The sequence below is a fragment of the Synchiropus splendidus genome, chromosome 12, assembly GCF_027744825.2.
Source record: "Synchiropus splendidus isolate RoL2022-P1 chromosome 12, RoL_Sspl_1.0, whole genome shotgun sequence".
In the NCBI taxonomy this organism is placed as follows: Eukaryota; Metazoa; Chordata; class Actinopteri; order Syngnathiformes; family Callionymidae; genus Synchiropus; species Synchiropus splendidus.
The window spans coordinates 17,509,607-17,652,380 of record NC_071345.1 but is presented as its reverse complement, the minus strand read 5'-3'; the positions used below and the strand labels follow the sequence as shown (position 1 = coordinate 17,652,380).

The window sequence follows — 142,774 nt, the reverse complement described above, 5'->3', positions numbered from 1 at the left end:
CTCGCTGCGTGTGTGTTTGTTTGGTAGCAGTGCAGCAACTGCAGGAAAATTGCAGTGATTATGTGGCAGTAATTGAACGGGGATGGTGTGTTTAATTGAGTTGTTGTTTCCTGATGTTTCACCGCAGTAGCAGGAGCCGGCACGCTGACAGGTGTTGCTTTGCGCTCGCAGAGGTGTCTTCATCTTTTCAAACGCTGCCATGCTGTGCTGCCTTTTTTTATTTCATTATTTTATACATATATATATATATATATATATATAGGCTGCATCTGAGCATCATGCAAGGTCAGTGCAGGATGATATCATTTTCGGAACTTTGACATCAGTAATTTAGATAATACATTTAGCACAAACTGGGTCAAAGCGTATTTCATTTAACCTCAAGAAACAAGCTTTTGTCCGGGGTGTCTTTATTCATTGATTTCTCTGTGACGTTGGGCGACCTGAGACATCAACGTAAAGGGTCTGCGACAAATTCAGCAAAGATAAAATGAGGACAATTTCGGTCAAATAACATAACAGAGAAGAATTGAGCGATCTGTGGATGGAGGAAGTCAAGCAGGTTCCTGCTCAGAAAAAGACTGCAGTGCTACGGTATTGTTTTTACAGTAGAGGAGCAGTGGTTCTGCTATGACCCTCTCCCAGATGTCCTCGCTCCAGACCCTATCTCCATGGAGCCTGAGGAGAATGCAGATTTTGCTAGTATCCATTTTGCTAGGTAGCAATGTAGATCGACTGCCTTCTGGTGACGCTCTCTCTTTACTACAATATTCTGGTACAGCGTCTGCATCACTGCTCTCGACCATTTGTCAATCTCTTGTTCTCATTTCTCCTCACGCATAATTATGATCCCGAGATACATAAATTCCACCTCTTGGGCCACAGACTTTTTTCCAACTTGGAGTAGGCAATATATCCTTCTCAGAACCATGGCCTCAGATGTGGAGGTGCAGATCTGCATATCAGCTTGGGTTCTCTCCTTATTATTCTAGTTCATGTGATGCGTTTATGTAAAACATTTTGAAAAAAAACTGTCAAAAAAAAATGCAAAAAAATGTAATTCATAATTATCTACTTGCTTTCCAAGAGAACAGGCAGATGGATACCTCACGTCTGTCACTAAACTGTTTATGTTTAACACATGTTCCTGTTAGATTGTTAGATGTCTTAGTACTCGGGTGCTGGCTCCGTGCGTGTGTGTGTGTTGTTATGAGTGCTGGTGTGTGCCTCTCTGATCTGCCTCCTGGGGTCTATGGCCCAAATCGAATGGCAGGAAACATCAATTTCTCTGTGCTGTATCCTCCTTCTTCATCTCTTGTCAAATTTTTCCCGCTCTCTTCCTTAACCGTTCCTCTCCTCCCTCGCTCCCTCCCTCCTCCACGTCCTGCTCTCAGTGGAGGAGTCATTATGTTCCTCTGAGCACCGGTGATCTCTGTGTGTGTGCGTGCATGTGTGTGTATGTGTCGGTATTCTTGGTGATCTGCTGCCGACTATTGTGCAGGACGACTCCAGCCCAATGCTTCCATTCATAATTCCAGACTCTCCATTAGCTGCTGCCTGGACCACCTCTCTGTAGTCTTGTCTTTCTTCTCTGCGAGAGGAGAATAAAAAGAATAAAAAAATTCAATTAAAGCGGGACAAAAACAAAGTAGAACACAAGCATGTAGCTGGAAATAAGAAGGACAACAACAATGGGGAATTCACTCTGTTTTACAAAAGCAACTAAAATACAATTGAGTTTAGACAGTTTTGGGGTGACAATACGGGAGTCGTGTGCTCATTTCACCCTTTTTGGTGTCTCAACTAAACAGTCCATAAAGCACCTTCATCCTGAGCTCACAAATCAAGCTATTCCGTGTTACATTTTGATGCGACTTGACAAGTGCAGTCTTGTTTTCCTGCCTCATTTCTGAGCTGCTGACAAACTCAGCGCGTAAACTACGACAAACACAAACTCGGCATGAACTTTTCTGATCAAATCACTCTCACGCTTACATTTGAGCTCAACATTTCATGTAGTATTAATACCAGGTCACATGTTTGATCAGTGATTTTAATGTTGTGATAACAAAAAAAGTGTAATTGTTGATTGTTTCTGCTGGATCAATGGTGCATTAAGGCCAACTCACACTTTGGTCGACCAGTGTTTGGTGTAGCAAATAAACACAAACAATCCACCAAACCATCAAGATTTAATTCAGCTGGTCATGAAAGAAAGGTGTGTTCAAAATGGAATCTCTTCTTCTGTTTCTTTTGGATCACAGCGGATCACCTTCCTCCATCTCACCCTGTCCTCTGCTTCCTCTTCTCTCAAACCTACAAACCTCATGTCCTCCTTCACCACCTCCATAAATCTCCTCTTTGGCCTTCCTCTCCACCTCAACATCTTCCTACCAATGTACTGGCTCTCTCTCCTCTGTACATGTCCAAACCATCTCAATCTTGCCTCTCTGACTTTGTCTCCTAAACACCTGACTGTGCTGTCCCTCTGATCTACTGCTTCCTGTTCCTATCCATCCTGCTCACTTGCAGAGAGAACCTCAGCATCTTCATCTCTGCTACCTCCAGCTCTGCCTCCTGTCTTTTCCTCACTGCCGCTGTTTCCAAACCATACAACATTGCTGGCCTCACCACTGTTTTGTAGACCTTCCCTTTCGTCCTTGCCGGCACCTTTTGGTCACACATCACACCTGGCACTTTTCTCCAATGATTCAATCCTGCCTGCTTCTTCACCTCTTTCTCACACTCTCCATTGCTCGGTACTTAAAATCCACCACCTTCTTTACCTCTGCATTCTGTAACTTTACCTGTCCGCTTGGGTCCCTCTCATTCACACACATGTATTCCGACTTACTGCGGAAACTCATTTGCGCATAACGCTGTAGTGTCCAAACTGTTCCAGCAAGTACGTGCAGGTTTTTGTTCCAACCGATCGAGCAACACCTGAGTAACTGACAATGAAATGTTTACAGTATTCAGGATTGGTTAGAACAACACCCTTGAGGACCACTTTGAACACCCATTGTGTAACTCCATCATTAGCAACCAGACAAGCTGTGTAGCATCTTCGCATTGTGCAGTTAAGTCTCTGAATAATGTCTTGTCTTGTTCTGCAGTCCACTATTGCTGCAAAACAGTGTGCAGTTCCCCAAGGCTGCGGGCAGTCTGAAAGTGTTGGTGAGGTATTCCCAGAAATAAGAAAAAAGGAATCTGGTGATAATGTATGTGAGAATGTGATTCGTCTGAGCACAAAACATGATACGCAACAATCACTGTTCTGTTCAGCCCAACAGTTTTAGGCAATGTCTGTTAGGCAGGATGGGCCCAGTGTGAGAGTGTCAAAAACATAATTGACCAACGCGGAGATGCCGTTGGACATCACCTCCGAATGCATCAAATATCAACTATTATCAATTGGACTTTTGCGGAATGACATAGAAGTTGTTTGTTGGTGTCCATACATACATTCATATCCAATCCAATTGAACAGCTAAAGTATATTCCGTCCTGAAAAAGCTCCAGTTTCCATATTTCTAATTTATAGGGGATGTATAGTTCTGTACACATAATGGAGAGGAGAGGTCTCAACTCATATGGCAGTGAGACCATTAGATCTGTACTCCAAACTAAATTTATCTCATTCAAATATGACAAATGCTTAGAGCGATTTCTCATGAGATAAATGTGTTTAAACATGTAAAATAAAAGCATCCCGCCTCAGGGTCAAACCTTACACTGAACCAGTAAAAACTGGAAGCAGTGGTTGCATCGCAAGGATTTTATAGGTTATCAGGTGTGCACATGTACTAGTATCTAGACGGCATCCAAAAATCCATGCTACTTTATCTTGTTTTTTGCAACCCAGTCTTGTTGGGTTGGAACTCGAACCTCCACCACAACGGCCCTCAACGGTGTAAGACCACCATGAGTTTTTTTTTAACTGTACGTCAGGGCTGTGTTAAGAGTGATAATCACCAACAAAACCGATGATCTGAAATGTTAAAAGTCTTCAGTATACACAACTATCAGTCTTCTTGTGTGTGGTGAGAGCCATTTGCTCCCGATGAATGAAATGCTGCAGATCAAGAGGCGATCTGACAGAGTGAAAAGGAAGCCAAGAGGAGAGTTTTGGCTTTCACTGAGTAAATGACAATAAAAACCCTAGATTTTAATCAGCAGATTCGATCAGCAGATGTTCACAGGTTTTGTATCTTGTGCAGCAGAGGTGTTCCTGTTAATCTGATTTTTATTTTATGATTCCGCCTTGAAAAAAACACCTAAAACTGCTTGTGAGTTGTGTGTTCTGACCTTTTGATGTTTCCACTTTGTCTTTTTACGTGAGATTTCTGGTTTGTAGGACACACTTCTCTCTGGGACGAGAGATGTGTGTTGAGATTATAGGGATGCACCACATACTTACAAACCATAGCTAATTCTGACCAGACTTTTTGTTTTAAGGGATGGAAAAAGTTAGTTACCATAACTGTGGTACTTTCCAATGCCATACTCCACTTTTCAACTTTGTAAATGTCAATATATTTAGGGAATTGCAGTCTTACAGTAGACAAAACTCAGCATATTAGCTCTACAGCTAATACATCAAGAGACTTGAACCAGTTATAAAATCAATAACACAATAATGTAAAGTAATCCAAGTATCAAGCATCTGTCCTGTAATTTGTAGTCACCCAACGCTGCTCATGGAAGGTGTTCCATCCACGTTCAACGGCACAACAACCAGACAACCTACCAGCTGAAAGACCAACTGAAGCAATAAAAGTGACTGATTCTGAACCAGACAATGACCCGGAGCAGGCACTTTAATCTGTGTAATATGTGGCAGTGTCATGGTGTCAAAGCACAAGACAGACATGGAAGCGCTCGCGGTCTGTGGCCGGGCTACAGTCACAGTTCCACACTCCGGCTGAAATGCACTCATTGTTTCTGTCACATGCACCATTGATTATTATTGGCTTCCTGGTTAACCACTGTTAACTCACACAGACCCCACAAGAGCTGCAGGCTTGGTGACAAAAGTGTTCCACAATATACTGTGGGACGGAGTGGAGAATCTGCTTCCCATTGACGTAGAGTTTGCAAGTAGATAGAAAGTGTGTTTTCTGGGTGTGGAAAAAGTTGAGGCCATTTCTTATTTTACTTTTTTTCAATTTGGTTTTAGTTTGTTTTTTCTGTATTTATTTTTGCTAAGATGTTGTTGTTATTATTATTATTAATAAGATCCTAGATTTTTTTCTCAGAATTATTTAAAAAAAATAAAATAGTGTCCACAAGTAGTTGAAATTAAAGGTATGATAAGCGGTCAGAAAACCTTCCATCCAACAGATGGCGGACATGTCGCTTCTGCAAACCTAACTATCTTGACACAAAATCAAATCAGCATATACGGAATATTATCATTCAGTGTTCCAAAATGAATTCTCAGCGTTGTAGTATTTAAAATCCTTGGCACATTCTCCCTCTTTGTGGAGTCAAACACAGAAGTAAGAATTTCTGCCTCCTTTATCCACATATTGCTTCAGCGACGTCCTTTGAGAGCGTTTCAATTCAAACGTTTTGGAAACAAATATTTTACCAAATTGTCTTGACATTTCACGGAAACATAACAAGAGAGGCAGGCTATGGCACACAAAGCTTCACCAGAAGATCAATGGTTCTCTTTCTCTTTTCACTTCACAGCTCCCCTGCAGAGCATTGTGTCCGCGAGGCTGTGTCACCCGGGCCCTCCGGAGGGGGGCTGATCCAGAGGTACCGTTACCCCCCCGTGGACCTGATTGAATGGGGGTGCCAAAAAAAAGAGAGGCAAAAAAAAGGTCCGGGGCATCACCACCACCACAGACAGACAGAAGGTCTGTATACAGCTGGCTGGAACGCACACTTATCCAACATCACACACACTTTGATTTACTATTCCAATAAATCACTGGTGCTGCCTAATTTCCTATGGATTTCAATTTCCCCTTAGACACATCTGCATTGATCAAGCTCACATACAGGGATGTGCCAGCCGTCGCTCACAGTGACACTGAGAAATGACTTGTGTGTGTGTGTGTGTAAGGGCACTACAGTAGGATTTGTGCGGATGCAGCATTTCTGTTCAGCGCCGTAATCGCTGCCGAGGCTTTCGGATACAAATCCTTGAGTCTGAGTAATAAGATCTGGAAATGTCAGAATCATACGGACGCAGATAGGGATCAGCCGGTTGAATCGGAACTTGAGATATTGTGATTCCGATCATATCTGCTGGCTACACTGAGCCAGCACCTCATCGTGAGCAACAATTAAATATCGGGAGCTTTGCAACACTTCTTATTGCAGCCGGATATATTGCGCTCTGCGTCATCATCTCTCAGCTCAGCGTTTGAAGTGTTTCACCTGGAATTCTTCATTATCTCCACACAATCCACCTGCGTGTCTGCTTCTACACCTCTTTCATATTTTGATGCAGTTAACTTTGACACATTTCTCAGTTTTTTTTCCTCATTTTATTGCTTTCAGTCATCTCAAACAAGTATACATTCATGTTGTTTTCATACCTCAAGATTAAGCCATTTAAAATATTTCCTCCAGTGTTATCCACATTTTTAACAACTCAATTTGAAACACATAGTCCGAGGTTTCCACTACATGTAAAGATCAACTCTCACGTGACATGGTGGTTTTAGATGTACTTCATAATGACTGGAGTACGTTTCTCGCGCATGTCGACCGGACAGTATAAGAGACGGGACTGCAGACTAGACAGAGATTTACTTCTTATGATTGAAAACTAGACTATTTATCGTGCACCAAATCTCCGAAGTTGTGACGGTGTGCTGAGCAGGGTGAGACCCAAAAGCAAAATGTCGAGAGAACAACAACAAGGCAGGAACAGTTCAGTAATTTAACACAATAATTCACAATGGTCCACAAAGACGATCAAAAAATATCCAAATGTCTCCTGAAGTCCAAAATTTAAAAGTCCACCAAACTGGGGACAAAACAAATGGTCTTCTATGGCATGAATCTGGAACTCCAAACCACACATGGACACTACATGGTCAGAATAAAAAACACAACTAAAGAGCTCACGCACCAAGGCAAAAATATAAAATGAGAGTGCAAGTTACAAAATAATTTATCAGTCTGGAAACTTGACGGTCCAGCGTACAATACTGTAACCAGGTGGAATTGAAAGGCTGCCGACTCCAGCAGGTGATTGGGGATGAGTTCCAGCTGTGTGCCTAAGGTGAAGCTCGAAAAAAGGAGAGTGGAAGTGCAAAATAAAAGCAGATCACCACACACGTGATGATACAAAATGGGGTTGTAAGGTTAGGCTTAACAAAAACAGCAAAATAAATAAATAAATACATTGAAATTATTATTTTTTTTAAGTAAATAGATTACAGGACTGAACAGGTTGGACCTTGGGTTTGAGTGCTGTCATCTGCTGTCTGTGAAGCAATGCTCACAAAACATAAGCATTATGGGCTGGTATCTAAAACTGTAGGATGACAAAAGCATGGATTTGTTTTTATTTAAAATAATTATAATCATACTTAAATCATGTCAGAGTTTTTGACTGAATAGATTTCAACACGTTTAGAAGAAAAGAGAATGAATTGATCATCCACGATATTTTGGTTTCCGAGGCTTATCTAGCATACTGACATGAACATGTGGCGTCAAAATCCATGCCCAGTGTGTTCCATGCAACACAAACATTGACTTTACCATCATTCAGGAAACTGATTTCCTTCTTCGTAAAGATTTTTGGGTATGTTTTTTTTAATTTTCCACTTGTTGGACTGCAGAAAGATAGCAATCCTGTGGCTGGAGACTGGAACTTGTGAGCCACAAAAAGATGTAGCAATTGAACATGAAAAACAGTTAGGTTTTTTGTTGTTGTTGTTGATCTGATAAGCAGTGTTGGCCAATTTCATGTCATATGGACCCAGAAGACAGACATAAATATGAAGCAGCATTAATATGAAGAAGAAAAAAAATGAGTTGAGGTGTCAAGGAGGAAAGACAGGACAAAATATTTGTCACTGAAAACAAAAAAAGCATTTAGTGCAATAAGTTGTATTAAAATACAACAAAGAAGTCTGATTGAATATTTTAATATTCCTTTATTTTTATACATATATAAATAAAAACAGAAATCATTGTTTTGACGGACAATAAATACTTCAAATATGTCAGTTGTGGAAGACAAGTAAGAAGAAAAGAGTTTTTGAGCCGCATGGGGCGCCCAGGATTCACTTTGCACTGGTCTGATGTGGACATAAAAATGCTCTGCATGCCAGTGATACTGTGGGTTTTGCTTTTTGCTTTTGGGCCAGCTGACACCTAACAAGATGAAACATAGATTGCCTCTGATTCTCTACATTACAAGGTCAATTAGAGGTCTGAGTGAATTGCACTGCTGGAAGACAGACAGCTGAATTGGTGGCTGCACATGTCCTTGCAGGGAAACACAGTCCTGGATGACGTCCTCAGCAAAGTTCCTCCTCCCACAGAGACCCATCTGAATGGATCTTTGAAGGCAAAGAGAAGAAATTAATTGGACAAAAAGGATAAATCGATCCCCGGCCGAGTGGCAAACAAACCTTCCAACCTCTGGTCACATGCACAAACACACTTAAAGTGTGTGTGCGTCTTTTTTTTTTTCTGTTGAATTAGTACATGGATGAGGAGACAAACAGAAAAAGCCGTGGCCTGCAATGATGCCCTTTGTTTGATCTATTATGTGGGCGAGGGCACTGGTGGGAGGCTGAGCAAAGACCTTCCTTCTGTGGAAGGCTTGAGAGACAAACATCTGCGTCGGCCCATCACTTCATCACCCTCACTTCTCTGGTGCTGCAGCTTCTCATCTCAGGCAGAAGAGCAGCAGAGAGAGTTGACTGTCATCCGCTTGTGCTGATGAGCTTCAGGGTAGCTTCCCCGCTTCAGCATCTGTCAATCCCAAGACTGTGACGGAGCCTTAAAGCAGTGTCACTCTCATTCCTGCAGCGGTGGTCCTCGTCTGCGGAGGCACGGTGCCTCATCTGGTTGGCTCTCTGATCGTCTCTGGTCCCACCTTGGATTAATGGCTGGGTGTAAATGAACCAGGGCGGCCGTGGATTCATTCACACTTCTGGAGTTTAATATTCATCACGGGCTCATTTCACACACGGTAACCCCACACCTAAAATAAAGAGCTTCACACTGGGAATAACATCGAGGGGGATGTTTAATGAACGCCGCTCAGTTTGTTTTTCATTGATACGCTTGCAGTTATTTGAATGACAAACCTCATACTGAGGTCCACAACATGGTTTAAGGAGACACTTTAAGGTTAAGACAACCCACCTGGGACAGCTGTGTTTAGCAACGGGCTCCTCCCTTTTGAACGAAGACAGCTTTCCCAAAATATCATCCCTTTACCTCCGCATTAATGTCAACTTAAACTTGATGCTATAACAAAAGTCACACTGGAACTTTATCACCTGCAATCTGGCACGCATGACTGTTGGTCGCTCAGGCAGCAGGAGCACGTGGCAGGTAGCCTTGCTCACGTTCCACTCCCGATGAGACGGGAGGCCATGAATTCCACAAGGGCTCTGCACTGCCTCACAGGTTCAACACTGTTGCTGCAGTTCAGTTTTCTCTATCTATCTATCTATCTATCTATCTATCTATCTGTCTGTCTATCTATCTATCTATCTATCTGTCTGTCTATCTATCTATCTATCTATTTATCTCAATAGATAGATAAATAGATAATGGATATAATGGACACAATTAACATTTTGTCAAATAATTGTTCTTTCTTTAAGTCCATTTTTACATGCAGTTATAAGATATAAATCAGTAAACATTTGTGGAAAGCCAATGTGAATGCAACAAAGAAACACTTTTAAGGAGTTAAAAATAAATCATGTACTTATCTATGAACAACTAAGACGATATCTGGGCATTTTTTCTTTCCTTTTGTTTCTTTCTTTTTTTCTTTCTTTTTGATTCACACAGCATTAACTCTTAAACTGTTGACTGTAGCTAGCAGAACCTATCGACAAAAACCTTGAGGGAACTGGACCAAAGTGGAGAGTTGCAGCATTAGGTTCAGGTTCGGGTTCAGTCCTGTGTCTCCCTGTTACAAGACTGAATCTGTTCATTTGCTTGTTCATTCCATCTTAATAAACAAACACATTATTTATACTGTTCAGGAGGTTCAGGAGTGCAATCTTTTTGGGAAATAATTTATTTCTTCATTGGTCTTTCACTCCATTCAAGCGTAACTCTGGTGCGGTTCATTGTACCAGCTGTAGGAGAAGCACCTCAGACGTATATAGCTATATGACTGGGAGTGAAATGAGTATTGATTCAATCATTCAGAAGTCGTATGAACTATTCTGACCCAAGTCAATGAAGTCTCTCTAGAAAGAAGACATGGGAAAGGACAGCAGGACAGTGGCACACAGCTTGAATGCTGTTCCCTGGCTGAAGGTCACCCCTCCCACCTTGTTAGCGACCCGCAGAATATTAGCAAAATTTCACCCTGAAAGGCGACAAGGAAACACTATTCTCTGGTTCGATTTTGCTGTTTTGATTTTTAATTATATTTTGATTTGAACTTCAATTCACATTTGTTCGCTCTACTAGCTGACTCTGTACACTATCAGCTGTTTCTCTCATTTTTTCAGATCTCTATCACAGATGTGACGGCATTTATTTCAGCTGGGGAGATCTCTCTCCGCTTGGTGTCTTTTCATGGCTTGTCGTTCGTGGCGCGCTCCCTGCTGTGCCTCCATTTCCATGAATGCTGTGAGAAATAATTGAAAGCGTTACGTACGGTCTCATCTGTTGCGGCGCTTCTTCTTCCCTGGTAAAATACTGGATCACTGAAGGACCCCCGCTGCACAGCTGCTGCCTCGGGAGTCCTCTCAGCTCCCAGACATCCACTCCCTGCGAAGGCTTGAGCAAAGATCAAATCTTCTCTACGGCCCGAATCAGACTATCATCGACTGAGTCGGTGATGATTGGTTTGAAAATCAACTGTTTATTTTTCCTCCTTGAGAAAATCAGAGTTTGGAGTGTTTTTCTGAATATGAATGAAGCAATGTAAACAAACCATCAGAGAAGTTATGGAATGGACATCTTTTCTTATTCTCGACCTCTGAAAAAGAAGTTGAAAATCAATCATGTGTGTTTTTACCGGAACAAGAGGCAACATCACAACTCTGGCAGAGAAACGTCCAACAGTGCAAACCATGTGAGAATAATAATGGATTTATTAAAAGGAAATTAAGACCAACTGCTTGCATTACAAGTTTCTTTGTCAAATGCAGAACATGTTTTGGATTCCATCTTTCTATATGTAACACGAGTATTTCAGCAACTATACTTAAACGTGGTACCAGGCATGTGTACAGGCATTTTGGCAAAAAGGACACTGTCCGCAATATTTTTCTTATTCATTTAAGAAAAATATTTTTCATTTTTCTTATTTTTGTTTCTATAACTAGCAGTCACATGACCGACTGCGTCTAAAGTCGAGTACCAGCTGAAAATTTTCAAGTTATAATAGACAACACACAATGCAAACACTGAAATAAATCAATTTTCATGTTGCTGGTGGCAAAATGTGTGGTCCACATCCTGGTGAAAAGGTGAAATTCAGACCCGTCGCAATGTTGATGTCAGCCAAATTCTGAGAATACTTCACTGTGAGACGCCAGGGGCAGACAGAGAGAGGGAGAGGGGTCATATGGGGTTGTTTGTCAAATGGGCCTGACATCATTGGACCGGCCACTGTCACATGATAAAGTGAACTCAGCTAAAATGTGTGAGAAATGGGAAGTGTTCCGCGAGGGAGTCAATTGTGTTGGCAACCCTGATAATAGCTAAAAATGTACCTCCAAACAATGTCGGGGAGCACACAGATAACCTTTACCTGTCAGTCAGCAGGTCAGAGGAGTCGTTTTTGGCCCCTAGAGTTGGGGCTTGTAAGTGCCCTGCTGCAGATTGGAGAAGAACTGAACTCAAATAAAGGCCCAGTCAGATACCAAAATATATTTGTTCGGAATTGATAAGAGGTTATCTTTTCATTTTGAGAATTTCAGAAGGAAAAGAAGAATATGGGCTCCACTAAAATGGGCACTTTTCTCGTGCAATGGAAAAGAGCTTCAAGGGTACTATATGCGGCCTGCACAAGGCACAAACTCAGTCCTATGTTGAACTCTTGCAGAGAGCATGTTGCGCAGACACAACATGGATATGAGCTGCTGCTGGTTGAAACGCAGCAGGAGACTCACTAATATTGGCTGGGCGTTTTCTAGTTAAATAATCAATAGACTTTGTGATCGGAAAACAACGTTTCCTCAGCTTGTAAGGCAGAGTCTCTTCTGTTGTCCAGGAACCGTTGCCCGAGTCCAACCTCAAAGGTTTCAGCTGCCAACAGGAAAGGACTGTGAACAAAGCAGAGCAGCAGAGAAAAATCTATGAGTGCAAGTTTCTATCCAAACAGCGACGCGAGAGATTATTTATGGTGGAATTTTAACTTTGTCTAAAACCCAATCAGTCTTCCAGTGACAAAAATCATTCTGCCAAAACAAACAATCTGAGGTCTCAGCACATTCCCTCTGTTTACCCCGGCAAGTTCCCGAGGTTAGTGAGAGAAATGTTTGTCTCTTTCCTCTTCATTGAAGGGTGAACTCAGCTCGGCGCAGTAAGAAATGGATTACCCATTCATTAACGCCGCCTGTGTCACTCCTCATTGAGTCGGACAAATAACAAATTAATTCCCGGCTCCCTAATTTCTCGCCGTTCTCCGGTGAATTTTGCGATCAAATCAGCCAGCACATTGAACTCCCTGAAGTTTTTATCTGGGCGTTAAGAATACGTGACAGAGCAGCGGCGCTGCTGTGGGAGTTGAGCGAAAATTCCTCCACCCATCCCGACGTGAACCTCACCTTGGCGAAGTTTCTCGTGAAATGAAAGCAGCCGTCCAAGGTAGGCGCCGGGCATTGACATTTGGTATTGATGTTTCAATTAGGGCAGCAATACATAGCTGCGCAGCATGCTAACACTGTACGTCTCCTGCCATCTGCTCTGCCTCACCGTCTGACGAACGAGGCACGTGGGGCTAATCGAGCCGCACATGAGCGATGGGACCACGAGATTTAACGCTCACAGGCTACACGCACGTCCTTATGCAGAGGGACGGAGGGGGAGCTTGCTGTTTACTCTCCTTTCACGTAATGAGTCTTCAAATGCTCAAGTGAAGGCTATAAAAACAAAAAAAAAACAGGAAGTGCCTCTGCCAGGTTTTCCCATGCTGGGACGTTCCTGTGCATTATAGTTGGCATCATTGTCTGCCAAAGCAAGACGAATCAAAGACCTCATTGTGTGGATTATCTCCTTAATCTGCTGATGCCATTGAGTAAAATCGCAGGTGTAAATGTGCCAGCTTTTTTTCTTTCTCCCTTCTTTTCTTTTTTGGAAGGAGGTGTAGCGTTAGCTTGGTAATCTGCTTTAAATGCTTTCCGGGGAATGAGAAGAGCTGACATGCAGCCAAGAGAAGTCTGTCATGGTGAAGAGATCGTTCACGGAGACTGAGGCGGCGCTGCCAACAGGGATGAGCGGGAGAGCTGCACGCCACTTGTTGAAATGTATGAATAATAAAGGAGAAGGCAGGAATGATGCTGACGGAACATCTATCACAGAAATACCCCACGAACCGTCTGCTTTTTTTAGGCTGGAAAACTCCATGTTTTTGTCTGAAACATTCCTCTCCACACGTGTGGTACTGCATATTCACATCGACTGCTTCCTATTCTGGAACCTGGTATGCAGGGAAATCGTTCAGATGACCAGCTGGCATCCAAACCTAATAGATTCATCTTCCCTGGGTTTTGTTTCAAGTGAGGGGAAGTTCAACTCCAAGGCTCTGGTTTCCAGCATCGTCCAACTGCGGCCACAAATGGGTGTTCCTGTGATGGTTGGGGTTCCCATATTTGCAAACGGGGACGCCCCCCATCTAGGCTAAGGGGTTGTAGTCGAGACCATGTCGAGACCAGGACATACAGAGAACAAGAGCAAGAACAAACTGTATAAAGAATACAGAAGAGGTTCAGTAGTCACATAGACGCATACATTTCTTTCTTTCTGCAAAAGAAATTGTGGTTTTTTTCTTTAATAAATCAACAATAGAAAGGTCCTTATTGGAACAAACTTTGTTCTGCATTTAGTTGGTTTCTGGTTTCACCAACACATCCTCACTCCCAAGGCGTCAAACAGCAGCAGCACTCTCTTCATGTGACATTAGCGTCGCATGTCAACGCAGAAGTCAGTTGTCAGCGTTACATGCTGACACCCCAAGGCCCATTTATGCTCAACATTACATACTGATCCAGACGGAGCCTTCTGTCCGTGCTCTGCGTTCATTTCAACTGTATTTCCTCCTGTGTCCCCGGATTATGGAAAGGACCAAACGGAGCAGTAACACTGGAAACCATGGGGGCAGTGTTGCTTTTACTACCCGATACGTAGCTCTACTAAGTCTATTATTATCTATTAAGTCACCATGTTTGTTTTGGAGTACTTTTGATTCTGGTCTACTCCCCTGGTGAATTTATTGGCGAACAGCAATATCATGGAATTATGTGATCAGTGACGGTAACATTGTTTGAAACGGACAGGTACAGTTCTATATGTATAGGGAGCATAAATGGGCCTTTAGGCTTTCAAGTGAAGCAAATGTGCCACCGCATCCTGGGACGGAGGCTGGGTTAGGTTTAGCAATGGGATGGTGCACCTTACACACTACAATATGTCATATGTGGGTATATAATGCGCATCAAACACTAGTGAAATTTGTACTTCCCCTGTTTTTACCTTTGTTTTTATCTTTTTTTGAGCATTTTTTCAGGAATGTTGTGTTGGGTTTTACATTTCTCATGGTCTTTTTTCAATTTTATTTTGTTGAAATGCATTACTGCTGCGTCTTTGAGTCACTCTGACAAATGTTCTGAGAATGATGGATGACATCTATCTGATGATGTCATGCTTTTACAGTGACATAGTAAATTTGGGTGTCATGCTGCAAACCATCATACAGCCAGGTCACATAGCCAGGTCCAGCATCCATCCCCTTTTGACAAAATGTCTTTCAAGCTGGGTCTTTCAAAGTTGTTTAAAATAATCATTCAAGAGTTCTTCTATGAGTTTATCTGCCTTTTTTTTTATTGAAAATGCATGGCTGATGTCTAAAGTGCAGGCCTGATTCCTTTCTCTCCTGTTTCACATTTAATCCAGTTACACCTTGATGAAGCCAAGAGCACATCATCTAAATAAAACCAAATGAATCTCCATCACACCATTCTGTCTCACAGCCAGGAACATAATCCTTGGATTCAGGCTTAGCTAGCATTGATTATTTTAAAAAGGAAATCCCCACAACATATACACTTTATAATGCTCCTCGTTCATTCCTCATTTCTGGGGACTCATGTTTCCTGTTGAACTAAATGAGCTTGTTCTGCCATGTTTGAAAAGGACAGTATTTATTTATGTATTGGAACGTATTAGCAATTACTTTGGAATTAAATGTGAGAGGTAAATTCAACTGACCTTGCTACAATCTACAATTCATTTAAAGCATTTGAAACTGATTATTTTGTTCCAGGGATGATATAAAATGTAATCTCTCAGTTCTCCTTATACAGAAGAAGTGTCTGTTAATCTGGAAATTTTCTGAAACCACTGAGACAATGGGGCATCAAACGCAAGAAGGGATTATTATTATAGCATTTTTTAAACTTTGCTTTTCCATCATTTCAAGTAAGTTTTTTTGCACATTTTTTTTAGTATTTTATATGTTCTTGTCTGCATGTCTCCTGCATGAGTGAGAGTCTAGAAAGCCTAACAACTCTTCCTGACTGGTGGGAAGGCTGCGTCTGATTCTGCTGAGGTGAACTGCAGAGCGGAGGAGAGTGAGATGAGAGTTGGAGAGAGACAGGGAGAGGTAATCCGTCTCTTTTTCCTCCTCCCTGGGGTGGTCTCTTCATGCAGGGCCTCAAAGAGGGACAGAATACACCTCCTCCTGTAATGGAGGGGACCCACAGGGGTTGTTGCTATCTGAGTGTGCGTCTGTGTGCGAGAGTGTGTGTTGGAGGAGCCAGCTTTAAGCAGGCCTTTGAGTGGCCTAATTGCGTTGGAATACAGCAGCCTGAGAGCCGGCTCAGATCACGGCGGGCTGCTGGAGGGGTTAGCGCCCGCTCCTCCGCGCCGACACTCAGCAAAAGAGCCCGGCACAATGCGCACAATTAACGCTCTCCCTCTTGTTAACTGGCTCCCCACTTTTTGTCCCCTTCTGCTTTTCTCTCACACACTCAGCCCGCCACCTCTGTCTCTCCCTTGGCTCTCACAGCGCGGGGATGTCGTCATCAGACGGCGTGAGGGTCCGCCCACGCCTCCCCGCCATCACTCCCCCAGTGATGCACACGGTGAGGATGAAGGCCGGGCGCCGCGTTCATTATGTAAGAGACGTCTTATTGCTACATAAGTTTACGCAACTCAAACATATTTCCCATGTTAACTTTGTTTTTGACTGTTGAATAGTTTTATTGCTCCACCTTCACTTCACCTCAGTGCTTCAATGCTAAGTAGCACTGGATTTGAAGCGATCTAGAACTAAGTCTTTTGTCCATGACTGTAACCTCTGACTGACTGTAGCACCGTGTCAGACAGCCTGGCACTGGTCAGACCTCCCCTCGCCCTGAGAACTAAACAATGGTAAGGTTTGGAAGAACAAGGTTGATCCTGCTGTAACCACTCTGACGCTGCCTTTCAGATCAACGTGATTGGTGGAACATTAGTCACATGATGAGCCAGATTGTGATTGGTCGGTTGTATAAAAAAAGGAGTGAGTTTGGTTCATCTCAAAGTTTTTTGTCCATGTTCATGCATGTTGTTACATTCATTTGAAACGGAAAGTTGTTTTTGCTAAATGAATACAATGAATACCTGAAGCCCATCAATCTGAGAGGAAGTTTTTTGATTAATTTAGTCATTTATTTATTTAGAGAAATGTTGTGAACTGTCGTCATTGACATGAATTAAAATGCACATACCTATATATCACCACATTAAGTCATCAATAGTCGCAGCAAAACTAAAGATTCCAGGTCGATCTGACAGGCTCATTCACTGAGATGGCATCTCTGTTTCACTCTTCTTCAGGTGCTAAAGTCACAACAGCTTTCTCTCCCTTTCTGACTTCCACTATTTACTGTTTTAGGCCACAAAATGTACATTTTAAGGCCAAATAATCATCTTAAAAGGGGAGCAATTTGGTACTGTATGCGGGCAAAATCTCCACAAATCAAACCACATCCCAAAAATGTAACGCATTTCATGCACTTCTATTTACTTTATTTTAGTTAACAGTGCAGCATGATGCAGAAAATATTCTGTAAAATATGATTCCACAACAACACTTTTCTAATCATTTAGTAATATGGAATTTGTCATTACAATTTATTACACTTGTGTTAAAAAGTATTTTGTACATCAACATAATTTCCATTTTTTAAATTAATGTTTACAGAGAAGGAGAATTTTCAGTGGCGCTTTCTCCTGGTGAAATGTATCTTAAATTATTCAATTGAGTTACTTAAATTACTATCTCCACATAGATGTTATTTTTATTATTTTGAAACTGTTGTTTTTTTATTGTCTAAAGTACTTGATATTTATTTTTAAAATGTATCTTTAAAGTTGAGAAAAGAGCGTTTTGTCAGGGCAAGTATTAAAACCTAGCCACTGTCAGTGAGCATCTTTTGTCTTTCATTCAACAACTTTTCCATCAGCCTCTGAAGTGCGAGCCAAAGGAGCACTGGGCGCACTGAATTTCATTGTTTATTTATTGATTATCATATATGTTTTATAAATTACAATAGATGAATATGACCAATAAACAGGAAACACAATTGGAACTGATGAATTACATTTCATTTTACCAGCAAAACAAGTGGTTTGACCATATGTGGCAGTGCATGACTGAGATGTTCTGAGCATCAATGTGCCAGTTTATTGTCACCTCACTGACCCAAACACTGAAAGATTCCAGTGATGAAAGACAGAGTCGCAGCTCCACATCGCACAGATGACTTCGATTCTCCAAAAAGCCTGAGTTATGTCAGATGGCCTCCTGCCAAAGTAGAGTTGAAGCTATAAATGTGAGTTAATACCATCAGATGTGTGAACGTGAGCCCCTCGTCTCCAGTCCCCAATGAGTCTCGGTGGACTGTGTGGGTGACGCTGGGTGATTTTAAAATCATATTTAACCAGGCCCCTCCTTTGATTTTCTTTATTACGCCAGCCGTGTCTTAATAAAACCTAATTATTTCCGCTGACAGGACGCTTTCTAGTGAGAAATTGGCAGCGGGATGTGAGCTGATGTATGGGGAGACAGTCGCCTAATTACACCGGGAGAAATTGAATCTTTACAGCACATGGGTCATATCATTATCCTACTGTTAATTTAACGCTTACGTTCTCTGCTCTTCCCCCCCCCTTAAATCCGGCTGGGCCTGGACTTTTTTTGTTTTGTTTCTGGCTGTCTGAGGTTCCAGCTTGGCCCCTGACACTGGCCCTTCTCTGACCGGGGACCCTGTCGTCCACACAGCCAGGCTCACACTGTTTATGCACTGTTAAACCGGGTAATTGAAACCAGCCATAGTTTGCATATTACGCCATTAAAATAATGTGCTTTGCGTTCCTCCCAACACGACTATTTAAGCCGGTGTGGCCATGTGGTAATTTCTTGAATTACAGCCTAATTACCACAATGTTCTTTTGATTTGGCCCATTTGAATGTTGCGCCACAATCATGTTCAGCACCACCAGAATCAATTAGGAAACTTTTCCACGACTGGATGGTTGAGACGTCGTGTGCTCTCACTGTCACGTCCACGCCAGGTTATTAGTGGTGAACAGAGATTTACTACAGGTCCAGTCAGCGGTAGTTACTAATCCAAGTGGATGTTTCACTCACTCACTCACCCTTCCAACGCATGACAAGAATCAGCATGCAGTAAAACATGGAAGTCTCCTGGAGTTTTTCAGTTTGATAACAATGTGTCCGGTTCCACTGCAAGTGCATAGTTTTAAGCACAATAAATCACATTTTCAAATGTAGATAAACTCAAGCTAGAATTTCACAGAACTGCCTGACTTTGTTTTTTAGGGCTGTGAGTGCCAGTCTGTTTGCAGGTAAGAATGAACATTGTAAGTAGAGTGAATGGAAAAGAAAGACATGTGTTCCTCCATGAATAGTCCAAAAACAAGTAAAAAAGTAACGTCAACATGAATCTGTATCTATGCAATTATTTAGGGCACTTTTCATGTTTCATTCAGATACATGAATGGATGAATGTTTAATTTACAATTGCCTCTATTACATAATAATTACATTTGACATTAGAATGACTTGCATTTCCCCTCTTTATATGTCTTTATATGTTAGATAGATAGATAGATAGATAGATAGATAGATAGATAGATAGATAGATAGATAGATAGATAGATAGATAGATAGATAGATAGATAGATAGATAGATAGATAGATAGATAGATAGATAGATAGATAGATACAATTCTAAAGAAAAATATATTTAATGTTTTGGCATATTTAATTTACAGATCCTCATGCAAACATCTCCATGTGGAATGAAACTTGTCTCAGCCTTCACTCTGTTGCTGCCTGTGCATGTCTGCCTTGTGTCCCTGTGTGAACCGTTTGTATACATTGTGTATACAGTCTCTGTACTGTGAACGGCTCCTCCTTTGATCCACGCCAAACAAAGTTTAATTATCAAACGAAATGTTTAATCACACTTCAGCTTTTAAATTGATTGATTGTTAAAAACTCCAGACAAGTGTGAGACCAGATTAAAATGCTTCTGAAGCAGATCTGTGTCTGCAGAAGTGTAAAATTAGACGTTGAAGGACGACTCATTACGCTGAATAAAATCTTTATTTGTCATTTTCTGCTTCTTCTCAGTGGACTAGGAGAAGGCCAGACACAATCTCTCTCATCTTTTTCATTCTTTTTCTCTGTTTCCCTCTCTCTCTCAGGGCCCGATGCTCTTTACTCCTCCCTCCTTTATCCCTGTGAAGGCTTTGTCCCCCTGAGCAGAGCGACTCTCTAAATAGAGGCCTTTAGATAGTCCAGAATTGAGGAGGGGGAGGGGGCAGCAGTGATGCCGCCACCGCTGCTGTTGTTTCATTTACATCTCGCTATGGCAACCAGCAGAGCCGCAGCAGGAATGTCCCCCTCTCTGGACACACTCCTGGCCCCTGAAACTGGCCGGAGGACGGCTGGGGCCCGGAGAAAAAGTGTCCCAACTTTGTTCTTCTCTACGCAGGTTATTCACCTTTAAGAGGCCTTCAGTATTGTTTTCATCAGGAATTTTTAATGTCAACATTGAAGACAAAAACTTAAACTTAACTTCTGTCATTTGTTGTCAATATTTTTTTTTATTATTATAATTAATATTATGGTGTGAAATTTTCCCATAATAGAACATTATTTAATGATCTGTGAAAGCTGTGTTGACTCTCTTCATTGTATATATTTTTAAGTTCACCAACGGAATACACCTTATGAGCTTTGGACTTTTTTTTTTTTTTTTTTTTTTTAGAAATGTATTGTTTAATAAACTTAATAAATAAATAAATAAATAAATTCGTTCCTTAAGATGTATTATTTATTGACGGATTCCATCAGTAATGTAGCTCATAACAAGTTTTGCATAATAAAAATATATACATATTGTTTAATACACGTAGTGTATAAATATCGACATTCTGAGGCAGATAACCTATTAAATCGTTTAGATCAGACATAATCACACAAACAGTGGATCAATATTTTCCTCCATAATCACTCCAATATGAGTTTAATAGTATGATGACTTCTGCTGTCTAGTAAGGAACACAAAAACAGCACACCCACGGACGATAGTAAGTAGATAAAACACCAGAGAGTTGGTGGGTCTAGTCTACGGTCTGACTCGGTATCAAAGTAAATCAACTGTTTCTTACAGTTGCTCCGGTGCTCCGTCCCTCCACGCGGTTCTCCGGCTCTCCAGGTCCAGAAGATGCTCGGCTCCCACTCCAACCAGCAGAGAGCGAGCGTCAGTGGAGACTCTGCCGCAGCCAATCGGCGCGCGGTTGCCCGGGGAGACCGTGTCCATCATCCCTGCACAGCCAATGGGAGGAGGAGGCGGGGCCGCGCGCAGGTGCACCTCGGCGTCCTCTTGGCAGAGCGCCTGGGAGCCGCCTGTAGGCAGCAGAGGCTCTGTCAAATGCGAGCTGCTTTGAATCCGAGAGACCAGTCCGGCTCCGAGCGTCATGGCGACCGCAGCGTCTAACCACTACAACATCCTCACCTCCAGCGCCTCCATCGTGCACTCGGAGCCCGGCAGCATGCAGCAAGCCTCGGCGTACCGGGACGCGCAGAGCCTGTTGCAGGGCGACTACACGCTGCAGAGCAACAGCCACACGCTCAGCCACGCGCACCAGTGGATCACGGCGCTGTCCCACGGAGAGGCGCCCCCGTGGTCCTCCAGCCCGCTGGGCGCCGAGCAGGACATCAAACCCGCGGTGCAGAGCGCGCGGGACGACATGCACAACTCCAGCAGCAACCTGCAGCACCAGGCGAGACCCGCGCACCTGGTGCACCAGAACCACCACGACGCGCGGGCGTGGAGAACCACCACGGCGGCGCACATACCGAGCATGGCGACCACCAACGGCCAGGGGCTGATCTACTCGCAGCCGGGCTTCAGCGTCAACGGGCTGCTCCCTGGAGGCGGGGGGCAGGGGCTGCACCACCACAGCCTGAGAGACCCCCACGAGGAGCACCACAGCCCGCACCTCAGCGAGCACAGCCACCCCGCCGCCCAGCATCAGCACCAGCACCGGCCGCAGAGCCACCACGACCACTCGGACGAGGACACGCCGACCTCGGACGACTTGGAGCAGTTCGCCAAACAGTTCAAGCAGCGGAGGATCAAGCTGGGCTTCACCCAGGCGGACGTGGGACTCGCTCTGGGGACCTTGTACGGCAACGTCTTTTCCCAGACCACCATCTGCAGGTTCGAGGCCCTGCAGCTGAGCTTCAAGAACATGTGCAAGCTGAAGCCTCTGTTGAACAAGTGGCTGGAGGAGGCGGACTCCACCTCGGGGAGTCCCACAAGTCTGGACAAAATCGCCGCGCAGGGCCGGAAACGGAAAAAACGGACTTCCATCGAGGTGAGCGTGAAGGGGGCTCTGGAGAGCCATTTTTTGAAGTGCCCTAAACCTGCTGCGTCGGAAATAATCTCCCTGGCGGACAGTCTGCACCTGGAGAAGGAGGTGGTGCGGGTTTGGTTTTGTAACCGGAGACAGAAGGAGAAGCGCATGACCCCTCCAGGAGGAGCCCTGCCGGGGAGCGAGGACGTGTACGGGGATACGCCGCCGCACCACGGGGTCCAGACCCCGGTTCAGTGACACCCCCCTCCGCTGGGACCCAGAGGTCATATATATATATAAATCACTGGACTATGGAACGAATAGTAAGTGTTTTATGTATCGAGGGGATCACACCGGCGGGAGAAGGTGGCTGGACCAGGACGTCCACCCTCTCAGGATCAGATCCGTGGATACAAGCCCAGCACTGTGACTCCATTCGGTGCAGACCCTCCCGTGAACGGACAGAGGGGGGATTTTTTTTTTTAACGCTCCACACTACCCGTCAAATGCTCCTCCTGAGCTGTGCGTAAAATGGCCCGTTTTAGTTGTGTTGTTCCCTGAATTGCGCATCAGCGGTTGCGAGGAGGTGCAGAGGGAGAGTCAGGATCACAATAACGGAGTACACTGGAATCCAGCGAGGCTGCTGCCGACCCGTACCATCGTTAAACAGCGATACTTACCGATATTTTAGCGCTTTTCTGAAAAAAAAAAATAAAGTGGGCTCAACTCTTGAATTGATCGCTCAGACGTGAACCATGTGGGTGACCTCCGTCATAAATCACTTTTCCACGCTGCAATGGGATTTATAGAACACTCAGAACATTTGAAGCTACTTTTGTAAATATTGTATAACTTTTAAAGTCTTTTTTTAATTTTCACTTGGGCACTTTTCGTTTTTTCCTCTATTTTTTACACAGATTTCATTCAAATCCATGTGTTTCTATTCGGCCTCTATTTTCATGATCAATCATTCTTATCCGCTATTAAGATGAACATTAAAACGTGACTACCGTCCAGATTGAATTAAAATGTTATGGATAATTTAAGAGATATTATTTACCAAAGTATTCGATTAGAAGAAGAAGACAAAGCGGGGAAAAAAACGTTTCTTTTGGGTACATATTGCGTATTTGGCGTCCAAATATGACAGCATTTAATCAAAAATGATTCTTTTTGTTCTGATTGTTCACACGCTTTTTTTTCCTTTTTTTTGCGAGGTCGGCGTCGTTCACTTCATTTCAGCCATTTTGTTCATCTTCGTCTGTGTTGTCGGCTGCTCATAGACTTTTAATTTAATTCCTTAGATTTGTAATTGAGATTGTAATTTATCTGCAACGGCTTTTATAGAAAACAGAGAGCGGGAAATATATGAGATGAACTGCACCGAAAATGCTTTTTGTTTTGTAGGACAGAGACAGAGAGATATTTTTATTTTGGACGCCACAGTTCATGTATATACATCGTTTCTCCTCCGTGGCGCCGAAATAACGTCCTGGGATTTCATTGAATTATTATTATTATTGTCATGTTTAAGTTATTTTTTTTTCTGCTCCTCCTCCTAGATTTATTTTGCCTTCAAAAACGAAATCGTTCCTGAGTAGCTTTAAAGAATCCACTCATCGTTCTCAGCAAATTCAAGTTGTTGGATGTAAAATTGTAGCAACAGGACTCCTTTTGTTTCTGTAAAAGCAGTCGTTTTTTCAACATTATTTCTGGGGGGAATGAACTTGGTGGGTAGTTTAAAAACACTGATGTGGTAAATATCGCTCATGAACAGACTTGCACATTTTTAAAAACAATGGGATTGATATTAAACTGCTTTTTTCTAACGTGGAGGCTACATGGATCTTTTTATTTGTTGAAGACGATGAAGAAAGCAGTTAGTGTCCACCACTGGATGGATGTCTTAAATGGAGCAATGTCTTGTAAAAGGTCCAACAAAAACAAACCAACCATTTAATATTAACACTCAAACTGGGCATGCATACTCAAAAGAATACTCTAAAGGGGCGGGTGTTTTATGAATCTATGACTATAACGAATATTTGAATTAATACTAGGAATACGTGTGTTATTAAATCCCTTATATTACAGACAATAATACGCGTAATTATAATTTTATTTCCCAACAATCTCGTAGTTTACTGACAGTGAATTGTTTACAATATTTGACAACTTTGGTATATATTTTTCAGCTATGTCTAGAAAGGCAATTATAAAATGTGAAGAATAATGTTAAGAATAATAACTAAATGCTGGCAAAACACATTTTTAATATTTACGTTTCTGATAAAAACAAAAACGCAAAATGTCAGTTTTAAATAAACCTCATGTGCTCAGTGAGGTTTCAAAAGTCTGGACTGATTTGTGCCCCAATCCATCTTTTGTTTAGTATAGACTGTAATGGATTGTCTTCCATTTTGTTTTCTAAATAACTAGATGAAGTCTTAGACGCGGTTCAAAATTGGACGTAAATGTTATTGTCATCGTTTCTTCTTAACACACTCGCTTGTTTTGGGAGAATATTTCACGAGCCAAGCAGTGTTGACGGTGCTGAACGTGACATATACGGATGGTTGGTGCTCTAGCGCCATCTATTGACGCCTGGACCAGGACACTTTGATGTGTCGATGGTTGCGTCCCCTGCGTGTATCCAGAAACGGCATCAGTTCAGTTTTGTCGGTAAATGCCATGAAATGATCCGGAAGAAAACTATATATATATATATATATATATATATATATATATATATATATATATATATATATATATATATATATATATATATATATATATATATATATATATATATATATATATATATATATATATATATATATACATTGTCTGGAAGATACAGTTATTATACAGTTATTATCTTCCAGACAATGTAGATAAATAAAAAGTGTGATCATTCAATACTGTAGATTGAATCCCTAATCCTAGGTATTTACTTTTTTTGACAAAGAATCTCACCTTAAAAGTCAAGCTGAGATATTGTGGAGAAAATATTAAATGTTGTACTACATGTTCTGCAAAGCCTGCAAAATGTGTCTGATCTGAAGTAATGTAAACAGAACTAGATTGACATCGACTTGTAGCAACCGGCAAAATAGAAATTCCAGCTCCACTGCCTGCTTTTTGGTATCATTCTTCATGAGTTCCTGCCAAAGGTAATACGTTATTATATAGTTATTATTATAATTATTGTTTAAATTAATACATAAACGTAATCACATTTTCTCAGTAAACATGCAATGTGTATCCTCGATTCCTGGCGGAGCTGTTGGTGCTGCAGTCCAAAAGCCATGTTGAAGCTAAGTGGACTCTGGTTCATTTATGGGCACAGTTTTTAAGTTCTTCCAATCCATCCGAGATCTTTTTTAAAGACACATTTCCTTCTTCTTCTTCTTTTCCTATCATCTTCTCCCTTCAGAGGTGGCCACAGCGGATCATCTTCCTCCATCTCACCCTGTCCTCTGCTTCCTCTTCTCTCAAACCTACAAACCTCATGTCCTCCTTCACCACCTCCATAAATCTCCTCTTTGGCCTTCCTCTCCACCTCAACATCTTCCTACCAATGTACTGGCTCTCTCTCCTCTATACATGTCCAAACCATCTCAATCTAGCCTCTCTGACTTTGTCTCCTAAACACCTGACGTGTGCTGTCCCTCTGATCTACTGCTTCCTGATCCTATCCATCCTGCTCACTCCCAGAGAGAACCTCAGCATCTTCATCTCTGCTACCTCCAGCTCTGCCTCCTGTCTTTTCCTCACTGCCACTGTTTCCAAACCATACAAAAGACACATTTCGTCTTCCTGGTAAATGGAAGTAGCAGGCTGTGGGAGACTGGGGACACCGCTGGACACGCTGTAGACACTGCACTGATGAAATAGCAAACATTTTGAACGATAAAAAATAGTATAGTATTTACATGGAGAAACTGCATGCGTGCCCATCTTATCAGGCCAACACAAGGTTGATACAGACTTCAGGCAAAGCTGACTCAGCGCTATTTAACCAGGTCTGAAATCCTAGCGCTGCTGCCTCCATATATCAACTACATATTATATTGTTAATGATATTAGTAAAGTCTATTTTCAGATCTTTGGGAATTGCATTTTTCCTTTGCACAGCCCCACACACACACACAGATCAGTGAACATCATTCCGCCATTTGACACTGTTGCTCTTCAATCTCACTCAGTTGCATCGCAGCTAATTACACTTTGCACACCAAAGTACACAAACGCGCGTGTGCGTTCATTTGTAAACAAGTTATTGTTTAATTATAACTTCAGATGAACTTTGCTGATCGCTGGGCCGAGACGTGTCTCCTCTTCGCTGCATAATGATTCCGGCTGTAATTGCTGGGCCTGTTTGTGACACGAGTTCAGCCGCCTGTGAGGACCAAGGGTTTTTTTTTTTTCATTTTGTTTGTTTGTTTTCTGACGTCATCTTTAGATGCTGAGGGCTGCTCAGGTGACATTGAACAAACTGAGTGACCAGTCGAGTCGGACTGGGAAAAACTTACGAGGTGGGTGTGCATGCATCACATACACTGTTCATTCTTCTATGAATGCAGCTACCAAAAATAAAACTAAAAAATCAAATGGGTTTCCATCGGATTCCGTCACCTATGGTACCAGCTTCACTTCCTCCACATTGATCCACAGCGGATTAGTTTGTCTGTTAAAAGGATATGACCATTAAGAATGAACACACGACAACAAACACTCAGCACCAGGTTCAGTGAGGAAGGAATTCTTGAGCTGACACACACCTGAGCCGGATCAATGCACTTGGCCACTAGCATGAATAGAAAACAGCAGCACAGCGAAACTTTAACCGACCATCTTACGTGAGTCTATTTGAGATTGTTTCTCCACGTCTGGTGATTAAACTGGACGACCTTTGAGAGGACCGATCTACCAGTGGGCCCTCTGGACATCAGCATGAGCAAGAGAAGGGAGGAAAACGGGTGGCAGCTTCAAAAGTCACTGAAGAGTCCGCAGAGGTTCATGAATGTGTCATGCTTTCGTCCGAGTTATCAACTCACTCCTCACCAGAGGACACAAGAAATGAAAGTTACAGTTGCACATCACCATGGTCGGATTGGTGATGCACTGAAATGGGCTCATGGCCATGGACACCATGTTGAACAACTCATTTCATGCAACTCACTCCCAAGAAGTCAAATATTGACTACTTATTTATGCTGACTTTTTTAGATTATTTTTTAAATCGAATCCCACCCCTAAGAGCTCCTTAATGCTAGTGCCACCCGCTGTTCGAATGGACAAATTGCAGTGGAGATATATCTAACATGGATTATATAGATAATATAAGTGTAGCACAATAACATCAGAATCACAGTTTGGGTGACGGTGAGCAGCTTAGTGGAGGTATGCGCTGCCCCAGTGCCTTTCCAGTTGTCTACATACATGAATAAATGCATCAGGACCACCTGGTTTGATGCCCCAAAAGTTGAATTTTTTTAAAACGTCAGTCTGAGAAGACCTTGTCTGCCACACTGTTCTAATGTGGAGCCTAAGTCCTGCCCATCTGTTTCCGCCTCATGGGACCTAAGTAAACAAAAGATATGAAGATATGTCAACGGAGAGATAAAAGTTGTCCTTTGATCTGTCCTGATGCCAGAGATCTCACATATGATCAGTGAATTTGAAACATACAGTGATGATGCCATTAGAGCACTGCTTTTACTTTTTACTTCAGGAATAGTGAGATACGTATTAGCAAACTATCGTGCTGGTCGCAGGCTCTCGATCGATGGTTGGTTGAGTGAGAGCCTGCAGGCGGGACAAGCTCTCCAGGCTCACGGTAAGTGTTTAACATTGTCAGCTAATGTTTGCTGTCTTCTACCTTTGATAGTTCAGTTCCCTCAGCATCTGCCGTAGCACCCGGCTCTGGTGTCAAACATGCGACTTTTGATTTGTAGCTGGAATAATCACGTATTTTCACAAGCAAATAAAGCTTTAATTACAACAAACATAGTCTAAAAAGGCAAAGTGGACCAGAAAATATCACCCCATAGACTTCCATTCATTTTTTTCCCTATCTCAGGTCCCATGGACCAACTGGATGGGGCAGACTTGCTCACAAACATCCCACAAAACTGAACACAGTGATGGAAAAACACAGAAAAGATTCACAATCCCTTCGATCTGAAGAAAAAAAAACGCTGATTCAAACACACACACGTTTGTATCACTACCTTTTTAGGACACTCACTGCCATAATGCTTTCTCGAGCCTCTCGGCATAAACCTAACCTCCTGAAACAAGTGGCTAACCGTAACAAGGACCAAACTTGGAGTGAATTATAATGATCCTGTTAGTTTGAAGTTAACATCCTCAAATTGAGGCTTGAACTTGTGGGGACCGGCAAAAATGTCACCATAGAGCAAAAGGTCTGCAGAAGCAGGAGTGTTTCCAAGAATTGGTCCCCACAAGGACAGCAGTACACACATACACACACAGGATTTCATCTGCAAACCCTGACTAGACAAAAGCACAAAGGCTGAGTATTTAACTGGACCCCTTTGTCCTCTTAGTCAGCTGATTCCTCCTCAGCTGTGACTCACACTTAAAGCAGGTATTCAAACTGAGTCATAGCCCGCCTCCTCCTCCACTCATCCTGACTTGTCAAGTGCAAGAGCTTCATATCAGACTTCCTCGTCAACATGAGAGTGATGTTTCGACAAACAGAGTCACAGTGTCGCTCCATAGTCATTTGTTCTTTTATCTTCCCTTGTGACACTCACCAGCTCCTGTGTTAGCTATCAGCTAATCCTCCATCTCTGTCTGGTGCTCTGCTGCAACAGCAAAAACACCTCATTTTCCAGTGAAGAGAGTTGGCAGAGCTCCTCAGCTCTGACACGGGACTTCAACTTTTCACCTCTTCCCCTCTGTCAGCTGCACCTCACAAAGAAACAACTTTGCTATTCTCTGCACCTTTATTTATTTCCTCACCATGTGTTCGTGACAATGGCACATTTTCTGAGGAATTTTCAGTCTTGCTGCAACAAGAAAAGCCTCCTGCGACAACAATATCAAGCAGCTTCCAGAAACCAGATCCTGCCGGTGTCACTTGTTTACAGTAATCACAACAAGTAGGGGAATAGAAACTGTTATCCTGCTGGATTTGGACTTATGGAGCAGAAACACTGCCACGTTACTGCCGCGTGGATTATAGTACTTAGATGGATTTTAGGAACTCAGCGCTGACATTTGAAGCCGCTTCAAAACCCAAAAATAATAAGCTGCAGGCAAAGAAGACCGAGGACAGACAGCCTTGTCTTCATTATGAGGGAGTGAAACGGGAGAATGTCGCCGCAGCAGGTGAGTTTAGCTCAGCAGAAGAGGAAGGAGTTGTCACTTCTGTGGTGAGAGAAAAAAGATCCAGTGCTATTGTTTGACATTATGAGAGCATGAGTTGGTCCTTTGACTGCCCAGGTCTGAGCCCTACATGCCCAGGCTTTAACAGCTTCAGACACGGCACAAATATCTTTCTGTTAAAGCTGAACTTCATAGGCCACACAGACCCTCTGTGAAGTCAGTCTTAGGGTAGGTTTTTTCCCCCACTTAGAGAGGTCTGAGTACAAATAACTGCCTTCCCGGAGCAAGTTGACTCTGCCACGATGGGTGACAACTCAACGCTCAGGGGACAAAATCATATGGCATACAAGAGCTGTAACATTAGCTCAGGATCCAATTCAGCACAAGCCAAAGGGGCCCAAAAACTAGATGCCATGAGCCATTTTTGAGCTCTTGAGATCATAAATCTCAACAATGAAAATGTAAAATTGATGTAGCTAGTGAGCATGAAAAGGGAAAGTTTTTTTTTTTTTTCCTGTAAAAGAAGGGCAAACACAAAAAAAACCCCAACAAATTTTAGATATAAACCACATGAAAAATCATATTTACAGTATATATAGCAGTAGTAGTAGCAGTATAATAGTACTACTATGATTAAGGATCTGTACTTCATAAGTAGTATAAAACATGAAAGTATGGCCGTTTCATTATATATATATATATATATATATATATATATATATATATATATATATATATATATATATATATATATATATATATATATATATGTATGTGTGTGTGTTTCTTAATGTAACGTCAAGGAAGATACTATCAATAACAGAGAGGCCAACAATGGTTTCCTCATGCAAACATTTGTTTACGCCAACATTACAGCTACTGTCACCAACACGATTGAGAATAACCTAGGACGCACTGAAGAGGCTCAACAAGATGCTAAAAGCAGAACACAGTAAATATTATTGGCCTCTCTTGCGTTGATAACATATTCCTTTAAGATACATTAAGAAACCGATACAAAATGTGTGATTAATCTGACATTAATCGTGAGTTAACTCAGCTTTAGAGCGATTGAGAGATCTATTAAAATATGAAAAAGGACATTTATATGGATGAATAAAAAAAGACTGAACTGAAAAACACGTAAGGGACGAAGATATACAAACAGAAAATCAGAAAAATGAATAGACTAACAGAAAGCAACAGAAAGACAGACAGATTCAGTTCCAATTAAACAGGATACACACTCAACGTCGGCAAGAGACAGAAAAGACAGGAGACAGATGAACTCACACAGAACACACACTCTAACCAGACAGATACACTGAGGCCTGATGCACAGGAAACAATTTCGCTGCAGACTCCATATAAACTTTTGTTTATTCTAGGTTGGGTGGAAGTGAAAAACAAGACTGTGTGGTGGTTGGCACAAAGGTGAGGGAGAGAGAGAAAAGGGGGGAACATCCATCATCTCAGGACTGAACTGAGAAACAAATGCTGAGTAGAAAATGAGCACGTTTGTCGCAGTTATTGTCTTAACATTCTGATGAAATCTAAATCTGTTTCAGCCCTCATGACTGAAGGTGTGCGTGTGTGCGTTTCCACAGCTTGGGACGACAAAACAAAGCAACACATAAAGACTAGCAGGACTCTGAAACTAGGAGAAATATTTAGAAGAAGAGAAATATTTTTTAAGCTCAAAATTCTAGATTAGAGTAATGAGGCAGCAATGGCTGAACTTTTCAGACTTTGTGCTCAATGCATCCATAAATCCATAAATATTATAAAAACTGAGAAGTGCAGTTGAAATATTTTTGCTTATTTTTATTAATTTTGTTGAGTGGCAAAAGCATTTGTTGGGTCATAATGGATAATAAAAAAAAGTCCCAGAAGTCTTTGTGCTCTTCATGGCAAACACACCAAGAGTTCTACAAGTCTACTGCTCGTGTCACACAGAAAAGAAAAATAAAAGACTTGCTTATTCACCCACACAACTGACCAGAAGTCACTTTTTCTGAATTGTTTCTCAAATCACTTTGGTAGTCTAAAGCAAACGCAGCATTTAAACAGAATAAGGCACAAATAAATAGTTGCCGAACAAAATTTCAAGTGTTTTTTTTTCTGGAGACAATACAAAAATGAGGTTTTAAATATTCTAAAAATCAATAGCAATACAGTCTCGTGCAACACGAAGAGAATTGCATCGGCATCTGTGGCGAGTTCATCAGGCAGAGGAGCCCTGAGTGGTCAGTGGACAGTCGGACATGCTGCGCTCATGAGACAAACAGACAAAAGCCAGTGATGTCGAGAACACAGGGCTGGCGAGCGTCTTTGCTCCTAATGGAAGCAAAATGTACGATAATTCTACTCACAATACAACCTCCTTTTCATTACAAATAACAAAAGTGAATGACTTGTATTTAACCTAAAACGTAATAATTAAAAAGAAAATGTTACATGCCGGTGTGCTCTTTCATTGTATATGAATTTCTCTATTATTTTTCAAACTGGATTCTCAGTTTCTCTGAATTTAAACTGGAGATTCAAAAGAAAAAACATGGTAATACAAGTTAGAAAGTAAATGCATTTTTCCAATACAGACTGAGGTCAAAAATAATTCATAAAAATTATTATTTTCTTCAGGTAAATCTTCAATAACTGATGCAAATTGTGACTTGTGAAAAATTAAAAGACCCCATATGTATCTTTTCCTCGAACTTGACCAGAGGAGATCAGAACTGCTCTCTTTCATCCCAATTACTCAGGCAGGCATAGAGTAAAAAACAAAAGAATTCTGTTTGGTTTGCAACACTGACACTAGAAAGTAATGACAGGTGAGTCTGAATCCAACCCACTTGATCCAGTGCTCTAGAACATTCAAAGAAATAGCCTTTATCACTCAGAGCTCCAGGTCTCCACTCTCACACTTGATAGACAGTTACACTTGCATGTGGTTACTGAAGGTGGCGTGCATTCTGTAGTGAGCATATATTTCATGTTTACTGACATCGACAATAAATACGCTTCTTTCTTTGTTAGGTTTTTAGCTTTTTTTTTTGGAAATATGAAGCTGCTCCCCAGCCACAACCCTGATTCATAAATATCTAAAAATATAAAACAAAAACAAGCTGGCCCTCCTCCACTGCTCTTGAAGGTTCACCATGAGGGACGACCCCAGAGGTGAAAGCAAGCACCTCGGCATCATGATGGAGTCTTGTGGGTGAGGTCAGTGAGTGAAACTCTTCTTGATGGACAGGTTGGGATAAAGGCCAGAGAGTTCTAGAACCACCCGCATGTCAATCTGGGAGCAGAAGGAGACGTCCAGCAGCAGGAGTTTCGGACAGGCCTGCAGAAGCTTCTTCAGTGATGCGGCGCTCACTAGCCTCGTACCTGCGCGGTAACAATTCAGCATCACCTTCACTGACCGCAGTGACATCTCATACAGACACTGAGACTCTGCACATACCCAGTATGTCCAGGTGCTGCAGCGACGGACAGTTGGCGGCCAGCTCCTCGATGTCCGAGTCACAGACAGTGCGGTTGGCAGTGAGGAAGAATTTCCTTAGGCGAGGGAGACTGCGAGCAAGATGCTGGAAACACCCCGTGTTGCTCTGCAGGGTGGGACACCAGCCCAGGTCCAGCTCCTCCAACAACCTAAGCAGCAGGGCACTTGTGAAGATCCCGCAGGAGATCCTACAGTATCTGCAGCTGCTTACCTGCAGCCTGACACCAGCTCATTCAGGCCCCGATCAGTCAGGTTCCTGCAGCGCCACAGGTCCAGAGAGACCAGAGACCGACAGCGAGCAGCCAGCATGCTTGCCACCGTGTCATAGTCTTCAATCTGCAGAGGCAGGTCAACATACACTGTTACACTGGATAGACATTAAGCAAGTCGATCACTCGCAAAATAGGTAAATATTATGGCCCTACATGGCATTCAACTAGTGTCATATTTTCCAGACTGTAAGTGGTGGCTTCTGCATTGAGAGGAGTCAGTTGAGGTGGTTCGGGTATCTCATGAGGATGCCTCCTGGACATTCTTTAGAGGTGTTTAAGGTTTTTATTTCCTTCTCCATGAGGCATTTTTTGGCTGGTGGAACTTATAGTCCTGAGCCACTTACAGTCCGAAAAATAAGGCACAAGGTAATGAAGTCACAGACCTCTATACAAAGCTTATTATTCAGAACACAAAAGGTGATGATAGGTGTAATACAGTAGAGTACAGACAACCTAGTTTGGTATGGAATGTTCTGCAAGTTATACACATGTGGAAGGTGATCCGAAGCAGAAAACAATGTGAAGTGGTTGACTACACAGTTGCAGCAGGTGAGTGTAGCTTTATTATTGTTATTATTATTATTAATAAATGGTTACATAATGTAACAGTAAATTTGTATGTGTTATGCACTGAATTTCTCCACCGTGGGACTAATAAAGGACATCTAATATTGATACTAATAGATAAAAAAAATATGCAATATTTATATTTATAATATATAATACTACTACCAACAACAACAACAATAATAATAATAATGGTATTTAAATGACAGTTGATGGATGAACATGAGCCACACAATCGTTGACAGCAAAGCGTTGGTGACAGTAGACAGAGTCAGACTCAAGAGCACAGACTAGCAGTTTTTTTTTTTTTTTTTCAACGTTAGTTTTATGTATAGCATTCAAAGTTTTGGTAAGGTTAATGGACCAGTTGCGGAATTCATCGTCACATCATCTCTGAATGAGTTTGGACAATCATTACTGCCACTGAAACGTTGTAATTTACAAATCATAAGGTGCTGATATGAAACTTCTACCACAGTAAGCGGAACGATTATTTATTTATCTATTTACTTTGGATGATGACAAAAACCTTCATGTGAGGAGTCGTGCGTGTCTGGTATCAAGCGTTGTGGAACTGATGACACCTTCCACGGTGTACGGACAAAAAGACAACAACAACTAATATCGGCGCATCAGGAAAAACACATTCTCTGATGCTTCATTAGTGTTTGCATGTATTAGGACGAAAGCAGCCAAACCAAGTGAGTCAACCAGTTGTACACGACGACTGCAAGTGAAGGATGATTAAACAATGTTTTCATTTCATTTCCAGAATATACTTTGTACACGACAGTGAGCAGGCAGAACGGTAAGCCATTACTGAGCTAATTAGCCTGTTGAGTTCATAAAATAAAAAAGTTCTCACCCGCACACAGCTCCCCAAGTTTAGGTGCCGCAGCTCAATGCAGAAGGTCAGGATGCTCAGGATAGCGGTTTGCTGCAGATCAAAAACACACTCTCATTATGATGACAAATAAGAACAAGAACAAGAATAAAAAGAAGAATACGAAGAAGAAGAATACGAAGAAGAAGAATACGAAGAAGACGAATACGAAGAAGAAGACGAAGACGAAGAAGAAGACGAAAAAGAAGACGAAGACGACAAAGACGAAGAATACGAAGAAGAAGAATACGAAGAATACGAAGAATACGAAGAAGAAGAATACGAAGAATACGAAGAAGACGAAGAAGACGAATACGAAGAAGAAGACGAATACGAAGAAGAAGACGAAGACGATGAAGACGAAGAAGACGAAGAAGAAGACGAATAAGAAGAAGAAGAAGAAGAAGAAGAAGACGAAGAAAAAAACTGGAACAGTGAGGTCTACCATCAGTCAGCTTTATTTATTTATTTATATTTATTTTAATTTTTTTCCAGCAGCAGCCGAAATAGAAGCGCTTCAGTTTGGGATGGCAAGCTATTGTTCCTTTGAGTTCAATGGAAGACTGAATTGACAGATCTAATTAATTTACTCTCTAATGGATTTAACTATTGCTTTATTATTAGCTTGATCATACCAGACATTTCCTTGTATCTAACACCATAATTACTTCTTCTGAACATAACATGTTCATCCAGTAACTGTTCAGCAGGGACCCTTTAAGCCGACAGCTCTATTTTCCCATCAAATATTTAGTACATCATGACACGTCATAACAGTTCCACTCCCTTTTCTCTAGCTTTTGCGCAGGATAGCAGCATCAGTTTGTAAATAAAACACAAAACTGCATGCAAAACCAACACTGGGCCAATGACACTAACATTGTGGGCACCAATGGTATAACATTAGCGATCCTCAACTGCTGGGCTGGGGCCTAAAAATGGGCTGCAAAGACACTATCAGTGGGTTGTTGGGCATTGTCCCATAGGCTTTTTTAATGAAACTATCATGCTGTTTATGTGTAAGGTAGAAACTGTATTTTTTCTTCCCATCCTTCTGTAGCAGAGGCTGGTCTGAATTCTTGAGGGAGGTGCCCTCAACTGGTGAGGCCCTCCCCGTGTCCGGACCAAACACACTACACATGATGACAGCTAAGATTGTTTTATTTATTTATCTATTTTGAATGGTACCGGACAGTTTGAAGTTCTGCAACAAGGTGGTGAGAAAAATATTAGTTACTAAAATGCAGTTTTCACAGGGTTTTCCAGCATATCCTCGATTCCTTGCGACCATCAATAAGAACCTTCAAAGCTTTGTAAATATTTGAGATCCAGGAGCCCAGATATAATAAGCTCATTAGACAATCTAGAGCAAGCCACACCAAGTGAAGTAAATCCTAGTATAACAATAAGCTCTGGGAAGATCTTTATTCCCCTTCAATCCGGCCACTAAGCACGGCATTAATAAAAGTTTCATAATGCATGACAGAGTAAAGCGTAGCAGAGGGGAAAGAGACCTCGCCAGTGGCGTTGCAGCTGGATTAGATAGAGATAAGGGAATTGAACATTGCAGCTGCCAACACGTGGGGCGAGAAAAGGTGTCAGACATGAAAGTGAAGCCTTTTGTGTGCATGTGCTCCACTCGGTTGCTGGCATCTTTATAAAGGCCTCTCTCCGGCGAGCTAGCCGTTTAATTAGAGCCGTGACAGGGTAATGACAGCGGAGACGTCAGGGTCTCAAACAAACACGCGGCTCGCTGTGTCTGCAGCGGTATAAACACTCGGCATCATGCTCCACTATAGTAATTCTACACTGAGCCCCCACCAGCAAAAACAAGTTCCCAACACCGAGGCGCAGCGCATTAGACAATGGTTTTACAGGCAGACACGCCTGGACCTGAACACACGACAGGTTCCTACTGGAGTGAATGCAACAATAGCATGCAAGACTTTCAGCTATGAATCAAACAGGACAGACAAAAACAGAGAGTAGCTCATCCAAATCACATAAAATAGAGATCTAAAGTTGCTGATGAAACCAGATTGAAGACTCAGCAGTATAAGATAAGACAAGTCATGATCACGTTTCTGAAACATGGAAATTGAGAATCACTAATCCCAGTTGAAGGTTTTGTGTGATAAAATGGTCTATTAAAGACGTATTAACTCAAAACAGAGGACGTTATGCTGCTATAGGGCAGTCAGTGGAAGGCGTATTGCATATTAAACTACTGCCATCAGGCAATTTTCTACAGAAGCACATAAAGCAGGTTCATGAAATCTTAAGAAACAATAAAAAAAAAAATCAATGAAATGTTCTTCAATTCTACTGTATAATATTGCAAACATCAATGATTACCACCTAAGTAAATTATATATATTATCATATAAGAAAACTGCCACAATATTTATTGCATTTCAAATCACACTGAAAGTATGTTTGAGCTGTCCAGTCCTTCCAGACAGGACTTAAAATTAGCCGGACCAATAGGCCAAACCAGCTGGGACGACAATCCTGTTTAATGTTAACATTGGCAAACAACAACTTGAGCAAAGCATCATGGGAGAGCTGGTGCACCACATTGGACACATTTTTCTCTGGGTTTCCGATGGCTACGTTCGCGTAAATGAGAGCCGCCATGCCTTCAGAATAATGAAAGATGAACTCACACGTGATCAAATGTATGTAAACAAAATGGAAACATTGAAACAAGCGGATAACACACAACACATCATGGAAGTGGACACTATCATGGTGGTTTTCAACCAAAAAAAGAATCGCTAAAGCAACATCACAATGACTGAAGTCTGTTCCTTGCAAAACTAAAATCACATGTCCACCCAGATATACGAAGAGATGAACCAGGTGAGGTCAGCTGCAGATTGGAGAGGGATTTACTTCTCATGATTAAAAACTATAGCTTTAATTGACACCAATTCAATAAATATATTGGGGGGGACCGCTACCATGGTTTCAGAAAATTCAGCCTGAACCCCTGAATCTACTGTTGTGCAGACGGACTTCATGGAAATATCACTTTCCATATATGTGCCTGAAAGATGAGGAAGTTAACAGAGCTGTAAGGGGCATATTTTTGTCTTTCCTGAAGACCCCGCAACAAAGGCTCAATGGATTAAGTGCACATCTACGACGTCAGATCACAACATTTTGGAATGAATAAAGCAATCAAAGCAGTCCCAGTTGGGGGTAAAAAGGTTTTGCATTTAGGTATTCGCTATGAGAACCAGGGTTGCTGCAAATTTGCAAAGGATAGTGAGATTGTCGTGGATGCGCAATATCAGCCATTTGTGTATGCGTCTTCCTTTCCAACAGCCATATTGGTGAACTTGTAAACACTTGCCAGTTTCGATGCAAAGCTGCTCTCCTGGTGTGTGAGGTTCAATTCCAAAAGACAAAAGAAAAAAAGCACTGTGGAACTTCTGAGATTTGCTTTCCACCACATTAGGATTTGCTCTGTACTCAAGTAGCATGCACTCACTCAGTTGTGTGAGCCCATGACTCATTAATCTGAAGAGTTGGAAGTCAACAATCTACCACAGGGTCACAGAAGTCTAGTCACCAACACAGAAGTTAACATAATGTGAGGATCTTTATAACACGAGAAAGAGTTCCGCCCTTTAATTAGAGCCAGTAAAAAAAGCGAATAAATGTATCCAACCAACATGTAGCGTGTGACTGCGCCTACCTCTATCTTAGTACGGTAGAGGACCAGCCTACGGAGGCGAGTGAGTTTGGAGATATGGGTGAAGGCCTGCGGGTTGAGTCGATCACAGGAAGACAGGTTGAGCTCCTGCAGACCTGGGCAAGTCTGGCTGACTACTTCCAGGCATGCTTCATTCAGGAAATGGCAGCAGGAAAGTTCTAGGCAAACCAGACTGAGGCCACAGACCTTCATGAAGCTGTGAAGCAGAAGAGATGGTCAAAAAGTAGCAACACATCAAGTCCCATTATTTTGTTTTCTTCCATAGTTTGAAGCCCGCCCTTCACAGTGTGCACATTCTTTTGTGTTATCAAGGTGTCTTTGCGAAGCCCTTGAGGCCGGCTGGAGGATCTGACCTGCTGAAGCTGCTCAGGGTGAGAGCTCCGCGGTTGCCAGTCCAGGACAGGTTGAGCCTCTGGAGGAGGGTACATCGACCCTGCAGGTGTCCCAAGGAGGCGTCACTCAGCCGCGCCCAGTAGGGCTGCAGACTCAGCTGGGTGTACTGCAGCGGGTCACAGCAGTGCTGGTGCAGCAGCTTACAGCTCTGGGCCAGACGGCAGAGGTCCGGAAGGGTCAGGTGACTCAGTATCAGCTGAATGAGCTGTGGACAGTAGGTAGGAAGAGGGCAAATAAAAGAGAAAGGGACAAGACAAAGAAAATTATCTAAATAATGATCGTGTGAAAGTAGCAGAATCATTGAAGAACATCTCAGAACCTGACAAGAAGTAAAATAACTGAGTGGACTACAACAAGAAGAGGCCCACGTCTCCTAGATGGTCGCAGCTTAATAGCAGTTTGCTGTGACACAAAACCCCCTGTCGGGCTGATTGCAGCGGTGATGCAGCTTGTTTTGCTCAGCGTTCCTCAGAGTGGGAATGCCTGACTGTTGCCGTAAATTAACAGCAAACAGTGACTATCAGCTCACAGATAATAGCTGTATTGTGTTTCTGAAATAAACACCAGTTACAGGGAGTAATGGTAATGGCAGCGGTTTGGAGAGAAGATAAGAGAGCCAGTGTTCAGAGGCTTCCAAAAGATGATACTTCGGTGCAACACCTAAAACACAGTGACTCCAGGATCAGGAAGCCACAGTGTTCATCATTAGTGGGACTTTATTGAAGTAAACAACGACTAGTTTCCAGACATGGGGACCTACACCAATAGTGTATTTAGTTGCGGCACGTTTTCTAATGGTCAACATGATCATTTATGTGTCATTTAAATGTACAGTATTTATGAGCAACATCTTCATTCCATGTGCTGATGTATCACCATCTAGATATCTCAATATTGCTGATACTAAACAGTAATGAATCATAATACTGCCACTTAAAAAGACCAAGACATCTTCAGCAACTTGACACATATAAAGTGTACTACTGTAGCAAATATCGAAGAATGACGATGGGAATTTCTGACCTCAGAAAAGGAAGGCAACTTCCTCTGTGCTCAGCGCACTGCGAGCTGATAGCACCATGTGAGCAGGACAGGAACAGGAAGAGCACAGGGAAGCACATAATGCACATCGATTCCCGGCATATGTTTTGGAATGACAATAATACATATAGTATGTGTGGTTTGTGAATAGACTGACAGCACAGCAATGAATAATACTCCACATAAGATTAGTGTAGGTCATATTGTGGTACTGTTAGAGCTTGCTGTGTTCATATTATGTCAATATGATGATGTTTATATTTGTGTGGCCAATCTGTGGCATAGAGACTCAACCCTGGTCCTGACCAATCACAACAAAGTCGGCACAGTAGGGGGAAAGATTGTCTACTCAAACAGAGTCAAACTGCTCACAAAAAAAGTGGATTTGAATTGCACTTAAATTGAGATTTTATTAAATGACATCTATTGCAAAATCATTTTAAAAGCACCTAAGATATGGAAGCTCTCTTTATGCATGTAACTGTTTCTCCAACTCATTTTCTAGTGTTCTCAAACTCAACCTGTGAGGTGGTACACCAGAATGAGTCAGATTCTCTGAAGGTTTCTGCCGAAAGACCAAAGTTCCCTGTCACAGTTGGTATAATGATGTAGGGTCCAAAATGCACTCCAACTACATTCATAGTCAAGTGTCTGTAGCTAAATTCTTTCACAAAATAATAGGCATTTTCAACAATATCGATATAAAACAAGTGTCCCAAGGCTTTGCAGAGGTTGAAAAACACAGCTGTAAAAAGGCATTGGAGCTCCTCTCTGCACCTAACATGGCTAAAGCATTGGCAGAAAAGACAAAAGTTAATGCAGTTAGGTTGTACCACCATTTAAATAAGGATAAATATCCTGTTAATAAAAGCTTTTAAAAGACACAGATGACTCATTCCGATCTCTGAACACAAAAATTGGTGCAGAGCCAGTATATAAATACATGACCTTGTCAAGGGTTTTAGATTGTCCTGACTTTTACTGATTACTTTTCTTAATATTTTGTTTCAATATTTTGCAATTAATATAATTAGCAGTAACTTAAATGGTTAAGTGCCATTAAAAATTGAATTTACCATGAAATAGCTGAAGAGGAACATGTATATACTTCAAGAGTAACCCCAAAAAGAACTTACAATCCATAGTAATAAAGCGGCAGCAAACATTTGCCATTATAACAAACGTTAATAATGCAATAACAAAAAAGGCACATACATTATTTGACTGATTATATCTATATCTATATCTATATATATACATATATATATATATATATATATATTTATATATATATATATATATAGAGAGAGAGAGAGAGAGATAGATATATATATATAAATATATAAATATAGATATAGATATAGATATAGATATAGACAGACAGACAGACAGACAGATAGAGAGTCAGTCAGTCAGATAGATAGATAGATAGATTTTTCCCCTTAAGATGATGGCTCTTGTTAACAAATACATTGCTGAAGAGTACCACAATATATCGCAATGTATTGCATCACCGCTCCTGTTTTGCTATAATACTCTACACTAGAATCAACTGAAATTATTAGGAGACACTAACTGATAATTTGATGACCAGACCGGTTTTGTCTTGTCCACCCTGTCAATGGTGTCTGATAGGAGTTAAACCATGAGTTCAATATGACATCAAAATATGTTGAAATCTAATGGAACACTCAAACTTTCGGATAATGTAGTGAACTAAATGATATGCTTGTTGATTTATGTCTATCCATTCCATTAAACGACTACAATACATCAACTGTGATTTATGAATACATCGAAAGGATCAGTGTGGCGAATAAACATCACAACATTTTCCCAAAAACGTGTTTCTTGTGCCACTTAACTTTGAGACAGTCCCCGTAACTTGCTATATACAGTACATGAGACATGAGACCTGACTAGCAACACATTAGAATGGAGTAGAATATAAATGAAAGTGGTCACTGAAACACACATCTCTAGCGCCACCCTGTCCTTAAACAAAATAAAAACTAAGCTTTTATCATGTTTGTGAGCTCCACATCTGTTTGGGAAGCAGTCATTTACCTCAGGGTGATCCAAGTGTTCAGTTGGTGTATGTTCCCTCACCTTCTGTCATCATCATCCTCCTCTGCTACAAGGTTGAGAGGCCTCTGGTAATGATCTAGCCTTGACTCTGAACTTGACCACACTACACCTCTTAAGAGTTAAATCAGACAACAGTCGAGTATCTCCAAATTCACCTCATAGGGAAGTTTGTCGAAGTATCCGTTCCCCGTCCTGTGGTGCTTGCCATCACCTCCTGATCTGAACAGACCTCCCACCTCAGACAGATCCTCCTCACTGTCACTCAGGTCATTGATGTCAATGACCGGCATCTTGTAGAGCGCCAACATTGGTCTTTCTTTCACCCCACGCAGGATCACAGCATCCAGCTCTGTGTAATAGTCCAGCAGAGAACTGTTGACCTCCAGGCGCAGCAGGTTGGTGGGGAAGCTGATGTGCTTGATGTTTGGTGAAAACTGGCGTGCCTGAGGCGTCAGCACCTTGGTGGGCTCTCCTGACCACAGCACCTCCCATCTGGACAAAGCAAATGGATACACTGTAGTGTCCCCTTTTTTTCATGAAAACTAACAAAGCTTAATTATTAACACTGGCGCATCATAATATCAATCAGAATACAGTGTTTTTTGGATGAAAAATGTACTTAAGAGCATAAAATATATGCATGAAGAGAGAAACGTTATGATTTTTTCAACTTGGGTCATGATGAGGCAACAATGTTGTTTACTACAAAAATAAATGTGTAAAATTAAAGCAAAAATTAGGTACTACATGAAGTAAACATCATAAAAAAAGAAAGTACTATGAGTTGAAACATGATTCCGATAATGCATTTTAAGAACAGAAAGGTGAAGATACCTGACATCGGTGGGTGGAGTGTGGGAGAAGGGGTTATGTGAGCAGGCCAGAATCTGAACAATAGCTCCTGGGTAATAGGTCTCCAGCACTTCCACAGCTGTGGGGTAAACAGGCTCCTCAAAGCCCAGCTCAATATAATCCTGGCTGTAAAAACCTTTGGGAGTGCGTCGAAAAGGTGGTGGAGCACTGGCACATTGTTCCCACCATGTCCCGTACGCTCTGAATACTGCTGTCTGGGTGAAGTCCCCAGAGCTGGGGTACACATTGGGAACTCCTGCCAGGTTCCACATGGTGTACGACATGCTGTTCTCACTGCCATAGTGAGAGCTGAAGTCCAATACCTCTTTGGCATACTGCTCCACCTCCACACTGACTGGCAACACAGCTCGCTGACCAGACTCCACAGCACGTCGACTGGTCAGCGCCTCACCTCGAGTCCCACTCCTGGAGCGTCGCCGCAGACAGATATAGTAAAACATGCTCAAGAGAGTTAACATAGGGAACTCTGGGAGTGATGGGGGCAGTGGGAAGAAATGAAGACGAGGAGGAGGACAAGCCTCCGCCTAGTGAAAGCACATGGGTTCAAGGGCTGGGGTGGCAGAAAAGGAAGCGCAGACTATTTAAGGCCTGGCGGCATGCATGACCTGTGGGTTAGGTAGAGACAAACATGGAGTTAGATGAGCAGTTAAAATGAAGGTTTAAAGTGCAAGAGTTTGAAATTTGTGTTTTATGTATTTGTCCAATTGTGTTTCTGCAATTAAACAAATGCTGGGGTTAAATGTGGATTGTACAACTTCCAAGAAAGGCAACATCTACACTGTGTCAATGTCAACAATCAAACATCCCCAGAGACACTAGTTTCAACAGTTGGAAGTAGCGAGATGGCCACATACTAAACTTCAATTTGCATAACACATTGTTTTGCAATCTTGTTCTGCTCTTGCCACACACTCAAGCCACAAGATAACTGTTAAAAAATATAGGCTACATAGCATGACATGCACCTGTCAGTCAGATCGCACCACAAAAGTATTAAGATGCAGGGTGTATTAAACAAATGGCAGCACACAAGTAAGGGAAAGCTATTGTTACATGTAGATAATGGGAACATTTGCAGAGTTAAAGGGATTTCTTTCAACACACAAAAGTGAATCATAGATGACAATATCAAAGTATTTAAGAGAAAATACATATATTACATAATAATAGTCTTCTACGTAGATGACCACAGACGGCTTCAAAACCAACACAACTGTGAAGTGTGGCTTGTTTACATAATTTCGAAAACAAACATTACAACCTTCAGGACAATTCGAGGCGAACGTCACTCAACTGAATTGAAACACTGTGTATTAACCAACCAATTCGGTTCAAAACCACCAACACTCGGCAAAGCTGCTTTCACTCTGTTGCTTACATTGAACAGCTGCTAGCTGGTTAGCAAACATGCTAGCTGAGCTGTCAACCTCACCCACAGCAACCAACAGGGATACTAGACAACAAATAAATCATCACTATAAAGAGATAGACTGACCGCAGGTCATCGTATCCATTCATGAGGGGAAAGTTCGTCTTTCTCTCGTCAGATTATTTTACCTACTGACCCAACATTCTTGACGTTTAACATGAGACGCGTTCAAGGGAATCGGAACATTTTCAATGCTATGTGAGGTTACCGTCAATAAGAGTCGTGTAAATTTGCATAAAACGTGAGGTACACAATTCAAAACTATTAAAAACACATTTGATTTAAAAATGAGTGTTCATTTCTCGTTATTTATCGTAAATTGTTCTAACAATCAATGTTAGACTTGATCAGTAAATATGAAGAAGAATACGCAAATATTTTTGAGGTTTTAGAAAAAAGAAACAGCAAAATGAAGGAGAACAAGGGAGAAATGCAGCAAAAGACTAAAGTATCCCCAAGCTGCGAAAACGAAACAACTTGAGAACCTAAATGCAACACCAGTTCCTGGCTCTATCATCAACATCCGGCCAAGCTGATCACGACTCATGAGGGATTCTGGGTATTGTAGTGCTTTGTCACCGTCTACACCAATTCTGACCGTTATAGACTTCCATTTGCTTATTATGCATCTGAATGAACAACGTTTAAATCACGTTGACTTTGATAAAGTGCTAAAAACATCATCTAAAGACATTATTATAACACTCCTGAGAAATAGTCTTTGATAACGATTATAAATGTGGTATAACACATAAAAAGACAGCCTTGTTTGGACATATCATCATTTTGAACAGCAGGAGTTTGGACATTGTTTGGTCTTTAAAAAAAAAAAGCACACCTCAAACACACACATTTACAGACACAGCGAATGTTTAAACAGTGCATGAAAGATTTACACTTAACAAGATGGGTGGAAATTGGGCGAGTGTGTGTGCCTGGTGACTGACAGACTGGGCTGCTGTCGGCTCATACAGACAGGCATCAGTGAGCAGAAGCCCTGCAACTGTCAAAGCTCTGTTCTGGTCCACTGTTCGGCACATACATATGCACATGGCCAAGTACACACACATGCAAATGCGGATGGACACACACGGATAGGTGCATGAACAGATACACATGTACGCACTTGGACCCGGACACACACTGTCCCTCTGTGATGTCCCAGCTGTCAAAAGCCCGTTCTTTAAAAAGTGTGCTGTTCTCCTTCATTTCAGCATGGCAGTGGGTTAATGCTGGGAGCTGTGCTGCAGCTGCGCTCCACCCGCATGGGGAAACCATTCCTAATAAAAACCACAGAAACATTGCCAGACCTGCTCTGTTGTAACTATTTTGTTTTGTCTCTGAGTTGGTGCAAAGTCTCGTCATGTGATGGCTTTCGTTTTTAGGCGATCTTAGCGAAAGCAATGGACTAATATGAAGCAGAATCTCTTAATTTCATTGTACATAGCTCCCTATTTTATGAGCAAAAACAAAGCAGCATGAAGGTTCGGGTTTATACCTCGCTTGGGGCCAGGGTTTTCCCTGGGGCACTTCAGTTACTGTCTGCAAAAACATGCGTATGGATCAGACGGTGACGGTGGTAAATTGTCTGTGCAAGCAGTCGTCGCACATTACCTGTCCTGCAATTGTCAGGTGACCTCTCCAGGATGGTTTTGGTCCAGTTCAGGAGCCAGCATGAAGCAACACAGAAAAATACATTTCTGACATGGAGCTCTTTTGACTTGCTCTAGGATTTTACAATGAGGACTGGTGTGAGAGGAAATCTCAGTCAAAAGTCTTTAAAGAGAGTCCACTATTATTGTGTGCTTTGTTTTTATTTTATTTTCTTCCTTTTCCATACAATGTAGTGTACCATTTCTTCCACGAAAACTAATAAAGTTTGCCGTGCATAGTTTTAGTTTAATTTATTCTAAAAAAAAAAGAAAAGTTCAACACTGGTGCATCATAATATTTGAGAATAAGGTGTTTTTTTTATGAAAAATGTACATAAGATCGTAAAATAAAATGCATGAATCCTTTTATTTTGATTTTATTTTCTTCCTTTTTGCTCCCCTCCTGCTTTGTCTCCATGAGCTTGGCTCGGTCGTGGCACACCTGGAACCAGTATGCAACCAGCGATTCACCTGCTGCATAAGTGGCTCTTCTCTTCCTTATTCTCAGTTTATTCGGTCTTTGTGTTTGCCTCCTCATCCATGAGCTTTGTTATATTAAAATTATCTCGGAGTTAGATCTGTTCTGCCCTCTTTGTTCTCCCTGTTGTGTGCTTCCACAACCAGTACCAAGTCTTGACAAGCCACCTTCTTGTGAGGACATTTTGGCCTGTCCTCACAAGGTTTAGCGCAGACCTGGGCAAATTGCGGCCCTCGGGCCATATGTGGCCCTTTGTCAGTATTTTTGTGGTTTGTGGTTTCTTTGTCCTGTTTCTTTTTACTAGTTTAACCGTGAATATAAGACTAAACTTTCTCTTTTTTGTCTTTAGTATTTTTCATTGCTCGAAATACATTGAAAGAATATTGAAACTATAATTTCAAAATAAACTGCCTTATTTAATCTTTCTTAGACATTTGGCCCATAATTCTATAGTGATTTATTGTGAAACAAAATGCATCGATATATTTTTTTAAGGTTTCCTGATATATTTTCTCTTCTGACATCCTTACTTCCAGTGTATTTGTTTAGGTCTATTTTGTCCATGTTACTCAAGTGTATATTTTGAAATTTTGCCATCATCATTTGTCGTCATCGCACTCTTTTTTCTGGCGTGATGGGCCCTCACAACAGTCGCAGTTTATACTGTGGCCCTATCGGAGATTTAGTTGCCCACTCCTGGTTTAGGGGGTTAAAACGTCGGTTCAGATGTTAGGTTCAGAGTCCTGGATAAGGTTAGCCATGTGTTTTGGGTGGTTAAGTTAAGGGTGAGAGGCTCAGGAAAGCATCACGACAATGATAGGTGCTCACAAAGCTAGCGAAACAAACAGGTGTGTGTTGACAAAACGCAGTCCTCGTGAGGACCATATGACTTTGTGGGGTCATTTGGCTGGACCAAATGTAGACTCACACTCCTATTGGTGATTCAAGGGTCACTGCAGAGCCAGATTTATGACTGTTTTATAAAGGACTTCCTTCTGCTGTCCATACAGGGCTTTAAAGATATTGTATTACATATTTCAAGACAGCTGACGGTCTTCCACGTTTTATGTCTATACGTTTGTAAGAAGGCAGCGTGAAGCTCAGAAGGCTGAAGATGATTGACAACACATTCTCCGGGAAAAGACAGACTCTGCTCATGCTCACTCAGCGGGGCTGGCAGGAATGAAAAAGTTGCATGGGTATTAAAATCAAACAAATGTATCTGATTCATAAAAGATGTTTTTAAATTCCATGAAGATTTATAATCACAAATGGAACACACTCAGTTACACATGAAGCAAATTAAATGTAATAGCACTTTAAAATCCCATTTAGTTATGTAAAAATGTGCGGTTTCTTTTTAGCATTGTTTTCGTTCTTCGATTCCTTATGATAAACGTTGGGTAAATCTTTATGTTAAATATAATTAGATTATGTTCAATTTTCATTGCCGTTTGCTGACTGCTGCAGATCAGACGGTGTTACACTATTTACCAAGTATAAACAGTCAATTAGCTTTCTTTAAAGGTGTGAGTTGTTTTTGCTAATTCAGATAACGTCAGCGGTGTGTGTTTCCTATCTTTCCGTCCGACTGCGAATCTGTTCTCGGCAATAAAATCAGCAAAAAATAATTACAGCGGCGAGACAATCCAGCTGCAGTTATCAGGGAGAAGCCGTCATCCGCCATTGTTTCCCTGCTTGTCCTCCAACTGAACTTCACCGGTCGACAGTTTAATTGGTTTCGGGGAATCGGGTGAGATGAGGAGTCATGACCTTCATCTTTCCCCCTGGAAAACAGATTTCTTTTTTTAAATCGGGCGCGCATGCAAATATCCAGTGTGTTTGAATGTGTTCGGAGGTAAACAGATACCGATTGTTTCATTTTATCGTGTGTTTAGCGGCTGATTAGAGGCCTAATTAAATAAAGTGTTCACGAGTTCAGAGGCAAACAGAGGAGACGTTGACCCTGCGACTTCTACTGCACCCCAGGGAGGCGATGAACAAAGAGTGTGGAGGCGCAGGAGCTGATGGAGAACATGCGCCCTGAGACTTTTAACAAACAAGCATCATCGGACCTTTATCACCAAGACCTGCCTTTAATTCCCGCCTCACCCGCCCAGATAAATATTAATAGGCGAGTACAGGGACGTGGAGCAAAATTAAACATTCCACGTAATTGGGCAGATTTATTTCAGGCACAAACACACTTCAACCTTCAGCGTGGGCGCACCTTGCTTTGAAAAGAAGTCGCCCTGTCCAAACACGGTGCATGAGCCAAATGGTGAAGGACGTTCGGATGAATCCCCAGACATTCACCCCAGGAGGTGGCCTGCTGTATATCTGCATTATTTAGACCCTTTAATACAGCAGTGCACGCAATGCTGCAACAATTTATTGTGAGTTAAGCTGTTTTTTTTTGTACTCCACATTACTGTGATTATTTTCAAATGGAACAATAGATGTGCAACAGTGTTCATGTCCTGCATGTCTTTAAACACAGTGCATTTTCAACTGGGCACAAAGGTGTCACAGGAGTGATGTATTTCAGACCAGAAAAAAAAAGCGAAGGAAAGGCAGAACCAGAGGTGGAGGCAGTGTTGTACACTAAAATGTCAATGAACAAAACTGTAACTTTTGTCGGAGAGTAAACATTCCAAAGTACCGTACCACAACACGAGTATTACCACATATCAGCTCACACTTTCTTGCTCATGCAGCCATAGATGTTCTAACATTTTAAAATTAAGAAATGTTTTGACATGATGTAAATGTATGATACTGGATTAAACAACATGCATTTATATTTCACCTTGACAGACTGCTGAGAGAATATGGCTATGAAAACTCTTGGTACGAGAGATGTATAACTACCGTTGCCTCTTTAAATACACAGCTGTAGTGCTTCAATTTGGAGTGCAGAAGATCGAAGACCGGAAATCTGTGTGTGAAAAGTAATGTAGACCCAGCAAATACTCATAGTAATGCACGATGTGAAGGCTTGAGCCACATTTTTCCTTAAAAGAGCAACTCAAAACGACGTCATATACTCCCCCTCCGTTACGAGGAGGGGTAGTATACTACTCACTACCACCTCCCGATCGAGCGACTGAAAATCAAACTTGAAATGCTGGTCGTCCCACGTGAGGTTGTCACTCTGTTGACGCAGAGTCACGAGCCGACCTGCCTCAACCTGTCACACGATCAATGTGCAGACTCTGCTTCCCTGTTCCTCTATCCGATTGTTTCCTGTTCAGGTTCCAGTTTCCAGGGTTGTTCTGACTTATTTTTCTTCTATGTTGCATTTCCGGATTCAAGAGTCCGACATGTCTTATATGGAAGTACAGTATGAGCAGTAATCCAAGCACTGGATCGTGTGGTGCGAGAACAGGAATCGCGAGTCGCAAACTGTGATTCACTCATTCGCTTTTGTGGTCACTAAGACTCACAATCGGTTTCATAAGATCGAGTTAAAGTACAGCAATATATCGGTCTAAATTACAGAAAATGACCTACCTACCATGCTCAAAAAACTGTATTTAAGTACAGCAACAATGTATTTGTTACCCTCCACCACTGGAGAAAAAAACAAAAAATAAATAAATAAAATTTTCTTTCGTCAAAGCTTGTCAGTGGCAACTTCATCCACTTGGGTCAGATCAAAAATCAACTATAAATAAATAACTGTCCATTCTATGCATCTGACGTAGGCAGCATCTAACATTTGTGAAATGGGATTATAAAATGATTTGTCGCTGTTTTTGCTGAGGCTGCTTGATATCATTGTTGCACGTGCACCACAGTGGAGATCACACTTGATTTCAGTTTCGGACCTCCTCATCATTGACACCTAGAATGAACCACAATGTTCTTAGACATGGCGTGTGAAATGCTTCATGACAATAATCGAACTTCAATAATAAGGTGGAGTATCACAGCTTTCGATTTCCTTTTTTTTTTCTCTCAAGTGGTCTGTGAAGGCTATTTCACATGCAACAATTCCCCCACACCCTTTATTTCGTGCCCCCCCCCCCAGCCCCTTATTATTCCACCAACCTCACACTGCCTCTCCAGCCCATTGCCGCCAACAATACCCCTCTCCCCACTATGTGCACTCTCAACAGGCTTCTGTGGAATGTATTCAAATATTTTGACATTTCGCCTCCCCTCACTTCCCGAGCAGAAATGATTTGTGACAGCTGGAGATGGGCTCAGTCGGAGGAGCTTCCTCCAACACCCGGCCTCCCTTTTTTTTTTCCTCCTCCTTTATCCACCGCTGCTCCTCCTGTCAGCTCAGTCCTGCAAATCTCCTCCACTTGTTTTGTTATGCGACTCCACAGTGTGACAGACAAACTGGGTGATATTCGGCTATTTGTTGACAATTTGTATTTGCTGTCTTTTTTGCTCTATGCCCACCTGCGGCGTGATCCTGGCTGACACTGTGTATCGGCAACAGACCCGCGAGTCAAACTGCTCACCTGAACCCCAGTGAGGCGGGAGCTCAGCCCAGTTGATCCCATGTTTACCTTCAATGTTGAGAATATAATGAGTCGAAGCAGCAAAAGGGCGGGCTGAGCTCCACTTACCAAGGTGCCTTAGATGCCCTCATGCATTTGAAAGAGTGATGAATTGATAGAGCTTCAGTGGCTGCAGCAAGTGTGCTACAGTGAGTGCATCTGAATTACGCTACTACGCTAGTTAAAGCTATTTTCTGATGACGCATGTCCCTGTTCATTTTGCTTTGTTGTGGTGGGCAAACTGTCAAGGTTGTCATGAGACTGCCATCCGAGATAAATGTGCCTTTCATTTGATGATTCTTTTGCAGTGACCGGTGTCACACTGACTGTGCCAACAGAGCAGCTACGATAACTGAGCATCCACTGGATCCTGTTAGCCAACAGCACGGTGCTAAACAGGATCTTTGTCGCAACAATGACTTGGAAAAAATACCATTCATGAGAACCTCCAGTGAACTCTGAGTGAAGTCTGTGGGTTTTATATCAGATGGGAGCAGCCTGTAATGCAGCCTCAGAAAAATGCAGATATGTTTCTCAAATTTTTGTTCGTCTTGCGGGTGTGACATGATAAAACCAAATAAAAAATAATAAAATGTAGCCTTCCTCTTCAAACAATTTCACCATAGCTGATCAACACGGAGAGCAACCCAGACTCCAATGTTAATGACAATAACAAACTCCAAAACAAACAAGGCGACTGAGGAAGAAGTACAGAGGATTTCCGCCATTGTTAGGTCATCTTATGTATAGGGTAGTTACAGTAACACTTTCCCGATTTGGGCCATATTCGTAAGCTTTGTGGAAACATATAGAAATACAAATGAAATGAGCGCAGAGTATGGACAGAAGGCTCCGTCAGTATGCGGATCCGTGGGCAACATTGAGCATAAATGGTCATTTGGTCATTAACTAGTATTGTAATTTACTTTATATTGTCTTTAAATGAAGTATACTTTCGCATTGGAATATGCTCTGTCTACTTGGTCGTTTCAAATCTAAGTTGATTTCTGTTTTGCGTGTGGCAAAGTTCCCCTGGATGGAGTTGGAGTTAATGGAGGTTCACACCACTCTGAGATGCTCGCACTACTTGAAGTACGAGTGACACACACGCTGTTGTAACTAGGAATGTTTATCGGCTCATTTTTATTCAATATGTATCGGATGGGAGAAGTGGTAGTGAGCCATCCCTAGACATAACCCTCACTAGAAGTGCAATCTCATTTAGTCTCCTTCATCATAGACGTTTTATATTTGATATGACATTGCATAATAGAATAGGTTATTGAAAAATATTCCCTGCAATAGTCATTTGGATTGACAATTGTTTTCTGTCACTAAATCATCAGAATTAACATGTAGGAGTTCCATTTATTAGGCGGCACAGTGGCGCAATGGTTAGTGCTGCCTCTCTGCCAGAAGGTCAGGGTTCAAATCCAGCTCTGGACCTTCTGGTGGAATTAGCATGTTCTGATGTGTGTGTGAGTCCCGTTTATTCATCTGTGAAATACTTGACAATGGAAAATAATCTCAAAAAGCACATCCAAAATGGAAGCAAATGTTTGTGTAACTTTTGATCATGCATTATTTTAAATTCAGAACTGGAATAAAAATGACTGTTCCTCCAAAAAGTGCTGGACAGGGAGCTCAGCTGAGTGTTCCCGTCTTCTACCTAGTTTGCCACTAAAAGCTGAATCATGGGTGTGATGCTGATGTCTAGCAGGTCACATACGACTGGATCCTTCCACAAGGCTGGGGACCAAAGAAGGGGGGTGAAACCATGTGAGACAAAGCTTGGTCCAGGTGCCATATGTCAGACCTCTCAATGTTCTGGCCATGTTTGTGGGATGTTTTCACGACAGTTAAACCCTTCTTTATGGCCCATACTGTCACATATACTGTACATTTTGCTACCGTCACATGAAAGTTGATTTATTTATTGATGTATATCTATTTTGTGATCCGATTGTATGTTTTATTTTTTTAAGTCAATTAAGACATTTTTCTTAAATCCTAACAAACCTAAGGAACTCCACGATAGTCAAATCACTTTTTACAAATCACTTGCTGTACATTACATTTCCAACCAACCCTGAAAATTTTACTGAAATCCACGTCTTTTGGACAAACTGAACCCCATAGATGGCCTCCGCCACTCTGTCATTGGAGGAGGTTGTAAGACAACAGGCCTTCAGTATGACTAAGATGATAATCTGTGTTGACCTCTCCTGCCTCCCAGATCCCAACACAGCTTGCTAGACTCCAGATAAAATCACAGCTGACTCTTCACTCTCTGCCCTTGGGAGGACCAAACTCTTATTATGCCCTTGTAATGGACTTTCAACAGAGGATCTCTCGTCTGTTTAGTGTACTACAGTCAAACTGAAATACTGAACTGAGGATAGATACAGTTTATTGTCCAATTTTAATTTTCTGCTATCGTTTTACGTTAAACAATTTAATGACTATTTTATATGCCAATGTTTTCTTCTTGAGAACATCATCTGATATTCCACTTAAATGACAACTTTGGAGACCAAACTCAAAGGGCTGGAGTGGAGCAGGTCTTTGTTCTAACCCTTCAAGCACTCATACGTTCACAAGGTGTCAGCTGAAACAAGCAGCACCAGAGTGTCAATCCACTGATGACAGTTTTCAGACACCTGGTTCAAACTGCTTGACTGTGACATGTATTGCTTTTATTTTGGTTGGGTTTTGTATCTCCAGCTGTCTCCTTAAGTTCGATAGATCTGGCTGAATGCATTGCTGGAGTTCTCACCTGCATCCTTGATGGCACTTGGGCTGAGACCTTCAAGAGCTTCTGTTCCCCAGCAGCATCACCTCCTCGCCACTTTCCAGTCTTGATCTGACATACACCAGAGCACCTTCTCGCTCAGCTTCTCCTCTCTGTGACTGCCTCCAAACCAGACACCATGGCAGGCCTCACTACTGTCCGATAGAGCTTCCCTCCCACTCCAGCTGCAGGTCACCTCTCCTAAATTACCTGCACTCTTTCGCTGTCACTCACACGCTCCATTTTTCTGCCATAAGTATCCACTGAATTGAGGACCATGAGGCTGAAAGTGTTGCGTGTCTGGAGACGCTACAGGCAACACAGTCAATCGAAGCAATACTCATGCACCGATCATGTATGTATATATTGAGTCAACTATGCGGCTTATGTTCCCAAAGTCCTCAACAGAATGTGTGAAGGAGATGATTCAGGAGCATGTGTCTGTGAAAAACATGTCATCCTAACATTGCTGTCTACTTTTCAGTACATGCACTGGCATAACAAAAAATGGGTTTATTCAATGTGATTCTTAATGTGGCGCTTTAACCGCCACCAACTGAGAGACTGTTGAAATCTGGCAGGCCCTTCACTGAAATACAGAAAGGCTGTTTGAACAGAGTTAATGAAAATCAAACTGTATCTGAGCAAAAGCAGAGAATCTGTCGGCGGCAGGACGTCCAGCACTAATAAGAGTGTCAGATGATAGAAAGGAAAATGAGTCCGCGGCTGCCACGGTCTTGATGAAGAGGCAATCAAAATCAAAGTGAATCACTCCATGTGGAGGGCTGTGTTTTGGAATTCAAATGGGCAACGCTTCACCATGACAAACCAGCCGGTGTGGCGCGCCTGTTGATTGATTCCTTCCATGAGAAGCTAATAGATTTAGCCCTCTGTGAATGTGGCTCTCATTAACCTCGGCGCGTTTCTGTACCAGGAAGTATTGGACGCATTTTATCCGCCACTCAAAGGCAATTCACCGGGTGATAAATCCTCTGGCTTATCTGGCTGGAGGTGACAGCGCAGCAGAGCGCGGCGGCTGACTGGCCTATCAACACATAGTCACAATCCACATGCCTTTTTTTTTTGGGACTTTCCATTCCGGGGTTACCATGGTGACCCGTGAGCTCAACAAACGTGGAGCCGACCGGAACTTCAGGACATGCTTCTGGATTGGAGAGATCAGCAGCGGCAGAAAAATCTTCCTCTCGGCTTCTAAGACGAGGAAGAACAAGAGGAGGAGAAAAAAGAATCTGAATTCAATTACATAGCGAAAGCCAGTGGCTGCCCTCGGGGAGCGATATCAGCACCATTTCAAAGTCTGATTACTCACAAAACCAATAACATTTTGACTCCCTGGTAATGGACCAGTAGATTAGAAAATTTAGATTACATTTAACTGCCTGTAGATTCTCATTAAAACGCCAGCGACTAGTTAGAAACAATAGGTAATTAAGAGTGTAATGAAGCGGCCTAGCGTCAGCGCACGTCGGCTGTGCGCGGCTCTTGTGGGACCGAGCCTTACTCTGCACTTATCCCGCAGCAAAGCCACACCGGCTTCTCATTTGGGCAATACGACATATTTAATTAGATTAATGAATTTCAGTGGCGTCTCTGCGGGCTCGGCTGCGCGCCTCGCGGTGACAGGATAACAACACATTATATATGAGTGCAGGCCTGTGCGCTGGAGGCGGGCGGGCCGCTCCCCAGACAGACAGAGGCGCGACATGTGACAGCTAGGGTGGATCCTCTTGTCATTCTCACTCCTGCTAAATTGTCAAAATGCTCAGAATTTTTGAGCAAGGTTCCGCATGAGTGGACCAACTCAGATAACAAAGTTAGTTAAGAGGTTTCTATATGTTTCAGTGCCACATCAAACATGCGTTCAACACTCTTTCGACTCAACTTCATCTGAAGGGATCGAGAAGGAGCAGAGAGATGAATGGTTCTTAATATTCCTGCCCCATTTTTTGGGGGGGGGTTTCTTTTCTCAGACAGGTTTAGGTGTTTCTCAATGAAGCCCGTTTTGAGGCCCTAATGTTTCAAACAGAAAAGAAAAAAGCTATGAGGAGCAGTGCTTCCTCAATGTCCCACATTGGACACCAAAAACAAGCCCCTTCATTTAAGTAATGAATAATAAAGATTATATTTTGAACATCATATTACAAAAAAAAAGTCAAAACAAGAGCAGAAATTTCTACCACAAACAAAGAGTAAAACCATTAAGGGAAGACTGAAAAAGAGTAAAAGACTGTCAAACTAGTAAAAGCACTGCATGATGTCAAAATAATACTAAGGTAAAACCAAGATTAGATGATGTTTCTTAAAATTGTTTTTAAAAACATCACCACACTGAGATGAGATGAGATGAGATGAGATGAGATGCGATGCGATGCGATGCGATGCGATGCGATGCGATGCGATGCGATGCGATGCGATGCGATGCGATGAGATGAGATGAGATGCCATGCGATGCGATGCGATGCGATGCGATGAGATGCGATGAGATGAGATGAGATGAGATGAGATGCGATGAGATTCGATGCGATGCGATGCCATGCGATGCGATGCGATGAGATGAGATGAGATGCGATGAGATGAGATGAGATGAAATGCGATGCGATGCGATGCGATGCGATGCGATGCGATGAGATGAGATGAGATGAGATGCGATGCGATGCGATGCGATGAGATGAGATGAGATGAGATGCGATGAGATGCGATGCGATGCGATGCGATGCGATGCGATGCGATGCGATGCGATGAGATGCGATGAGATGAGATGCGATGCGATGCGATGCGATGCGATGCGATGAGATGAGATGAGATGAGATGAGATGAGATGCGATGCGATGCGATGCGATGCGATGCGATGCGATGCGATGCGATGCGATGCGATGCGATGAGATGAGATGCGATGAGATGCGATGAGATGCGATGAGATGAGATTATAGTTGATATATATGTTAAAAAAAAATCACAAACCGCGGTTTTCAATTCGCCAGTTTATTGTCACCCTAGAATCCAGTGGCTGGTCAGAGGGCCTCATCCTAAGAAAGGCTGCATATACTCCCCTCACACCCGAAGCCTCATCCAGCCCTTCCAGTATAATGAGAAACAGAGTCACTGAAACAGACAGCTACGCTCCTCTCTCTCTGAGATGCAGATGGGTAAGGTTAATGGACCACACCAGAATTCTGCAACAGAAAGCTGGGTCAACATTTTTGGCCAACATAGCAGCCCTTTTGACTCCAAGAAGCCCCAGCCCCGAGACCATAACCAGCTATGTTGGTGATAAAACGAGCAGCGGTCAAGCAGGTACGCTCTATATAGAGAATATTTAAGGGGGAAAAAACTCACCTGATTCAAGCAAAATGCCGTCGACAGCTTTGTTTGGGTTCTGCTTGAATGGATGTCTGAGTCTGTCAAGAAGGCGGGGATTAATCACCAGGGGTTACGCGCTGACCATTTCAACATAAAGGGTGATCTCGATGCAGGGGGGCGGACGGACGTCCTGACATTGCAGTTCAGTTCACTTGAAATGGAAAAATTAGCTGTCAAAAACAAGACTCTTCTCGGACAAAGAAAATGGAATGGAACGAGGCCAAGGTTAGGTGTCATATTGGTCCACCACAATGTTTATGATAATGTCATGGAAAAGGAGGAGTATTCCAAGTAAATCCAAACTCACCACCTGCACTGTGTCCGAGCCGGGTTGCCTTTAGTTGGTACCAAGTAGAAAATAATACCTCAAGCATGTGCTATTTAGCATATTATGGGATATTTTCTTATTTCTTTTCATTTGTATTGTCACTGATATGTATGATATGAGTATTCATAAGCAACATATTCACTTTTAAAGTTCATATGAACCCTAACCCTATGTCCTCTCTCCAGATATTCTCTCAAGTAAAACTAGCGCTAAAACTATCAAGAAAACATTGGGCTCAAGCCATGAAGATGACCATTGCCACTGATAATCTCAATATGACTTGTGGTGTTCCCCAAGGCTCTGCACTTGGACGATTGTTGTTCATGTGTTGAACCACAGTTAAATACTGAAACTAAAGCAAGGTGCAGGTGACACACTGCAGTGTGTCCTCATGAAAAACCTTTGGACATGCAAGTATCTTTGTATGTATAAACTATAGATATTTTACTCTGGACAACTCCTTAAACACATATCAGAACTGGATAAATTCCAAACAACAACATCAAAATATATTTCAATGAAACAGGTAAATTTTGAATCCTGCTTTTTCTTTCTTACTTTTGGAAGCGTAATGCAAAGCTACAAATTGGAGTGCCATCAAACTAGATTCGCATTGCATTTGCTTTGTTCTCGTCCAGGACAAAATGTTTTTAAATGTTCTTACATGTTTAGACACTGTAGATTTAGTCTGATCTTGTTCAAAACAAATAGTGAGCAGCTTCCTTTCGATAATGTTAATATTGTGTGCTGATGTGGAGGTGAATTTTTGAGCGATAAAGATGTTTATGAATGTGTGGCTAGTTCCTGTTGTTGCTAGATTCATTGCCATTTTGTGAGAAACAAAAACATTACGAATGGTCTTTGGCAGGACGTTGAAGTATACAATAAGAACTTAGAACTGTCGGACGTTCTCATTCACAATAACTCTATATCGGCCGTGATCATCCTAAGGTTTTGGGACTTAATTAGCTTAGCGTTGACATGAGCGCAGCGGTGAACATTTCAGTCATCTAATGTGTAAGAAATTCTTTTTGTTGTTCTTTATATTTTTCCGTTTCTGAGGCACACGGGGATGTTGTTACCAAGCTGGTTGGTTTCAAAAACAGAATTTTCTGTTGAGGGAAATCTAACTTACATGAAGAAGATTATCAAACTACCAGTCATCTGCACTGGTTTCTGGCCTGATAATAGTTGACGCCTGTCTAGAAAACATGTCGAAGCAGCGACTCTAAACATTGATCTCTGTGTCTCCGTATCTTCGGCATTCATAGTGCAAGGTTGAGTTGATAAGGTTTCATGACCCAGTGTCTTCATTTTTAGCAGCTACTAGTTGACATTGTCTGCTGTATCATCTTTGGCTTTGATGTGAGGTTTCTTTAAACAATTTCAAAGAAACCTCACATCATTTTTAAACCCAGAGTGCCACCTACTGAGCTCTAAAGTTAGATGAGGATGCTGTTTCATGAAACCTCAACAACTTCTCATGTTGCTGTAGCAGTCAGGCTTTTTCAGAACAACCTATCTAGTCCTAAATTGTATTTAATGCATTATTTAAATGTTTATGGAACTTAAAAATGATGATGCAGACCTGATTTGGCCCCTGGCTCAAATATGCAGTGTTCGCTTACCCATTGTGATCACTGCCAACTGCCAAAAAAATGCTCACAATGGTCCTGCAGTGGTGCATAGATGTCATACAACCAACATTGGCTTTGAACCAGTTCATGAAAGGCACTTTGTTGTCGTGTTCCAATGCTATTGAACTTCAGAACCATCAGTACCTTTGCACATGAGAGCTCCACCTTGGATCACTTCCGATCAGAATCAGAATCAACTTTATTGCCATGGAGAGTGGGGATCCCATCGATTAGGAAAGTGCTAAAAATAAAATAAAATAAAATAACAAAGGCTGATCACAAATTCAATTGTCTGACAGCGCGAACTTTGACAAAAACACAAAGTTAAGTCTGTATTTATTTTATATATATATAAATTTCACATCAATAATAGCGGTGTATAAGTTGTACAAGTGGACTTAATCGTTGTTATGCAGTTGTTCAGGGAAGATGCTTTTAGTAGTTTAGCACTGCCACCTCCTGGTTAATTCACGAACTGCATATAAGGAGACACGAGACTTTTCAGTTTCAGCTGGCATCAGCTACATTCAGAAAAAAATAAACAATAATTCAGTTTATTAACTCCATCCTAGGCAGAGTGTAAACTTCCAGTCACAGATGTCGCTGAGTAAATAAAAGGAGGGCGGCTCACACCTACACACCTCCAGACCGCCATTTATTCCAGTGTTTACACTGGAATAAATGAAGGCTTCTAAAGCGCCACCTTTCCTAAAGGAGGAGGAGGAAGAGCAGGAGCAGATGGCCCTGTGCAGATAGACCTGAAGACTGAGAGCCTGGAGTTTTCTCTGAAGGACAAGGTCTTGCATTGTTGTTGCAGCGAGGGTCGCTCGAGTCTCAGGGGTCCCCAAAGATCCATGGTCTTATAGTGTCAATGTCCCAGTCCTCGGCGGCAGCTCGGGCCCATTGTCAATCCCGCTTTTTAATTTCTCAAACGCAATCAAGTGTGACACAAACTGTTTACGTAGCGTGTCTGCCACAACCTGGAAGAGAAAGAGAATGGAGGAGAGGAAAAAACAGCCAGGATCCCCGCGCAAAATAATCCTCCGTAATACCAGAGAGTTTAAAGAGGCTTTGCCAACACCTCCCCAAACCCCCGCCACCTCTCTTTGCTCTCTTGAAAAAGAGAAGGGGGGGATGAAGGGAAGAAAGGTGGGGGCAACACATCAGAAGAAAGCTCCTAAATTCACCCCTCAGTCTTGTTTGGGATTGCTAATTATTGTTTTTTGCCGCTCAACAATTGGGGTATTAAGGCATAAGCGGCTGGAGATAACATCCAGGAGAGAGAGGCGCTGCGCGGGGGAGAGATAATGGCTCGACAGAAGGGGAGCCATGATAGGGTCGCTCTCTCTCTCTGCTCACATCACTGACTCGCCGTGCCTCCAAGGATCTTGAAAAGTAACTTGACTGGGAAGTTTATCGTGTTTGACAGATGATGGATGATGAGAGAAGGAAGTAAATTCACAGACAGATCTCATCCTGGCATGTTTGGATGAAGCATTAATGGTTTTGGAGTAATTCGGCCGTGAAGCTCCGTTCTGAAGCTAGAGCTGAGTGAGAGGCCTCGTCACCTTCAGGTGAGACACTCCAGACTATTTCTCACTCCTTTAAGGTCTCAATGTATGGGAGGTGGAAAGCTGTTGCAGTGATGGGAGGGTGGTCTTTGGCTCTCCCCAGCTGAGGTTTCGAGTCTGAGATCAAACTGGCACCTTGAACAGGAAGTCACACGGGTCAGTGGGGGTCAGATGCAGTGTGAAGGGGGGAACTGCTTGCTGAAAAGACTCTTGTCTGACTGATGAACACAGAGGCCAGGAGAGACAAGGACCTGTCAGGGTTCGAGAAAGGAGAGCCGACTGAAGAGTCAGCAGCTCAGACCGGAAGTGACACCCTAAAACAGGGTCATGTGACTTGTAAAGGGTGGTCAAGCCAAAATATGGAAGGCTGAAACTTGTGGGGTGAAGGGGACTAAAATACGTCAAGGAAGTGTATTTAATGTACAATTTATTACACTTAAATTCTCAAAATAAATACATCAAAGTGGTTAATATCTTGGCAAAAGAACGATATATATATATATATATATTTTTTTTTTTTATTTATTTATTTTTTTTCTTTTTAAAGGACATTCTATGAGATTTTTATGTACAATTAATTAATGGATTTTAAAATCAATTAATAAAGTGATATGACAGAATGACAATAAAATAAAAATGTAAAAAAGGTGAATATTTAAAATATAATTCTGTTTTAATTTATTGAAGTACATAATGCAGGTAAATATTAAATAAATGTTTATAGCAAGTTCAAATATTTTGAATTAAAATGGTTCTTTTAAAAAATGTATACGTGAACTACTTGGACATTTTTTTAAACAGTTTTATAGTTAGTTTCTGACGTTATTATGGCTAGGTGAATGCCGGCTTATAGCCACCGTGGTATCTGGAACAGGTCAGATAACCTTCTGGACCATGTGGTCTTTGTCTAGTGAGTCCTTCATCCCCGCAGCCGCTATAGTGAGAGGCAGTGGACGGCACTGACTCACCATCATCTGCTCTCTTGAAAGGACAAATGAATTGCAGTCATGAATTGAGAAAACTGCGCCACCTGTTGGAGTCCCACCTCTTGCACCACAGAGCAGTAGGAAACACCCGAGTCTGAGAAGGATCAGAACCAGAAGTTGGCATGATCACCGCGGGCCACCCGCATGTGGGTGTCCATTTTTTAAAAGCAAGCATATGTGTGTGTGTGTCTGAGAGTGACAGCGTGTCCGTGGTTCTGCCCAGCAGTCGTGTGGGGGCCTGAGCAGCTGGTCTGGGGGTGATCACCGGGGAGGACGTTTGAGAGGAGTGCACGGTGTAGTCAATGGACCTTTTCACACCGGAGCCAAACAACAGGAGGCAGATGGACAGTTCACTGCCAGTGCCAGAGGGCCGGTGAGCAAGGGAGGGCTCCATCTGAGGCTGGCAGAGCGTAGACACACACACACACACACTTGCATCACTGTCCTTATGAGGACCTCTCATTGACTGTAACGCTTTCCCCAGCCTCTCACCCTTGGCGTAACTATCCAAAGCACATGGCTAAACCTAACCAGGACTCTGAACCAAACTGAAACATAAATATAAGGACCCAGTTATTTTGAAGTCTTCACCCTCAAAACTCAAAGTGGACAGGGCCAAAATGTCCTCATAAGATCAGCGTCTAGTCACAGATTGGTCCACGCAAGGATATAAATACATGTACACACAGACAAAGCAGAATTACAAGTCAAATGTGACCAACATTGCTGCAAAAGTTCACTTCTTTTCAAGCGTCTTGATGTGAAATTGACGGTTTGTCAGCTTCCACTTTTGAGGAGGAACAACCTCTACCTCAAAATGTGGATGTGCGCAGATACTAGCATCAAATGAAAGCATCATATAGAGGAAAATCCCCTTCAGAACAAGAGTGGTTGGTGCAGCCCAACACCGTTTCAGCTGCGCACACACATGCAGGTCTGCTGGTGGTGGACATGTGCCGGCGGTGGTCCCGGTCTTGGCCGTCAGCGTCCACAGTCCAGAGGAGCGCAGATGCTGCAGTGTTTGTGTGTTGACTCACGGTAATTTGTTTGCTCTAATTTGTTTCAGCGCGCCAGGGGAGTTCCGATTTTAATTTTGCTCAGTGTTTACCCTCTTTGTGGATGGCTGATCTGTTCGATGGAGGGTGAGTTGCTATTGAGGGTGGTCCAGAATTAAAAAAAAAAAAAAAAAAAAAAGCGGCGGCGCAGATTGTTTTAAGCTCCGGCAGTTCCATCAGACCCAAAGGCCTCGCTCGCAGGCTGCACCTGCTCCGTCTCCTGGGAGCCTGATTCCTCAAGCGTGGAACTCACCCCACCTCCTCCTCTCCTCTGCTCCTCTCCTTTCCTGCCGCAGCTTCCTTCTGCTCTCCTCTGTGAACTCCTTCCCTTCATGCTTCACTTCTGGCCTCTTCACTTTTCTCCTGCGCTCCACCAGCTGCTCCTGCTCGCTCAGTCTCCAACCTGCTGCTCCATCACCTCTCCTGCCATCATCTCAAACTATTGTTAATATGTAGCACTGAAGAGAAAAAAAACAATACCTCTTACATGGAGCAATGACTTATTTTGGTGACAGGAGGTGCAACATTTGTGGGAGGGGAAACTGGCATCAGGATGTTCCGGACAACTGAGGGTTTTCCAGATCTACTCCACTTGTGTTTGAGAGTGAAAAGGTGTGTGTGCGTGAGGGATGTACAGACATGTGTGTGACCGGTGCTGTGTGTGTACCTGGTTTAGCTATACTTGGGGGGACCATTTTTTGGGAAACACACCTCGTTGTGCAGACATTTTTTTGTGAGACATTTTTGCCAGGACTAAATTTGAGGATTAAAAAATACCTAGGTCACTATAACTGAGTCAAGGTTTGGTTTAGGTCCTGGTTAAGGTTAGCCATTTGGATGGTTAGGTTCAGGGTGACAGGCTGGGGAAAGCAGAATGGCAATCAGAGGTCCCCACAAAGATGGTGAGACAACCTGTGCCTGTGCGACACTGTATAGCTGAACTTGTGGGGGCCAATGCTTGAAAACACACCTGCTTGTGGGGATCTTTTGCTAGGACCCACAAGATCAAGCCTCAGTTTGAGGATTAAAACTTCAAAGTTAAGGTCCTGGTTAAGGTTAGCCATTTGTTTTGGATGGTTAGGTTTAGCGTGAGCATGAAAGTCGATGAAATGTTCCCCACAAAACATAAACACAGAACGTGTGTGTGTGTGTGTGTGTACGCGAGAGAGAGAGGAAGCAAAAGAGAGAGTATACAAGTGTGTGTGGAAGAGAAGGGAGGAATGACAATGAAAGAGTGGCGTTCAAATACATGCTCAAGAGCATTCAAGTTGTGTGTGCGCAATTGTGTGAGTAAGAAAAAAAAGTGGACAGAGTGCAAGTTGGGCATTTAATGTTGTGTGTTGGATAAAGAGAAGGAATAAAAAAGAAAGCGGTATTCAAATGTGAGAATTGTTTATATGCATATGCAGTTAGATGTGTGGAGAAATAAGTACCTTATAGTGCTTTGTGTGTGATAGATATTCAATTGTGTGGGAGAGGACATGAGAAAGAGAGGTGTTCAATTCAAGCGTTAGATATGTGCGTGCAAATGTGTACGTAAAGTGTGTGTCTGTGATTGGTATTTAATCATGTGAGGGGGAGAAATAAGGGGAAAAAAGAAAGATGGTATTTGTGTTTGTGGGTATTGTTATACATATGTGTGTGAGCTACTGAAGTGTGCGTGAAGGGGATTTGCATGTGTTCACATGAGGGATGGACCTTTTTTGCAGAGGTGTATGACTAAATCACATGACTGCAAGAACACAATAAGAGGAAGACACTTGTGCACACAAGAGCTAATGACACGAGGGCATGAGAGGCGTTCGCTCGGGAAAAGGAAGGAGTACATGTGCGCACCAGACGATTCCACATGCCAGCGTGTGAGTGGTTTTAATATGCAATAATGTACAGAGTGGAGGTTTTCGTGAGATAGAATAGGTATGTCTGTGAAAGTATTTCACACACACATGCGACGGGTATCGGGTGCCTCTTACATGTGCAAACAAGAGGTGTCATAGAATCAGAATTTTGTCTTAGGTAACTAAGGTTGAAGATGTAAAAAAACGCAATAATAATGCATTTGATGTTTTTGTATCGACAGCTCAGAACTGAGCTGAAACGTTTTGGCTAGTGGTGTTTGAATATGTGGCGGTTGTTAAAGTGATGACATTTTGGAAAATATCTGACAGACACGTGTGTGAGAAAACCTCAAGCCACGTTTTAAAATGGAAAACAGCAAGGCTTTTTTAAAATTGTCACAGCGAGTCTTTATTGAACCACCTGTGACTGCACACATCCACAGCTAGCCTGCGCTACAGGTACACGTCGTCACTCGAACAATATTTACCGCGGCGCCCCCTCCTCTGGTAACATCGGGTTCCAATATGGCTTGTTTATAAAGAAGTCCGACTTGTAAAAGGACGTCCGGAGGTCGCAGGAGGAGCAGGACGGGAGACCACAGAACCACATGACGGATTAAAGTCGTGTCTGAAGTGACCGGATCAGAATCTGTGGCATGACTCAGCAGTTTTCATTCAACACATCATCTCAATAACAAGTATTTGCTTTTCATTTTAATGTCCAGATTTAGACAGTTCACTTTTGCGGTGGTCCAAATAAGACATTGATTGAAGAGTCAAATCAGGGTATTTATTGCCACAACTATGTCTTGCTTTAAGGCACTATGTCACACTTTTAGTTGGTTGATATGATGGTTTGGTTGAGGTTCAATTGAGAGTTTAATGGAATTTCTTAATGGTGTACAGGTAGAATTGACCTGACAAAATTTGTCTCTAAATCTGGACGAAAAAATGTTCCTGTCAGAAGGTCGACATCACGACACCCAAGCAGCTGACCGACAGTGAAAACAAACACGTGCAAATAACAGCAAATCACAGCCTGACAAAACAAATAGAAATAAAAAAATAAAGTGTTATTGATTATAAAAAAAGTGCTGCAGGTTGGAGACTTCCGGAGCCGCGTCACAGCAGTTTCAACCCACCATCAATTGCAGACAAAGTGGATCGATGCACATCGACTGGCTTCCGTCTCATTAGTGACCGAGAAAGCGCCAGAAAACATTAAAACAGAGCTGAAATAAAAGGTTTCTCAACGCTGTTTCATCACATCCGCTGTCATCTTATCATTCACTGGTTCAGCCAAAGCATTACGACCACATAGATCAGAAAACTCCCCGAAAATATGGAGTTATATCTTCAGATGTAAGACCTGTGCGCTGCTTGATGGTCATAATGTTGTGGCTGCTCTCTTCTAGTCAACTGTACAACAAAGATTGAGTGAAGCATGTTTGTTAATGTAGCAGGTTTGGTGTAAAGAGATATGATTCTGAGAACTTGACCCATATTTTGAGCAAAATTTGGATGACTGAACACTGTTGAGCCTTTTATGGCACTGCTACAAAAATGTCATTTATGATATAAACATGTCACCTTAATGTCCACTGGATGCACCTGAACATTCCTCCGCAGGTGAAATGCAATGGTTCTTGTTAGAGCACAAATTCACCTCATCACAGTGCAAGCGAAGGAGGAAGCAGAATAAAATAATGGCATCCGGTGGCCTTTCAAATTAAAGCAAGCGTGGGAAAGATCAATGGTATTTTACTGATCATGTTAACCAATCAAAACCACTCATGAAGTCAACGCAGACCAAGTCAAGAGAGCTTGAAAACCCAGTCAGCCAAAAGCTGAATCAAAGCAGAGTGATGCTGCCATCTAGTGGTGTATTACTATATTACAATACACGTCAACAGAAGTCCAGCCGGACCTAGAAGAAGAGAAGCAATGCACACGCGACGCATCCAGTGGACGTTGAGGTTCATGTTCAGCAAAATTTAGGTTAAATTCAGTGAAATTATGGGACCATGTGTCAATCATACAGCACAATCGGTCAGAAAATAAATATTTTCTCGATTAGAAATAGGATTCTGACTCCGAACTGGTAGGTAGAATCTCAACTTAAGGTAGTGATAAGAACATCCTTGTGAGAAAATAAGAAAATCTAACTTTTCTGACTGAATAATATGTCATTTCTGGCCTTGAAATGGGTTAAATACATTGCTGGAAAACGTTTTTTGTTCACAAATCCATAAGCATTTTGTTTGTTTAAATTTCTTTATTTCTTTTTTTTTTTAATCTTCCTCAGATTCAAGTTTTTATAAATTGCTTCAAGGCCATATACCAGACTTCCAGAGCTAACTAACCTTGTTATTTCGTGAAAATGTCAGATAATTTCACTTATATTAAGCACATTTATATATCTGCTCACATTTTTCAGCAGCTTAGTTTTCTTAAACAGACAAATACATTTCATTTTAAATACACTCATGCATTTAATATATGCCATAGATGATCAAAAGGACTCGCATTTGAATTCTGCTCAGGCATGTTAGAGCTTAGTACCTCCACCAGGGAGGTTGAGTTTTCGACGACGTTGGTTTGTCTGTTTTCAAAAATAACCTGAGAAGTTATGGATGGATTTGAATGACATTTTCAGCATTGAACCACATTGGCTTTTGACTTCATCATTCGGAGATTGCGTTGTGGTGAGCTGAAGCTGCTTGGCGGGGGTTAGCGCTCTCTGAATGCTTTAAACGTTCTTTGTTGGTAAGTGCTTTTGGGCATCTTGACATTTTCTGAGGGATTTATTTGTTTTGACTCCAGATTGACTTAACAATTGAACATCAAGGTCCGTGTTTCACTCGGCAGGAGAATTCTAGCTAAAATTCTCCTCCATTTCTGGACACTGGTGAGAGCGGGCAATTACTTTTAAATAAACTAAAGCTTGTAAATGGAAAACACTCACCAACCTTAGTCACCTCTCGGATATGTCAGCCACTTTTACATTCTCATCCTCCTTCTTCAGCTAGACTTTTAAGGACAAACTCACGACTCAGACAGGCACAAGCCACAGGCCGGCGGGGGGATCTCCTCAGTGGGGATGGACACACATGATAAGACACACAGATCTTGTGGTTGTGCGTTTTTTTCCCATCATTTCACACTCTACGGCCGTCTTCTGCATCTTCGGACGAGACGAATAAGGCAAAGAGAAACTGTCAAGTGAGCAGTTTCTTGTTCAGAAGGACAGTATATGAGCTGGAATTGTAAATATCCACACTGACCACAGGGACGTGGGAGGACTGGAGCAGTCTTCTGGTGCATGGCAAGAACACCTAGCTGGAGGTCAGACCTCTAAATCCGGCATTTGATCATCCTTGAGCTGCGCGTCGTTATCGGACCCGGTGCCAACGTCCGAGTCGAACAGCGAGTGGTCAGAGTCTGGGCTGTGCGAGTGGCTGCTGTCCTCGCTGTCGTCCAGAGTGTCAGTCCTGGAGAAAAGACCCAAGTCCAGCAGGCCCGTCAGGGAGACGTTGCTCCCGCTGCTGTCGCTCTCCCCGTCGTAGTAAAGATCGTCCACCTCCACGAACCACTCCGGCCAGAACTTTCTTCTCATCCGCTCACAGAACAAGGCCAAGTTGATGAGCTCGCCTGGAAGAGAGGAACTGTAAGTTGAACCCGAATTTGAACCTAAATTAAACTCTAAAATGAGCGTGTACTTTTTTTAACTGATAAATATTGACATCTAGTGGCCAAAAGCTCAAACAACATCATGAATGAGCAGTGATCCAACCTTTTATGAGCTGTTCTGGTCGGGTACCGGGCAGAGTCCACATCGCCTGGGCCAGATGTCCGAACACTGTGGCATCCAGCGTCGAAATCTTAGCTCCCATAAAATACTTCTTGTCACCTGAGGAAAAGAATCCAAAGTAAACATAAACAATACAAATATCAGCAGAGAAAGACACTTTTATGGATAGAATAATTTTCATTTTTTTCATTTTGTCACTACAAATGGACTTTGGAAGGCTTGACTGGGTCGGTTGTTAATAAGAAGCAAGATAGGAACAACAACAAATCACAAGAAGAGAGTCAGAATTTATGACCTGCAGATTGAGGATCATATTTGGAGAGCAAAGGCGAGTTCTCTCTTCGCTCCTTACCCAGCAGAGTGGCCAGAGTCCTCATGTCCTTCTCCATCAGGGTGTAGACCTCCTCCTTAGAGAAGCGTCCGATGCCGTGGCCGTACATCTCCCGGCGCACCATGCTGCCGTTCAGGTGACCCAGCAGCCACTTGAGCGTGTCGCTCAGCGGGCCGCTCATGGAGAGGAGCTTCTGGGTTTCCTCCAGGTTGTCCACCCACTGGCAGTAAGCTATCGTCCTGCAGTCACAGAGGAAAGAATCTGTTCACCACTTTCAGGAGCTCAGCTGGACTCCACAGCGCTAAATCAGAGAGGGAGAGGTTCAATCAGGGCAAAGGACGGAGTGGAGCCGAGTTCACAAGTTCGACTCACTCTATAAGCCAAGTCAGCAAAGACAAATGAGGTCATTGATCAAGGGAAAGAAACAGTAAACAACTCATGTTACTATGAATCCCATATTTAAAAAAATGATAAAACATTACAAATGTATCAAAAAGTTTAGTAAAACTTGACGCAGTTCTTCAGGCTAAAATATTCATACTGACATAGTGTACAAGATAAGTCAGACTAATGCAGACAGCAAAACAGGGAATTGAATCTTCATCTCTGTTGGGCTCAAGAGCCAGATTTGTTCACTCCATATATAAACATTTCACAATTTATGGATGAAAGTTGTTCTAGAACTGATGTAGTTTAACAACTTCATAGTCATATATTTCATGACAGTGACTCAGCAATGCTAAATAAAACATTTGAGCATAAATATTATAAATAATAATATATTATTTAGTATGTTTTTAATGTAACAAAAAAAGCAAATCACTTCATTTACACAGTCATAAATGTATTTGAAAATTGAAATATTAAGGAGCAATTAGTTCAGCTTTAACAGAAACAATTTTAGCTTAAATAATGTTCAAAGGTACATACTGAATAAAATAATGTGTGAACAAGCTGATCTCTAATCCGAACAAAAATACATGAAATACTGACGAGCACGTGGTGTTTTCATAAACCACGCCCTCTAGTGGACAAGAATTTAAAAATATAACTAGCTATGACACGTTCATTTTTTTATTAATACTACTACTAATAATAATAATCATAATGGGGGGAAAAAGAAACACAGGCATATTATTACAGGAAATATGATATGTGGACAATGCATCTAATTAAATAGAGTCAAAATCATAAAACGATTATTTTAATAGGATCATTTGAATATTGGTTAGAGATCCCAACAAAAAATTCCAAGAGCAAAACACAAACAAAAAGGAATGAATAGAAAAAAACATGATATATGTGAATGAATGTGAAATATGAGCTGTTTTCACGTTTTAGCAAAATAAGAAAAATCTTCAGATCTTCATATCAGAAAGAAGAGAAACTCAAATGTTGTAAATATTTATCCTATGTCTACCTTACATTAGCCTCACTGGCTGCGTGATAGGAAGCTCCTTTCTGTATGCAAATTTAAATAATAAATCTGGATTTGCATGTTTGGAATTTCTCAGCCCGAGCCCTGTTACAAGACCCAATAATCTTAAATAATCTTAGAAAAAAGTAATTTGTCATTATTGTAGATGTAGCTGGTTGTGGCTCAGAGCAGCAGCAGCCACATCTTAACACACTTGATGCTCATCTCGACGTCTGGACGTCATGTGACCAGAGGAAATTCCTCAGTGGCCGACTGACATTGTTCAGCTGGTTCGATGGAAATGAAATAAAAGTGTCTCCAGTCGGAGGGGTAATGTGCTGGAGGAAGAGGCAACAAAACACTTTGCTGCTCCATCTGCTGTCCAAAGAGCATCCGCTGTGCTTTTGAGCGCCGTGTTTTTGAAACGTTACCCAGAGCGGGAGCACGGGAGTTCAACCGCGCATCAGGGAGGATTAAGCCCACAGGAAGGGTTTAGTTGGTGAAAGCATCAGAAGAAGTTTTTTTTTTTTTAACTGATGAGTCATCAATTTGACAGTAAATCTGGATGCTGACCTCATCTACACATCAGACACTTCTGGTAATCGATCATGACAAACGTTTTAATCTGGTGTGGTGACATCATCGGATGATCACAACTGCTCAGGTTTTAAAAACGTGAAAACCTGGATCTTATTCTCACAAAGTCAGCTTTAAATAACTGCAATAATGATGGTGCTGCAGGAACCGTTTCCACCTCTTATCGCTGGTCTTTGCTTCAGTCAATCTTTCACCACTCCCTGCCCCACTGCCCTTCCTCTGCATTAACTATTCATGTCTTTCTCCATCACAGACTTCAGAATAAACATCTCAACCCTGAGAATGTGGCTTACGTGGGCAGCGCCCCCTGGTGTGCTTTTAAACAGGGCGGGGAAGATGGATTGCACCTTTAGGTAATGGGAAACTCTGGGTGGAGCGTTAAGTGGTTTTCCTGCAGCAGCTCTTTTCTCACACGGAGGTGACTCATCGGCAGCTGAGGAAGCAGCCCCCCCTACATGCTGTAAATATATATGGAGGAGCACAATAATAGTTCACATGGAGCTCTGAGGATTTACCAGTAGAGATGTTCTTCCACCATCTTGGTGACGGCCCGCGACACAGCTCTCTCCTGCGGAGTGAGGTTCCTGTTCAGGTTGACGCCCAGCTTCTCCTCCAAAAAGTCCAAGATGAACTCTGACCCTGACACCTGCTCGTGGTTGTACTCGATCCAGGGCATCTTACCCTGAGGCGACAGCTTGCCGTCGAAATAATTCTGCAGGAGACATGAAGGATTTATCTCTGAGATGCTGCCAGGAAACAACATCATTAACTCTTTAACTGACAGTTGGAGATTCAGTGTATCCCAGGAAGTTATTTCTAGTCAGACCTCTGAAGGCTGCTGATGTAAGCAGAAGCCTGAGGCTGAATGAAGAATTCAGGCTTAATAAATATACCATTCACAGCTTCAAGGACCTCTAGTTTTGCAGGTAGCAGATGTACGGAAGTCCACAACAGTGCTAATGCTGAGCTAACACTTGTTTGTGTTGTTTGAGGGAAACGCAACATGCTCAGAGTCTGTGTTGAAATTGTATTGGAATCCATATACTGGGTTTAAATTCTTGTATTTGTTCTAAACTGGCTACTCCTGCAACCCAGCTGGCCTACAAGAAATACTCGGGGCAAGTACAGACCAGCAAAAGGAGGTTAAAATGGGGAAGTTATCTAACAATATATCCACATGCTCTCGACAAGTGTGATGCATATTGGTTGTACAGGCCACATAGATCAGCATGACTAAAGCTGTTCGATGTACGCCACAGAAATCTTCCCTTAAAAGCCCCAAAATAAGATGAGATGATAAGAAGAAGAGTCTGGGTCAAGACATCTCTATGTTTTGGAGTGCAACTCACCTGGTAGGGCAGATCCACCATCCGCAGATAGGTTTCTATTTTGAGGCAGAAAGGTGACAGACTGGGCACGCCGTTCTTTGGCCTGGAGAACTGGTGGAGGATGATGGCGTCTTTGGAGTCCAACTGCTGCTCCTTCCTGCAAACACAGAGACATCTTCAGCTTCCGCATATTAAAAATCTGCTCATGAATCATCAAAGTAAACACCTCAATTTGTGTTTGTCATCTTTGCATCACAACAGCGAACATTCTTTGCATGTCTTTCAAGCCTGACAAACACCTACAGACTTTGGTTTCTCACTCGTGTTGATGCTTTCCAGACGCGTTTAACCTTGTTGCAGAAGATGTCATTTCTAGACGGCAGTGATCTATTCTGGTCTCCGACAGCGATACCTGAGTATAACCACTAATCTGTGCGTCTCTGCACAAGACCATCCAGCTCCTCTGGAGAGACACCGCTGTGTCACACCAACAGGATATATCAACAAACATGAAGCAGAGGATTGGTTTTTCTTGTCTTCAATCAAAATATGAAATTATATTCTGCACCTTCAAGTGTGGAAGCTGTCATCATTCAAAAATAAACACATTCATTTTGTGTTTAAAAACCTAATTATAACTTTAAGCATTAGGGAAAGAATGTTCAGTGACATTAAAACATGTTTACACTTTAATACATTTATTATATATTAATAGTATTAATAATATTACTGCATTATTTGCTGGCCTACTTACTTGAGGTATTTAAACTATATGCAACTGAATCATTTTAATGTGTCGCTCATTCAAATTGGTTATGCAGAAATTATGCAGAAAATGACTAAGAGGGATTTGTTCTTTTAATTTGAATAGTTAGACGTTTCTAAAATGCGTACCAGTCTTTTGCCACCTCTTCCTCCTCTTCATCCGTCTATTGCTTTGAGGACCAGGGTTTGCTACTGAACTCACTTACTGCAGAAGGTTGGATAGTGGTTAGTGCTGCAGCCTCACACCAAGAAGGTCACAAATTTGACTCCAGTTTGAGGCAAGTCATGAGCTGGACTTAACCTCTGTCCTTACTGTGTGGAGTTGGTTCTGCCTGTGCCTTTGTGGGCTTTCACCTCACACTCAGGTTCACACTGAGGTGAACTGGTGACTCAAGATGATCTGTCGTCATGAATGCTTGTTTCTCTATGTGTTGTCTGTCATGATGTGCTTTTATTTTGTCGGTACAGTTCCTGTGCTCTCCTGAACTTGATCAGCTAACGGCACACACCTGGGACTGGTTCTTCAATCAACAGCACCTGCTTCTACGCTCTGGCTCTCTCTTGTTATTCTCTCTCTGTTTTCTCTTCATGTTCCCTTCCTGGTACTTAAGCTTTCACAGTTCATTATCCGTGATTCAGTTCTGACCTCTGGCGTACTGGACTCTGATTTGTGTTCAACGAACAGCCTTAAGTTTGATGTAAATATGTGGTTCCGTTAATGTTTCAGTTATGGACTGAAGCGCGCTCTCATAACAGCGTTTCAATTGAAGGAGTGAAAATAAGATTTAGGCGGGAAGCCCTGTGGAAGAGCAGAGTTCCTGTTCTGCATCAGAGCTCAGTGAACTAACATGATTGTCCCGCTGAAGGCACAGTAACTGCTCTGTGATGTCTCTTGGAAAACACTGGCTGTTGATAAAATCTTGCTTCTGTTTTGAATCTACAGTTTTGGGTGGAAACCATGGTTGGATACATAACATGCATAACATCGATTTACGAGATAGATTGGATGTCCATTTATTCAACAAACCTGAAAGGCCAGAAAAAAAGAAAATATATTAAATTATTTATATATATATATACAGTAGTACCTCAGTTTTCGACCACAATCCGTTCCAGAAGGCCGTTCGAGAAGCGATTTGTTCGAAATCTGAATCGATTTTTCCCATTACAATGAATGGAAAAAGAAATCATGCGTTCCAAGCCTTAAAATAGGCTTTTGTAGGAGTGAATGTAGAGTGTCTGCTGCAGGTGCACTGTTCCTCTATGTGTGTGGCCGCTGCATGTGGGAGGGGTTGCCGAGTGAGACACGTCTGCATACAGAGGATGCGTTGTACACAATAACAAAGCGTGTCGTGGGTCAGCTGATCGGTCCGCACACATTATGTTTTTGCTGCTTTTTTCGAGGGCATTCGAGTTCTAGATTTTTGCTCGAAATCCGAAGCAACAAAATCTTGAACTTAAGTTCGAACGCCGTTTTGTCCGAATTCTGGGACGAAAACCGAGGTGTGTGTGTGTGTGTGTGTGTGTGTGTGTGTGTGTGTGTGTGTGTGTGTGTGTGTGTGTGGTTATAGATGTAAAAATAAGAACTTATTGATCAACTCCTTTCAGAGAATGAAATATTAATAAATGCCACTTCCGTCACTATACCGCTGAGATGTCACAGAAATAGTCCTGTTTCTCTTCTGTGACTCGAGATGATCGATACCGGATAAACATGATCCCACTGAAGCAGCTGCGGCTCTTTCTGTAAGCTGGCGCTGTCCGTGGTGCTGAACATGTAATAGAACATGCATGCTATACTCTAATGTCCGGCAGTTTGTAACTTCGCAGCTGCATTATTCCTGTTCAAAACACCCACCTTCCTGAAGCTGTATAGTACAGGTGTCCAACTACTGACCTGAGGGCAAAATCTGGCCTACAATTTTTTTTTTTTTGTGGCCAGCAAAAGCCTTTATGTGAAAATAAAATTCAATGCTGACTAAAATTTGACCAATAAATAACATACAATGATGCATTAAAGACTATCCTTTTATTATCGTGCTAGAGCAGTGAAATCGTGATTATTTGCAAATTAAATTATTGCAATGATAAATTTTCTTTGAAATTACATTTTTAAAATAAATTTGTAAATTATTGCAAGTTAACTTATTAACTTATTTTATGACAAAATATGGAATTCTATATTCTTTTATCACACTTTCATGGTCTAGACTATGGTCGCTGATCTCACTTGTATTATTTCTACACAGAAAACTATATTTTGAACATGACTGTCTCTATCTCAGAACTTTATTATTGACTGGAGAATCAAGCTCTATGTGGTCAGTGATAGAGAAGTGAAATCTAAACCATGAGAGATGCCCCCATGTTCATCACAACTGTGCCGTGGTTGGTAAACAGAAGGACAGCTAGCACCCACTCTTCTCCACACATGCATGGCCTGACAGTGTTTGGCAGCCCAAGCATGACGGCATCACATGTTCACTGCAGATGATGCAGGACCAGCCTCCGTGTCCTGCACGTGATTCTGCAGCCCAGTCCAGCATGGCATGCAAGGTTACCAAGATTATCTTGGGGGAGGGGGAGTGAAAGTGGATACTATCAGGCCACTGTGACAGGATGTGCATTCTGGCCTGAAATAATCCATTAGAGGTCCAGAACATGGTTCAAACTGGATCATCAGAAGGCAGCAGGAGATGAGGAATTAAAAGGTATTGACATGTAAATAAGATCTATGTTTAGAGGCAGGTGAGAGAGAGGAACAGCTGTGTGTCCTGCAGCAGAGTTCATCTGTCTGATCTACAGAGCAAGAGCGCTTCATTCACACACAGGCAGGTGCCGGTGACGCTGGCACATGAGCTGACGCGTGACTCTATTATTTAAATATATATGTACTGGGGTTGGCAGCAGCAGTAACGACAGGGTCGAGCCGCCGCTGAGTGAGTGTAAACAAACGTATTTACCTGATGGCCAGCAGCTCATGCAGCAGGTAGGCGGCGGCAGCCAGCAGCGCGCCCCCGGTGATGTAGAGGGTCTTCTTCCACCAGGAGTCCGAGACCAGAGCCGTCATGATGCCGCCGTAGTCCTGCAGAGGAAAGGCGATGATGTATCCATATAACGTCTGCTGCTGCTCCTGGACGCACAGTCCGAGAGGGAGGCTGTGATTCCGCCCCAGGTCCACCACACACGGCCGGCTCGAGGCAAACCCAGCAGCCCAGTGCATCGTCCCCTCCCTCGGCTACAGCCAGCCTGCCTCCCCGCTGCCACGGTCCCCGCTGGTCTTCATCGAAAAAAAAGTCCCGCGACTGGTCGAGGGCGGGAAGGGGGTCACGGCCAGGTAAACATCTCGGCCGCCCCCCCTGGAAGATGCTGGACACCGGGCCCGTTTCCTTTGCGGGTTTTCAAAGCCCGTCAGGGGATGGAAAGCCGCGTGGCGTCCGGGTATTTCTTTCAAAATAAGAGCTTCGTTCTGTAACGTTAACGAATGTCGAATTTCATGCTTCATGTCTACACCGTTGTACTTTTTAGTGACCATCCTGATGACACACACTTCTTGAAACAAATTTAAAAATTCCAAATATGTCTATGAGTGTTCCTAACTTGTGTCATTTCTTGTCATACAAATGACTGGAATATATAATTAGTCTTCCCAGAATATGTTTTTGCTTTCAATAATGATCTTAATATTTATACAAACTGTTTGATTTCAGCACCAGAAATTGCTTAGCTGAAATGAAAGTGTTTTATTTTGAAGAGTACATTGCTGATCATCCGGTTCACCTAGCTCACGATGATGTCGCTTCACTAACCGGTCCATTGTTTGCGCCAGTGAGGGACACCCCGCCCAGACGCTCCCCCAACATCCCAGTGAAACCAGTACGAGTCAATATGGTCCTCGGTGGAATGACGTCATTGCCGTTTTCATGACTCCGCTTGCTGCTGCGAAAGTCAACGCTCGCGATCACATATGTGAGTGGGTGGTTGACACGCGCACGAGCGTGTTATTAAATGAAAACACGTGACGTGTAACCATGAACTTCGTAGCGTGACTCACTCTGGAGCATCCGCGGAGCTGCAGGAGGAGCTTCATCACGCTGACCGAGTCTGTCATCGGCGGGGTCCAACATTCCTGAAAGTCGCTGTCAACAACCTGAGGAGAGGAGTTCCAACCTGCCACGATCCTAGCTGGCTGTTGCCAAAACCACGGCAGCGCTTGTGTGCAGCAGCTCTGTCCAGATTAAGGAGATCAGGAGGATGAAGTTCATGAACATATGACTTGGAAGCCATGGTGACCGAGCTCATTTAAAGTTGTTATGGTAATACAGCAGGAGAAATACACTGCAAAAATGAAATCAAAACATTTACAAACAGCACTAAAGCAACTAAAATGTTTTATTATCGCCAATAACATCACACAAAAAATAATATACACTTTGAACGTTGTTCGCACACACAAAAATCATCTGTCACTTTAAGAACATCACTCAGGCATCTCCCCAGCTTTTTCCATATTATATAATAATACACATACACGAGACTTGGTATAATCCCCGAGGCTGTGACTAGCTCCTCTTGTGAAGGGACGTGAACTCCCCGGAGCTGAGCGGCTATAAATAGTGAGCGCTGTGCAGCCTCCACATGTGGAGTCGTATTTTTAGGGACTGCATTCAACACTGTATACGCCGAGACAACAAGGGTTTAACCACTCTCAAGCTTTTATTATGAGATCTGAACGCAGCCGCTGGTCTCAGCTGTGTTCCGAGTCGCCGTGGTCCGATCCGGAGTCTTCAGCCACTTTCACAGCATGGAGGGCGTAGTTTATGGCGGTGCTGCTGCTCCATGACCAGGAACCGAACACTGGGTTGTACATCATCCCCTGCACTGACTGGACCGAGAAACCGCCTGGAGGGCAACAGAAAAACAAATGAGACAGTAGATTCTGAAGCCGCCCAACTGACAGGAAGTGTATGTCTCCACATCCTGTTTACCGAGTCAAATGTGTTACTTAGACGCCACTGTTTCCCCAGCATTACACAGGAACCCCTGACTAACTTTAACCAGACATTTGGAAAACCTGGAGAAGCCACTGACTCAACACACATCTTCATAGCTTGTTTGCATTTCAAGTCACCATATTGCCTCCCATACGCTTCCATATTGAGATGAGACAATGAAACCTACTGGACTCTAGGAGGCGCTCCAGCTCCTCAGGGCTGATGAATTTCTCCCACTCGTGAGTCCCACTTGGAACGATGCGCAGCAGCTGCTCAGCTGCCACGATGGCCAGCCAATAGGACAGGCTGGTTTTGTTGATGGTGGTGATGAAGAGAGAGCCACCGGGCTGGCGCAGGAAACATATAGAGAGAGGAAACGTGTTCACACACGTTCATACTATTATATTTGAGCACAAGCGCTGTAGTGACCAGGAGATAAACTTCAATTGAGTCATGTACCTTCAATTAAAAAATACTGGCAGGATATTTCATGACTATTTCATGTCTGCCCAGGACGGATTAATGGATCGATTCATTCATTCACTTCTTTCTGTCTTTCTTTCCCTCTTTGCCCTTCTTTCCTCTTTCTTTCTCCATCTCCTTCCTTCTTTCCATCTTTCCCTGCTTTGATTTATTTCTTTCCCACCCCCTTTTATTTTTGTCTTTCTTTCCCTCGCCTATTTTGGCATCCAAATTTTCTTTCCCTGCCATCCCATCCTAACATCCTTATTTCACTCTCTCCGTTTTCTTTCTTCCATCCTTCCTTCCTCCCGTCAATACCGCTTTCTCACCCCCTTGTCCTTTGTTTCTGCCATTCATTCTGTTTTTTCCTCCCTTAAATACTTCCTTTCTCGCTGTCCCGCTTTTCTTTTCTTTCAGTCATTCATTCCATATTTTTTCTCATATTTCCTTCCCTCCTTTATATCCTTCCTTTCTTTCTAACCTCTTCTTTCTCATTCATTCCCTGTTTTTTCTTCATTCCTTCCCTCCTACCTGCCTCAATCCTTCTTTTCTTTCACTTTCTTAGTATAATTCTTTCTTTCCCTCCCTTTCATCCCTTTCTTTTCCCCCTAGTTTGCTTTCCTTCTCTGTTTTTCCTTCCTTCCATCCTTTCTCACCCTCCTTTTCTTCCTCTTTCTTTTCTCTTTATCTTCATTCCTCCCTCCCTTAATAGTTGTGTAAAAAGCTTGCTAGTACCTTTACCAATATATATATAAAGTAGCAGCAGCATTAATACAAAACAAATTGCAAGCACTCGCATAAGCTAAGTTCCTGTCCAGAGCAGTTGCACAGGCAGTAGCCCATTTTTTGAAGACACATTATTAAAAACAGAGGTCTTATAGCTGCGAGTGAACAATGTAAAACACATATTTCTCATGAGAGAAATAACACTAAAGCTGAGAGGGAAAGTGATTGTGAAGGACTACAGTGGGGCCTGATAAATGCTGCGTCACACAGCCAGGATTAATGCTTTGGTCTCTCTGGCCCACTGACCCAGGAGATTATGGTCATCTGGCCTCACTATTGACTTAAAGCCGGCCCACAGATATCTGCATAATATATTCCTGTCATTAACGCAGCAGATGTAAACACATCAAAACAACGTATAAAAATATCACCATATGTTCAGTCCGCTCAGCTGAAAACAAGAGAACAGCTGGACACACACACCTTCAGCACGTGGCTGCAGCAGAAGGCAAATGTTTCCAGGTCGGCCAGATGCTCCACCACCTCGGACGCGACGATGGCATCGAACTGTTCCGTCCCTTCTCCCTCCCCATCTGCGGAGAGTTCCTCCAGGGTGCAAGCGCGGTAGCGGATGCGGTCGCGAAGATCCGGGTCAAATGATGAATGCAGCTGAGCCGTGCCGATGCTGTCTTCTACTGGATCTATTCCCACCACGTCTGCTCCCAGGCGGCCCAGCGGCTGCAAGGCAGGGTCAACATGACGACAAAACACAAACATGGAGCCCATGTCGAGTGACACATGACTTTCACTCATCGCGCGCTCAGATTTCTCTACTGAAAATCCACTTCGAGCAAATCCATTCATTTTAACCAAGTCAGTTTCATACTGTTAATTAAACAATGTCCCACTATTTAGCATAAAAATGAGAGTTAAAAAAAAAGAATTCCCACTCATGTGCTTGTCTCTGTCTGTCTGGCTTAGCTGTTGCGGATCAATACTAGCATCCTACAAATTAAACATCATTTGGAGGAGTCCTTTGCCAGAAGCAACCCACAGAGCAGTCAGAAGTGTGTAGCACGTCACTTTTCAGTATGATGGAACTTTTCTCTCACACCAACTCAGTTACAAAGCTTCGCCTTCTTCAAGGCGTTCTAACACCGGTGGTCAGTAAAGTCCACTGAGAAAGCAGGTCATGTAATCCCCCTGTGACTCACCCTCTAGATACACCAAGAGAATGACTGGCTTATTCACCCTTTTTTATGAACTGTAAAAAAAATGGCTTAAAAAACTGCTGCTTAAGGAACAAGCAATGAAATCTGATTCGATACAAGTTGATTCTGTCATCTAAAAAAAGTTTTTCTAAGAAAATAAATTTAGAATAACAGACTCTAGATTTATTAAAAATACAAATAATCGATTCAAAAGAATCTTGAAGAAATAATACATAAACAAGGTAAATATAGTCTTAATCAGATATACACATTTATTTCATGAAACAAAAAAAATGCTAGCCATTTTTCTAAATAAATCATGAAATGAAATGCTTTTTGAGGTTTGTTCAAGATTCAGTTTGGTCTCTGTCTTGGTCCTAGTCTCACCCTCCTTATTCAACTCAGTCTTGGGCCCTCAAAGTCTTGGACTTGGTCTCCATGTGCTCGGGTTTTAGCCTCTGGCTAGGTGGTATCACTATTATCTAGCAAGAAGGCACTTTTCTATACGTTGAATAATAAATAGTAAGATGAAAAAACAATAGGCAAGCGAAAACTGGTAGAACCTTTTGATCCTGAAATGCATGCTGGAGTCCTTAGTTTTCCCAAAATAACGAATGCGACATTTTACTTTTAATAGCAAGAGATTCATTAAAATAAGTCATAATATTATTGGCAGGCTGTAGATACAAGTACATTCATTGAGTTTAGTAAAATCAGACCTGGACGAAGTGCGGCCTCAGGGCCAAACATGGCTCTTTGTTTTATATTACATTTTCATATTACAATGATCACACCTTTTGAAATCTATATTTGCAGCAGGTGTTCTTCTTTTGTAAACGTATTTACTGACTTTTTCTTATAATTTAATGGAATTGAATTGTTCACCCCTGATTTAAATGTTGACTAACAATAAATCAATACATTAATATATATATATATATATATATATATATATATATATATATACATTTTTTTTAAATCACAGGTCGTATCTGTTGCCTTAACTTTAATGGAAATTCAATCAACAAACCTTGTGGGAACAAATTAAAATATAATGTGCCCTTGACCATTACACAGGCTTATTACAGTGCACCATGTGTGTCTTCACCTCAGTAAAACTGTCGTTTTTGGAGGATGTGGCACATACTTTGTCTTCTACTGTTAAGCAGACTGGCATCTGACCAGGTTATTATTGGTGACCAACACCAGAGAAAACTAAAAACATCCTGTTTTGCTTTCGCATCACAGGTCAATAAACATATTTCTAGACTGTAGCTCTTATCCAATGGTCATTGGATTTCTGTGGTTTTCTGCCCTCTACTGGACCAAAGCAGTCACCACAGTCGTGAGTTGCCCAGAGGCAGCTGTCCCTCTCCTGCAGCTGCTTCCTCCTGATGGCACTTCAGCAACTTTTCCTCCTCAGTCTGCATGTGACGACACGTCAGACACAGCTACACACAAACAAGCTGGACCTGATTTTGTCTTCCCAAATCACACACTCAAATCCTCAAATCCCCCCTTGCCCCACAGCCACCGCCGCTAACAAACACATAAACAAGAGTAAACGACCGACTGTCCACTCCACCATCCTGAGACCAGTCAAACCAGCGGACTTTTCAAGTTGACGGTGACATGTTTTTGGGGGCACAGACGTGAAGCCCATGAGTAGATTTTTTTTTTTTTTGTTGGCGGAAGCAGAAAGACACGCTGAAGAGAGCAGGAGCAATCGGAGCAATTGTGGACAGTGAGATCATGTACAGCTCTCGGCCTGGTGCGACCGCACACACTCATACACACACACATACAGTATGTACCTCGGTGAGCAGCCCGCCTCCACAGCCTACATCCAGGATTTTCAGGCCCGCCAGTGGGTTTCCCGGGTTTTGAGCTCTGTGCACGTTCAGCAGATTATCCCTGGACATAAGGGCAAATAGATTTATTCAGTGTTTTTTTTAAATATTCATAAAAAACTCAGAACCAGCTCCTTTACTTTCATGAAGCTACTTAGGGAAATTATATTCATGTAATATTTTCCTCAGGATATGCCCCACATAGTACACTCCGGTTTATTAGTCTGTCTTTGTCTCTCTACAGAATAACATTTTTGCAGTCTGAAAACAGCAAAATGGAGACACTGGACCAAAATTCTCTCTCAAAAATCATTTGGATCGGCGCAAAAATGGAAAAAAAGGCTAAACACAATTTTACAAAACGTCACAGCGAGGACGAAGTGAGCAGCCTCACAGCCGCCACGTCTCATTTAGACCCGACCCGAGGGCAGAGAGCCATCAGCCGAATCAGCCACACTCCAGACAAACACTGGCACTGGAGCTGTCATGCTGTCACCACAACCTCCCATCACCACCGACAACTGCACCACAGTAGGGGGAGGGGGAGCCACGACAGTGACGGAGGAACCCCTCCGTCCCCCCACACCCTCGCAGCAGATCTTATCAATCACAACTCCAGACCGACACCCCCTTTTACCAAAACAAGACGTGGCTGTGAGTCATTGCAGAAAACAAACTGATGTGAGGGAATCTTGTCATGTTGCATTTCCGCTCCCTCCCTGTTTCACTAATGTGCTCCTCGCGGCTCAGTCAGCTCAAGAAAAAGACGGCACCCCACTCCCAGAGGAATTCTCCCGCCTGCCGCTCAACCCTGTGCCACCGATACACGCCGAGACCATCATCGCTTCTGACGCTCACCGTATGAAAGGCACTCGCAGGTCATTCATGGCGTGCAGGGCGCCAAATTCTCCGCTCTCATCCCACCATTTCCCAGCCAGCAACTGGAACCTCCTCAGTTCTTCAGGGTCCACTGTGGTGTGGGAGAAAGCCCTGCAGCTGCATGAGGAAACAGTTTATTTACAGTTTATTTTATTTATCTCATCTTGCTGCATCCCAGTTTAGATCATGTGCTGGATTTCATTCCTGTTTCAAATGTTGGTTATTTACACGTTACACGTTATTGCTGTTGCTTTACTATAAAACATTTTTTAAAAAGCCACAGGTTAGTGTCAAAATTAAGCAAAATTTTATTCAAATCTAACTGTATCTCATTACACAGTACACATACATTGAAGGGGCCAGTTCATACAATATGGAAAAGGAGTCTAGAATTTAAATAAAAGTGATGATTTGGTTTTGTTATTATCACATTATAATCGAGATTTCGTTCGATAACTGGAAATAGATGTTATAGATAAAGACAAACGTGATTTTGTCCCCTTATTATGATGATAACTATGTGGAAATGTATTTTCATTTTGCACTGTGTATGTATTTCTAGATAACCTCTTTGTTGATTTGAATTTGTGTTTTATTACTATTAAGTAACGTGTAGATGACCCTGACCCATGACCCTCGAAGTAACCCAATCAGTTATGAAATTAATTTAAAAATATTTAATATGGAAGAAATTGAATTCTACGCCTGGTCCTTGGTGTATGTAAAGGCCTTTTATTTTATAGCTATAAATATTTGCATGTATATATAAATTCAATCTGAATTGTACAAAGTTGTGTCAGCATCAGCAGTTGTGACCATAGACAATAATCAATATTTACACAGCCAAAATATTTAAATAAATGGCAAGTTCCATATGTAAGAGGTCAATCACAACCTGAGCCGTCCAGTACCTGCTCACTCCGGACAACGGAACTTGTCCAGCAGCGCTCCTGCGTAACGTCAGGGTTCGTTGCTGACACGCCGAGGTCCAACTCATGGAGTTCTGGCCGGGGGGACTCTGGGCAGCAATAGACTTTGGACGGAGGTACCGTGATATTAGACGGCTCAGTATGTTTGACATGTCGGCTGTAAAACAAATTCTCCTCCGACACTGCTGTTGATGTTCCGGGGTGCCCGCTGCTCTATGGCCCGACCGGAAACACGCGACAATTTAGTTCCTACTGTTGAATGTCGGACACAGACGTTTGTGAGATCAATCCAGTGTTATCCTTTTTTTTTAATGACCACTCGAAAAATAACGTTTGCACACTGTATAAAACGTACTCCAGAGAGCAAAGCAAATTTACAGCTTTCTGTCTCTAAAAGGTCAGTGCTTCCATCTCAAATGTCAACTTTCTGTCCCACATTCCAATTTAAAGACCTTGTCAATCGTGTACTAAACTGAGTGAAATATTATTTGGGCTCAATCTGTACATCAAATCAGAAGGCACGTTTTTCAATAGTATGTAATTTGATGATGTAAGTGGCCCCCTCTTAATATGCGCTTTCAGTTACATTTTCCAATACTTTGACAAAACCCCACTTTCAGCCAAAATTTGTGGTCTGTAAAACGATGAATTTTAAAAAGGTTTCTTCTCATACCTACTCAAAAACAACATCCCATTCCGCATTCTTTACTGACGTGCTAACATGACATTGTCAGGTATTTGGTTCAATCGTGGGAGCACAACAATAAAGTGAGACAAGACAAGGACAAACAGTTTTATTGGTCATCTTACAATATCACTTGGAAAATCTTGTTCAGCTTTAAAATTATTTATCAGATCCTTGTGTTTCCGCCGAGTCTATTCAAGCTGTGCAGTGTGGTTCGTCTTAAGTCACACGTTACAAACAACATATTTACAAAAAGAAGAAAGAAAAATGTAAGAGGGTGGTTCACCTACACAACTGCCTCTATAATGAGACAAGCCTGCTCAACTCATGGAATTTAAAAAGAGCACAGAGGCGACTGTGCTGCTCAGCGTCGGCTCCTGCGGGAGGGCGAAATTGACCTGAAAGACATAAGATCCATACTGTCATGCATGAACTGAAGGGTGTCTCCACATACAGCCGTCCTCCCTCCAACACACACGCAATACCATAGAACAGAAAATGCAGATCATCTCATCCAAGAATTGACTTTGCTCGCCTCTGATTCAGTTAAAAACACTCCAGGACAGCAGAGTTTCATTTTGGTTTTTGATCAATAATAGATTAGTCCAAAACACACGAAGAATTGGAGGGTCAATAATTAAGCACATCAGCAGCACATCATAGACAAGAGGTGGATCGCAACCTGACAAACAAGAACAGATTAGGAAGAAGAGCGAGTAGAAAAAGTATACTACCTTGATCGCGACTTAGACTTGTGTTTGCGGCTTGCCTTCTTACCAGACTTGTGAGATTTTTCCGTCGACCTTGAACGGCTACGTTTGGATTTCTTGGATTTTTTTTCCTTGCTAACCTCGGGAGTTGGGGATCTGCTTGACTCGGAGTCGGAGTGTGTTTTGCTAACCTTGGCGGAGCCCTTCTTGTTAGACTTGCTGTCGTGCCGGGAGTGCTTTTCGCTCTGAGAGTCGTGCGAGTCGCTCTCCTTCCTTTTCTTGGATTTGCCATTTTCATCTGCACCTACAGAGCTGCTCTTGTCTTTGCCCTTTGCCTTTTCTCTCTTTTTATCAGACTCTTTTTCCCGTTCTTTCTCTTTCCTCTTCTTGTCTTTTTCATGACTACGGCTCCTTTCTCTCTTCCTCTCCTTGCTAGAGGCTTTCTGCTTGTGTTTGCCGCTTCGGCTGTGACTGCTGTCCCGGTGCTCCCTGCTTCTTTTCCTCTCTCTATCCCTGTCTTTTTCCCTCTCTCTGTCCCTACTGAGACTATGGCTGTCTCTAGCCCGGGCTCGGCCCCGATCCCTCTCTCTCGATCGAGATCTGCTCCTCCGTCTCCGGTGTTCTCTGGAATCACTTCGGTCTCTCTTTCGGTGGCTGGATCTCTCAGAGCTCCTCCTCCTATCCCTGCCTTTCTCACCGCGAGTCCTATGGGAGCTGCGACTACGGCTCCGTCGTTGAGCCTTGCGAGAGGAGGAACTGCTACGCCGCCTCTTTCTCTGTGGAGAAGACGACCTAGAGGAGCTGCGGGAAGACCTTGAAGAGGATGAGGATGAGGAGGAAGAACGGCTGCTGCTATGACTGGAGGTGGAGTGGGAGCTACTGCTGTGACCGTTTGCTGGAGAGTTACTGCCATTACGTCCTGATCTCTCCTTCCCTCGACCTGACGGTCGGTCTTCACTAAGGTCCATCTCAGTACGAGATCTGCGCCTCTCTAGCACGGGCTCCGCCTCCCTATCCTTTACATCCTGTTTGTGAGAATTCTCTGTCTTCATCTCCTCATACTCCCCCTGTTCTCTTTTCAACCATTCCTTTGACATCTCCTCTGAAAGAGAAAAAGAGGGAAGGTCATTGTAGAATGGCAAGGGCTGGATCAGTTCAAGAGAAAAAAAGACATGAGATACAAGATTAACTGCAGTGATGATAACATCTGTTGTTGCAAGGAGCAAACATTTGCAAGGACCAAATTACGTTGATTTTCTTCAGCGTGACTCAATTTCATTTACTGTATTTTATTGGTATTAGTATAAGGTAAAGTGGGGCAGTAAATATTTGAAATTTCAAGAATGAATTTACAAAACAACACAACACAAATGAAGTGTCCTCTGAGTTTTTATCAGGCAGTGCATGTGTCCGACATACCTCCAGCACTGCATACTATAACGCAGGTTCAGGTGCCGCTGCTATTACATGGTCCGGAACGACCAAAATAAGACTGGTTGCCTTTATGACTCGACCCCGAATTCCATGAGCTTCCTCGCTCTACCTTTGCTCGTCTCATCACTCATTTAGAACCTGCAGCGCACCACTGTGTCCTGCAAGCTTGATCAGCTTTAAATGCTGTGTGAAGAGCAGGTGGCGAGTTCTTCAGGACAAATTAAGGTTTGTTGTGTTGGAAGAGTTGCCTGTGGTCTCTCCATGACTTAGTTGGGCTTTGCATGACTCGCAATATCGCAGGGTTTCCGCTACATGTAAACGACCATGGTGCAATGCCTTCAGAATAATGAATAAAGAGAATAATCTCTTTAAAAAAGATGAAATCTCATGCGACCAAACCAAGTGGAAACATTGAAACGAGTGGAAAACATCACGTCCCATCATGGAGATGGACATGGGGGGACTCATTTCCACTTAAAAATCTGGTTCCTGTGTCACTACAAAACGTTTGTTGGAGTGTGCAGCGGAGGAGTGAGATAGACGACATAGGTAATCCTCGGTTTCCAAAAAGCAATCGGCACGTCCTGCAAAATTACGGATATTGGCCCATCGAACTCTTCATGTCTAATTATTATTACTGATTTTTATGTGTTTCCTCTCACCTCTCAAAAGGTAAGTCAATCAGAATAGATTTTCCAGCAGTATCAAAGAAAACAACCTCATCATTAAATGTTAAAATAAACAAAGCCTGCCAACCTTTTGCAAGTAAGGCTTCTTGTGCTTGCTTCTCCTGGTGCTGCAGCATCTCCCGCTCTTTTCGGCGGAAGGCGTCCTGCTTCTGGCGGATGCGAAGGCGCAACTCCTCCTCATCGGTGTCAGAAGAGTCTGACCCACGGACACTGCGTTCATCCTCGTTCTCGCTCTCCTCTGAACCGTAGTCGCCCAGGCCGCCTGCCACAACAGAAGCCCCAAATAGTTGAGAGCTGGATAAGGACCAGATCTATTCTTGGCTTCACAAGCGAAACCTTCAAGCGCACCAACATAAGGCACTTAAGTTTCAAAACTTATATAATACCAGTGATAAGCAAACTGTCAGAAGGCATGCTCCTATCAGCTAGGTGGAAACTGAGTAGCAGCTTTTATGTTGAGCTTCATATTTTGGCGTTTCGCGGCCTCTCCTCGAATGCATATTCCCCAGCGTGAACTAAGAACACGATCCCCTCCCACCCTCCCTCAGTATAAAACAATGAATACTCACTGAGACCGGTCAGAGAAGCCAATGCACTTGACTGTGCCAGCTGTTTTGCAGGAGCTTTGATTCACATCAACAACAGGAACAACATGTTAAAACACATAATGCCATGATCTCAAAGGCAAGAGAGTCGTTATCGAAGAGGGTCACAGAAAAAGCACTATTCACAAGGGCTGCCTTTGGTGACAAGCAAAAAAAGTAAATAAATAAAAAGAAATAAAGCAAAAAAAAAAAAAAAACATGGAGAAAAGAGAGAGGGTTAACAAACAAACGGCTGTGACACAATCCAAGTCAAATTGTCGGACAGCAGAGGAGCCAATCTATACTAATGCACTGCTAGCCTCAATAAAATAACATATTTAAGACGTTCCCGAGCAAAGACTTGATTTGCCATCAGGCACACCATCCATGGGAAAGACGACAAACCTATCTGATGCATTAGCAAGAATGGTGACATGGCATTGAAGTCATACTTTACCAGAAATCTTTCATGGATTAATTGAGGTTGTGTATAACTTGTTCTATAATTTGGCCAAACTAAAATGTTGAGATGAGAAGCTTTGACGATGCATAAATTGGAAGACAAGCAGACCTCGAGTGGCTTTACGGTGCGACTCTTTTGCCACCTGCTGGATCTCTTCATTGGTGACTTCTAAGAGGATCTCCGTCAGAAGGGTTTTGGTGATCACCATCTGGAATACAAAAGAAAAACATCCATTTTCAATCCATGCTACATTGAAAAACATCCAGGTTATTGAGGCTAAACATTTCAGAGGCAAGTGACATACCAACTGGAATTCCTTTTCCTCCTCAGTCATTTCAGGTTCACTGTCTTCTGCGCGAGGAGATGGACTACGAGTAGTATGTTCTTTTTTCAGAGTTGGCTTGTCGTCTTCTTCATTCCCTTCATCATCACTGTCCTGATGTCATCATTAAAATAGCACATTGAGCATCAAACTGTCCTTCAAAGGTCTATAAATTAGTGCTGCTACAGTGACAACTCCCAACACATTGGATTGAATGAAGCCAAAGTTCTTACAAATTTGCTCTTGCGGGGCACGTGAGGCCCGCCTCCTCCGTTGCCCATCTCGTGTGCTTTCTCATCCTTTGCCATTTCAGCTCGCTCCCTCTCCATCTGCTCCCTCTCGATTTTCCTTTGTTTTTCTCTGTCCATTTTTTCAAGACCCTCTCTGATCCAGGCAGGTAAGGTTCGCCTTTTCACGGCATCTGACATTAAAGCATAACTCAATTCAAATTAAGCAGTCAACAATGTTAGATACACATATGTTTGACAGGTTCTAAAAAGTGAAATGCTAAATTGGAAAAAAGCTGAAATGATCAGAAGTAACTGTAGATGACACCTACCCAGCGGCGCTGGCGTCTCCTGCTTAACAGGGAGCTGGAGTGGAGATCTAGGCCGATCCCTGAAACCAGGTGGTCTGGCATCGCGTCTGTTTTGAGGGGGGCCTTGCCAATATGGGGGTTGAAATCCTGTAGGTGTTGGAGGAAAGGAAGGAGCAGCACCATGCTGGAACGAAATGAGAATACATTGTTAATGAAATTTAGAACATAAAGACAAACTTTTACCAAGGGTTTATTTCTTGGTAAACACACATACACCAATCAGCCATTACATTATGAGGAGCTCTGCCATGATCCGCCCAAAAATGCAGTGAACTCGGAGGCTGTTGGTCATAATGTCACGGCTGATTCTGTATGATCAGATGTTGTGAACAACACCTAGGTGTTAAATAAAGGAAACAAAATCTGTTACTACCAAACCATGCAGGATCCTCAACGAGCCAACACAGGCTTCTGGTCCGCACCATGAAGGCACTGACTGTTATACCCAGATGCTGGGTCTCCTTCTTGTCTTACTTGCTTTTAAACCAAAACTAAAAAACCCCATCAACTGCTGCTATAGAGCACCTGCATACCTGATAATCAAACTGGTTTACGGCCATGGGGGCCATGGCGTAGCTGTCGGGCTGTGCCCCATACCCATGGCTGTTCTGGGGGTAAACCCCATGGCGGGATTCAGCGGTGAACTCTGTGCTGTCCTGGCTGTTGCTGTCTTCGCTGGGGTTCACCACATCCATCGGTCCTGATCCGGGAGGGATCCAGGGCTGCTCTTGAGGAGGGGGTGGTGGTGGGGGCTGGTTATGCATTCCCCACTCTGTGAATTGGACAAACAAATTCAAGGATTAAAGTTTAATGAAAAGACTTTGAACAACAGCATGAGATGAGACCACACACGATTAGCCAGTGTGTATTATGTATGTGCACTGTACTCCTTCAGCCATTGCAGAAGAATGAGACAGCCTCACTCAGCATGCAAGCAAATAGCACTTCCCCAACGCAGTATTGTGTGTGTTGATGGACCTGGGATGCCAGCCTCATGACACTCTTTGCCCTTGCCAGTTGGTAATCAATTAATGTATTGCCATTTTCTGATCAAATGAAGCAGCATCTTGTACTTGATTTACCCATATACCTGTCTTGGTTTAAAAAAAAATGATAATGCCTTGTTCTTCTGACATCCTTTTCTGGTCAAGTCATCTTTTCCTACACAATTAAAATGCATCCATTTAAATTTATTTCATTCTGTGCAACAACAATGTGCAACACAACTCTTCGAATCATGTTCCAAATAAGTCACATTTAGACTTCAAACCTTTATATTTCATTTACAACATCTCACATATTGTACATACCTAACATCCTGTCCCAAGCATATAGATAAGAGCAGGATATCGATAGAATTTCTGGGTGCATGTGCGAGTATAAACACTCATGTGATATGATTTTACTGCCTTTACACAGCAACTTTTCACTGGAGAGTCAAGCTTTCAAATAGCAACTTTCAACAAAGCACATATATACACAAACAAACTACAGGCAAATTGTACCAATCACTAGAGTACCACAATCATGACGCTTCCAGCTCAACCCTGGAAAGCTGCAACGCCTAAATCACTACACATCTACAGTCGAGTGTACCTGGCTGCCACATTCTTCCGAACGGGGGGTCACCTTGGAAAGTCCCATGGTTGCTCTGTCCACCAGATTCAATGCCTGGGATCTCCTGGCCGTTCGGCTGGACAATTGGTGGCTCGGGTCCAGTTGTCTCTTTCTGGGCTATCCACGCTTGTGCCAGGGCGGCCCAGTCCACTTGACCTGCATTAGAATACATGAATCTTGGTGAGGCAGATGTGTGCTGATAATGGAGATAAATAGTTGGTGCACCGACCTGGGTCTTGTTGGTGCTGAAAGGACTGCATCCACTGCTGCTGACTCAAAGGCCACTGCGGCCAGGGCTGCCCTCCCTGGTCCCACATCTTTACCCACTAAAATTAGACCTGGAATTTGCATAAGAACTACATTCAGAACTTATTCTCCATACAACCCGTGTCGTGTTGATAAAACCGGCCTTTAATCTTGTGGATATTATGGTCAAATCTAAGGTTTGATGCAGAGACTGTCGCTATTCCACGGTTAGCATCGTGCTATCATTAATTTAACATTGTATTCATCAAATTCCAATAATTAGTCCACGCTCAACTGCGCATTACATCTACTAGGTATAAAGCTATCAGTTGCATGCAGAAAATAATGTCGGCTGGTGGGTATCCGCTCATACCCAGGGAAAGTTATATTTAGCTGAAGTGAGCTAATGGAAGCTAAGCTAAGGCTGGAGGCTAACACTGCCAGTCGAAGCGTTACTGGATAAAACGACGCTCCTGTGTCATACCTTAATGTTTAATAGAAACTCATCTTAATTCACACGTACAGTTGAACGTAAAAGGCCACAACAAACGTTAGATATATTCCAACCTTCTCCAGATAGCGTTCATCGGCGGAGCTTCCTTCAAAATGGCTGCTCTGTTCTGCTCAAGCTGCGGGGAGGAAGTCGAGGCTCCCCGGGTTCACTCCTGCTCCACCGGCGACTCCAGTTGGCCGCTGACCAGATGCGCGGAGGTATAATCGACAAGATCCTCAACACCAACCTACAGTTTAACTGCAATGTGTGCTTGCTAAAGTCAGATGCTATATCTGCATTGCCTTTTCAAACTTAGATTATTCGTCGTTTGATATTTGTAATATCATATTGTTGATATTATTTGACCTTTTTAATTGTTAAATTGACCTAGGTTCTCTCTGAGTTTTAATATATTTTTTTTATCAAGTATTCTGAAGTACAATTAAGTTTACTTGAAGCTGTAAAACAATTTCCCTTATATTCTATACACCAATTTCTGCCTTCAGTTCTACTCAGCCACCTCCACCTTAAACCATCATGTCCTCCTTTACAGCAAACTTCATTGGTGTTCATCTTCTGTTTCTTTTCCTGGTACATTACTTTCGAAAATTCCTCATCTAGCATGTTCCCACAATTTTCCTTGCTTGTTGAGATGCTAGAGTTCCAGTATGGCAAGGAAAAGATGACACACATCAACTCTGGCTTGGGAACATTCTATTGACTCATAGTCAGTGTTTGAGCTGGTGTCACCCCCAAATACATCCAGTGGACCGAGTTCCCTCACTCATGTCCACATTTGAAGCATATAAATAAATAGATGTTCTTTTATTCAATCAAATGCGCTGTTCCTTACATTTATGCACATCATAGGCATTACTTTTCCTACATATGACAGCTCGCATTTGATTGGGCACAAACCTATCAATCTTTTACGTGATTATTTTATATTTAATAGGAAAAAACAGTGGAACAAAATTACGGTTCATCACCTGAGGGCAACAGTGTTAAATCAGCATTCTTTTCTGAGATACATTTTTCTTACGTAAAATAACTAAATACTGTAAATAGTGCTGTTTATGTGGGGTCATTTCTACTGAGGACTGAAAAGGAATCATAATACAACCTGGCAACAACATATTCATATTGTACAATGTGTTGAGTTTGCCCCAAATTACTGCAACAGTCTTTTGTCCGTTGTATTATAATGGAAGTCTTTTTGATTCAATTTTTTTTATTAAATCTGTCTTCCTAGGATAAAAAGATCTCTGAAAATCAATGTTCTTATTCAACAGCCACCTACCCAAGGCTCTGATGACCCAGCTAAATGCTTGTAGAAAAATAAACATACTGACACCTAAAAATGTAAAAAAAAATGTAGTCACTGAAGTCCCATCCCTAGAAAGATGTACAGAAATAAACGAATGAACTAAATAATAATATATTATTAAGGCAGTTTTTTTTTTTCAACCTCATAAATACATGGTAGAATAAGATTTTCTTTCATTTCTGAAGGGGATCAAAATGTCCCTCTCAGGAATTACAGTGGATTTAGGGCCTCAGTAGTCCGTCAGAGAGGCAATGCAACCCATTTGCTTTCTTTTGGTGGGTTTTCAGCTTGGGATCACATCAGTCCCAGGACAACTGAGAGCTATCACATCTTCAGGGAATTCTTCAACCAGAGCTGGCAGCAGCGCCAAGGGAATCTGTCAGGGTCGAAGTGCAGCCATGTCACATTCAAAGCTGCGAGCCCAATCTAGCCCTGACATGACCGTATCAGCCCTCAACATGACATTAGGGCAGCAACTATTTTGTTGGTCAAATAGTCAACTAGTTGACATATGACATACTCTACGGGTTGATCAGCACACAGGCATGTTTCAATGTAGTGTTAACAGTATTTTTTTTTTTTTTTATTGTGATTGAGTCAGAGAGTTAACTATTGGCTTTTAAAGCATTGCCCACCTCTCTATTTAAATGTCAGCAATATTACAATTTGTAAAATCCAATTAATAAAAAAAGGAGAGAGAAAATGCCAAGGAAACATAGCAAGTGTGGCGTTTTAGCCTGATTCAGCATCTTCTTATTTTTAATATTATTCAATGCAGTCAAGGGTCATTCTGTGCAGGTGTTCCGACAAAAGTGCTTCGCCAGTGTTATTGCAGTGTTGCTGCGTGACAGCAGCCTGAGGCCTGCATGCCCCGACTGTGCTGGGTCTCACACATAAAACTGTTTGTTGTGCTCATGCAGGGTGTGGGCGACACAGTGACAGCGACGTTGACAGCAGCACAATTTAACCTCCGCTGCTGGTAGACAGTGATGAGCATCCTCACACCAACCTATTAAGAGCAGGACGCCTTTCATTAAATGAGATTAAATCACGTCGAATGGTACAGCTGCATGTCCCCGAGCCAAACGCCACCCCGCTTCTCGCGTTAAAAATAGAGAAGTACATTTCAGAAAAGATTTGCTGGCGTGTTGGTGGCGGCCTGACAACCGGTTTTAACGTTCCGGCGTTCTGACTCGGATGTCACAGCTTGTGGTAAGAAGAGGGCGCGCAAGCCGATGGTTTTGGACGTTGCCCTTTTCCTGATTCCACACCCACCTCCTCTTCACCAGCTTGCGACATGTTCTGGAACAGTGCTGCTTTACACCCGTCACGGCGCATCACGGTTGAAAGACAGGTTGAGTGCGACGCCACGGGACGCGCAGCGACAGTCCGCAGTGTCTGTCCGCAACGTCTCGCTTAAAAAGAAAACAGGATGACACCAACTCTGAAACAAAACCCTGTCTTGTTCCAGGCCACAAAAACAAGAATCAAGGTCAAACTCTGGTCATAAATTAAGTTTAATTCTGAAACTGAAGTTACAGGCTTATTAAAACGCTTCCTTATCTTAAACATTTCACAGAAAATAAAAGTCTTTCGCAAAATACCTGCATGCGTCAAGCACGCGCTCATTATTTCTGCTCCCGGCACACCAAGCTAGTCTGCTGCACATCTTCACACTTGATTCTGAAAACAAGAAGCATAGGCACTGAATTTGTCCGTTTTTAAAACAGCAGTCTTTTTAACACTTTTGCTTGCACCGACTCAGCAATAAACATTATTTTCCAAAATAGTTTTCTATCGAATACCACAATCATCCAAAACTGGCGATACATTCAAAACTGATAATCCCATGCAGATGACGGCAGATGATGAGTTCGAAGGCAAACAAGGTCATTTGATGAGCGAACCTCCAGCACATTCAGCGATACCTTGACGGGAACACATAAACATGATTTTTGCCAGAATACTTGGCAACAATGTAATACACAGTAAAATACTTGATTACACTCTGCTGAGAATATAAAAACAGATTGTGCTGAAGTTGCGTTTTGCCTTACAGAAGGCAACTCAGACTGGTTGACCGCTTTACTGTCCAAGCTGGACACACCCTGGACACATGGAAGCTGACCACCATTCATACGCACATGGACTGTTATACACAATTTAGAGTCACCTGAATGCATGTTTTATGACTATGAGCGGACAGTTGGGTGCCTTGACACGAGGCGCTGAATAACAAATGTAGACCAGGGTAGGTTCAAACCAGCAACCTCCTTGCCCTGACCACTAAATCCTCTTGAGTCTACGGTCTCATGCAAAGCCTTTCCTAAAAGAACGATGAAACCAGAGTGAAGTTCTCGAGCCCTTTTCTTCATGAAGATACGTAATGCTGATCATCAGTTCTACCCTGACTAAGAGCCAGTCCTCTCACATTATGGAATACATTCCCCGGTCACACACAAATGTATGCATTACATTCACACACCCACACTTGACATCAGAATCTCAGTGCTGAACACCAGCTAACATGCAATAAGTCCTAGCTATCCCACTGCATGCACTTTCACTCTGACAGAATCAGAGATTGATAAACATAGAACAGCAGCTGTAGTAACTCTCGCTGTGTGTCAGCACTGCAGTGAAAATGTCTGATTCTTTAATGTTCATCTTTTATACACTGGATACGGACTTGTCACATTTCATACGTAAATGACCAAAAGGCCTTCCTTTTATATATATAAAAAAGCTCATCTGGTGACGCCTCAAAAGCTGCAGCCTGATAAGGAAGTCATCATAGCACCGCCAAGACGTTAAAGCATTTCCTCGTAGAACAGCAGGTATGCCTGAGAGTTGAGCACCCTCGACTCTGGAACTGTCTGGACCGTGGTGTCGCTGATGTAGACCCACTGGTCCGAGGAGCTGCTGGGGTCTCTGGCTCCTGAAATAATAATATTAAGTGATAAGATCACTTCCAGGCAAGACAAGACATTAACATTTAACTCTAACAGACAGCTGCTTGTGTAACCGTAACGCTGTCTAGGACAAGAAGGACCACAGAGATATCAGAATTTAACTCTTCTTCTTTGAGCTGAATAAAGTTTTGCAAACTAAAAAAAGGCGCGTTGATAGTTGTCTTAAAATTAACATTAGTAGTTGTTCATATTTTTATATCTACTTACATACAAAATTGTGTCAATGCCTTATAAAATTGGAGACTTAAATTGTACATACTTTTTGAAACTTTGAGTAGTAGTAGTTGGCGAACATCTCCACTTAGGGCAGCACAAGTAATGCAATGTCAATTGTGATGATGATGGAATGAAACAGATTGTCTGTGATTTATGTATTTACAGGGCTTTATACTTCATCATTGATGTGTGACCCGCCCCCAGCCTGTTGACGAGTGGTGGATGCCAGTGTACTGGACGGCTGCAGTTTCTAAGGCAGTGGCTGAGACTTGATGAACATAAATGTTGGTTCATGAGATTATCAAACCACCTGTGATACTGTAGCTACACATTACAAGCCACGTTTAAGCTTGCAGATTCACAGGCTACTGTGATCAAATGTTGGAGGGAAAAAGTAGAGGGACATTAGAACTGTATCCTTGACTATGACCTGCAATTGTTTCTATTGAGCTCCACTCTGAAATAACATACCTATTCCGTTTTAGGTAAATCCTAAATCTTAAGGTAATTCATTATAAATGTCTAATTGTTGAAAGCAGATATATTTCCAAACATACAATTGTGATTATAACAATGACAAAAAACAAGTGACACTTTAGCCATGTTCGCACAACCCTGTCTCTGCCATGCTGTCCATCATTGCATCTATGTTTTGTGTTGGACCTGGTGATGCTTGGATGCAGCTGCTCAGCCAGTTTAATGGGGCTTGCTGCTGCACTTCAGCCACTGAATGTTTCTCCCTGATTTAGTGAGAGTGACCCACTCTTTCACGCCTCTGCGCTTGATTTTTGAACACTTGTCGCCAGGGAAGTTGAACACCTCATTTCAAACATTTGAAGGCAGCTGGCCGGAGGCTGGAAAGAGACAGGAAATTGAGTGACAACTGAACTCCAACCTGACAGTTTCTTGTGATGCTGCTCCGGTTTCCTCTGTGGTGTGCGGACTTTGACATAAGCAGTATAGTGGCCGCCCCGCATTGACCCACTGTGCTCCACAATCCCATACAGACTATAGAGGACACGCTCACCAGCAGCCAGGTTCTGGAAACATTCCAATGCCTCTCAGATATTTGGAAATGCAAACAAAAAAACGATCAAATATTTTTCACATGGAAGGAATAGTTTACCTTGCAGGACGCTGAACAGAAGGGCGCCAGATCCAGCACCAAAGGGAAGTCAACATGGCGGTTCACCTTTCGAAGATTCATTCCTGCCTAAGAAAATCAGAAGGAAAGATTGGGAAAGACAACCACCTGATCAGAACCACCAAATCAGTTATGAAGATTAAATAATAAACTTGGGTGGCCAACCTGGTGGAATCGTTTCAAATGTAAAGTGATGACAGGTGGTAGTGAGGAGATCAACATCTGCTTTCTGGCGCTGGTGTAAATCTTTTCACCCTTCTTATCTGCAACAACACTAGAGTTAACCCTCTGGAGTTAAACATGTAGCATGAATGCTGTAATATGGGGTACTTCCTATTTTATCTCTACTGTAGTAACTTCCAATCATCCCCCAGTCTCACCTGCGGAGCTGCTCTTCCGCAGCTGTTTCTGGCGGCGTTCGGTGCAGCTCTCACACAGCAGCTTGTTATTGCCCATCAGCAGCTCCACAGATGTGAACTGGTGCAGGCACGACTGAATGGAGCACTCCTTAGAACTGGGTGTGTAACTGTGGGACAGTGCCTGGAAAGCCCCCTGGTAGTGTTGATGGTGGAGATTATCTCGAGAGTCCCTGGGATCGTCGGGAGAACACTGAGACGAAGAAGAGCAGTCTCCCGAACTGAGCCCGATGCTCACTTTAGACACCGCGGAAACTAGATGGTTCATGGCGCCACCTTGCCGGGAGAAGGATGACGAGGAGGAGGTAGATGTGGGAGAGCCCACTTGAGTGGATGACGATTGATGGTGGGCCAGGCTGGAAGATGCACGTGGGGTCCACTCGCTCTCGGAGGCCTCACTGTCTGCATCATTGCTGCTGTCCTGAGGACCAGAGTCTCTTTCACTACCATCTGACAGGCTTCCAACAGCAGCCATTTTGGACACAGAAGTCCGAGATCCTCCGGCCACATTTTCATCTTCTGGTCGCTCAGCTCCACAGATGGCCCCCTTCTCTTCCATCGAGCTGGATGACCTTCTACCTGGTTGTTTCTGCAGTGAACAAAAATATTCTTCTATTGGTGCACAATTCGGGTACAACCAGTCGTATTTTGTTATATGTTCTGAAGTAAAATATTAGGAAACACAAAAAGAATGTTATTTGATTTTCAGTTTTCTCAGATTAGTCAGAATAATTTCACAGACAAATTATTTAGATACATTATCAGCATTTTTCAGTCTTTTTTATTCAAAATATTTTATTCTTGAATTTATATATTTTAAATTAACGTCATAATTCACTTTAGATGCATTTCCAGTCGGCTAAGTTCATGTCCAATCAGGAGTGTTGTCATACTAGACATTCATGTTTGGACTATAGGAGAGAAAAAGCAAAACTTCACTCATACTAAATACATGTATTTGGTTAGGTTGTCAACCTGTGTACTCAGCTTCCTGTTGTATCTGTTGGCTGAGTGGGAGGCAGAAAGAAGCTGTTCACTGTGGGGCAGGTGGCCTTCCTGTTCTCGGCTGCCCTTCCCTTGCCGGCCAGGATTGGATGGTTTAGATATCTGGAGGCAAAGATTTTAAATGATCACCAGACTAAAATCTCAACAGAATATATTCTAAAAATCCTAAAAGCAGACTCACCCTCTCCTCAATTATGGGTAGGGAGATGTCAATGAAGGCCTCCTTCACTGTCGAGATCTGGGGGACAAATAGATATGAATGCATCTGCGCTCTACATCCATCCATGTCACTTCTTGCGACAGACTCAAAACCTAGTAACCCAAAACCTTGCAATGACATATTTAGTAAAGGAAGCTATGACATTTCTTGTCACACCTTCAAATGTGTTACTATAAAGAGGCTGACATAAGAATTCAGGTTACGAGTTGCACATACACCTGGTATCTTCAAACATCAAGGATAAACTTTCCACTTGTTTCTGTCTTCCTGTTTGAGTTGCTATATTTTTGAATAAATGTCAACCACTCTGAGTTGCATGTGCATGAGCATGTTTAGTTATCTGTTTCATACCATAAAAACCATGGCATTTTAAGGTAAAAAATATCTATCAACCACAATACTGTGATCTGAATTGAAGTGAAATAACAGGGAGCTTTCATGATCGTGTTTTTTCATTGAATTACTTAACTACACGGCATGGAATGATTTGTCAAAATCAACTTAACTGCCCATTGACTTCAGCTTATTTTAAGTGATTTTCAAAATTAAATTTCTTTTAAATGTCTACTAAGACTGGTACTACATTGCAGAAAAGTGAAATTACCAGAGGCCCCTGGAGAAATTTTTTAATTCACATGTGAGTGGAGGTGATTTTTTAGACTTCAGATTCAGATTTAAGGCCTCATTAGGTTGAAGGTATGGATGTATGCATCATGAAAATAAAATAGAGGGTTTACATTAATGTCAATCAACACACTCAGGCTGTGTGATAAAACACAAATCGGAACAGCTTGCTGAGTTTTCACATCAACAGAGATGCGCTGAGCGACTGTGAGGCCTGTCAGTCATTGACATGTTGCCATGCCCACAGTCTGAAGACACTGTGCTCACTGTGCAAATAGGCTGGAAATAAATATAAACCATGGCTAGTCATATCTGGATGGATGGATGGATGGATGGATAGATAGTGAGATAGATAATCGTGATATGATCACCCCCACCCACCCACCCCAAACTTTAGTTGTACATAGCATTATTTATTAAAATGAAGTAAAATAAATGATGTATATTTCCCAACTTTCTGAGCTCAGATTATTGTGATTCAAACATCTCCAAATTTCCCCAAAAAGATCCACCCACACTTACATGCTCACATTCTTCACACATAATGGTGTTGGTCAGCTCGCCCACAAAGATGCGATCAACGAAGTTCATCTTCACACCTTCCTTTCCATAGGCTGGCCAGAAAAAGACAGGGATTAACTGTTAATATGGAACAATTATTGCGATTTGTTTGGGATTTGATGTGATATGTGTGCTCTGTACTCTTTGAGTCTACATGAAACAGTGGTTTATAGTTCTAAAAAATATACTTCATTCAACAAACAATACATGAAATAAAGCATAACAGTTAACATTTCTGTTTTAGATTTTAAATTCCTCCCGGGATTTGTAGTTTTTGTTTCTTCACGTTTGACGCTCTAAAAATGACGTATCCACAAAAAAATAACATTAATGATTCAGACCTAAGCACTGTGCTTAGAAGAACACAATCCGCTATTGAATTTGTTGCTGATGGGATCATAAATCGACTAATCGTGACATCATCGACGGGGTTTCGAAGCATCGCCAATTTAGAGAAGAAAATGGAATTGGCAACAATAAAAATGCTACTTTTTTATCGTGGGAAGTCTCTCTCCAAAGTGCAACTGTCCATCACTGAATACCACTGGCCAGATGCGCGACTTCTGTTCCACGAGGATCAGTCTTCAGTTATGATAATGTTTCTTTCGGGGTTTCTCCATTTAAAACATGCTGAAAACCACTGTATTCATGTCCACTTTCCTGATGCATTATGTGTTTTCCGCTTGTTTTGACTTTGTTGTAACTTAATTATATTAAACACGTGAGATCATCATCTTTACGAAAGAGATTGTTATTCTGAAGGCACGGTGGTTCGCATTTACCATTGCAAGCCAAAATGTAATGTCAGAGAACAATGCTACAATGGACACATCAAAGGCTAAAGTGAGAGGCAACCCTTGCCAAACACCACTTTCACACCACGGTTTGAGCAACAATATAACATATAAAGTATCAAAACAACATTAAACACTGTACCAGTGTTGACAACATTTAACATTTTATTTAACTTAGTTTACAACAATGAGAAGTGCCCATGTGTCTGTGCCACATATACACACATATATATATATATATATATATATATATATATGTATATATATATATATATGCCAACTAATCGACACACTCCTTCAAGGGAAAATGAAAGGGTGGTGTTTTTCTTATGACCGCCACAAGATGGGAGTGTTGCCCTTGATGCGAGTCCGGCTCCTACCTTTGACTTGACGTCTGGTCTCGTCATCTGCCGTCTTCTCTGTGGGATTATTGAAAGCCTTCAGGATGCCTGCCTTCACTCTCTGCAACACACCAAAACAAAGTACTCCAGACTTAGTAGTTTAAGTGACAGCATTCAGAATGGAAATTTGTAAATGTGGATTTAATAAGGGGCTGCAATGAAATGAGTTAAACAAACAATCCAAAGCGCTGGCGCGGCTGAGCTTGACAGGTGACTCCATTATGAAGCATCATTAGTGTAAAACAATCATTGTGCTTGTCCAAAACTGTTGTCCCATCAACCTTCTAATGAACTGTGCATGTACGCGTGTGTGACTCAGGAGGCCTGATGATGGAAGGTGACGTGGCCTATGAGTTGTTTGTGGCAGAGCTGTGAAGAGACACAGCCACAGTAAAGCACCAATCAATAGATAATTGGCCGTGGTCTATGTCTGCGGTGGAGACCAGTCACCCCCACTGTCCCCGACCCACGCACTGCACTGGCTATTTAGGTCAAAAAGCCCCAATAATCCCAGCGAGGTCGGCCTCTCACAGCCATCCCGGGCCGCGGCTCCTTCTAATTAATTACCAGCAGCAACCCCCAACCTCCCTCCCTCCCCCCCTCACTGAAGTAACAGCATGTCCTGTCCCACACTGGCTGGCCACTGTCAGGGGAGGGAGGCTGTCGGGTTTGGATAGGGGCTGCTGGTGGAGGGGTGCAGGGGTGGAAACTAAAATGAAGATGGAGCGAAGAAGGACAGTACATGCCCTGAGAGAGTAAGACCTACCGTCTCAGCTAATTGGTGATAATTGTCTGGGAGCAAATTAGCATATTTAGATCTCTGATACTAATGGCCAATAAACACAAACACTTAGGGCCTCTAAAAGGGTCCCAACACCCACTGCAAATTGACCAGGCTCTCTGTCTGGCCGCACACGTAGAGGACAGATCAATACTGACTTTCCTGTACATACAGCACAGGACATTGTCCCGGGTTGTGATTCAACCTGTTCAATATATCATCATATGCTAAAATAAAACAAAAAAATAACTTTATTTTGGGGTCATTTAGAATTTATAATCATACTGCAAATAGTTGTTAAACTATTAACTGTTTTTTTTATTGACACGATTGGTTTTTAAAAAATATAGCCTTCAAGGAGCTTGGACTTTAACCATGCTTTGCTAAAAAAACAAATTTGGGAAAAGGAATAATGGAGGCTGATCCACTTCTACCGCGCCCCCGTGATTGGATTGAGAGATTGCTGATGAGCCTGTGTGTTTGTGTGTGCGTGTGCAAGGGGGGCGGCGGGCGACCCTCCAGCACAATGGGACAGCCCTGAAGCCCATTCAGCAGCTGTGGGTTTCCCAAGATCACACAATGATGCCGGTTGTGGCACTTGCAAGTCCCCTGAGTGGCACAACTGTGAGCGTTCACAAGTTTACAATGGGAGTCGGCGGCCCAGACCGCGGCCCCTCCTGGGCCCCGGGCTGACCACTAAACACACCCGCTAACTTCTCCTCAAGGTTCACCCAGCCACTGGTGGGGCCACAAGGAACAATCCAGCCCTCCAAAAGGACTGCCATGGGGTCTCCTAATTGCTCTGTCAGGGGGTCGGGGGGTGGGACGACTTGATACTCGCCAAAAACATGGGACCGTGACATGACTGGCCAAGCACACAAAACAAGAGCGGACTAAGGAATGAGCTATTTAATACTAAAGTGAACAACAAAGATATCCCAAAATATACAATATATACCAATATAACATTTATGAAGTATATCACTTAAGTATATAGTAAAAATAAACGTTGACTGAGTTATCTAATTTCTAACAGAAAGTGCACAGAAGAGACATTTCTTAGCATCCAGAAACAATCCATCTCGAGTGTGGGCCATCATTTTTTTTATTCTATCAATCTCCAATGATAACATGGAGTCTGACAGGACAAGAAAGAAAGACGAATGATGGTGCGCTTCCTCTTAAGAAAATTAACATTTCTAACCTGATATAACATGCTCTTTATGAGCTAACAGAGGGCGAATGGACAACACAGGTTGTGATGTCAATAACGGAACCTTTTTTACAGGGGTGTTTAAGCCACTATTAGGTTGAATAAAGAAAACCCAACTGATTTTTAAACTTGACCATAAATCAAACAAGTGCGCAGTCATCCACGGCGCTTGCCCACTATGACAACATTGACGGTGAGTGACTTCATGTTTTGATTCCAGACTATAAATGTTCTGAGCCGAATACATGGCATGCACTGAAACAAAATGGCTGTGGACTCACTTTGGTTTCCTCTACACGAATAGAGTCCAGCAAGTAGTGAAGAAGCTCCTGGCTGTCCTGCTGTTGGTAGCCTTTGAAACGTGGCGCTCTGAATAAAACAAAAGCAAATGTGATTTTATTAACAAGTGATCATCAGGAAGACACTGACATTCAATTCAAACAACCTAGAAGAGGAGTTTATTTTGGCAGTGTTATCATGGAGAGGTTGACTAAATGAATTATTACATTATTCAGGAAACGTGTCCCCAACATGTTATGCAAAGAGTAAAATGATGGGCTTTTGGAAAAAAAAGGAGCTGAAGTTATGTCAGTATATAGAGCGAGGAGACTGTCCTTCAGTTTCTCTAATGGCAGTCCACACTCAGCAGATGTGAGGACAGATGCTCAGGGCAGATGGACAGATGTGGATCGAGTCACAGCAACCTGTTGGGCCTTGCACACACGTACAGGAGAGTCGGTTTTGCAGGGATAACAAGGGAAAAAACGTATTTACCAGAATCAAATGTCTGCAGGGGGTCAGGGTTTGTCGAACACAGGTCGCTGAGTGAGCAGCTGCACATTTAAAGCTGCTTTCATGGTTCCTATTCACACTCTGTCAACATGTTTTGTGCGACTGCCAATTTTATTGAGACAATATCATAAGATTTTAAGGCAATTCACTGGCATAATTTCAAATAAGAACCTGCTGACTGCGTTTTCAAGTCACACCATTCATTCTATTTAGCTTTCACACACTGATTAATTTCTCAAAGATACAGTGACATGTAGAACAAGACCGGATGTCGGTTGCCGGGGGAGAGAATGCCAACCACCTGCCCACAACACAGGTTAGAAGCAGGAGGTCTGGAGCAGCCCAAAGTCTCCCCCTAATCCTCGCACACTGACACGAGTGTCGTCTTGTTGGCCCTTCTCGTGCAGACAAATGGGGAAGGGTGGGCAGAAGGGTGAGTGTGGTGGAGAGTCCATATGTCGTTCACTGGCCTGCCCTGAAAATGAACAGCATGTGAAGGAATTTCACCCTCTTGCTCAGCTAACTGGCCCGTCCATCTCCCCGGAGAGGAAAAATAGAGACATAGATGAGGTAGAGGAAATGACAGGAACAGAGATGGAGGGGGAAAAAGAGGAGCTTTGAAAGGATCAGTGGGAATGAGGCAGTCTGGAAGCTCATCCCAGTGGAGGGAAGCAGAAGGGCCCTGTAGCGCTGCTCTCAATCTGGCCAATTTAAACAGCTGCGGTGCTAACACAATTAATAGCCGGATGAGTTAGTACCAGACACAAGGCCACACAAGCTCGCCCCCCCCCCAAACACACACGTAAAGATGGCACAATGCACATTGTTCATCAAATACAGATTTTGCCAGGCAGATTCATTATTAAAAATCGACTGCAATGTTATCCTATTTTTTAAAAACTGATTTGAGCAATAGTTAATTTTTGTAATGATGTAATAATTACTAATCACAGTCGCCACATGACTGTATAATAACAAGACTGCAATATCACAGATCTGAAGGGAACCTATTATGAAGCTGTGACAGACCAAGGGGCAGCAGGATATGTGTTGTGTTAGGTCTTTGTGTCACAAACATGAGCAAGAAAATCTATAAAATATTCAGTGTATTTTCAGTTAATAACATGACTTGACTTCTTCTGCCGCTCCTCCCAGTACTCCCAGAAAACCTCCCCAGGGAGGCGTCCAGGGGGCATCCGGATCAGATGCCCAAGCCACCTCAGCTGGTTCCTCTCGATGTGGAGGAGCAGCTCGGGGTGGAGTTAATAACATAATATATTTAACTAAACTGAGAACAGGATGAGCACAACGTACTTTAAGGATGAATAATGTTATGTGGTAGTGCCATGCTTACTGCTGTATAACTGTCTAAATATTAATGTTGCATGATGACGAGAAAATTTGGACAAAAAGTACAAAAAGGTACAATTTTAGTCCGGTACAGATTGAAAATCACATAGTAAATGTCAAGCTTGGTTTGGGTTTCTCAGTCATAGCAGAAAAGAGGAAATATTTATCTTCATATTTATGTATATTCACTTAAAAAAAGGGAGACTCTAAACTGGTACAAAATTAACTTCAGAGTAAAGTCTGTTAAAATGCTAATCCAAATTTTATGCACAAACATGAATGAGAGCTGAGATTGTTACCTAAGCACATGTCTCTGCGCCTGCAAGTGGAGATGCACAGGAACCCCACCTGGGGTTGTGTTGCTCCTAAACAACCCAATACCTCTCTTCCTTGAACCAAATAGAGGTCTCCATCCAGGGCATATAACCATCTCATTGCTGCCTTTTTTTCTGCTGCAGCTTGTTGCTTTATGGGAGTTTGTTTACATGTCAGTGTGTCCTGGATCGCATTGAACAAGATGGAGTTCATTATTCCCTTCTGCTACTTCTTTCAAAAATGCAAGACATCATAGGAAAGGAAATGAAAAATATTTGAGGGTGAAAAAATGCCAATGTCGACACTTCCAAGTTGCGCAAATGGAAGAAGAGCCGGGGAAGGTTTCATCAGATTTTTTGATAAAATTGAATTTGTCCTTGAAAGGAAATGGGTCAGAGAAAATTAAATGAAAATGTGACCAGTAAACCTGACACCATTCAGCCACTTATTAGCTAAATAGTTTTTAATACGGGATCTAATGTTCCCATTTGATTCCTATAATCGTGCATTTTCTTTGTAAAAAATAAATGCATTCTAATCAACTTTATATTATATTATCAACAATAAATGCCCTCTGTGTACTGCCGGATTCAATCAAACACTCCATTAATCAGCCGTGTTTGGAACATCATCAAGATGCAGCTCTGGTACAAGTTGGAACCAGATAGAGCATTTGATGGAATCAATCCAAACCACATAGCTTGGCACCGGTCTGACTCCAGACCATACCCATTCATTGGCAGGAGATGGAAGAGGCGTGCAGCAGTGTACTCAGCTGGTTAAGGTCAAATGCGTGTGGTCACACAACACAAGGGCTTAGTGGGCCCTGTGGTGCAAAAAAAAGGAAGAACACACTCTTAACAAGCTAATCTGAAAGCTTTGTTAACTTGCCTGTTAGCACCAACATACTTGGAGAGAGAGCGAAATGAAATGGAAAAGAAGTGTTGGGGCCTTCAAAGGTCAAGGGCAGCTGCGATGCCGATGACAAGGCAGTACATGGAGTGCAGCTTTTGCAAAGGTCAGGGTGCTGGACAGACAGATGCTGTGTGAAAACAGCTATTGTGCAGTTTGCTTATTTATTTATTTTCGTACACATAGAATTCTCCAGTCAAGTGTCCAGCAAAAAGATTAAATCAGTCATAGGGTTCTATACTAGTGACCATGAGTGCAATTCTCTTTGCGTTTTCAACATCCTTCCTGCATCACAGCCCATACAGCAGCACTTCTGCATCATAGAAAACGGTTGAAAAAAGAACTGATTTAAAGCTAGTTTCAATCCTCTGTTTTGGATCTTTTGTAGCATCCCACAGGTGTGGGTAGGTCAGTTATGCCATGTTTTTTTTTACTGTTCCATGGTGTCAACCTAACTATGTAGAAGGAAATGGTTCCTCCAAATTGTGCAGTGCGAAAAAGTGGCTATGGCAATGGAAAGGACCAACACCTTAGCTTTATTTATTGTTTGAACATGAATGCTGCGCAGCATCAGGATGAGACAAGCGGCTGCACGGAGATTCGCCTCTGGCAGAGCCTGCGGTGTACAAGACGAACATCATTTCACGCAGACAAAACTGTTACAATCCATCATATTTCCTCATAAAATGCTGTGTTCGTTCATAGCTATAGTGATCTGACCGCTTTTACAAATGGGGTCCTAAGTTGGAACCTTCAGCAGCGATGGTGGACTGCTTCCTGTGTAAATACTCAAAAGAGACTGCGCAAATTGACAGCAACTATTCATACTATTAACTTCGGCCTTATTGAAAGAAGCATCTAGCATGGCTTTTAAACTATACCTGACAATGAAAAGTCAGTCTCACTTTCATCTCCCCTAAAGTCACAAGTGCTTGGCTTCCTGACTTCAATACTACGGGGCGGAAGAATGCATCAAAACGTGCATGCGGAGAACACAGATGGTCAAATATGTTATTCCAAGCACTTTATGCAGCAGAGTTCTCTCATCACTGGAGCACTGCACAGATTCCACTCAAGCTTCCCAAGTCCCTATGCTAACTCAATTATATCTTGGACTTGTAAGACACCAAATTTCTTGAAAATCTACCTTTGTGTGGAATCATACACAGTACACAAAGATCTTGTCTTACCAAATAATTGCAAAAAATGTAATTAAATTCAAAATGTGTCACAAAAAATGCCATTGCAGAGCAAAGGTCTTAATGTGTCATATAGGGACATTAATTTTACATTAACAAAAACAAATATGTACAGGCAGCCATTAGTTATGCAATACCCACAGATTATTTATTTATTTTGGCAGTTGCCCCACTGTCTTGTGACGGATTTTAAGGCTCCAGGCCAGGTGACAAAAAGTAGGAGTAAAGCCTCATTGTAAATATTCCTAAACTGGCACCGATCCGGATGAATTGGGGCTTGAAGGCATTATTCACTGTGTGTCAGATGATTCGATTAGCTTTAGTCAATATTCACTCTGTGAGCACATACAGGTGTGTGCATGTGTCTCGATGCACAGTTGACTGCGTGTTTCCTGCAGGCTGAGATGGTACCAGGTGAGGAAGCAGTGCGCAGACACACAGGCCTGCTGCATGAAAGCGCAGTACCAGAATAACTGAGCGAGTCGCACCAGAGATGGACCCAGCCAGCCGATTTCAAATGCTCTGGTCAGACACCTGCACAATGGAGAAACACGCTTTTGTTCTACTGTACCTTCCTCGGCTGCAAATCCACACCAACAAAAACTGAAACGCAAAGTATTTCGCAGACTAAGAGAGACAGTTTATTAGTGCCGCTAAAGAAGAAAGTGAGCGCACGTCTGCCAAACCTTGCTCTGGATCAAATATGACACAGGTGGTGCAGCAACGTGGCGAGCAATGAGAAACTCATTATCTGCTTTGAAGCACTCGGAAAAGGTGCAGTGGCATTGGTGTGCATTGTGTTTGTTGAGGTTGGTGTGTGTCAAAAGAGATTCAGCAGGGACCAGGTGCTAACTGGGCCTGACTGGTTAAAGCGGTCACATCACAATGATGGGATAAAAGCAAGTTAAAGCTGAGCTTTTTACATTGCTAGTGCAGGGATGACAAACCCTAACAGTGAGGAACATGACAGTTGCTTTACTTCAGATAAACAGATAGAAGTGCAACAAACTCTAAATCCAACATTCCTAACTCATGCATATGTTTCAAACGTTGAAGTCCGTCATCATGATATTTCTGCGTTTTCAAGTTATTGCTTTATAACGTTCTCCATGTTGGGAAATCTCGGTGGGGCTCTGACGCAGCCCACCACCTTATTATGGATCAAACAGTGGCTGAGACTGTCTGCCTTGCATCAAATCAGACCTTACTGATTCCCGCATGAACCCTGCGGTCTGCGGGTTGAAGGTTTCTACCTGACCAATCACAGATGAGTGGCCATGATTAGGGAGAACTAGATTTCCGCTGCAGTGATTCGAAGCATTTTCGATGGGCGGGGCTTATGCACATTTTCTAACGTAAACATTACAAAAACATGTAACAAAGTTTGTGCAAAAAGACACCCACCAATGTGTTCAATAGGGGTCCATCAGCATTTTAAAAGACACTCAAATCAGCGCATTTGTTTCCAAAAAGAACCAGCACTCTTGAAGTCCCACTTGAGTTGAACGAATCAACCACATCTGTAAATGTCGACATTTTTCCTTTCACATTTTTGGCATGCTACCTTTGCATTTACAAGATTCCGAATAAATGCAGCAGTAGTAGCTTACTTCTGGCAGAGTTGATTGAAGAGGATTTTGGGGTTAACCGGCCCTTTCCCAGGCTCCTTCATGCTCTGAAGGAAGAGAAACATGGCGGCTGTGAGGGGCTCAGGACCTGGGAGAGTGACCGTCAATGGGCTCTGAGGAGGAAGATATCAAAAAGGGCAGATGCATTTTTATGAAGTGTTCACGCCAGCGTACGTACTGTATGATCTACTTATCAGCACAGAGGAAAGATTCAACTGTACCAGAGTAGTGTCACCAGGTGGGCAGATCCTCAACTTGTGTCCTTTCTCCTTCACGTCCTGGATCAGATCGATGAGCATGTGTGTCTGAGAGAGGTTCTGAGGAGGAAATGAGAGCACTAAAGATATTGCAATGTCTTTTTTGCATGATTGTTTTTTTTTTTTTATTTGCATAGAGGAAAACTGTGTGGCGTGCTTAAATCCACCATGTGTTGCCTGAGTTTAAAATGCAGAAAAGATCCCTGCAGAGGAAACAACCTGAAGCAGTCATTGTGACATTATTTTGGAGAAGCATCTTTTCCTTCCTGTTCAAGAGATTTGTTTTGTCACATCCTGGCAATGAAGACAGTTTCTACGGGATGAACACAATGGGGCTGGCATTGTGAACACACGCGCAGCTCGTCCTTTGACAATTACTCGTTTTCAACACAGAGATTGCAATTTTCATGGGGACAATACAAACAGACAGCCAGAGGGACGGAGAAGCAAGTAAAGCGTGCTCACTTGAATTTCAATCAATGAGGAAGGCCCTAAGAGTAATTAACAAAATGGTGGGAAAAAAACAGGCTTATTGTTGAAGAGACATGTCAGCCTGTAGTGACCATGACACAAGCAGGGATAGACAACTGCGTTTCTATGGTTGTTTTGTGTCCTGAGCATTCTCTGCACCAACTGAGAGGCAGGATTGCGTAGGCCGGTGAACTCAAACGACACGCAAGTGCAATACTTCAGGATGACCTCCCCGCCTTGTTTACACACACGGTCAATATAGGCCTGTGGTCCAATTTTGATTCATCATGGGAAAGACAAAGACCATTTGAATAATATTTAGACAACGCAGGAGCATATATATACTAGGGATGTACTGAATTGAAAATTTATATCCAATGTGGTCACGATTTTTATTATTTTTTAAAAATGTTATATAAATAGTCAAGAACATATTTACGTATACATCTGTCAAAGAAAGTTAGTTTAGATGATTTTATATTTTTGCCATTTTCTTATGTTTCAGACTTTGCTTTTGAAATTATAATTTTAAAAACAACACAATTTCCCATTATAAAATAGGCTGATAATGTAAACAGAAGGCTCTAGATACAGTAGTTCGGTTGAACACTCATTGCAAACTGCAATTTTATTCTGTATGCAGATTTTGGATCACACTTTGGCCCAAAGTGTTGCCTTGATTACGGTCGGAACTGGCCGGAACTGATGCTTAGACACCATGAAACAACAATGAGGCCAAATAAAGAGGAAACGTAGGAGAAACGGGTCGGAAAGTCAAAAAGGATTTTGACTTGTGTTGATCTGCTGCTCTTTGCTCACCAGCCGACTGGGAAGTGAGCAGCCGAGCCGCTGTCAGTGCTGAAAGTGGAGGACTGTGTTGCCACATTTTTCTATTGCATCGCATTGTCGATTGGAAGCAAAAATCATGGTCCAGACTGCGCCGCATGGTGTTTGATCTTGTCACATGCCACGTATATTGCCATTTTAAGACTATTCACCTGAATATATTCTATATATATATATATATATATATATATATATATATATATATATATATATATATATATATATATATATATATAAACTCATTGCAGGAATAGTTTTATTTTTAATGTTATTTCATTTTATGTTTCATATTTGTATACTTACCTGCATTACAGCATTGAAGAAGCAGGTGTTGCCAAGATTATTAATTCCTTTGACAGGAACCAGGGTGCTATTGCTCACCGAACCTTTGCTTCGCGTTGGTTCGGCATAATCAGAGGACTCTTCCCACAGCTTGACATTCTTGGGCGATGCTGGAACAGAATAAAAAAAATGTTAGAAAGGCAGGTGATAATAATCAACAAGCATAGTTTGTCACACTGTGGATTAGTTTTCATTAAAGGACTAGCACGCACACACATTTCAAATTGCTGTACCTCCTTGAGAGTTTACAATATATAGAGAATTAGGCATACGTGGAATTGCAGCAGCCAGATGAGGTTTGGAAACATTACTTTCTACGTGAACTTTTGAACCATGTTTGTCCAGAATTATGAATCTCTTGGTTATTTCTGTGCATGTATGTAGGCTATTAAAGGACATTTTTGAAAATTATTTTGTTACCAGATGGAGCTGCTATTATACACAAATTGAAAATCAGCATTTAATTTTACTTTTGTTGACAAATATTGCGGAGCGCATATTAACCATCAACAAACTTAATTGCTTACTTAATCACTGTTAATTTTCATTAACTCTGATGCTATAGAGTAAACTTTCTGTGACGATTCAAGGGTAAAATAAAGCCAGGCTTAACAAGGAGCTAATCAGTACATTATAAGGGTCAATTACAAGCTCATATACAGCTAATACACATATGGATAAGTAGTAGCCACGTTCTATCTAAAGGTTCAGGTGTTGGAGGGAAGTTAAGTTGTAGAAATAATATTTCATTTATTTATAACTTTTCAAAATGCTGTTCACTAAATGCTTGAGAACATCTTGGATTTATTAGTATTTATTTTATTTGTTCAAGACATTTGTAATAACTACAAAAATCACAAACACAAATAAAAGCAACCACAAGTTTCTGATCATGTCAAAGCTAAATTAACACTCCATAATATTAATGAATCAAGCCTAATATGAATCTGAGAGAAGGGTTCCAGGGTGGCAGCTGGAAGGAAAGCCGGGTCATTGGGGAAAGCAGATGACAGATGCAGAAGTTTCCGCTGGTTAGCGAGGGAGGATTGGGGGCTTCGGTTCTTCAGAGCCAGCTGTTACTACTGACTACCACTGAAAACTAACCTTATCCAGAAGACGAAGACAGATGGTCTGTAGCTACAGTGAGATACTGAGATGCTAGAGAAGGTGCGGAAGCTTCACAAGCTGATGTCATGCCAGCACTTAGTAAGACAGCTAGTCCTGTGATGACCTGGGTCCATCAATGTAAGTGGTTTTTATCTTCCAAAAAGCCATTTCAACCTAGCTGCGCCTTTAGGGTAGTGGTAGTTAACATTATACATTGATAAAATTTAGCAAGATATTCAAGCATGCAACTGGAATAAGCATCACTGAAGATCATTCAGTGACATTGATTCCAATCCAGTATATGTTTTAACCTCTATTTGGAGCTTTCGAACATTTCATTACTCAAACTCTACCACAGGACAGCGTTTCATAAAGAGTGTTTTCCGAGAGTATCATAGCCCTTAGGACGTCTCTCTGGAGGTGAAGGAAAAGCCAGGTGCTGGCATTAGTTTGCTCATATCTGCAGTAGATTTTCCTTCCAGGTTCCCCAACTGCAGGAGACGGAGTGTGCTCCAGTATAACTGGATCATCGGACCATCATCAACCATAAAATAGCGTTGCTCAGAATGTTTTCATGAAACCCCATGATGACATTATTGATCATAAGGAAGCCCAAAGGAACCAAAAAGACCAGCAATAAGCTACAGACAATACATTCATTAATTTGGCACATCATGGTCAGGGGTTTAGAAAGAAATGGAGTCACATAGAGGAGGGAAGGAGAGAAGGAGTCCCAGACTCGGGGTTGGATCATTTGAGGAAAAGAAAAAGTAAAAAAGATTATTGACTCACGACAAAGATATTACAATACTCTTGAAAACCTCCAATCATGTATTATACTCTACACTATGTGTCTAGATGTTGTTGTTAGACAAATTATATTGACAAATTATAAACCATGAGGATGGCACTATTTTGACCTGTGGTCTTTTCAAGGGCAAATGATGCCTCTGTGGTCAATTGAACCGATACTGCATATTCCTCACACACAACTGAATACATTTCAAGCATCAGGAACGTTAAAAATTCATAAGAGCTCAATGGGATGGCAGCTGGCGATAGCATTCTGGAACTCACTCAAACAACTGAGTGAAACTGGGCAAGAGAGTGGGTTGTCATTGTGCTACAGCGTGGGCCAGACTACAGTGATGTGGTCGTGACACTACCAGAATCATTTGTTCTGTTTCCAATGATCAACATCTCCTGAAAGCTTCATTGAAATCAGTTCATGACTTCTCAATCTATTTTGCAATAACAATAAATAGCTAACAGATGCTAGTCGGTATACAAGTATACAGCGCAGGCTACATAAAAATGAAATCAAAGACTCAAGAGATCAGGCAGGCAGCAAGGTCACCAACCTGAGAGGTTTCAGTTCAAACTAAGGAAATTCAATTGAACCAAAGTGTCAGAATGTTAAAAAAAAAACAGCAAGTTCTATCTCATAAACACGCATGGCCTTGCCTTCACATACATTCAACACGTCTCGTGCATCACTATGTAAAAGGCTATTCAACCCACATTGGTTGTGTAGCTCTCAACTGGGCACAAACCATGCAAGACATTCTGGGTTCAAGGCCAATGACAGAAGAGAGGGTCCTTGTCACTGTAACAGCCACAAGAATCTTCGGTTCATGTGTGGATCGACAATATGCATTTTTACAGAACTTTAAAGTGACACAAATATTGACATCTCATCAAACAATGCATACATAATTTGAAAGAAGTAGTATGCAAGAAGTACCGTAGTATACAAAAAAAAAAATCACCAGAAATTAATGTCCATATACAACCATAAATTACATTGTGATGCTGACAAGGTTCTCTTGAGTTGGGGAAATACCAACAGGTTCATGTAAACAACAGACTTGTTTTTATTTGAATCACGTCATGGTGGACAACTAGGACTACTGTGAGATGGTGTCTGAATGGATCAAGGATGGACGAATAAGGGAAAGACTGAACAGTAATGTAAATGTAATGTAAAACTGTTTTATTACTCAGGGTGTAAACAGTGGGACTAACTCAGTCTTTTAAGTATTGATGCTGCTTCACCAATGTTGTGATAGCTTCTCGATGCTGTCTAAAAGGTGGTGTTATCATCCCTTGCCATTGGTTTACATATGTAAAACATGGGCATTTGTAACCAGTTTTAAAACCAATTGTAGGTAAACTTTCAGGGCAAAACAATGAAACACATACGGTTGCCACTCGTCCCTCATTCTTTAAACTTGCTTCACCCATTTAATAATGATGGTCCTCATCGTTTGGTTTGAACAGGTCTACATGCTCACTGGCACCAGTAGGACATCCAGCTGTCATGAAACGGTTGGGCATTTCTATTCTGAACCTGAATATTTAAGAGCTTTTTCACCTGCATTCTAATTAGGGCTGAACGATTAATTGCATTTGCGATTATACCGCAATAAGATAAAACGTGATTTTCTAACAGTAAGGCTGCGATTTGATTGGTCACGTGACTTTCACGTTGGTGGCGCAGCGCAACGGTGAGCTTTAGCCATTGAGCTGTAAATGACGGCTTTAGCCTATGAAGGTAAAATGGGTGCAAAAGTGGCACATACCCGTAACACAAGACCCGTATCCATGCGTCAGAGGCACATACGCGTAACTGCACATTTGCATCCGTAAACCCCGTGGCACGTGCGTGTAAAAAGAAGAATTACATTCATACAAACACGAAAAGTAATTTCGCCTTCATTTTCTAAGTGCACAGATACAAGTGGCTAAACACGAGCTCTTGAAACTGCAATTGTGACACACTGCTAAGTTTTCCACCTCAACCACCTCCAAAACGGGTGCATAAGTTCCACATACTCGTAGAACACGATCCGTATGCGCGTGCACCCTTTTGCACCTCTTCTCGCACCTGTAAATAAAACTGATGCGCACTCGTAGAAGTGGCGGCAATACGTGCCTGTTCCTCCATGCGCGTTCCCGGTAGTCACGTGACATGTGTTGTCCAATCGGCTTTTTTTATTACTAATTATGGGCTGCTAATGTTCAGACAGTGCTTAAAAAGTGCAATCTACGTTTACATGAAGAGTTGGACATGTTGCAGTGGTAAAGCCACATATTGGTTTACATTATTGTTGTAATATGCACTTTAGTTTGTCTGATTTATCAGTTTAGTAAGTCTACAGTTGAAACTGAAGTAGACAAATAAACCATCTTTCATTTTAATTCATGCTTCATTTGCCTTTATCTTAACATAAGAATAGCCTATAAGGAAGAACAATTATATATACTGAATCAGATATGGTTTATTATAATACAGATTGATTTATTAGTTGTGTTTGCTGTAAAATACATGAGAAGAGGACCTTGAAAAATAATCGCACATTTAATCGCAATCGCAATATTGAGAGAAAAAAAAAATCGCAATTTGATTATTTTCCAAAATCGTTCATCCCTAATTCTAATGGTGCGTCGACAGGATCTACTTCCAGTGACGTCACAAAGGCTTGCTTCCGTACTCACTTTGGGCAACACAGCTCTAAATTTCATCCACACTTGTCGGTAACCCATTAACATCCCATTCCAACAGCAAGATAGATGGTTTGAAAAAAATAATTCAGCAATTCACCTTTAAAGACAAGTAAGGTTATATTCTAATACTGTAGATGCAGTTAGCTGTCCATGCGGGCAACATTAGGTGTTTCCTATTCCTGTCTGGAGTCATAAGGCTTTCCCTGAAGTTCAGGAGGGATCAAGAACTTTGTTAGAGACAGTACAAAGCTCTATGATAAGGTACATGGGAAAGCAAAGCATGACTTGAAGAATAACAAACTTAGCATAACAGTTGTGTATCGATGTTTATGTCGAGATGTGTTTGCTAAAGTAGACTCATACTTTGCAGCAAGTGAAGGAACGTACACTGGCAGGGTTGCTAAGAGGGAGCAAAGAACGAGGAAACTAACTGGGCGGAATGATGATGCCCATGGACACACTCTGCATCTGGGACCGTCACCCAAGGTAAACAATGTTCAGGGAGCCATCTGGTAGAGACTGGCAAGAAGGGGGCAGAATAGGGCAGTTGGGGGGGTGCTCTGAGTATAGTGAAGGGTTGCAATGAGCACAAGCATATGGAAAAGCAGATTTTTTCTCTCCCTGCAGCAGTCAACGAAGGCAAATGTCAGCATGCGCTGTGTCCACGCTTGAGTGTGCTGCACTCAGCCCCACCACCTGGCCCTCCTTGCTCAGCCACCGAGTTTGGGCAGCAGTGACACTGCGGAGCCGTTCCCTAGGGTGAAGGGGAACATCTCTGCACTCATGCTTGGCTACATGCACGCATGTACACCAACACCTCCCGCATTCCCTGCTCTTTTTCACACAAGAGACACAAAAAACAGCAAGGGACTTGTGCAGTCTCATTCACAACACTCACGCTTCGTTGTATGGATTTTCATTTATCAAACTCAAATGCAATCCACATAAGATTTAGAGGCCAATGCCATCCATTCATTTTGGATTTCCACATTGTAAAAAGAGATGAATATGTCCTTTGAAATATCAGGCGCAGACTGAATGCTCATTTACGGTGTAGGAGCAAGGATGGACTGAAGATGGATCTGCTCATGCAGAGTGAGCAATCAAGAGAAAGGCCAGGCAACACCAAATGTCTTATTAATTCACTAATTTGCTGTGACTGTAAGGCATGAAAAGCTTGCTTCCTTGCCATCTGAGGCCAAAAGGAACTCAGTGCCATGTTGCCCACACACAAATACATTGTTTTAAATGGCCTACTTTCATGCGCGTTGGTGGGAATGAAGACAAATCGCTCTTGACTAGCTCCACCAGGGGACAAGTCTTTTAGTGCCTTGCAAAGCAAAACTGTTGAACTCACTAAAAGTACTATATAAAATCACAGCTGAATGGAAACAAAGTAGACTTTTTCAGATGAGTAGAAAACTTTGTACCCATTCCCTCAGCTGTCAATGACATTGCTGCACATTGAGTTACTCAAGTGATAAATCCCTGATAACATGGCATTCAAAAGCTCAACTTGGAATCATGTTATCGCTTGTCTAACCCCACCTGGGTTAGACCAGTACTGTGAAAGATAATGTCAGGTCAATGTACATTCAAAAGAAATCAATGGAATGTCAATACACAAGATAGAACAGTTGGTTCAAACCTAAAACTAGGTCTGGTTAAATTGTATATATTCTCACTATTAAGGCACCACACGTCAAGATTTCTCAATGGCCTGTGACGTCCTATGTTGACGATAATGTTGAGGATCATGAGCTCACTCACTCACTCACTGCGGCCTTCGGAGGACCAGCCTGAGACACCTGCCAAAATGTAACACGTATACCTAGCACCTCATATGACCATATGACTGTGCTATTAAGTGTGGACCTCTACTGACACACACAGTCATATGAGGAACAATATACACCAAGGGACATGAACTAGAATGGCAAGCGTGCACTACTTGACCCCAATCCCAACCACACCTTTTTTCATGTGATAACAGCGTTTATGGTATCAGGAAACATAGCGGAAGGCAATACGTGACTAAACACTAAACCTAAAGCGTCAACATGAAATGGCGCAGGCGTCCACTTGATTTAATACTGAGCGTGAAAAATTCCCAAGGCAAACATTATCCTAAACAACTTGCTATTACACCTTAAATACCCTCCAGTTAATATCAGTGATAAAATTATATGACCACTAGTTTACTTGTCATTGCAGTTTTAAAAACATTCGAGAAGGCCTTCAGGTAATAACAGTAAATGGGTAGTTAGATCTGTTTAATAATTCTGTTTGATAAAAAAAGAACACAAAAGACAGGCGACAAAAATATTAGGTCTTACAGGTCCAGTTACAGACAGGCCAGACAAATTAGTAACCATTATGTGAAAACTACAAGACTGCATTGCATCAGACGAAGATATAAACCAACAGCTTTAACGTCTGGAGTGGAAGCATTTTGTGTTCTTCCTTCTCAGCTGCAGTCTAGTTCCGTGAGGTCAATTTATCTTTATGATGAGATTCTGGTACTTCAGCTGAAGACCTTGGTGGGACGAGAGCACAGTTAATCGACATGCTTTATTTCCACCAATGCATTTGTTGGAGACTGAGGAAATAATAAGAGCCCTGATGGTTTTCTAGTCTTCTGGAAAAAAAAGACAGCACAACTGTGGCTTCAGTGAAAAAAAAATGTCCTTCACACAGACGATTTCGCAGTTGGATTAGTGTTGGCACACTAGGTCATTACTTCCAATAAGGGCCCATATTTTTAACCAACTTGGTCAAACAGTGTAGGGGCAAGCACACAACAAGAAAGGTACCTTGTAAGCTCCAAAGCAGTAAGTCAGACAAGCTTTAAGAACATCACAATATCCTGATGAACTTTGCGAGGCAGTCCTTCAAATTGTTTAAAAGTAATGAAGGAAAGTGACAGATGATCCAAAACATGCAACTGTTACATCAATTCTGATGATGAAACAGGATTTTAGGTGAAGGTTTTGATTACTTCTATCACTTCTCTTTCACCAACAGTGCAAGGTCTGTTCGTTCCTGAAGCTGTGTGTGCCTCAGTGGGTAACAGAGTGCGGCATATAGTTGTATGTTTTTTTTAAAGAGAAACTGCAAATCCATCAGGTATGTAATGTACTTGGCAGATACATTACATCCACATCCTGACAGGACACAACAAATGTGAGTAATGAATCGAACAATAAAATGGAACATCAATCCCTGTTTTGAGTATCAAGTACTTCCTAAAACAAGACATTATGAAATGACTGCATTGTCTGGTCCAGAACATCAGCCACTGATGACATCAACATGGCTCCATTCTAACTGAAGGGCAGGTTATAGGGCAACTGGAAAGACTTCACCAACAGACAAGCTGCAGGCCATGACGGCATAACCGCCAAGGACACAGAGTACAGCCGTCCTGTGGGCTGATCGTTGTGTAGCACCACATCTATGATCTTCCATAGCCCAGAATCTGTCCCCAGTCAGTCAACAACAGGAGATAAGTGTCACTTGGACTACTGATCAGACAGACTACAATTTGTTCGGCCGGGAGATGTTCTGCCTGACGAAGAGGTAAGTATGGAGCTGTGCTCCAAAGGGGATGATGCAATCATCATTCCTCTTCACCTTGTACACCACAACACAAAACTTGCCACCTTCAGAAATATTCTACGACTCTGCAGTCTTCCAGGTGTCATCCATGTGTGCAACAATGAACAGTCTGCTGTGTATTCCAAGGTCATAGCTGTAGAAGCACACAATTTATCTTACACAATACACTATCCATTATCCAGTTGTCTGAATATTCTTAACAATGCATTTGCACCCGTTTTATTTTAATGTATGTACAGTTTTTTTCCTTCTCTTTGTATTGTGTTGCGTGTGAAATTTCCCACATTGGGATCAATAAAGTGAATCTATCAATGAGAAAGGAGATCCAATCAGAATTCAGCCAGCTTGTGTTGCCAGGTTGTATAAAATCAGTCCAAGGCCTTCAAAATCACCAGTGCAGGCATAGGTGCACTTTGAGTGAACAGGCACGTATAGTTGAAGGATAGTTGCCGTGGCCAATCAGATCACGAGTGGAGGACAGCAATTGTCATTGGATACTCATACAGTAATTTCTTGACTAACCGCTACTTTTTTATTCGCTCGCCGAACCCTGTGGCTTAAACATACATTTTACTGTAAAACAAGCTTCAGACCGATGAAATCACAGATTTTTAGTGATAACCCAGCGCTTATTGCGCTGTTCTGCGCCCTGCATTTCCTCTGCATCTACACCTAGATAACCCAGGTCTGAGAAAGGGTTTGTTGGTCACTACCAACAAGCGACTATGGCAGCGATGGGTGAGTGCAATAATTTTAGATTTTTTTTTTCACATTTATTATGTTGATGACTGGATGCATTGGTGCAGCTGTGTGAAAGAGACATGTTACTTGAGCCACTGTCAGCAAAATGTGGCCTTCTCATTGGAATCTTTCTGACATGAACTTTGCAAATGACATATAAACTAGCAAGGCGGTGTGCCACGACTTAAATGAGAGCCACCACAGCATCATAAAAATTACCTCTTTTTAAAGATTAAATCTCATGTGATCAAATGTATTAAAAGAAAGTCAAAGGGAGCAAACAAACAAATAGCACATAACACATCATGGAGGTGGGCGTAAACATGACGGTATTCGCCATGTTATTGGCGTAAAAATCCTGAAAGAAACATAATAATGACTGAAGTCTGTTGCTCACGGAACTCAAGTCGCGTATTCCGAGGACAAGGGACATAGAGATAGAGACATAGAGATCAGAGATAGAATACTAGAAGAGGTACTAGGTAGGAAAAAGAAGCACAGGAAGACAGCTATTGGGATTATAACCAGGGAAGATACGCAAGCTGGGCTAAAATAGAGGAGGCTCATTTCTAATGACAACCCCTGATGCAAAATGCTGAAAGACAAAGCGCAATCTATCTATGGAAAAGCATATGAAGATGGTTTGTCCGTATTCCAAAATACAACATTTGCTAAAACATCCAGCAAACATCATTAAGCAATACACATCAATGCTTAACTGGGAGACATGTCGCTCAATAAGGGTAATAACAGGGTAATGAGAGTTAGATGGGCCATGTGCCAAATTCCAGGAGAGTGAGTCAGCTGCACTTCAACAGGCACTTGGCACATTGGAACCCATTTGCTTTTTCAGTTGACACAGATGCAACTTCCAAAATGTAGACACAAAGCATTAAAGAAGAGTTTAATAACTGAGTTAGATAAAGGTGTGATGACGGGCTCAGGTCACAACACTGTGAATGTGTGCATGTGTGTGCTACTGTGTTCCAGCTGTTGGGACTCTGACTAGTGGAGGACCCTGGCTCCCACTGGTGCTGCCCACAGGCCCAGAGGTGGTGAGACACACAGCAGCTCCACGGGAAGGGTAAGGAACAGATATAGATAGCGATGGAAAGACAAAGGACGACAGAGTCAAGCCTAAATCCTTCACAGCTGCTCTTATTCTTTAGGGAACCCAGCCGCGAAGCATCACTCAAGCGCCTAATTCCTCTAATCTGTGCAGCCATGCGAGGTACAGAGTGAGGGTCAGGGCCCGCTCCCGCATCAATCCTACAACTGTCGACGCTGATGGACTGATGGTGGACCAGCATGAATCTGTGTGGATGGCTGGCCGATGGCCACTGGTAAGTGGGCATCATGCAACACCGTGAGCCCGGGAAGCTAGCGAGACCAGACCATCAGTGGCTAAACATGTTTCGAGGCATGGCAAAGAAATGTTGCTGATAAGGTTGGGGATCCTTTGAACCAGATTAGTGAATTAGAATTTACACAAATTCACACAAGCCAAATGTAATTATTATCTTGTTTCATTACTCGGTCACTTTGGGATGCATGTGGTCTTGATTTAGTGTGCTGGTCAAAAGGAAAAAAATAATCAATTTTGCTAGTAAACAACCTATCGTAACATTATAGAGAGTGTGCAAATGGTAATATAAAAGTATTTCTAATTGTGACTAGGGATTCTCACAATGATGATAGAATAACAACAATAATTCATTTATTCAAAGAGTTTACTGCTAAACTGGTGCATTCATGGTCATTCAAATCTTTTGCTAAACATCAACAGTTTGTCAAAAACGTTTGAATCTCTTCTGATGTTTCTTCTCAAGTGAATATATACTGTGTACATCCAAGTTTACACAGTACAAACATCACTTCAGTAAATCAGCTCATTGAGTGTGTTACCTAGTTGTTCATCTACAAGTTTACTGACAAGAAAAACAACACTGAAGACCACTGACCTGTTTACAGACAGAACATCTTTTAATGAATTTATCGCAGTTAATCACATTAACCTTCACATAAAAAAAAGACCCTGGTCATAAGGGCGCATAAGAGTCCAGTTTAAAAGAGCTTGATAGCGCTGATAAAATAAGGCATTCAAAATGAGGAAGAAAAAGTCAGTTCAAGTATGTGAGTTAAGGAATTTAGACAGCTGACGCCACCAGGGGGAGCAGGTGTACTGCACTCTGTCAACTCCTCCGTAAACTATTCTCAAATCAAACTATATGCACTGTTCCTCTAAAACCAGTAAAACGTTTTTCACTAACTTCGTGATTGATGGATCTTTTGTAACTGTTAAGTTTCACATTCTTACAATAATCTGGTTGGGACTAATTGTCTTTCTCAAGGCTGATTCTCTGCAGACCACCTCAGTTTGGTTTACAAATGAAAACGCTTTAGGAAAATAAATGGCTCTAGCCTTGTCGAAATAGCGCTGCTTGTGTGTATATGCACGGCAGCGGCAGGGGGCCCCAAAAAAAACACCCTACCTGAAGTTGCCTTGGCAGAATGCTTTTGTAGAAAATCCAGGGTCTGAGCCAAGGCCTTTTTGTTGCAGTGAGTGGAGAGCTCCTCGTTACATTCAAAACACCTGTTACAATATCAAGAAATGAGGGACACAAGGTTACAGACTAGATATAAAATTAAATACAACAATGCTCCAGATAGCAAGTCAAAATCATGCTTCCCACAGAAAAACAATTCCAACATGGGTCACGCACACTGGGTTCATTAAAAATAACTATCAATGCACATATCACTGTAAAATGTAGGCAACAGGAACACCTGCCTGTCATTTCAACCACAAATATTTCCATTTTTGAATTAATGTGCTTTCATTTTTAATTATTATCATTAATATGTAAAAAAAAATTCTCACCAGGCTTTCCAGGTGGTCAAACTGATGGTGATGCAGTGGGACTCTGGATGGAAGGCTTGGTGGTGCTTGGCAGCATGATGGATTCCTGAACGGGTACATCCCTGTGACATATTATAGTCAGCTCAATGTTTTTGTTCATCATCTCTTACAAATAATGACATGGATGTTTAAAAACAGTTGAAACTGCTCAATCCTGGGGGTCAGCCAATATGACCAGAGGCTTAAAATTAATGCATTTACTTTGTCTTGCCTTGTCAGACGACCACTTTAAATATGTCAAGAACAAAAACAATTTGGATGTGCTGAACTCCTAACTCCGATTTTAGCTCCCATATTGTTGGGTCTTGCTTTCTGCCGGCGGATTCCTCTTTTCTTCTGAGTAATGCTTCAGACATGACCAATAACCAGCATACTGGACTAAATTCTTATTAACTCATGAAGGGCTAATAGTTGTGTTTTTGCATATTGAGCAGAGCCTCAAAACACTGAAACATCAATGCACCATTTAAACTCTCCGTCTACTTACACGACAAATGCAAATTCTTCAGAGGTGCAAAACTGCAAATGACTTGCTGTTTCACACTTTTAAAGACCATGGGAAAACTTACGAAGAGCAGAAGTGACTTCCAGAATTCTCAGATGATACAGGATTTACAGTACTTGATTTTAGTGTGAGGAGGAAGTAGGAAAGAAGAGTTGGATGAGGAATGATGTGCGTGTATGTGCTGCAGATTCTGACATGGTTACATCAAAATATATTGATCCAAATCAATACATTGGACGACAAAGCATATACAGGTAAAGTGGGTTGGGATGGGCTGTTCAATGTCATTCCGCTATAACCCTGAAATCAGAAGTTATCTCCCAACTTTAACTGTAGTGTATGTGCATGTAACGCACTTACATTGATGTGCTTTTTTAAATCAGGTATTCAAATATTTTTTCAACTATTTTCAAACATTATGCGGCACAATTGTCTTAATTACTGAGTTGAATGTTACAATTTTCACTGATTAAGGCAACAAAACTAAAACAATAAGTGCGTAATGGGGAACTGACGAATTATTCCGACTTCTGCATCTCAGTTCCGTTAAACTGATTCAAGCTGCAAAATGTGTCAAGGCCACGTTTCGATCTCTGACAACTGAGATGGGAGTAAAATCGATGGGTTTTTTATATTAATGGGACTTAATTATGATTAATTAATTACAACACATTATGATTAATAAAACCCAAAAAAGACCTTTAATTTATTAATTTATAATTATAAAATTGAAATTTTTACACAAATATTTTCAAGACATTAAAAGAAGTTTAGTTTAAATAAGGTGAAATAAAAACTTGAATATAGTCACCATTGTGATTTATTGTGATATTGTCAAACTAATGCAAAATAAACAATATTTTGTTGTTTAAATGTATGTATGGGTCCATCATTTGATTCAGTAATATACCAAATTCATTCAAATTGAAAAATGTGGCTTCTTGTGACAAATATTCTTACACCATTAAACTGCGATTAATTGAGATGAATTAATCACAAACTAGATTAATTCTTGTAATCGAATCTAGTTTTGGAATATCCTTCAGCTTCTGTGCATTTGTGACAAACAGAGAAATAAAATTAAGACCAGAATCAGTTTCATCAAAAATCTGATGTCTAACGTCCTGCATGTGTGTGCAGAACCCCACGGATCTTCAAAGAAGAAGAACCAAGAATTGTGTCATTAAAAAAAAAACAAAACAGCAGGTTCGTGCTCAGGCTATGTGGTTGTTCAAAGCCTTATCAAGGTCCCAATTTGTGAGTGCAATATAGAAATCTGCATGGATGAACAACAGACTGTGGGTGATGACCTAAGACTGCATGTGCAAATTAAATAAGCGCAAAGTGTTTGAGGCGCACCCATTTAAATCTGTATAAACTGAGTTTACTGACCACCATGACACTGACACACGACATGACACGACACACGGACAGACTGATGAGAGAGCTACATACTGTAGATGCAGACTAAAGGCATTGACCAACATTCCAAGGAGTGCTAGCTCTTTCTGTCTGCTGTCAAGGTTTCTCATTCCCTGGTGCTGATGACCGCTCACAAGGTGTGTGGTTTGGGCCGGCAAACACAGGACAGAGCCCCCCCACACACACACACTACAGTTGCTTGACTATCATGCAAGACAGCAAATCTCAGAAAAGCTGCAGTAGATTTCAAGATGCAATCAAAATAAAAATCAATTTTCCATCAAGTCAACTCATGACTCTTTCACATGACTGACTGAGGATGTTGGAGAGAAAAAAGAATCCACTAGGGTTTTTGTCAACATAAGAATGCTCACTTGAGTACTCACTCAATTTCTTTTGCCACATTTTTGGCATAAATATTGAATTTATTATTATCCAAATTTGTTTTTACCTGGAAACCACACTTGAGACAAACCATGATGTCATTGGAGGCTGCAGGTTCCCCACCAATCATCGTCCTTTCCTTCATGCACTCGGAGCAAACCAACCACACAGTGGATAAGATGGACTTCTTCACTGAGCTCAGGTCCACTGCTTTACTCACATGCTGGCAGGTCAAACCTGAGTTGGCGGAAAATTCAGACACATTAATAGTTTTAATAAAATGACAAAAGTAATGCCAAAGCTGAATGTTATTACAATGTATTAGAGGTGATGGAAATAAACATTCATTCATCAGTCAGCAGTGTGGATGTAAAAAAAACGGTTATTTAACCCCAGAATATGTCAGTTTTATTTAAGAATAAAGGGGGGTTTAATAAGGAAGAACTGGGGTCAATTCAGGGAGTTAAAATGGAGTAAGCCATGGTCGACAAACTGTACATTCCACCACAAAAAGTGCACAAATATTTCAAGTTGGCAATGCCTGTTTGTGTTCATCAATTTTGTATCATTTGTCTGAAAATAAGATCCCCATTATGATTTTCTGCCAAAATTTTATGTAAATTAGGGACATATTTTGTACCTGTAATTTAGTGAATTATACACTCAGAATAAAGGTTATACTGATTTGCTACTGTAAAACTGAAAAGTTAATTTGAAGAGTGCCATGTTGAGCGCTCCCTTGGTGACTTACCACTGACTTCATCCGATGATTCTTCATCTCGAGGTTTCCGCGGTTTGTTAGTCCGCTTAGTCATGTTGGCAGCTGTCAAGGAGAAAGGGTCCTTAAGCCGCATCTGGGACTCTGAGACAAAGATGAAGAGGTGTATGTATTGTACACATTATTGCAATATATTACAGGGCAATATGACTCAAATGTCAAACTAGCAAGTTTGGTTTGAACAGTTTTATTTTAAATGTCACTTACATTCTCTGTCATACTTTTCTTGACATTTCAGATGCATATAAACCAAGGCTCCATCAAAATGATTTAAATTACGCTTAAGTAATTTACTTACGAGTGGAAGTTTTACTGTTGTAAAATACAGTTTGGCTTACAAAGGATGAGTCAGAAAGTTGCTCAAATCAGTTTATCATTAATGATAAATGATCTCATAAAATCCAGACAATAGCATCACCAAGTAGACAACTTCATTAAGTTATTTGTTTTAATACATAATACATTTTAGGTCATGAGGTATCATATACGATTCGTATTTTATGTTCCCATTGAAAATGTACACAGTGGTGTTGAAGGAAATGCATCGAACAAATCAGATACTGGTATTATCTACCTAATAATTTGAATGCAGTAAAGCAGAGGCCTTAAATAACATCGCATGTCAAAGATATATTAAAAAAATAACAGCAATTATATATTGTAGTGTCAAAACTGCTATTTTGTTGAACTTAAGAGAAATCAACCTCGGACTCACTCACCTCTTTATTTTGGTTCCTTATGTTGACTGTGTCAGCAAACTAGAAGCCAACACCCCCTGTCTCGTAAACAGGTTAACTACATGAGCTCGGTAGCAAAGAATGCAGCTTATTCTTATGAACCTGAGAAACCGAAACCCAAGTCGACAACACTTCTACTCAGGCATGTTCCTGTATGTTGTCAAGCTTCTGTTAGCATGAGCTAGCATCAGTGGTCAACATGTGACGCACTCGGAAGCGCTGCGAAGGTGCGTTCAAGTATGTCAGGAAAATGCGGGGGTTATTTTCCCACGCTGATGATTATGCTTTTAAAAAGCTGTGGCATTGGTGTCGATTCAGTTCATTCACTCAGTTCTAGATCAGGATGCAAAGGTGCATGTTTTACATTCTTAAATCAAGGAATTTATTCTTATTCTTTATTCGCTTTATTATTATAGTCTATTCGTCAAAGCACATGGCCACCATAGAAAGCCCTGCGAATAAATATTACGATATCAGGTATAACTGGTATCTATATCTGGTATAACCAGACGCATGTTGAGCTCGGTATTGTAGAAGTTATTAGTTTTATTCGATGTCTTATATAGACATTTTAGAAATTCTTCTTGATTCCAAATCAAACGGTTGTCTTATATAGTTATTGTTTTGATATTTTGTAGTATTTAAGCATGAAGCACCATATTTAGTTACACCATTAAAAGCGTTATACATCTAAATGTCTCGTTGAGAGCATCATATCAAAATGATGCTGTCATGAACCGCTTGTCCTTGGGAGGACCCGTCTGCGCACGCGCAGCAGGTTGTTAGCTGCGCACCATAGCGGACGAGCAGAGGTAATTTCCTGCGGGTGTCATGTGAGCCAATAACTAGGGCTAAATAAGAAAACATGGCTCTCGGGAGGTGTCTAAGGTTTTCTTCAGTCGTCCCGAGACTATTGTGGAACTATTCTCAACGTCCTGGTGGTGTTCCTGTCCCACGAGAGCGAAGCTCAGTGTCCACTTTGGTCAACACACGGTCCGCGTCCACTAGTGAGTTGCTGTTAAGAGTACCCGCTAAATGATGTAACTGAACGTCAGTAGTGTTTAGTGAGTATATTATGTTCCTTTCCAACAGGTCGACCGTTATTGCGCGGGTTCTGCACCTCTCCCCCGAGTGCATGTGTGAGTTATGACCAGCTGAAACAGATCCTGGCTGAAGAGAAGGCTGTGGTCATAGACGTCAGAGAACCTTGGGAACTCCGAGAGTACGGATTCATTCCTGGGTCCTTGAACGTTCCATGTGAGTCGTCTTGAGATGGTGGATTTCATGTAGGAGCATTATTAAGCAACATCATTTATATAGTTATTTGAGGCTAGACACTTGAAGCAAACACTCTAAATCATCGTTAGTTTGTTTTAATAGCATGAAGTTGATACATGCTTATCTGATCTCTCTTGTATGATGTCAGCGCTGCGGAACGTGACAATCTTTCAGTGTATGTGCGTCCAACTGTTGGTAGATGAATGTACTGACAATGCACCAGAACCTTACTTGATGGCGATCATGTTGATGGTGTGTCTAGTAAGTTTAAAAAACAAAAAAGTCTTCCATTCCAGTCAGAAGTTAGAAAGATCTCATGCTTTCTCTGGCATTACTATCGAGCACAGACATCTCAGATACAGGCGAGATGAAAGAATCTCTCTGCAGCATCAACAGAAACGCTTGGAAGTTTCCATCTGCTTCTGTACTAAAATCTATTCCTAATTGTGAGATGTATGTTGTCACTCACTGTAAACTAAAATCTAAACAAGTTTAACTTCTTATTAGAACAAGGTCTTATAACAGCTGTATTCAGCCAGTGACATGGTAAATCAATAGGGTACACTTTATTCCTGCTAAAGCACTGGATAGATCTACATATTTTCAGATTTTTAGATTCGGCTTACCAGATGATTGTTGGTACCTCTTCTCATCAGAGGGGTTTTTTTTGCCATTTGATGGGGGCTCTGTGTTTGGGATGCAGGGAGTGAGTTCACTGCATTGAGAAATCAACAAACTTACTTGTAAAATGGTGGAAGAAAGCCTTTGATACTCGACAAGAACTCTCAATAGGGACACCTGTAGGGCGTCTGATGCTCCAAATTTTCTAACTGCAGACAAAAAATGTATCCACTTTCTCCAGAAAAATGATTTGAAATCTCTCCTCAAGTGTTTGCCAAATACTAATAAATTATTTACAATCTTTTTAAGTGTGTTTTACATTATTTCACTAGTTCATCTGTCATCAATTGAGTCAAATTGGAGCCCCTTGATTTGTTTGTTAGCATATTTAGCAGTTACGCAGAAAATGTGATTCACTGATGTGGTTGCTTCACAGTGGCACAAGTGAACACCGCACTCCAACTGGGTCCTGATGAGTTCAAGGAAAAGTACGGCGGGGAAATGCCACAGCAGTGCGACATGGTCGTGTTCACCTGTCTGGCTGGGGTCAGAAGCAAAACTGCCGTGGACACGGCCACATCACTGGGATACAAAGAGTGAGTTATTTCTGAACACAAAAACTCCGAAACGTATTGTTTTTGATTAATTTTCCTTCCATTCCAGTGTGCAGAACTACGCAGGTGGATGGCAAGACTGGGTGAAGAATGAACAAAATAAATGATCCTGATATGCCAGGAAATATGGGGGTATTTAAATTAATATTTTAGCTGGCATTATTGCTCCTGCCAAAAACTGTTCAAATCAAGGGCTTTGCGCACAAAACCTGTGTATTTCTAAATAACTGAACTACTGAAATAACTGATTTCTTTTCATTTAAAAAGTCCTTATTGCTGCTTACAACATCCCATGCATAGACCAGATTCATCTTCACATTATCCAGCTCATAATGACACCCGAAGATCCATTGACAAGTCAGACGAGGTAATCTATGCAACAGATAAAAGCAAACGTGACCTCAGTCAAATCTGCTTTCTGATGATGGTTTATTGCTGTATATGTCTGTGCAAATGTGGCAAATTGTATCCAGTAATAAAAATGTTTTGGCTTAAAGTTGTTTATTTGTTGAAGCGCACATTCATTTTAATACTTGGTCATTTATGTTGCTGAGGTGACAAGTGATGCCGCCGCTGAAGCATCTTGTTTAATATCAACTCTATGTCTGTGTGAATTTGCCACCGAACCTCAAAGTTACAATAATGGAACCAGCCGTCACCAGCAGCGGTGACGCTGACATCTGCTGTCCACTTTACAGCCGTCGATGAAAGTCCACACAGATATCGTAAACTATCGTCTTGTTCAGCCCATTCAGAAATAGACTCACTCTGGCAAATAATTAAGCTCTGAGTCATATGACCGGAAAATGTTAAATATGCACTCCACAAACTGAGAAAACTCATTGTGAAAAGCTAGGGAAGAGCAAAAGTTCATGCTTGGTGTACTTTGGGGTAATTTGGCTCCCTTCTGTTTTGGAAACTGAAACAGCCCTGTTGATACTGTGGTTGCCTTGACATTTCTTTGAAACCTGATTTTCTGCTTTAAACATAATAGAGAACCACAGGCAGATGTTTACCTGAGGTGAACTTCATATAACAATTAGAAACTTCAAGTACAAAATAATTCATACACTATATTCAATATTTTCAAACATTATTTTTACCTCCCCATTTGGGACGGCCGGGCTGTTACATCATCAAAATGCTTTAAATAAATGGTAATAGTTAAGAGTGGTGCACGGTTTCTAAATGTTTGTTTCGTTTTTAAGTATAAAAATAGCTTTTAAATTGCCTCGGACTGCAAAAGGTTGATTTTGATTCACTAATACAATAATAATTAATTGATCCAAACTACACATAAATAACATGAATGGTAATACAATGTGCTGTCATAACTAAAATACCCAAAATAAGACAAATAGAGAAAGAAAAATATATACATTATATTTATACCTACATCAATTTTACCTACAAAAGGAAGGAAAGGAAATGATTCCTTATTTAGCAATAATTGAAAGTCACTATGAACAATACTGCACATAGAGAAAGGTTATATTGCCGATATAGATATAGTTTGATATAAGCTAAATTAAAACAATTGAAACAATGAGTACCTAAATTAATTTGTGCATACCATTAGCACATTTACATACAAACAAAATGATCTTCAACAGATTCGTGTGTGTTGTATGTGACCACTGGAAGATGTCAGTACATGTCTGAGGGTATATAATGTCGCCTGCAGTGCATGTTTACACTATGTGCTATTATATTATGAGCTTGAAGCCATGTCTAGTGACCCCTGACCACTGAGCCCTGTAGGTGTCAGCAGCAGAACTGCCTTAAACAGGCCGCACCACTGCTTTCTCCCCTCATATCACTGTGCCATGTCAACCGTTAACTCCAGACTACATCTCCCCCTCAGCCTCTTCATTTTCCCTCTGAAGCACTTAATTCCATGTTCCTTTTTTTCTGCGTACTGAGCTTTTTAATATGGCGAAAACAGACCAGACTAATAAGTACTCATTTATGTCAAATCTTGCCAGGACTCTGTCCCTCCAGAGTGCTCATCAGGTCACCCTCCAGCTTCCGCTTGGCATTCAATTAGACTCCCTCGTGCCATCAGAGCGGATCAAATCATTTCACGGCCGCCACGACTGACTGGACACTGCCGGCCTGTCTGTCTGCCGGCCAGCTCTGTGCTGGACGGTGAGGTGGTGGTGTAACCCTAGCAGGACCTATTATGGTTGTGATAAAGACTGACCATCACAAACGGGGGTTGAAGCCTGCTTCCATGTCCTCACTTCAACTGATGCTGCCAGCCTCGGTGCCAGGCTCGCTCATCACAAGCTGCTGACAGATATCTGAGTGGAAGGTCAGGCCAGCGCTAGTGCAGAGGTTCAAGATTCCACAGGTGCTGGCTCATGAAGTGGATAATGTCAGACAAGGCATGCCATGGGGAGTATAAAACCAGCGGCTGGGAAACACACAGACTCAACCAACTCGTGAAACGAAGCCCTCTGACTCTAGCACCATGAGTGGAAGCCCAGAAAGGATCTCGTCTTATCGCCGTCACTTTGAGGACAGCAGCAGCTCGTCCTACCAGGTCAGAGTGTCCAGCCCTTCCCCCAGTCGACGAGATGGCCGTCACGGGTCCACTGGCTATCCCTGCAGAGTCGGGCCCAGCAGCGTGCGTGTGGAGTCAGTGGGACGGAGGACCGCCTCGGCCGCACGCAGGTCTCGCATGGTCGGAACAGGGTAATGTTTCAGCTTTCGTGACCAAATATCCTGACGCATTCATTAAAACACGTGAATCAGCCTGTCCAAAAAAAAAAGCCTGGAGATATGAGTGGCGTATATGTGGAGGCAGTAACATAACAGGAATGTTTTGACTGGAACATTCTTTATCGAAGCTAGAGGGGAAGTTCTTTGGTACTTAAGTTGTGAGTGCTTCTGAATTTATTGTTGGTTATAATTCTCTTGAGCCTGACTTGGATTAGTTTTAGGATGTTTTTTGGTGCTTTTATGACGGAAACGTTTATGCCAAAATATGACTTTTAACTCCAGTGTTTCAGGTGGTGTATATCCTTGCTTTTTAGCTGGACACATTAGCCCAAGTCTGGCTCCAGACATGAGCTTCCCCATGTCCTCTCAAACCCACTACGGTTATGTGACTGCATGCGTACTCTTGGGAAGGCATTTGGCCGATTTCTCTTTAAGCACTTAAAACTACATTGTGTTTTAGTGCTGGTACTTCAACACATTAATTTGGATTAATTCATTACAAATATTTAATTGACTCAAATATCAGTCATTAATCGTGGATGAACGTTACATATGGAGGCACATTTTTCATTGCCATACTATACAATGTGATGTCCAAAACACCCATAAAAACGGAAACTGATGCAAAAAAAAACAGTGGCACACAATTTCACACGCATCCTTGTTGCAGAGTCAGTTCAAGAGCTCTGGTGTGTGTTGGGCCAAGTGGAGAACCTCCCATGGATCTGGATGTGGCTGCCGCCGTGAACCAAGATTTTCTGAACACCCGCACCAGTGAAAGACAGGAAATGGTTGTTCTCAATGACCGCTTGGCTGTCTACATCGACAAAGTTGGTCATTCGCATTTGTGATGAGCGAGCCGGGTGGAGTCAGTTCCCTCACCCCTATCTTTCCCTGTAGGTCCGTTCTCTTGAGCAGCAGAACAAACTTTTGGAAGCAGAAATCGAAGCCTACCAGAACCGCTTCCAGAAGCCAACTGGTCTGCGACTTTTGTACGAGGAACAGCTGAAGGAGCTGAGAAAAATCGCTGATCAGATGAGGGTGCAGAGGGTAAGAGCCGTCCGTAAAAAAGATACACGTCTTGAGTTAATCCTTTCCACTTCTAGCACTCTGCAGAGCAGAAAGACTGAATTCGTAGTTACCGGCGAGGTTTACACTTAGCTGAGCCGAGGAAAGGTTCATCCAAGCAGTAACACAAGACGTCAACTTGGTGTTTTCAAGGTTCCTCACCTGGTAACTGGCTTATTTCTGGCAGGCAAATGGAGAGGTGTCTCAGCGTGTTAGGGTGTCATAGAGTACAGCTGTCTTTTGCTGTTTTATGCACAGATGAGATGACTTGGTTCTGTGCTCGCTGACACACATACATACACCTAAATGTAAGCTAGGAGGATCTGCATTTCGCACACATCCTGCACACACCTCCAACTCGACGACCACATTACTTCTGGCATCTTGGTTTCCAGGACATTTCCTTGGCAGCCAAGGAGTCCACAGCTGCTCAACTAGAGGCTATCAAAGCAAAATATGAGGAGGCAGTTGAGCTGAGGAAGAAGGCAGAAGCTGATATCGAGGCCTTCCGCCCAGTAGGTGGCCTTTTATTTGTTAATATCAAGAAGATATACTGTATTTTATGATCACAACGACCCTCCTCAGGATGTGGACCAAGCGACTTCCTCACGCATCGCTTTGGAGAAGAAACAGGAACAACTGGAAGTTGAAATTGAATTTTTAAAAAGGATCCATCGACAGGTGAAAATTTATTCTCAAGGAAGACTGATGACAATATTTCGCCCCCCTGTTTCACAAGATGGACATATTTCTTCCAGGAAATTGAGGAGCTGATGAGACAGATCTACGCAGCTCAAGTGTCAGTGTCGAGTGCCTTTGCTATGCCCGATCTAGCTGCGGCCTTGAAACAAATCCAGACCCATTATGATGAGATTGCAGCAAAGAATCTCCAGGTAGAAGGATGAATTGAAAAAGAAAGCAAATATTTTTACAAAATTCTAATCACTTAATTCACACCCTTGTTCTCAGGAGATGGATTCATGGTATCAGAGCAAGTTTGACGATATCAGCAAGAAGTCAACAAAACATGTCGACACGGTTCGGAGCTTTAGGGAAGAAATAGCGGGTGCGAGAAAGGATGTAAGTATTCTTGGATTAAAATAATATATATTATGTGTCATATTTTTTTGTAATATAACGAAAACAATATGAAAACACCTCTAGATCCAGAACAAGGAGCGAGACTTGGACTCTTTGAGAACAAAGAATGAAGCTCTTGAGGCTGAGATTCTTGAGAAACAGAAAAAGTACAAGAAAGAGATTGAAGACCAACAGGTACAGTAGCTTGCAGGTTTTGTCTGCTTGCAGTCTATAATATTGGAAATTGGTCAGTGAGCAGGAGTCTAAAATTTAGAAGAAATAAAGAAATAATTACAAATAAACAGTCCATTTAACTCCATTTCAATACAGACTAGCCCTTAGCAAGTAATTGTTGGGAGATAATATCCATTTTTGGAAGCAAGCAGTTGTCATTGACGCAAGTCAACAAAACAGTAGATTCTCCCCGATTCCATAGTGCAGAAGATGGTTTTTGGGTTCAGCCATTATCAACAGCCCCCAGAGTTCCTCAGCTTTTGTGTTACTCAAATGTCTTATGGGAGTGTTATCTTAAATAATTTGACCATTTTCTGTTGTTGTCCTACAGGCACGTATTGAATCTCTGCAGCTTGAACTGAAATCCATTAAGGAGAAAATTGCCTTGCACCTTCGCGAGTACCAGGACCTCCTGAATGTCAAAATGGCTCTTGAGATAGAAATTACAACCTACAGGTGAATTTGGTTTTTATGGAGGACGGCTACTGGGTTGGTTTCAAGTGAATTTACTGACGCTGCGCTCTGTTTCTTCTTCTCAGGAAACTAATTGAAGGAGAGGATCTGCGGCTGTCGGGTGTGGTGCAAACCTTGCAGCTCACCAGCTGTAGCATGAGTGCCATTGGTTCTGGGATGGTTCCAGTCAGTGGAGGAGGCATGGGCGGTGTAGGTGGAATGGGTGGTGGAGTGAGTGCAAGTAAAGATGGGACAGAAGCAAGGCCCAGTGGAGATGATGGAGCTACAGGAAGTGGAAGTGCAGGAGATCGAAGAAAGGAGGTGGGAACTGGAAATGGGCTAGGCATTAGAGGGGCCCCGGGTCTGGAGGCTGTTGATAGCAGGTGGGTCAGCAACAATTTGGCTCCTGGAGGCTTAGGTTCTGACACAGGAGAGTTTGGTTCTGGTGGTCCCAAATCTGCCAGCAATCGAGTGAGTCCTGGCAGTACTGCTGGTGGGTTAACTCCAGGTAGCAATGGTGGCAGTGTGAGAGACATGGATGTTGGAAGATTTAGTCCAGCTACCAAGTTAGATGGTTCAAGTCTCGGAGTTGTTGTTGACAGGGTTCCAGGCCCTGTAGGTACCGGTGCACGAGTGGTTGCTAATGGTCTGGCTGCAGAAACCAAAACTTCTGTGGGAGGTGTCGACACGAGAGGTGAAAGTAACAAAGTGGCGAGGACTGGTGGTGCTAAACCTGGTGGCCTGGGTAAGGATGGTGGTTTAGGAATTGATTCTAGATCTGGTGTTGATCATGGAGATGGAGGTGCGGGAGATCCAAGTGGACCTGAGGTCTCCACTGTAAGACAGCATCCCAGTAACGGTGGTTTGGGTCAAGGAGCCTTAAATTCCACAACACATCCAGGAGGTCTTGCAGGGACCAGCGGTTTCAGGAAAGACAATGTAGGCTTGGGTGCTGATGGAAGTACTGTAAGTTGTGTTTCTGGTCGTGGGGCTAATGTCAGTAGCTCTGTGACTGCTGCGAAAACCAAAGAGGCCCCTATTAAAGGAAGTTTTCATGATAACGGCGGGGACAATCTTGCTAAGGGGACAAGTGGATTGACTCAACGGGGTGAGACCAGGGCCAGTAGAGGAAGAAACGGAGTGAGAGTTGGCGGAATTGGCTCTGACAGGAATGACCGTGGCTCTGGCTTCAGAGATGGAGTCAAGGCGGCAAATGTAGGAGAGGCGTTGCCAGGTGTAGTCAAGACTAGTAAAGGAACGGGTGATATTGGTTGTGCTATCAAGGGTTATGGTTTTGATGGGTCCTATGGACAGGCTGTGGAGCTGACGGAGAGAAGAACAGTGCTCATTAGGTAAAAGTACCGTTCAAAAAAAACAAAAACAAAAAAAAACAGTCTCTTGATTAAGAAGCAACCTGTATCTGGGTTAGAGCTAGTGTTAGGGTTAGAGCACGCACACCGGTCTGAGCATCTTCTGTAACACGGGGTCATTTGTCTCCTTTTCAACAGAACAATTAAACATGCGGACGATGTCCTGGAAATGGATCACCAGGAGCAAACCTACATCATCAGCGGCGCCGCGGATGATTCAGACAACGAGTGACCAGCACCAATTCCCAAGTGACCAGCTCTCACCCCAAAGACCCGACGCCCCTTTGAGATTTGCACTGACCAGTCCCCCATGTCTGGACACTAACCTTTGCCCTTTGCCCTTGACAAGTCGACCATGAATACCCGTGTCCACTGAGTCAGTCCTTCAACTATATAACGTTTTTAAATAGCCTCTGTTGAAGGACTGCGCATCTAACCCTCCCACTTACTTGAGTGCTAATAAAGCCATCTGTGTTCAATAACATTGCGCTGTGTTATTTGGGTTTCTTTTGTGACAATTTCCTTTTATTTTGCCTTACATAGAGAAGCATTGCTTCTATGCCTGGGAGATGAAGAAACGGAGGAAACAGGGAGGAGTGAGCGCACAGGGCAGAGAGAGAAAGAGTCACCTGAGGGTCCGGGCGTGTGTTCTGACACTTTCTCGAGGGCTAAGGAATCCATCAGTCAAGTTTAGTGCAGCAGTTTCCTGACAGCACACAGCCGTTTCCTGTCCTCATTCCATCCAGATCCACACCTTTTCTTACTTCAGCTGATCGGGAGCGATTGGATCCGGCCAGGAGATGCCAAACACGCTCAGCTTCCTGCATAGACCCTGCAAGCAAACACATGCAACACACTGCTCGTCTGCATCAGCATGGCTGTAAAAAAAAAAAAAAAGACTAGCTTCTCATTAGAAATGAAATGTGACATAGAATAGATCTGTGTTGTACAAAAGCTTCCAGAACTGCAATGGCTATTTCTTTCACTTTGTGTAGATCATTACCAGGTAGTAAACTCACAATTAGGTTTCTAACTGCACACATCCTTATGAGCAGCACAGCTATGTGAATTATAGCTGGACAACCTTGTTAGACATAATCAATATTAATGCTAGACATCACTTCCACAAGCTCATTGTACCCAAACAAGCAGAAGACAATTAGTTTGAGGTCAGGACTGTCAGTGGGCGCAGTAATGAGGAGCTGCGAGACATCCATGTCATCTACTTCTGTCGCTGTGTCGGATCAGACAGCTCCATATACATCGACATATATACACTAAGAGAGAGAAAACACTCATCCATATGATGGCACGGAAGCTATCATCAGTTTAATGAGCTGATATTCTAGTGTACGTGCATATGTGTGCACACTGAACATGACACTATATTAGAAGTGTGTGGCAGCCTGTGCATCTGTGATCCTCACATTAAAACAATTAAAGTGACTGCAAATGTATGAGTTTCTGTGTGAATGATGGGGTCTTTGTCTGCTTAGAGATATCACTATTGTAAAATAGTGATGCATGTATTCATCCATGAAGATTGTTTGCATGTGTATTAATTTAATTTTTTTTTATCTTACCTGCTGACCCAATCCATCTTAGCCCCCGGGCTTCACATGAAATAGGATCAAAGGCAAAAATGAAAATAAGCGGCCAGTGGCTAGTTCAGCATCTCCTCCCCATTAAAATATACTATTTACAATATATACAAGGAAGTAAATCAAACACATATGGTTCATATTTGTTTAACTGTTTACAAAATTGTAAATAGTAAAACAATGATAACAATTCTTATTTGAAGCACTTTTTCAGATTCTTCTGTTTTCCATAATAAGCATGTCAGTCAGGTCTGCTTTGGTCATACGGTGGCATGTTTGGAGACATGCTCTTTGCCTTTGGATTTTTAACTCACACTTTCAGTTGTTGCAACTCCCTTTAAAGCAAAGTGGGTCACGAACCTTTATCCCGGTCGAAAAATGCAGTTTCTCCTGCCGAACATTGGGAGAGGTTGTTGTATTCACCGTCAGGGGCAAAAGTTGTGACTTTGTAGGAGTCCTGGGACTTTCGTTCACTTTGTGCCTATGCTTTGGGTGGCTAAAGCCCAATTAGGGAGGGGCGACACGCTGCATACATTTGCCTAGAAATGAACTCGTCCATTAAAAGTGCCGCTAAATGTGCTGGACAGCAAAGAGAATCGGCCTGACTGACACCTCCTTTCTGAGGCGCTCGACTGAGAAAAGGTATGAATTTATAAGATGCACCGAAACATATCAATTCCCGCAAAGTCACACGCTTTTATCCCTGTTCCTTCAAGCGAGATAAAGAGAGTTTCAGTCAGAGAGATGTGACTGAAAAAGCCGCGGCAGAAACTTTGAATTCCGAAACGGTGCAGCCCTCCAGAGCCAGAAAAAAAAAGAATTGATTCTGAATAGAGCCACGCATGAGTGGGTTTGAATCCAAGGCTGTTTATATGGGTCCCCTCTAATGCGATTTTGAATATTAGTCTGGGTTAAAATCCCAATCATGTCACCTGGTGGGAGTCCCATACAAGCATCATTACTATTCAAACGCACCACTAATGTCCCACCCGCACCAGGCTGCTGGTCCAGACTTGTTGGTGCAACATCCTTTCAGACCATGCGGTCAAAACCACCTTATGAGGCCTTAACCTGAAAAAGACAACAAGCGAAGATCAAGCCTTTGGGAAACCATGTCTTCCAAGGGATCAGCACCATGAGAAAGCCACGTTCCCTGAGCTACGTCCAGAATAGGAAGAAGAGATTTGCGTTCCGCAGTGTTTTTACAGACAGAAGCAAAGACAGTATCATATTGTTAAGAGTCTTATTCTTTGGTTGAGCCATAAATAAATAGACCGGCGCAAATTTGGGGCTAAAGACCATGTTTTGTGTGGGTCAGCACGGAGAGAAGACCAAGACCCAGGCTTTGAGACAAAGATGGTGCCAGGTAAATAATTCTAATATCCCATCAAGGGTTGCCTCTGGAATATATCCTTTGCCATATCCATGAACCACTTTGGTTGTCTTCATTTTCTCCTCTTTCCTGGTACCTCCAGCTCCAACATCGCAAAATTTGAGGGACATAGACTTTGGATTGTTTGTTGCTATCACAGGCTATGAAAATAAAGACCAATTCAAGCCCCACTACCAAGAACTATACCCAAAGACTGGATGAGACTTCATGAATAGGACAATACTACAACAGTCTTCGAGAATGGTCTCAATTGTAAGAGTTTGCGTAGTTGTCTTGACTCACCCAACACCCAAACTTCTCTCCATTTTTGTGTCTGTCTCAAACACATTTTCAATAATCTGATGGACATCATGGTGTTATTTGCGTCCAGAGACTCACACCTCCTCTTTGGGGTGGACACAGTGATACCATGGAGGTACCTTCTGATGCACTCAAGAGCTTGCCCACAGAGTTGCCTGCCAGTAGACCATTGCACTTCTTCATGGATCACACACACATCACTTATTAAAGGCATAGCACCCCCAGTTGGGTAGAAAATATGGAGCATTGCTCTGAGAGCACCAAAGGGTGAGGTGTGAATGGACACAAGATTGTGAAATGGACATTGGGCCTCATATTTTTTAAAACATGAGGATCTTTAAAGAAGCCTCAGCCAAGAATAGACTTGGACCTTTAGTTTTGAAAGAGTCACATGCGGTAACCAAAATGTTTAACAAGAAAAAAAAACAGAAAATTCAGCAAGCCTTTAAGGACAAAAGAGTATGTGCAAGTGTAGGTATTATAGTCTTTAAAGTGTCACTATGTATCTATATAATGTTCAAAACATTTGAGTCATGAAATGCAGCCATATGAGAGATACGTCAGAGCGGAACACCCACTGTTGAAAATGGGACCTGTCCCACAAGACTAATGAGCGTGGATTTTTGGCTCTGTGGTGAACGAAAAGGGGCTTTAAGGTTTCCAGCAGTTTGAGGTTCCAAAAAAAAACAAAAAACGAAAAAAAAAAAAAAAACCCACAACAACTCTGTTGATTTCACTCGACCAAAGTGTGACTGATGAGCTTACATGAGGAGAAATAACTCATCTGGTCAGAGTCTCTTCTTTAAAACGTGGGAATCGTGAAGAAACCGGCCACATTGCTAAGTGGGACAATGATTGTGCTTCTCTTCAAAAGAGCCAGGCAAAGTTTTATGGGTCAACATAAAAAATGTGTTTTCTTGTGAGCTCTGAGGGGTCTTCAATGGTCGGCCATAGAAACCAATCCAGGAGAGGTGGTGGTGAACCTTTGGCACTGCTCAAGTAGAGTCAGGCAGCCTGAATAGATTCCCTGGTGGGGCATTGCTCTCACTATTTACCGCCTTGCTTTGCAGACAGGTTGTTCCTCTATATTCATGGCTCATTAATGGCCAACCAGTTCAATCAGAGCCCTGCAGTTTAGACTCTTAGAGTCCCCCCTTAGATCCTGGCAAGAGGCGAGCAGATGACCATAAAAAAGCCTCTCTCCTCTCAAAACTGCGATTCTCTCCAGCTCGTAATTTAGCTGGATTACAGAGACTTCATCTCGGAGAAACGCAACAGAGGAATGCTGTTGATTCATTCCCAGAATAAAGATCCAACCATGTAATTAATGTGTTTTATTCTGCTCAAAAAGGAGGAGGCACAATAACGCCGGTCAGGCCTTTTAGTTTCATTAAATTCTCACACCTCTTTAGATGTGACACCAGAGACGTCAAAAGACTTTTCTGGTCTCCGTTCGCGCACAGAGGAGCGACTTTCAGAGCAGCTCCGCAAGTCTTTCTCTGCCTCCTTCACGGGAATAATGAATTTGAGTGTGGAGGATTGCGGCTCTTTGCAGCGGCACATCAGGATGGATGGGAACCAGCCGCAAATGGAGGAGCGTTAATAAATAACCGCCGCACAGCCAGGCGCAAAAACCGCGTCTATTCATGAGATTGTTCGCGTGTCCTTCAAACTGTGCGCAGATTACTGGCTGCATGACCGCAGATTATTTCTCTATATATCACCAAGTATTATCCCTCTACGCGATTCACACATTATTTTGTTTAACAGCAGCAAAGAGAAGGAGGGCAATGACGGAAAAATATTTTTGTGCCGTAGTAATGTCCACTTTTATTTAGTTTTAGTTCCATTTAGTATTCATTTAGCGTTTAATAAAAAACGCACTAAAATTAATAAATTTTATAGCAATTATTTTTCTTTTCTTTTTTTTTTTTTACCTAAAAGTGTTATATTATATTCACGAACATTATGATTGCATAAGCCTCGATATGCACAGTCGAATGGGCACACACAGGGACACGCGCGCACGCGAAACCAATTATACTTTTACACACACATACACACTCAGGCACACACGTACACACAAGGATGGTGACACGTCAGTAACAATTATTGGTGGAGTGTCTTGCTCAAGGACAGAAGTCCTGGATCTACGTTTCTTTTTTTTAGATCGCCCACTAATTCGATTTTAAATTCGACATTTTCAAGCTTTGTTGTGTAGAGATAAAAGCCTTTTTTCCAGAATACAATGAAAAGGAGCTAAAAGAAAACTAGTGCAAATTATTAATATTATTTTAATTGGAAAGTGCATCCCACCACTGCCGGTTTCGTACATTAACAATATAAACAATATATATTTTTGACATTCACACTTATGACAGAAAATAAAACGGAAAATTGTTATGTTTGATTTAAAACATTTTTCTAATTATTGGAAATAAAATGGTAATATGACAACTTGTATATTTTTTAAAGCAATGCGCCCATAAAAAAAACATTGCACCGTAGGAATTCGTGATCACACATCAACAACGAGGGAACATTAAGTATTGTACTTCATTTTTTTTTTTTTTTAATAATAAAAAGCTGTATTTGACTGGCTCAGTATGAGTCTCTCACGCCTGGACAGGTGGAAATAAGTTAAATTCATTAAGTTAAACGTAAATTCTCCTTCTAGCATAATGTTTATTAATTAATTATAAATTAATAATTTTTTGACAAAAAAGTAAAACAATTCTGTTTAAAAAAT

The 142,774-nt window shown here is 42.1% G+C and overlaps 8 protein-coding genes and 3 long non-coding RNA genes across 16 annotated transcripts; 5 read left to right on the top strand and 6 right to left on the bottom strand.

Annotated features, from left to right (window-relative positions):
- The first annotated feature begins 21,348 nt into the window (after positions 1-21,348).
- pou3f2b (POU class 3 homeobox 2b) lies at positions 21,349-24,078 on the top strand. Its single transcript, XM_053881394.1, has one exon. It carries the CDS (start codon positions 21,400-21,402, stop codon positions 22,537-22,539), a length of 1,140 nt encoding a protein of 379 aa, XP_053737369.1. The 5' UTR covers positions 21,349-21,399; the 3' UTR covers positions 22,540-24,078.
- Positions 24,079-30,691: 6,613 nt separating this feature from the next.
- Positions 30,692-44,854, bottom strand: fbxl4 (F-box and leucine-rich repeat protein 4). Its single transcript, XM_053881641.1, has 9 exons — positions 44,479-44,854; positions 42,945-43,588; positions 42,266-42,602; positions 38,942-39,186; positions 38,571-38,784; positions 34,850-34,921; positions 33,357-33,481; positions 33,107-33,294; positions 30,692-33,030 (listed from the first exon to the last, which is right to left on the bottom strand). The coding sequence occupies exons 2-9, from the start codon at positions 43,439-43,441 to the stop codon at positions 32,867-32,869; spliced, it is 1,842 nt and encodes a 613-aa protein (XP_053737616.1). The 5' UTR covers positions 43,442-43,588; positions 44,479-44,854; the 3' UTR covers positions 30,692-32,866.
- A 12,063-nt stretch (positions 44,855-56,917) lies between these two features.
- Positions 56,918-59,216, bottom strand: LOC128768715 (uncharacterized). The gene is made up of 3 exons (XR_008416268.1): positions 59,185-59,216; positions 57,205-57,379; positions 56,918-57,041 (listed from the first exon to the last, which is right to left on the bottom strand). It is a non-coding gene; the product is annotated as an uncharacterized LOC128768715 (long non-coding RNA).
- Positions 59,217-65,025: 5,809 nt separating this feature from the next.
- faxcb (failed axon connections homolog, metaxin like GST domain containing b) lies at positions 65,026-77,080 on the bottom strand. Of its 2 annotated transcripts, XM_053882121.1 has the most exons (7): positions 76,947-77,080; positions 75,856-75,977; positions 72,149-72,284; positions 71,315-71,511; positions 68,807-69,024; positions 68,437-68,553; positions 65,026-68,294 (listed from the first exon to the last, which is right to left on the bottom strand). In XM_053882121.1, the coding sequence occupies exons 1-7, from the start codon at positions 77,001-77,003 to the stop codon at positions 67,990-67,992; spliced, it is 1,152 nt and encodes a 383-aa protein (XP_053738096.1). In that variant the 5' UTR covers positions 77,004-77,080; the 3' UTR covers positions 65,026-67,989. The 2 variants fall into 2 exon arrangements, with proteins under 2 accessions (XP_053738096.1, XP_053738095.1); XM_053882120.1 differs by lacking the exon at positions 76,947-77,080 and having other exon boundaries at positions 75,856-76,301.
- Positions 77,081-77,277: 197 nt separating this feature from the next.
- On the bottom strand, positions 77,278-84,579 carry coq3 (coenzyme Q3 methyltransferase). Its single transcript, XM_053880183.1, has 6 exons — positions 83,926-84,579; positions 82,994-83,131; positions 82,100-82,199; positions 79,558-79,812; positions 78,074-78,233; positions 77,278-77,794 (listed from the first exon to the last, which is right to left on the bottom strand). The coding sequence occupies exons 1-6, from the start codon at positions 84,093-84,095 to the stop codon at positions 77,640-77,642; spliced, it is 978 nt and encodes a 325-aa protein (XP_053736158.1). The 5' UTR covers positions 84,096-84,579; the 3' UTR covers positions 77,278-77,639.
- A 143-nt stretch (positions 84,580-84,722) lies between these two features.
- On the bottom strand, positions 84,723-92,020 carry pnisr (PNN-interacting serine/arginine-rich protein). Of its 3 annotated transcripts, none has more exons than XM_053880178.1 (12): positions 91,859-92,020; positions 91,275-91,383; positions 91,025-91,201; positions 89,962-90,200; positions 89,390-89,552; positions 89,064-89,251; positions 88,813-88,944; positions 88,617-88,716; positions 88,031-88,084; positions 87,529-87,723; positions 85,363-86,440; positions 84,723-85,026 (listed from the first exon to the last, which is right to left on the bottom strand). In XM_053880178.1, exons 2-12 carry the CDS (start codon positions 91,360-91,362, stop codon positions 84,993-84,995), a joined length of 2,448 nt encoding a protein of 815 aa, XP_053736153.1. In that variant the 5' UTR covers positions 91,363-91,383; positions 91,859-92,020; the 3' UTR covers positions 84,723-84,992. The 3 variants fall into 3 exon arrangements, with proteins under 3 accessions (XP_053736153.1, XP_053736155.1, XP_053736154.1); XM_053880180.1 differs by having other exon boundaries at positions 91,058-91,201; XM_053880179.1 differs by having other exon boundaries at positions 91,815-91,865.
- A 2,121-nt stretch (positions 92,021-94,141) lies between these two features.
- Positions 94,142-127,524, bottom strand: usp45 (ubiquitin specific peptidase 45). Of its 3 annotated transcripts, XR_008416184.1 has the most exons (19): positions 127,272-127,524; positions 126,526-126,636; positions 125,842-126,011; positions 123,425-123,525; positions 123,036-123,136; positions 111,532-111,680; positions 109,876-109,971; positions 109,637-109,767; positions 103,740-103,827; positions 101,444-101,525; positions 100,231-100,322; positions 99,046-99,102; positions 98,835-98,966; positions 97,824-98,448; positions 97,609-97,706; positions 97,426-97,512; positions 97,195-97,339; positions 94,716-96,049; positions 94,142-94,526 (listed from the first exon to the last, which is right to left on the bottom strand). XR_008416184.1 is itself a non-coding variant. In XM_053880181.1 (18 exons), the coding sequence occupies exons 2-18, from the start codon at positions 126,626-126,628 to the stop codon at positions 95,922-95,924; spliced, it is 2,385 nt and encodes a 794-aa protein (XP_053736156.1). In that variant the 5' UTR covers positions 126,629-126,636; positions 127,272-127,524; the 3' UTR covers positions 94,621-95,921. The 3 variants fall into 3 exon arrangements, 2 of the variants coding, with proteins under 2 accessions (XP_053736156.1, XP_053736157.1); XM_053880181.1 differs by lacking the exon at positions 94,142-94,526 and having other exon boundaries at positions 94,621-96,049; XM_053880182.1 differs by lacking the exon at positions 94,142-94,526 and having other exon boundaries at positions 94,621-96,049; positions 111,610-111,680.
- On the top strand, positions 103,544-120,555 carry LOC128767870 (uncharacterized). The gene is made up of 4 exons (XR_008416185.1): positions 103,544-103,651; positions 116,555-116,670; positions 116,812-119,367; positions 119,472-120,555. It is a non-coding gene; the product is annotated as an uncharacterized LOC128767870 (long non-coding RNA).
- Positions 120,563-123,519, top strand: LOC128767871 (uncharacterized). The gene is made up of 3 exons (XR_008416186.1): positions 120,563-121,627; positions 121,713-121,886; positions 123,428-123,519. It is a non-coding gene; the product is annotated as an uncharacterized LOC128767871 (long non-coding RNA).
- A 549-nt stretch (positions 127,525-128,073) lies between the features above and the next one.
- On the top strand, positions 128,074-130,288 carry tstd3 (thiosulfate sulfurtransferase like domain containing 3). The gene is made up of 4 exons (XM_053881426.1): positions 128,074-128,296; positions 128,382-128,546; positions 129,625-129,784; positions 129,852-130,288. Exons 1-4 carry the CDS (start codon positions 128,155-128,157, stop codon positions 129,907-129,909), a joined length of 525 nt encoding a protein of 174 aa, XP_053737401.1. The 5' UTR covers positions 128,074-128,154; the 3' UTR covers positions 129,910-130,288.
- Positions 130,289-132,275: 1,987 nt separating this feature from the next.
- On the top strand, positions 132,276-137,134 carry zgc:172323 (uncharacterized protein LOC564165 homolog). The gene is made up of 11 exons (XM_053880272.1): positions 132,276-132,499; positions 133,197-133,356; positions 133,427-133,576; positions 133,990-134,109; positions 134,180-134,275; positions 134,353-134,487; positions 134,564-134,674; positions 134,759-134,869; positions 135,240-135,364; positions 135,448-136,713; positions 136,870-137,134. Exons 1-11 carry the CDS (start codon positions 132,276-132,278, stop codon positions 136,961-136,963), a joined length of 2,592 nt encoding a protein of 863 aa, XP_053736247.1. The 3' UTR covers positions 136,964-137,134.
- Positions 137,135-142,774: the final 5,640 nt, after the last annotated feature.

What these genes read in the sequence shown, in the direction of transcription:
- pnisr (XM_053880178.1), bottom strand. Translation starts at nt 91,362, where the DNA reads ATGTGGGACCAGGGAGGGCAGCCCTGGCCGCAGTGGCCTTTGAGTCAG. An exon ending in TCAGCACCAACAAGACCCAG is followed by an intron (nt 91,202 to 91,274) that starts GTCGGTGCACCA and finishes ATTCTAATGCAG; the next exon opens with GTCAAGTGGACTGGGCCGCC. An exon ending in CGGAAGAATGTGGCAGCCAG is followed by an intron (nt 90,201 to 91,024) that starts GTACACTCGACT and finishes TCCAATTCACAG; the next exon opens with AGTGGGGAATGCATAACCAG.
- pou3f2b (XM_053881394.1), top strand. Translation starts at nt 21,400, where the DNA reads ATGGCGACCGCAGCGTCTAACCACTACAACATCCTCACCTCCAGCGCC.
- fbxl4 (XM_053881641.1), bottom strand. Translation starts at nt 43,441, where the DNA reads ATGTTAACTCTCTTGAGCATGTTTTACTATATCTGTCTGCGGCGACGC. An exon ending in ACTTGGGGAGCTGTGTGCGG is followed by an intron (nt 33,482 to 34,849) that starts GTGAGAACTTTT and finishes CTGCCTCTGCAG; the next exon opens with ATTGAAGACTATGACACGGT. An exon ending in GCAGCACCTGGACATACTGG is followed by an intron (nt 33,031 to 33,106) that starts GTATGTGCAGAG and finishes GTTACCGCGCAG; the next exon opens with GTACGAGGCTAGTGAGCGCC.
- faxcb (XM_053882120.1), bottom strand. Translation starts at nt 76,115, where the DNA reads ATGCACTGGGCTGCTGGGTTTGCCTCGAGCCGGCCGTGTGTGGTGGAC. An exon ending in CATGAGCTGCTGGCCATCAG is followed by an intron (nt 72,285 to 75,855) that starts GTAAATACGTTT and finishes CTGTGTTTGCAG; the next exon opens with GAAGGAGCAGCAGTTGGACT. An exon ending in GACTCTGGCCACTCTGCTGG is followed by an intron (nt 68,554 to 68,806) that starts GTAAGGAGCGAA and finishes TCTTTTCCTCAG; the next exon opens with GTGACAAGAAGTATTTTATG.
- coq3 (XM_053880183.1), bottom strand. Translation starts at nt 84,095, where the DNA reads ATGTCAAACATACTGAGCCGTCTAATATCACGGTACCTCCGTCCAAAG. An exon ending in CTGCGAGTGCCTTTCATACG is followed by an intron (nt 82,200 to 82,993) that starts GTGAGCGTCAGA and finishes CCTTATGTCCAG; the next exon opens with GGATAATCTGCTGAACGTGC. An exon ending in GCTGCAGCCACGTGCTGAAG is followed by an intron (nt 78,234 to 79,557) that starts GTGTGTGTGTCC and finishes TTCCTGCGCCAG; the next exon opens with CCCGGTGGCTCTCTCTTCAT.
- usp45 (XM_053880181.1), bottom strand. Translation starts at nt 126,628, where the DNA reads ATGCGGCTTAAGGACCCTTTCTCCTTGACAGCTGCCAACATGACTAAG. An exon ending in TTCAATCAACTCTGCCAGAA is followed by an intron (nt 103,828 to 109,636) that starts GTAAGCTACTAC and finishes TGTTTTATTCAG; the next exon opens with AGCGCCACGTTTCAAAGGCT. An exon ending in TACCCATAATTGAGGAGAGG is followed by an intron (nt 98,967 to 99,045) that starts GTGAGTCTGCTT and finishes CTTTGCCTCCAG; the next exon opens with ATATCTAAACCATCCAATCC.
- zgc:172323 (XM_053880272.1), top strand. Translation starts at nt 132,276, where the DNA reads ATGAGTGGAAGCCCAGAAAGGATCTCGTCTTATCGCCGTCACTTTGAG. An exon ending in TCTCGCATGGTCGGAACAGG is followed by an intron (nt 132,500 to 133,196) that starts GTAATGTTTCAG and finishes TCCTTGTTGCAG; the next exon opens with AGTCAGTTCAAGAGCTCTGG. An exon ending in AGAAGAACAGTGCTCATTAG is followed by an intron (nt 136,714 to 136,869) that starts GTAAAAGTACCG and finishes CCTTTTCAACAG; the next exon opens with AACAATTAAACATGCGGACG.
- tstd3 (XM_053881426.1), top strand. Translation starts at nt 128,155, where the DNA reads ATGGCTCTCGGGAGGTGTCTAAGGTTTTCTTCAGTCGTCCCGAGACTA. An exon ending in CACACGGTCCGCGTCCACTA is followed by an intron (nt 128,297 to 128,381) that starts GTGAGTTGCTGT and finishes CCTTTCCAACAG; the next exon opens with GTCGACCGTTATTGCGCGGG. An exon ending in TGGGTCCTTGAACGTTCCAT is followed by an intron (nt 128,547 to 129,624) that starts GTGAGTCGTCTT and finishes GTTGCTTCACAG; the next exon opens with TGGCACAAGTGAACACCGCA.